The sequence below is a fragment of the Saimiri boliviensis genome, chromosome 2 (genome assembly GCF_048565385.1).
Source record: "Saimiri boliviensis isolate mSaiBol1 chromosome 2, mSaiBol1.pri, whole genome shotgun sequence".
NCBI lineage: Eukaryota > Metazoa > Chordata > Mammalia > Primates > Cebidae > Saimiri > Saimiri boliviensis.
The window spans coordinates 144,094,973-144,236,066 of NC_133450.1; the positions used below are offsets into that span (position 1 = coordinate 144,094,973).

The window sequence follows — 141,094 nt, forward strand, 5'->3', positions numbered from 1 at the left end:
GACACCCATTAAGGCTGTTTCCAGGCCAGTCCATACTGACAGATATGGGGAAAGTATGGGGGAGACGTGCAGATTGTCTCTGAGTAAACAGAGCAGATAGCAGATGAGTAAAGAAGCGAGAAGCCCTGGGGAGAATACCTGGTGTGGAAGCGATGCTTCATAGCAGTACAGGATGCTGGTATCGTACAGCATCATCCTTTGAGTTACCAGCGAGACAATGCAGTTCCGAAGCCGGGAAATCACCTCCCGATCAGCAAGAGAGACAGGCTGTATGGGGAGGAGGAAAGGGAGATAGAAACAGGACCAAAATACGTGACCAGCCAAAGAAAATCACAAATAAATCATTGATGACTCACACAGTATCACTCTGGAACTCCAAACCAACCAACCAGCTAAATCCAAGGGAGATTAAAGAGAATGGGACCGGGTGCGGTGGCTCACCCCTGTAATCCTAGCACTTCGGGAGGCCGAGGTGGGCAGATCACAAGGTCAGGAGTTTGAGACCAGCCTGACCGACATGGTGAAACCCCACCTCTACTAAAAATACAAAAATCAGCCAGGCATGGCGGTGCACGCCTGTAATCCCAGCTACTCAGAAGGCTGAGGTAGGAGAATCACTTGAACCTGGAGGCAGAGGCTTCAGTGAGCCGAGATCATGCCACTGCAGAGAGTCCGTCTCAAAAAAAAAAAAAAAGGAATGGCTTTTTCACTTCTTCAGTGGCTCTTTGGCTATTACCCTGCAACTTCGCCATCTCTGCCAACAAAGTTGAAACCATTCACTAAGTTCATCCCTTTAGAGAGAACAGACCACACGGGCTGATGAATACATCTTAATGGAAAGTCAAAGTGACTCAATCTACAGCAATAACATAGTCAAAAACAAGCAACTCCACTGGGCACAAAAACCCAGCCAAGACCCAGCCTCCTCCTCCCACTGACGGCGGCCAGGGTTTGCTCACCTCCAGGTTTGCCATGAAGCCCCCTGCTTCCTCTTCTTTGTGCTCAGGTGTTGGGTAAATCCAGATGAAGCCGTTGTTGCCCAGAATCACTGAGGCACCACACGGCAAGTCATGAAAGTGGGTCTTCTGCCGTTTCACCAGGGATGGGGAAACCTGGACCAAAACCCCCTGACCTAGCTAAAGAAACACATTGCAAAGCTAGATCACTGCAGGATCATCAGCGGGACGAATGAAAAGGAGACTACAGAATACAAACCCTAAGTACATTCCACACGGTGTCGTTCCTGTTTGAAATTGTTGTCGCCTACGTGCACACAGAGTACACAATCTTGCAGAGAACACTTCGGGACTCACAGGTTATACATCCCAACAGAAGGTGCCTTTCAGTCTCTTCTCTGTCATTTCCCTTTGCAGCCTTCCTTGCACTCTAAGCCAGAGCTCATGTGCCAGACGTTAGAGAAGCAGACGCCAATGAGGAAGTGAGCTCCAGCGTCCCGCTGGCCCAGGGGCACTGCATTGTTCCATGACTCTAGCTTACACCTGTACCCCAAACACTCATCATGCCTGTGAGATGTGCACCTCTGGGTAGTAGAGGAGATGGGTGGAGCTGGGTGCAAATCCATGTCTGGTCCTGGCAGGCCAGTTCCAAGTCCACTTCCTGCCAGGGAGGGCCCGTAGGACCCAGGGCTGTGAAAGTCAGCATATTGCAGCAGTCCTCCACCCACTCCATGTACATGAACGTGACTGGCTGCAGCCACTCCATTAAGGGAAGAGGTTTTTGTTCCACTCGGAAAACAAAAACATTCACCCAGATAAAGCTAAGAGACTAGTAAATCCTCCTTTGTTTTAGGAAGTATGCTCTCCTTACAATAATAAATAGCTTCAATAATGCAACCTCGTACAAGAAAAGCAGTGACATTGCATTTAGAGGCTCAGATGACAGAGCAAGCTTTGCCAGCAATAACATCCACTGTACTGATGGGACGTTTGTCTAAGGGCTGTTTCACCAGGCCCAGCCTCCCTTTGTTCCCAGGATAGCCTCAGCCCCAGCCCCAGTGCTGAACTGCAGCGCCCCCTGGAGGAAGAGGGACAGATGCGCCTACCAGCCCACAACTGGAGGGGCTCTTCTGCTAGAAGAGTCAGTCTACCTGGAGAAAAAGGATAAAACTCGTCCTTTACAAGGCTACTGACCCATCACCCTGTGAATCCTGACCTCCCTGCTGTTACGTTCAAGGAACACAATCAGTTTGTGGGATGCCAGCCTCTATTAACGCTTAGCTAGTGGGTCTCTTTAGGCCAGAATTCCAGAGAGCTATGGGGATTCAGAAATAGCCTCGGAGTCTTGGTCAGCAAACAGGAACATCAAAAGCCTGACTTACTTTTCCATATTTCAGGCTCCTCGTGTGCAGAGAGACAGCTCCGTCAGAGAACACTGCCTGGACCTCAGCCTGGCCAGCGTGATGAAGGGACAAACAGCAGCCTCGGCCACACACTGTCCTGTCCCCAGCAGCCTCTGCCCCTTGGCCCCACACCTCCATCTTTTGCTCCCATCTGCAATGGTCTAGCTCAACGATCTAAGACAGACCCAGAGAATATCACTGTGATGTTACCTCTCCCCTTGGTTTTCATGAATATCTTTTTGAAAAAAACAGAGACAAAGGCCGGGTGTGGTGGCTCATGCCTATAATCCCAGCACTTTGGGAGGCCAAGGCAGGCAGATCAGATCACCTGTCAGGAGTTCAAAAGCAGCCTAGCCAACATGGTGAATCCCTGTCTCTACTAAAAATACAAAAATTAGCTAGGCATTGTACACACCTGTCATCCCAGCTACTCAAGAGGCTGAGGCAGGAGAATCGCTTTAACCCAGGAGGCGGAGGTTGCAGTGAGCCATGATGGTGCCACTGCACTCCAGCCTGGTAAACAGAGCTAGACTCTGTCTCAAAATAAATAAATAAATAAAAATAAAAAACAGACAGTATTGGCGTCACCCAGGCTGGAATGCAGTGGTGTGATTATAGCCCATTGTAGCCCTGAGCTTCTGGGCTCAAGCAACCCTCTGGACCCAGCCTCCTGAGTAGCTAGGACTACAGGCACAGGCCACCACGCCCGGCTAATTTATTTTTGGTTTATTTTTTTTGTAGACATGGGGGTCTTGCTATGTTGCCCAGGCTGGTCTTGAACTCCTAGGTTCAAGCAATCCTCCCTCCTTGGCTGTCCAAAGCACTGGGATTACAGGCATAAGCCACCACACCCGGCCTGTCATTAATACCTTGATGTGAACAACACCTTTTCCACTCCCTAGGATAAAAGTTATTGTCATTAACAAAAGCCCAGCTTAAAGCACAGGCCATTATGAGTTACAAGACCCAAAGGAAAGACTTAGCAGCCGGTCTGAACAAGAGCTGAGGAGTCAGCCTGAGTTAAGGAGGCTGAGAAAGGAGGCAGCAGAGCCCGACACTTGGTCTAAGACTCGGATCCCTCCAAGGATGACATGGCTCCTCTGTCAGAGACGTGCAGTGGAAGGCCCATTGCCTCACCTCACAGAAAAGCATCAAAGCCGGGCGCGGTGGCTCAAGCCTGTAATCCCAGCACTTTGGGAGGCCGAGGCGGGTGGATCACGAGGTCAAGAGATCGAGACCATCCTGGTCAACATGGTGAAACCCCTTCTCTACTAAAATTACAAAACATTAGCTGGGCATGGTGGCTCATGCCTGTAATCCCAGCTACTCAGGAGGTTGAGGCAGGAGAATTGCCTGAACCCAGGAGGCGGAGGTTGCGGTGGGCCGAGATCGCGCCATCGCACTCCAGCCTGGGTAACAAGAGTGAAACTCTGTCTCAAAAAAAAAAAAAAATAGAAAAGCATCAAGAGGCCGGAGCACAAAGTGCAGGATACACTGATAAGGTCGCCTTCTTGTAGGAAACCTCTCATTGCAAGCTCATCTTCTGCAGATCTTCTCCTCTAAAATACACAAAGAAACGACATTAATTAAGCCAGATCCTCAGAAAGGTCGCAATCACTTCTTCCTCTTCCACCTCCTTTTGAGATTTGTGAGGCCAACCACAATATTCCAGCACTGAGAGCTATGGCAAGAGTAGTATACCCAAGCCACTTGAGGGGCATCAGAGTAATAATGAAGACTCCATCTCAAGAGACTTTTTCACAGCTCCTCTTCTGCTCCCTTCTCAACATTTCCACACTCATCTCCCACGACAGCTCTCTGTGGTCTAGCAGGACTAGACTAACTCCTGCTTGGATGTACCTGTGCTCACACATTTCCCTTTATCTCAGATTCCTTCAACTCGTCATTTCGAGTCTCTCCATCCTTCCAGGATCAACTCCAATGCCTGTCTTTCCCATGAGCTTCTCTCACTGAAATTAACCGCTCCTTTTGCATGACCACACGCTTAGGTATTCTTCCACTGCCAGGCAGTGGATCAAGTTATCTCATATCCCCTGCTAGGGAACTCAAGCGTGCTTGGCATTCCACCCAGAGCGTGACACGGTAAGCCTCTCTGTAAATACATGTTGGATGGAAGATAAAGTTGAACCATGGTATTTTACAAAAGCCTGTGGCTTAGTTACTGTGGTTGTCTGGAATAACCAAATGCCTTTCAATTCACAAAAAACGGATGTAAAAACAACTTTTCAAGGAATATCTTCATTGTACAAAGCTGGTACGTCCAGAAAAGGAAAATTATTCCAAGGACCTAAGAGCTTCTCTCCCCAGCTCTGTTGGGATCTCACTCCATGGATGTTTCTCATCCTACCATATGCCAACTGCTTCCTATTTTGGGAGACCTGGGCAGGGTGAAAAGTCTACACACACATCCAGGCAGCAAACTTCACAGCAGACAAACAGAAGTCGAAGGGGCAACCACACTGTAAAGCCAATTCCTCTGGTGGAACAAGGGGTCCCACAGCTCCCCCCAGCCCACGGAGCCCTAGTCCATGGCCCCAGCTGCAGCCCTTACCAGCTCTCCTCCAGGAAGGTTCATGGACGAGAGCAGCAAGACCGAATCCAGCCTGGAGTTGGTCTCCACCTTCCACCTCTTCTGTTGAACCTATAAGCCAAGGTCCACACCTGGACACATGCTCCAGGGACAGGAGCTCACATCCTATGTCACCAGTAATCTCAAACCGAACAAGCCACAAATTTACATCAGAGGTCACACAAGAGCCAAATGCAATGAACGCCTTTTTCACGTAACTACATGTGGAATGACTGTCCCGTTTATTAAATCACCAGCCTGACTTGACTTTGTAGAAACCAATCTGATATCGACTTTACCTCTGTGATTCTTCCCACTACAATGTCTCCTACTTCACCAATGTATCTGAAAGATAAAACACAAGATATTCATCCATCCGTGAGCAGACTTTCTTACAAGACCACACACCATTCGAGACATCGGTTAAACAGGATGAGAGCCTTGAACAGGCACCACATTCAGCAAATTCATGTAACTATAGTGTCTGGCCTTAATTTCAGAAATTGCTAACTTCAAGCATTCCTCCATGTATAGTCTCCAATAACTAGCCTTAAACATATCCCTATCCAAATAGTTCATTTAGCCTAAAAACCCTATTTTGTTCGATTACACGACAGTGAAAAACATGGACTATTTCCTGGCAGCACGTGGATGAGTTCTGCACCAGCCAAAGGAAGAGAAAAGAAATCTGAGCCCAGACGCCAACCACAAGAGTCTGCTCGCCGTCTCCCCACTCACTCGCCGCCTGCTCCTCAGAAGCCCCTTTGCTAATTCCTCATCCGCGATTCTCATGAGATGTACTTGGTGCTGAGACTAAGTCCTTAGACCTTTTCACTTTTCGACCACTCAACCTCATACCTTTAAAACACCACTGATGACTGTGCCACACTCCTGAATTTCAAATCCTACTCAACTGCTAGCTATCCAACCCTGACATTTAGGTAACTAATAGGCATTTTCAAATGTATCAAGTGCCAAACTAAGCCCCCTCCAGTCTGCCATAGCAAACCAAGATAGGAAGTCAACAGGGACTCCATCCCCTCAGTTGCTCAGGCCAAAAACCTTGCAGAGTTCCTTGATTCTTCTCTCTCTCACACATGCTCGAGGACAACTCCAGTAGCAAATCCTGCTGGCTCTACCCTTAAAACACATGCAGGAGGCCGGGCGCAGTGGCTCACGCCTGTAATCCCAGCGCTTTGGGAGGCCAAGGTGGGCAGATCACCTGAGGTCGGGAGTACAAGATCGGCCTGACCAACATGGTGAAACCTTGTCTCTACTAAAAATACAAAATTAGCCAGGCTTGGTGGTGCATGCCTGTAATCCCAGCTACTCGGGAGGCTGAGGCAGGAGAATCGCTTGAACCCGGTAGCCTAGATGGTACCATTGCGCTCCAGCCTGGGAAACAAGTGAAACTCAGTCTCCAAAAAAAGAAAAAGAAAAAACAAAACAAAACATATGAGAAAGAAAAAGAAAAAAATATATATGCAGGAAATAAAAGGCATCCAAATTGGAAAGGAAGAAATAAAAAATTATTTCTATTCACAGATGACTAGGTCCTATGTACGGTAAAGCCCAAAGAATACAAAAACCCAACACCTTTTCATGATTTAAAAAAAACACTCAGACAATCAAATCGCTCCTCCACCTTCCACTGCTACCAACTTAGTGCAAAAGCCACCATCGCTTCAGATCATGAGTATGGTCCCTAATCCATCTCCCTAAGCTTGTCCTATCCCCTTCAATCTCCCATCAGTAGCCAGAGTGAGCTGCAGATAAGTCTTTCCTCTGCTCCACCCCTTCCAGTGGCTTCCCAGATCATGCAAAATCAAAGCCAAAATGCTTACTGTGGCAAAGATGGCAGGCCCATGCCCACCCACCTCAGCTCTCTGCTTACATCTGCCCCTACTCTCCGCTTCACTAACTCTGTTCCAACCCTACTGTCTTGCTTCTTGGGGCCAACCTTTATTAAATGCTTCTAGGTATCAGGCCCCGTGCTAAATACATGCACCACCTCGCTGAATTCTAAAAAAATCCTAAGCCAGGCGCAGCAGCTCATGCCTGTAATCCCAGCACTTTGGGAGGCCAAGGTGCGGTGAATCACCTGAGGTCAGCAGTTTGAGACCAGCCTGGCCAGCATAGTGAAACCCTGTCTCTACTAAAAATATAAAAAAATTAGCCGGGCATGGTGGTGGGCACCTGTAATCTCAGCTACCTGGGAGGCTGAGGCAGAATTGCTTAAACTTGGGAGGTGGAGGTTGCGGTAAGCGGATGGTGCCACTGCACTCCAGCCTGGATGATAGAGCGAGACTCCATCTCAAAAAAAAAAAAAAAAAAAAAAAAGAAAGAAAATCCTATGAAGTAGGTCATACTATATAGTCACTTTCAGAGGAGATAACCAAGGCTTGGAGAGGTGACGTAACACCAGGAAACCCCTGAAGCCTGCGCTGCTCTGCACCACCCACCTACAGTCATGGTCAAAACCGCAGACTTACAGCAGGATGGGGCAGGCAGGGGTAGGGTGGGGGATAAGGAAAGGCAGAAAGAGCCTGGTTGTACAACCTGGATGCCACGAGAAAGGGAATACACACCTTTTGTTCTCACCTGGTTTTCAAAGCTTTCACACAGATCAACTTGTTTACTCTCTCCACAGAGCCAGCAACAGACGCAATGAGCTTCTCCTCTCCCATGTATGTTCCATGGCCCCTGATGCAAGGCGAAGACACAAAGAAAGGATCCCAGAGTAACTCTCGAGGTGCGCTCTCTCCCTTCAAGAACAATGTGTTCCTCAAAGCTAACAGGCTCCCCCTGGAAAGCCTGGCTTTTGTGCTGGCTGCTCCCTCCGCCTTCAGTGCTCCTTGTTCAGACTTCCACTGGGAGGCCACTCCTCTCACTCAGGTCTGCTCAGATGCCACTTTCTCCAGCAGGCCCACCTGGACTAGGCCACTGAAAACACAGCCCACCCCCAACCACGTTGCCACCCTCCCACCATCCTCCCACCACATTCCATTTACCCTGCTCCACTTTTTCCCCATTGCATTTATTGCCTGATGTTCTGAGTAACTTATTCGCTGCACTTACTGTCTATCTCTCCCTGTTAGCACTCCACCAGGACAGAGATTTTTCCCTCTGCTGTTACATCCCAACTGCACAAAATGTAAACATACGTTGAATGCATCAATCATAGAATGAATCTGAAGATTTCCTAGGGGCTGAGCACGATGGCCCACGCCTGTAATCCCAGCACTTTGGGAGGCTGAGGCGGGTGGATCGCTTGCAGTCAGGAGTTCGAGACCAGCCTAGCCAACATGGTGAAACTCCATCACTACTAAAAATACAAAAATTAGTCAGGCGTGGTGGCATATACCTGTAATCCCAACTACTTAGGAGGCTGAGGCAGGAGAATCGCTTCAACCTGGGAGGCAGAGGTTGCAGTGAGCCCAGACTGCACCACTACATTCCAGCTTGGGCGACAAGGCGAGACTTCCTCTCAAAAAGGGGGGAAAAAAAGACCTTCTAGGACCCACTAACCTTAAACTAACAGGTTAAAGGGCAATGCTATGAATGTTGTACCCCTTGTATATATACAGGTACAAAAAAATAAAAGTTTGAAATACCACTAGTGTTAACTATGATGATGATATAATGGCTGGTTGTACTTCTTTTCTTACATAATTATCTCATTTACTCCTCATTACCGTATCATACTGTTATTATCACTATCTTACAGAAGAGGAAACTGGCCGGGGCAGAGGCAATGCCGCTAATAAATGCGATGGTAGCAGGACTGGAAGAAACCCCAATTACCTGACTCAAGAGCCTGCCCTCTTAACTACAACGTACTGTACCGCACCCCTTAGCTTCAAACTGTGTGTAAATGGGTGCAGGCAGCGCGATATAACGGTTTGCCCTAAGCTCGAACAATTAAGGATTCTAAACTGAAGAGATGGAGGCCAACTCAAGAACGCTTCCGTCCCCTCAGGCAGCTGAAAACTGGAAAGAGAGCCTGTCCTAACCCTCTCCAGTTTTCCAGGTCTCCTACAAGGAAGTCTCAAAGATTTGGACTTCAGACAGAAAACCCAAAAGTCACAGCCACCGGAGGTCAGGAGTGGAGGGTTTCAGGGAGCTGAGACGAATGCAGACGGGGACACACAAGATGCCAGGGGTAAGAAGCACGAGGCTCGGAAGCGAGGCGAGTAGGATGCTCAGGCGATGTGCCCTGGGTCCCGCGGTGAGTTATGGACACTCAGGGATACGAGGCCTGGACCACGTGCAAAGAGCCCTGAAGCGCTCTCTGAAGCCTAGACTTCCCCAAGTCTCCACGTACCGCATGAATGCCGTGTCCGTAGTGATTGTGTCCCCGGGAACCACTAGATGTTTCTTAGTGTCGCGGCCCAGTCTCTCGCTAAGAGGCTTGCGAGCCACTGGAAGCCTCATCTCCATCGCCATCTTGGCGCCAAAGAGTTACGCAGGCGCAGCTCAGCCAGGAGCCGCAATATCCGGCTCCGCAACTTCCGGCCGCGTTCGGAGGGGCGGGGAAGGGCGGGGCCTCGTTGCAGTGACCAATGAGAACTCACGGCCTGGAGGCCATGTTTACAATTGGCAACCATGTAGCGAACCCGAAGGGAAGGGAATCGAGCTGCCATGTTTACTATTGGTAAGGGAGCCCTCTCGGAATAATACAATCTCGCGTTGTGTGACTTTTTACCAAAACTGTCTTGTACTTATCCCATTTATTGTTTACCAGGGTTAGAGATAATTGAAAAACGGAATTCTGAGTTTCTGTCCAATTCTAAGCTGCTGAAATCGATTTTTTTTTTTTTTTTTTTGAGACGGAGTTTCGCTCTTGTTACCCAGGCTGGAGTGCAATGGCGCGATCTCAGCTCACCTCAACCTCCGCCTCTTGGGTTCAGGCAATTCTCCTGCCTCAGCCTCCTGAGTAGCTGGGATTACAGGCACGTGCCACCATGCCCAGCTAATTTTTTTTGTATTTTTAGTAGAGAAGGGGTTTCACCATGTTGACCACGATGGTCGCGATCTCTTGACCTTGTGATCCACCCGCCTCGGCCTCCCAAAGTGCTGGGATTACAGGCTTGAGTCACCGCGCCCGGCTTGAAATCCGATATTTTGTAAGAGATATCTCAGGAGGATGGAGAGATGGGATCTACAGAAACACTATTTGAACAGAAAGAAGAGCCCCTTTCCACACCATTTCTAGTAGTCCCAGTATTGTACGTTCCTGCGGCCCCGTGGATGCTGGCTCGGCATCATCATCTATAACCCCCAAACTGGGCTCCAGATGCTTCTCACTTGGTTCTGTCCTTTCATAAAGACTCCTTTGAGCGAGCTAATTTATGCCAGTATTTCTGTTTTCTTTTCTTTTCTTTTCTTTTTTTAAGATGGGGTTTCACCATGTTGGTCAGGCTGATCTCGAACTCCTGACCTCAGGTGATCCGCCCACCTCAGCCTCCCAAAGTGCTGGGATTACAGGCGTGAGCGCCCCGCTTACGCCAATATTTCTTTTGGAAAAAAAGTAAAAAATAGTCTAAGAAAACAGGTCAAACCTTGCAAGCCAGTATATTTGGTAGGGCAGGCAAGTGCACACATAATACAAAGATCTTGGCTTGCATTTAGTCATATAGCGAGTTGAGCGCCCTCTGTGTGCCAGGCGCTGTTCTAAGGATTCAGCGGGGAACAGACGGATGTCTCTGTGGATTTTTCTGCAGCTCCGTTTTATTTATTTTATTTTGAGACGGAGTCTTGCTCTGTCACCCATACTGGAGTGTAGAGACACACTCTTGGCTCACCGCATCCTCCACCTCCCAGGTTCAAGCAATTCTCCTGACAGCCTCCCAAGTAGCTGGGATTACAGGTGCATGCCACACCGCCCGGCTAATTTTTGTATTTTTAAGTAGAGTCTGGGTTTCACCATGTTGGTCAGGCTGGTCTCGAGCCCCTGACCTCGTGATTCTCCCGCATCAGCCTCCCAAAGTGCTGGGATTACAGTTGTGAGCCACTGCGCCCAGCTGCAGCTCCGTTTTAATAGGAAGGTACCCCTCACCCCTTCTCCTGTCCCCCACTATCCTCTCCCTCTCCTTGCCCTGCATGGTTTGCAGCATTCACAAGAAACTACAGTTAATTGGGGAAGATAATTCCCCATGCACGGGGACTCTAAAGAGGATTAAATGAAATAATTTGCATCAGCTGTGGTCAGTAAAACAGGTAAACCAAGTCCACCTCCTGAAGAAAGATCCATTGAGCCAATTGTTTTATCAGTCTCCAAAGGGGCAGCACTTCTTTCCCTTAAGGCTCACAAGCACACTTAAGAAAGCCAGCCCTGGGCCGGGCATGGGCTCATGCCTGTAATCCCAGTACTTTGGGAGGCCAAAGTGGGCAGATCATGAGATCGGGAGTTCGAGAACAGCCTGACCAACATAGTGAAACCCATCTCTCCTAAAAATACAAAAATTAGCTGGGCGTGGTGGGCGAGCCTGTAATTCCAGCTACTCTGGAGGCTGAGGCAGGAGAATTGCTTGAACCCGGGAGGTGGAGGTTGCAGTGATCCGAGATCACCCCTCACTTCACTACAGCCTGGGAGTTAGAGCGAGATTCCGTCTCAAAAAAAAAAAAAAAAAAAAAAAAAAATCCTGCCAACCCCGCCAGGGAGTGGATGATGTGAATGCTAGTGCCCCAAGGCCCTGGGTAATTGGGCTGTCAGACCCTCACCCTCTTCAGTGCCTGGAGGAAAGCGCTAGAGAACAGCCCCACCGCCCAGTCCTTCCACGGCCATAAGAGGGCGATGGTGTACTTCCAGCCCGCGTAGCCCCAGCAGCTGGGGAGCCAGGCCCAGCGGACGGAGAGTATAGGCCTGATGCCGTCGGAGCTCATCCCGAGAGGGAGAGATGTTGCCTTTACCCTGTGCATTCTTACAACATTCACATTCACGGAGCCTGTCACAAGGTTGCATTATGGATATCAGTTTACGGAGGAGGAAATCGAGGCTCCAAAAGGATTGGAATTCACATTAGCAGATGGCTGCAAGGCCGATGAGCCTTCCAACTGCCCGCAAGCCTGCACCGTTTACCAAACATAACCCGAGTGCTTTACAAACGCTGTTATTTATTCCGCACTTTCTGCCCATCTTAGAGGCAGGCATTGCTATCCCTGATGCTTACTTGGGGCCACTGAGCCCCCACAAACAGACCCGTAGCTGGGACTAGAATCCAAGATGCCAGATTTCCCCTTCCCCATCCCTACACGTTTTTTATTTTTATTTATTTATTTTTTTTTTTTAAGATAAGGCCTTACTCTATCACCCAGGCTGGAGCACAGTGACATGATTATGGCTTACTGCAGCCTCAACCTCCTGGAGTCAGGTGATCCTACCACTTCAGCCTCTTGAATAGCTCGGACTACAGGCACGTGCCACCAGGCTCAGCTAATGTTTTGTATCTGTTTTGTAGAGACAAGATTTCACCATGTTGCCCAACCTGATCTCGAGCTCCTGAATGCAAGTGATCTGCTCACCTTGGCCTCCCAAAGTGCTGGGATTACCGGCATGAGCCACCAAGCCCGGCCACACTTACCCCTTTACCACCAGTAGACAAGTGGGCACCCAGAGACAGAGCGGCATATCCCAGGGGGCTTGTTAAAAGTATAGATTCCAGGCCAGGTGCGGTGGCTCACGCCTGTAATCCCAGCACTTTGGGAGGCCGAGGCAGGCAGATCACCTGAGGTCAGGAGTTTGAGACCAGGTTGGCCAACATGGTGAAAACCCATCTCTACTAAAAATACAAAATTAGCTGGGTGTGGTGGCATGTGCCTGTAGGCCCAGCTACTCAGGAGGCTGAGACAGGAGAATCACTTGAATCCGGGAGGCAGAGGTTGCAGTGAGCTGAGATCATATCACTGTACTCCAGCCTGGGCGACAGAGTGAGACTCCATCTCAAAAAAAAAAAAAAAAAAAGTGTAGATTCTTTAGGTATTGAGGCTGTAAACCCTGATTATCTGCAACAGACCTCAGTTAATGAAGAAAGTTTATTTTGCTGCCGGGCGAGGTGGCTCACACCTGTAATCCCAACACTTTGGGAGGCTGAGGCGGGCGGATCACCTGAGGTCAGAAGTTCGTGATCAGCCTGACCAATATGGTGAAACCCCGTCTTTAAAAAAAAATAAAAATGAATAAATAAAAGAAAGTTTATTTTGCCAATATTGAAGATGTAGGCCTGTGACACAACCTGAGGAGGTGCTGATGACGCGTGCCAAGGTGGTCAGAGCACAGTTCGATTTTACAATATTTTAGGGAGACATGAGGCATCAGTTACATGTGAGATGAACATTCGTTCGGTCTGGAAAGGCTGGGCAACTCAAAGCTCGAAAGGGGCTTCCAGGTGGTAGGTAGATAAGAAACAGAAGGTTGCATTATTTTGAGTTTCTGATTAGTGTCTCTAAAGGAGGCAAGCATTTATCTCAGTGAGCAGAGGGGTGACTTTGAATACAATGGGAGGCAGGTTTCCGTAAGCAGTTCCCAGCTTGACTTGTCCCTTTAGGTTAGTGACTTTGGTGCCCCAAGATTTATTTTCCTTTCACAAGGCTCTGCAAAGGTAAGGTCCGGAAGTCCGTGCGTGTTTTAACTCCCTATGTAACTTCAGTGGCGGACAAGTTCTAAGATTCTTGGTGTGGGGCTGGTGCTTTGAAGGAACCTTAAGGGAAAGGAGTAGAAGCTCAGGCCTCTGAAGTATCTTAGCTTTTCCTCTCTGTAATTTGTGCTTTAAGCTTTTTTTTCCCTAAAATAAACTCAAAATTTATCCTAAAAAAAAAAAAGCCCATCTGTGCATCTCCAAAGCCACGGCCCCAGTCTGATCAGTGCAATCTCTTACCAGGGAGATAACCTCCTAGCTTGTCCTCATAATTCGACGTTTGTCCTTCCTACCATCCAATCTCCACACAGCAGACAGAGGGAGCTTTAAAAGCAGATTAAATCACTTCCCTGCTTCCGCACTTCCTGACTCCCATCTGTCTCTGACCTCACTCTCGTCCTGACCCATTGCATTACTCACTATGCTGCAGCCAGACTGTTACCAGTGGATGGTACCCAGGTTCTTGGTGTCTTGGTCAAAACACACAGGCAAAGCAAGGAAAGAATAAAGTAACAAAAGCAGAGATTTATTGAAAAACAAAAGTACACTCCACAGGGTGAGAACAGCCCAAACAAAGGAGCTCAAACGCCTCCTTACAGAAGTTACTGGGGTTTAAATACCCTATAAAGGTTTCCCAATGGTTATTTGGTGTACAATCTATGTAAATGAAGGAGTGGCCCGTGATCAGTCTGGCTGTGGAAAGTGACCAATCAGAGGCTGAAGTGAACTTACAAGTTACACCCTATGCAAATGTCTGATTGGTTGTGGAAAGTGATCAATCAGAGGCTGAAGTTAAGTTAGAATGTTATACTCATGCAAATAAAGACTTGGCCCCCAACCAGCCTGATTGGTTGTGGGAAGGGACCCATCAGAGGTACTTTTAAGTTTTTCATTGGCCACATAGAAAAGCGGGGACCGCAAAGGGAATAGCCTCTGGTTCTTTTGTTACTTGAATGTGCAAAGTTGGGGTTTTCCTTTTAATTTAGTTATAGAAAGTCAGCGTAAATCAGCCTTATGTTCCCGGCCTCCAGACTCTATTTTCCTGCCTCAAGACCAAACGGCTTCAGCACCAAGCTCATCATTACTCCAGGGCTTTTCACTCTGGTCTCTTTCTGCATGAATTCTCTTCTCCCAGGTTTTTGTGTGGCTGGCTTCTTCTCCTCACTCATGTCTTGCTCAAACATCACCTCCTCAGAGAAGACTTCCCTGATCACCTTATCTGGAATAACCCTCCAGTCCTTTTTTTAATCTCTTGATCCTGTTATACTTCTTGTCACTGAATTTCCTTTTCCTTCCTTTTTTTTTTTTTTTTAACCAGAACTTTGCTCTTGTCACCCAGGCTGGAGTGCAGTGGCTCCATCTTGGCTCATTGCAACCTCTGCCTCCCGGGTTCAAGCGATTCTTCTGCCTCAGCCTCCCAGAGTAGCTGGGATTACAGGCACCTGCCATCATTCCCAGCTAATTTTTGTATTTTTAGGAGAGACGGTTTTTCACCATGTTGGCCAGGCTGGTCTCGAACTCCTAACCTCAAGTGGTCTGCCCACCTCAGCCTCCCTAAAGTGCTGGGATTACAGGTGAGAGCTACCACGCTTAGCCTTGAATTTTCTTTTCTTTTTTTTGTTTATTCATTGCAGTCTCCCTCCACTCGAACATGCGTGTGCCGAAAACAGGGACTTTATCTGTTCTGTTAATCATATATCAGTGCTTAGAACCAGGCCTAGCACACGGGGCAGTCATAAAATATTTGTTGAAAAAATATGATATATTTACAAAATACAGATGTGCTTGTCTGCTCATAGCCTGTCTTCCCACGGGGTATGAACTCCACAAATACCCGGACTGTCCATTTCACTGCCCAGTTCCTAGAGCTATGCCTGATACATAGTAGGCCCTTGCATTACCCATGCCTTTGCTTTTCTGTACTCAGATGTTTTGACATCTTGGGGCCTCGCTCTTTTCAGAGGGACTGTCCCATCCAGAGTTAACCAGTTCCTGGAGAGAGTGAACAATTCACCCAGGAGGTGCCTTGCAAATGCACACCACCCAATCCCCAGCCCATACCCACACACACCCCCTTCATTAGGCGCTCTTACTCAGGGCCAGTATCCAGCTGCTCTGATCGTCCCAAGGCCAGGCACCAGACAACTAGGGAAAACCCTTCTACCCCAGTGCCTCCTGCAATTATTCAAACCAACCAATCCTCAGCCTGCTTACCTTGCCTCACCCATTCCTCCCCATGGAAACCACAATAAAGGCTCTCACTCACGTTTCCCCCGCTTCCCTCTGCCTCCTGACTAACCCGGTGCTTTCCCGAGCAGCTCTGCACAGCGTGCCCTGCCTCTTGTTTCTAGAACAAAGATCTTTCTTCATGACTGTCATTTCCGTGTCAGCATACCTTACAATACTTGATTAAAACAGATTTTTAGGACCCTTAAAACAGCTCTGGGCCAGACTCAATGACTCACACCTGTAATCCCAGCACTTTGGGAGGCTGAGGCAGGTGGATCACTTGAGGTCAGGAGTTCAAGACCAACCTGGCCAACATGGTGAAACCCCATCTCTACTAAAAGTACAAAAATTAGCTGGGCGTGGTGGTGGGTGCCTGTAATCTCAGGTACTGGGGAGGCTCAGGCAGGAGAATTGCTTGAACCTGGGAGGTGGAGGTTGCAGTGAGCTGAGATTATGCCGCTGTACTCCAGCCTGAGTGACAGAGCAAAAGAAAGAGAGAGAGAGAGAAAGAAAGAAGAAAGAAAGGACAGCTCTCAGTAAATCTGTTGAATTAATAAACTTACTCTTTTTCTTTTTCTTTTTGCATTGGAGTCTTACTTTGTCGACAGGTTGGAGTGCAGTGGTGTGATGTCGGCTCACTGCAACCTCCAACTCTTTGGTTCAAGTGATTCTCCTGCCTCAGCCTCCTGAGTAGCTGGGATTACAGGCACGCACGTGCCACCATGACCCACTAATTTTTTTGTATTTTTAGTAAAGATGGGTTTTCACCGTGGTGGCCAGGATGGTCTTGATCTGACCTCATGATCTGCCCGCCTCAGCCTCCCAAAGTGCTGGGATTACAGGCATGAGCCACCATGCCCAGCCTAACTACATAAACTTTCTAAGCAGAGATGTACACACAGATTTCAGCCTAAGGCTGCTCATCAGAATGTTGCTTCTTCTGAATGTATTAGAAACAGCGTCAATGTCTATGGTTATATCAAGCATGTTTCTGAATATTTTCATACTTCTTCAATCAAGAAGTGGGGCCTGGCCAGGCACTGTAACTCATGCCTGTAATCCCAGCACTTTGGGAGGCTGAGGCAGGTGGATCATTTGAGGTCAGGAGTTTGAGACCAGCCTGACCAATATGGTGATACCCTGTTTCTACTAAAAATACAAAATTAATTGGGCATGGTGGCAGGTGCCTGTAATCCCAGCTACTCCGGAGGCTGAGGCAGGAGAATGGCTTGAACCTGGGAGGCAGAGGTTGCAGTGAGCCGAGATTGCAGCACTGCACTCCAGCCTGGGCAACAGAGCAAAACTCTGTATCAAACAAAACAAAACAAAAAAAGTGGGGTTTGTGCATCCTCTCCTGCCACAGGACAGGCTTGTGACTGCTTTGATGACAGCGTATGTCAGAAATGCCTCTATGTGACTTTCGAAACGAGGTCAGAATAGACCATTCAGCTTCCTCCTGGTTCTCTTGAAGCATTTGCCTTTGAAGCCCTGAGCTGACAGGTTAGAAGTCTGACTATCCCGAGGCAATGATGTTGTGGAGGAAGAGTGATGCATGACAGCTAACCTGCCTCCATCCAGAACTTCCCCTGCTCACCCACAGGCACACATCCCAGCAGGCCACCTGCAAAGCAGGAGGGAAGCTGGAAACTCAGGATATCTGATCCTCTATTTCAAGAGATTCCAGAACAGTGGGCATCAGAAAGGGCTGCGGGAAGGGAGTGCCAGCAGCTGCCTCAGATGTCCTCCCGGGGCTGCCCAGTGGGGTGAGTGGTAGAAGCATCTGCTGCCCTCCTCACCCACCAAAGCCATGCCTGTGTTAACAAAGGCTCCCTTGGCCGGGCACGGTGGCTCACGCCTGTAATCCCAGCACTTTGGGAGGCCGAGGTGGGTGGATCACAAGGTCAAGAGATCGAGACCAGCCTGTTCAACATGGTGAAACCCTATCCCTACTAAAAATACAAAAAATTAGCTGGGCATGATGGCAAATGCCTGTAATCCCAGCTACTTGGAAGGCTGAGGCAGGAGAATCACTTGAACCCAGAGGCGGGGGTTGCAGTGAGCCATTGCACTCCAGCCTGTGCAACAACAGCAAAACTCCATCTCAAAAATAAAAATAAAAATAAAGCCCCAAGCCCAGGGCTGGCCCACAGAAACTGCCGTGGCTCTGTTTGCATGTCTTTGACTGAGGGGTGCGGGGGGCTGCATTCTCAGGAAAAGGGCCTCAGGCCTCTGCTGGAAAAGCAAGCAAAGTAAGAGGTTAGGCTTTTCAGCATTATGCCTCCCTCCAGCGGGCAAACCACAAGTTACATCTGTTCACCCTGCTATCCCAGGCCCTGGCACCCGGGGCAGCACCCTTCTGGAGAAACAGATCTGTGGGCAAACCAGACACCTCGGTCTGCAGTTGCAGCCAGCTGCCACCAGGTGGGTTCTGGAGCCTGGGATGTGGACCCTGGGATCTGATAGCTGAGACTTCACAGAACAGAACGGCCTATGGAGAACTACTTAGATTTTTGTTCAAGGGCCTCACTGACTTCTCTGAGGTCTGACTCTGGCAGGCCCTACTTCAGGAACCAGAGTTACTTCCTGGGAGTCTCAACATGTGGGCAGGAGGGAGTTTAATCCCACTTCACCCACTGGCATCCAAGGGAGGGAGACTCAGGACAGATACACTTTGATCAAAGGAACGAGAGTCCTGGGTGGGGGCTGCGTGGGAGGGGACAATGCAGGGGCACCAGAGGCATCGGGAGCCTAGTGGTGGGGTGTCAAAGGACAAGCAAGGTTTCAGCGGGAGGAGAGCCAAGGGTGACTTCCCCCACTGGCCTGAGGGAGTGAGCCCCAGGTGGGGCCTGCCAGTGAACTCATCAGGTGACCAACCCTGCCTGTGTCCCCGTTTCCAGGGTGCAGTACAAATCCCTCAAAGTATGGGGGGCGGCGGTCTTTGGGAGTGCACACCTGAAGTTTCAAATGGGGCTGGCCTGTGTGTCCAAGTGTGAATTCCCAAGTGTCTGCCGGTGTGCATGTGTGCACACATGTGCCGGATGAAGATGCAGAGTTGCCTGTATTCCCAGTGCTTTGGGAGACTGAAGCAGGCGGATCACAAGGTCATGAGTTTGAGACCAGCCTGGCCAACATGGTGAAACCCCATCTCTACCAAAAATACAAAAATTGGCTGGGTACAGTGGTGCACACCTGCAATCCCAGCTACTTGGGAGGCTGAGGCAGGAGAATCGCTTGAACCTGGGAGTTGGAGGTTGCAGTGAGCCGAGATCGCACCATTGCACTCCAGCCTGGGTAGCAGTGCGAGTTTCTATCTCAAAAACAAACAAACAAGGCCGGGCATGGTGGCTCAAACCTGTAATCCCAGCACTCTGGGAGGCCGAGGCGGGTGGATCACGAGGTCAAGAGATCGAGACCATCCTGGTCAACATGGTGAAACTCCGTCTCTACTAAAAAAAGTACAAAAAATTAGCTGGGCATGGTGGCACGTGCCTGTAATCCCAGCTACTCAAGAGGCTGAGGCAGGAGAATTGCCTGAACCAGGAGGCGGAGGTTGCGGTGAGCCGAGATCGCGCCATTGCACTCCAGCCTGGGTAACAAGAGCGAAACTCCGTCTCAAAAACAAACAAACAAACAAACAAAGATGCAGAGTTGTACGTGTGGGATGCCAGGAAGCAACACACCCAGCGGGTTAGAAGATGACAGCCTTGTGTCTGGTGTATGCTGGAGCACAGGCGTGAACTCACTCCCCCTGCATGCACTTCCTTCCTGGAATGAAGAGGCGAGTGTGGCCCTATAGGAACCATGAAGCCCTCTGGCTCGAACTTGAGGCCTTCCTGCTCCTTGGTCTTCTTCAAGAGGGTCTGCAAATGGGTGCTCAGAGCATTTGGAGAGTGTAGGCATTGGGAGGGCACTTGGTGGCCATCTTGGCCCTTTCCCACTGGCTGCTTGAACTCCTTAGAGATGGCCATTAAAATGAAAAAATAATTATGTGGGGGAAGTTACAAAATAAGGCACTGATTTTTGAGCCAGCTGGAAACCAGGAGAAATCTGCCCAGCCCCTTTCTTTTTCTTTTATTTATTTATTTATTTATTTATTTGAGACAGAGTCTCGCTCTGTTGCCTAGGCTGGAGTACAGTGTCCTGGTCTCGGCTCACTGCATCCTCTGCTTCCCAGGTTCAAGCGATTCTCCTGCCTCAGCCTCCTGAGTAGCTGGGATTACAGGTGTGCACCACTACACTCAGCTAATTTTTGTATTTTTATTAGAGATGGGGTTTCCCGTGTTGGTCAGGCTGGTCTCAAACTTCTGACCTCATGATCCACCGCCTCGGCCTCCCAAAGTGCTGGGATTACCGGTGTCAGCCACCGTGCCAAGCTTGCCCAGCCCCTTTCAAGATTTCCAGTTGCTTTGCACTGTGGCCCATCTCACTGGGATCTGAAACCCCAGTTGTGACAGACAGAATTTTTCCGTACACCCCAGTAAGTGGAACAGCTCTTACCGGCCCCTTCCAGCTTCTATGTACTTTCTTTTCTCTCTCTGTCTTTCTTTCTTTCTTCAGTCTTGCTCTGTCACCCAGGCTGCAGAGTGCAATGGCAGGATCTTGGCTTACCGCAAACTCTGCCTCCCAGGTTCAAGCAATTCTCCTGCCTCAGTCTCCTAAGTAGTTGGGATTACAGGCACCCACCACCAAGCCCGACTAATTTTGTATTTTTAGTAGAGATGGGGTTTCTCGTGTTGGTCAGGCTGGTCTCTAGCTCCTGCCCTCAGGTGAGCCGCCCGCCTTGGCCTCCCAAAGTGCTGGGATCACAAGCGTGAGCCACCGCTTGCAGCCAAAACATTTTTTTTTTTTTTAAGATGGGGTTTCGCCATGATGGCCAGGCTGGTCTTGAACTCCTGAACTCAGGTGATCCACCCACCTCGGCCTCCCAAAGTGCTACGATTACAGGCGTGAGCCACCGCGCCCGGTCCCAAAACAATTTTTTTTTTAAAGAGATAAGGTCTCACACTGTTGCTGAAGGTAATTCACTGGCCTCGGCCTCCCAAAGTGTTGGGATTACAGGCATGAGCCACCGTGCCCGCCCACTTCTAGGTACTTGCTATTTTTTCTTCATGCAGACAAAAGTGTCCACCCATTCAGGTGCTAAATGATAAATGTTTCAAGTAATTTTATTTTAGAATACAAGAGAGGTACAAACGTATTTACAGTTGTACATATACAGTCAAATAATAATATATCACAGTTTTGTAAATATCATTTTAGATAAATATTTACAAGGTTAAAGTGACCATTTTTCTGGAAGTAGAACACAGTTTCTTGAAAACTCTATACATTTTAAACTTTTCATTAATATTATAGTTTGTTTATTTTACAAAACGCCCTACGGGAATCCTGGTAAATGACTGCAAGGTGTGAGAGGCGACACCAGAGGGCGCGCACGGCCGGAGTTTAGGGAAACGGACAAGGACGGAGGGAAGTGTGGGCAGACGGGGCGGAACTCGTGGGACTGGGCACACCTTGGAAGCGCTTCTCCGCCACAGTAGCCACCGTACCCTCCAGGGCATTGGTTCCAGTCTTGCTCTCCTCTCGCTGGAGTGTGTGTTGGAAGGGGCTGGGGGGAACTTTCGCTTTCCCCAGGCATGATGTCACAGCTGAAGAGAAGGGGGCATTGGTCCAACTCCCTCATTTTACAGATGGGGAAAATGAGGCCCAAAGCGGTGCAGGGTCTTGCTCGGGGTCCTACAGAGGTTTTCCGTTGTGCCTTTACTCTCAACCTGCCTGGCGCGCTGCAAAGAACTCCTTCCTCATCCATCCCCAGGAGCCAGGTTTGGGGTAAGCTGGCCTAAAGGAGAGAGGGACCCAGAAGATGCAGGTCTCTCCGGGTCTCTTCTGGCTTCCGATGGTCCCCAGTAGCCCGCGCCTGTCCAGGTTGCGTCAGGACTCCCGACACTTCAGGACACCAGTCCCAGGGGACGGAAGAGGAGATGGCGCCCCCCAAACCCCCGCACCAGGCCGCACCCGGATGAGGAGGTCGCCCTCCCTCCATTCCGAAGCACGGGACTCTCGCTGGCGGACGTCGGGACTCCCCTTCCTTTGCTGAGGGGCCCTGGGGGGCTCTAAGTCCGCTCTCTTGCCACCCACGATGGGGATGCCGGCCTGGGCGCCCGGCTCTACAGCAGGAGGGGAACTCCGGGCCGAGGTCGGGCAGGAGGACCCCCTCCCAGAGGAGGCGGCCGAGCAGCCGCACCACTTGCGCGGCCTGGGAGAGGGATGAGCACTCGCGCTCAGTGCCCTCATCTGCGAGATGGGGCGAGGCGGGGGTTCCTGGGGGCCACTAAGGGCCGCGCCCCCAGCGCGCGGGGCCCCGCGACGGCGCCGGGCCGGGGATCTGAGCGGAGGGCGAGGGGCGCGCGGGGCCGGGCGGGGGCGCGGGCGCGCTCACAGCACCATGGCCGGCAGGTGGTGCGCGGCAGCAGCGGCGGCGGCGGCGGCGGCGGCGAGCGCGGGCGCGTGCGCGTGCGGGGCGGGCAGCGCGGGCGAGTGCGCCTGCAGCGCGGCGCTGGGCGGCCGGTGGCGCGCGCTCTTCTGGTGTGCGCGCAGGCCCGCCAGCTGCGAGTAGGCACTCTGGCACACCTGGCACTTGTAGGGGCGCTCGCCCGTGTGCAGGCGCACGTGGTTGCGCAGCGTGGACGACTGGCTGAAGCGGCGATTGCAGAAGCGGCACACGAAGGGCTTGTCCAGCGTGTGGATGCGCATGTGCGAGCGCAGGTTGCTGCGCGAGTTGAAGCCGCGGTGGCAGATGACGCAGCGCATGCGGCCCGCGGGGCCAGCCGCCGAGTCCGCCGGGTGGAAGTCCTCTGGCCGCGGGGCCGGGCGGGGGAAGGGAGACGGGGAAGGGGAGAGAGCAGCCCGGTTAGAACCGGCACCCCGCGGCCCGGGCCCCCAGCGCCCCCCGCCCGGGCCCTGCCCGCCCCCGACGGCGGGTGCTGCTTGGACGGTGGCAGACGGAAGGGAGGGACAGCGAAGGGTCCCCTAAGGGGTCGAATAGGAGTTGGACTCCCGATCGCGATGCGAGACCTCGGGGACTTAACGACTTAGCCTCGCTAAACCTCAGCTTTCTCATCTGTAAAGTGGAAACCCAGCGCTGCCTCTCCGGGCGGGCCCATGGTTGCCCGAGAGGATGAGAAGAGACGTCGATGGAAAGTCTCTGCGCTAAGCGCCCGACCTGGCTTAGCCGGTGTCTGAAGGGTGCCTGGACTGGAGCAGGCCTTCGGTAGAAAGAAGCAATTATGATGGCCCCCGCCCAGAAACCTTTCATTAACTCATCCCACAAACATTTACTGAGTGCCTATTCTGTACCAGGGAACTGCGCCTTGGTTTTCTTCTTCCTTAAATGGAGGTAATATTAGCATCGCCCTCATAAGCCCGGTAAGGATCAGTGAGAACGTTTTTTGTTTTGTTATTGTTTTTGTTTTTTGCCAGTGTCTGGCTCCGTCATCCAGCCTGGAGTGCAGTGGTGCCGTCTCGGCTCACTGCAGCCTCGATCTCCCGGTTTCAAGCGATCCTCCCACTTCAGCCTCCCAGGTAGCTGGGACCACAGGCTCAGCCCATTACACCTGGCTAATTTTTAAATTTTTTTTGTAGAGATGGGGTCTTGCCATGTTGCCCAGGCTGATCTGGCACTCCTGGGCTCAAGTAATCCTCCTGTCTCTGCCTCCCAAAGTGCTGGGATTACAGGCATGAGCCACCGGGCCTGGCCTAGAGAAATTAATGTTTGTAAAACATCAGCTGCAGAGCAAGGGCTCACCAGCCTCAGGTTCATCCTTCAAAAATAAGGACCGCTGACCACGGTGCTTCATGCCTATAATCCCACTACTTTGGGTGGCAGAGGCAGGAGCATCATTTGATCCTATGATTCCAGACCAGCTGGACAACATGGTGAGACCCCATCTCTACAAAAAATTTTTAAAATTAACCAGGTGTGGTAACACACGACTGTGGTCCCAGCTACTTGGGAGGCTGAAGTGGGAGGACAGCTTGAGGCTGCAGTGAACCAAGGTCATGCCACTGCCAGCCTGGGTGACAGAGGGAGACCCTGTCTCAAAAATAAATAAAAAGATGGATAGGCCGGGCGTGGTGGCTCATGCCTATAATCCCAGCACTTTGGGAGGCCGAGGCAGGTGGATCAAGAGATCAAGACCATGCTGGCCAGTATGGTGAAACCCCGTCTCTATTAAAAATACAAAAAAATTAGCTGGGCATGGTGGCGTGCTCCTGTAGTCCCAGCTACTCGGGAGGCTGAGGCAGGAGAATTGCTTGAACCCAGGAGGTGGAGGTTGCGATGAGCCAAGATCGCGCCATTGCACTCCAGCCTGGGTAACAAGAGCGAAACTCTGTCTCAAAAAAAAAAAAAAAAAAAAAAGATGGATAATAAAATTTCACAGGCCAGGTGCAGTGGCTCACACAGGTAATCTCAGCATTTTAGGAGGCCAAAGTGGGCAGATCGCTTGAAGTCAGGAGTTCTCAACCAGCTTGGCCAACATAGCAAGAGTCCATCTCTACTAAAAACGCAAAAATTAGCTGGGTGTGGTGGTGGACGCCTGTAATCCGAGCTACTCTAGAGGCTGAGGCAGGAGAACCGCTTGAGCGTGGGAGGCAGAGGTTGCAGCAAGTTAAGACTGCACCACTGCTCTCCAGCCTGGGTGGCAGAGTGAAACTTAAAAAAAAAAAAAAAAATTCACAGGTTTTAGGAAGACCTAGTGGGATGATATCTGCCAAAGGTTTAGCCCAATTCTTTTTTTTTTTTTTTTAAGGCAGACTCTTGCTCTGTTGCCAGGCTCCAGGCTGGAGTGCAATGGTGCAATCTCGGCTCACTGCAACCTCTCCCTCCCAGGTTAAAGAAGTTCCCCTGCCTCAGCCTCCAGAGTAGCTGGGACTACAGGTGTGCACCACCATGCCCAGCTAATTTTTGTATTTTTAGTAGAGCTGGGGTTTCACCATGTTGGCCAAGATGGTCTTGATCTCTTGACCTCATGATCCGCCTGCCTCTGCCTCCCAAAGTGCTAGGATTACAGCCGTGAGCCACCACACCCGGCTTAGCCCAATTCTTGGCAAGAAATAGGTGTTGAGCAAATGGTCTCTGCTGTGATGGGCAGCATCCCCCCAACACACACGCAGGCACATTCTGTCCTGCCTGCCTTCTAAAGGCTTATACTGAGCATCTACTCTGTGTCAGGCCCTGCACCAGACATCAGCAACAAGGCAAGGAAATATACAGGTGGTCAGAGCTGGAAGGGAACTTGGAGATGATCTTGCCCAGCACCTTCCCTTTGCAGATGAGGAAACTAAAGCACAGGGCATTTCCAAGACTGCACAGCAGAACTAGGACTCAGTCCAGGCTCCTGCTCCCCAGCTCCTTTCTTCTCCTGCCACACCTCATTGCCTCTCTGGTCTCCTCCATGAACTCCGCAGTCCATTCTGGCCAGGAAGCAGGAGGACCATCCTCCACCCATGCCTGGCCCATGCGGCAGCTCCAGGGGCATCAGCCTCCTTAGACCTGTATGTCTTAGCTGCTCAATGCTGCCAGACATTGAACCAAGGTCCCTGGAGGCCGGGAGCTTCTCTGCCTCTCTCATTCGCTCTCTTTTGCCTCCCTGGGCTCCCCTCTCTATGGGTCTGTGTCTCAGTGGCCCCATGGGGAAAACCTACCATGCTTGTTCTTTTTCTGGTCCTCCTCTAGCCCGGGCACACCAGGGATCCCCAGGAAGGTGTTGTGTGAGTTTCCATACCACACCAGCAGCTCCTGGTCCGGCGGGATCATCTGCAGGGAAGGGAGCAGGAGGAGGTCAGGGAGGCGGCAGCTGGGAGGTGAGAGTCAGGGATCTCTGAGCAACCCTTCACAGCCAGGAGATCTGGACCCAGTCTCAGCCCCCAGAAAGCCACACAGGCCCATTTCCACTGAGCCATCTTGGCAAGCTGCACAAGGGATGTCAAGCCGCTCTACTCCCTCTCCCTGCCCAGGCCCTCTCGCCATCTCTGTCCAAGCTCCAGCCACAGGATAGCTTCCAAGCTGACAGCACCAGAATGGACGCCTTGCAGCAAGCAGAAGTAATGGAAGATGGAAAACTAGAAACCTTTTCCATTTTTATGCAGGGGAACTAGAGTCAGCCAGTCCCCGGGGCTGCAGGGTTGAGCCAGATGTTTTCAAGGAGCGTGGGCTGTGGGGCACCCTAGGGTACTTGGCTACACCCTGCCGGGATAATGTTCAGGAAACGTCTCTCATCCAAAGCTCCCATCGGCAGCCCACATCGAAGGTACTTCCCTACCAAGCACAGGGCTCTGAGTGTCTCCGTGCCCGTGGCAGAGCTAAAAAGCAGCATTTGGATAGATGAACACCTCTACCCCGGGAAACACTGGCGTGCACTGTTTTACACAGAGTCCTGTTCACCGTGTCCTAGGCCGATGACAGAGAACCCCACAAATGGTGTTGGGGCTCTGCTGCTCTGGGGGAGGACCTGCCTCAGAAACATGGCAAAGGATGTTGGTCAGAGGGTTTTGTGGTGGTGATCCAGGGAGCCATAAGGGTCCTGCTCTTGGGGTGGCACTGATCATAAACACCACATATTCCAAGACATCCCAAAGGGCCTGCTAGGCCTCTCATGGAAGCCACTTACCCCTCCCAAGTGGGGAAGCTCCAGGCCCTAGCCAGGCCGAGCATATGAGAGAGGGGACACCTGTCACTCTCCTGAGGCCTGGATCCCAGAAGTGCTGACCTTGGCACCTGACCCTGGGGGCCACTATCTGATGTGCCTGGAAAAACCCAGACACTCCCAGGCAACAGCTGGTTTGTTTTCCTGGTGGTTCCTTTTTTAGTTGAAGCACAAAAGATCACATGGGATTGCATCTAGAGGTGTCTAAAACCCAGGCAGGTACAGTGGCTCTTGCCTATAATCCCAGCACTTTGGGATCCCGAGGCAGGTGGATCACCTGAGGTTAGAGGGTTGGAGACCAGCCTGGCCAGCATGGTGAAACCCTGTCCCTACTAAAAATACAAAAAACTAGCTGGGCATGGTGGCGCGTGCCTGTAATCCCAGCTACTTGGGAGACTAAGGCAGGAGATTCACTTGAATCTGGGATGTGGAGGTTGTTGCTGTGAGCCAAGATTGTGCCACTGCACTCTAGCCTGGGCAACAGAGCAAGACCCCATCCCCCCCAAAAAAAAGGCAAATATGGAGTTGTCTGAAACCATGCCAGAGCAGGACCCCACGCTGGCTTCCGTGGTCAGAGAGAAGGTCCCCTCTGCTTCTGTCTGGTTCCACCTGCAGAGCCACCACTCAACTCTTGTTCACTGCATCTTCCTTCCTCGGTCAGAGCCTGGAAGACCCTCAGACCATTGCAGCAAGCTCTGCTCACCCCTGAAAAGGGGGAAGTGGAGGTCGGGCGCAGTGGCTCATGCCTGTAATCCCAGCACGTTGGGAGGCCAAGGTGGGAAATTCCTTGAGGACTCAGACTCAGACTCCTGAGTCTGAGACTAGCCTGGGCAACATAGCAAAACCCTGTCTCTACAAAAAAGAAAGAAAGAAAGAAAGAAAAATTAGCCAGATGTGGTGGCATATGCCTATAGTCCCAGCTACTTGGGAGGCTGAGGCAAAATTGCTTGATCCCAGGAGGCAGAGGTTGCAGTGAGCCGAGGTTGCACCATTACACTCCAGCCTGGGTGACAGAGCAAGACCTTGTCTCAAGGAAAAAAAAAGGGAAGAGGGGGAGGGAGGTAGAAAGAAAAGGGGTGAGAACAGAGGGTGGGAGGGGGCCTAGGTGACGGTCATCCTCCTGAGACTCCGCCTAGAGTCACCACATGCATTTCCACGTCCTCCCACGGTTCACAGGGCATCATGGTGAGCCTCAAGGTAAGTAAGTGACAAGAAGCCAGCATGGAAACCCCAAGTGCAGTCCCAGAAGCCACAGAAAGTTAGATGGCGCCTCCAGGAAAGTGGACAGATTAGAATCTGGCACCACAGCGAGAGTCCTGGTGCCCTCTCTCCTCATTCATAGTCATAGCCGCTGTCCAGGAGGCCAGCAGGTCAGAGGTGGAGGCCTCAGCTGGAAAGGGGCAGAGAAGAAAGAGTTTGTGATTTGGGTGTTTTTTTGTTTGTTGTTTGTTTTTTACAGTTTTAAAAATTTTACTTTTTTTCCAGACCTCACTGGGATGGAAGGAAGAGGTTTTGTGAACCTCCCAGAAACGCAGATGATGGAACTGAAATATTTCACATAAATTAATTGTGAAGGAAGTGAGTCTGTCAGATGGTGCGGATGAGCCCTCTCTCACCAGGTCCCTGTGTGACCTTAGGCAAGTCACTTTGCTTTTCTGGTGCTCCTCAAATGACGGGGTCAAGGAACATGGTCCCTGAGGTGCCCCCAACTCTTAAGACTCTGGTTGTAAGTCACCTCCAACATATGCCAATCCTTGGCTTCAAATCTTGGCTGAAACCAGACATGTTGATGTTGTGGTTCTTTCAAAGCAATCAGCATCCTGTCCCAGACCATTGAACATGCCCTGCAGAGGGTTCCTGCCCAGTCTGGAGTCAGACATGTGGGGGTCCACCAGGGATCCCCATCTGCTGAGTGAGTGACCGTGGGCAAGTTCCCTCACGTCGCGGGGCCTGTGTCCTCACACTGCCATGGCTTCACTAAGTGGTTTTTGGGGTGTAGCAGAGCCATATGCATAAAGCTCTGCACAGTCCAGACATGGAAGTGCCAGCGATTATTTTCCTGGAGCTCGCCTACCTCTCAGAGAAGCTGGCGGCGGTTTCTGGCACATTCAAGTCCCTGCAGGAATGCTCACTGATCAAGCAGCGTGGCAGAGGTCACTGGAACCGTGGAAGCCCAGGGTGACCTGGGGTTCTGCCTTCAGTGTCCAGCAAGAGCACAGGCTGGGCCTGAATACTCCAATGACACCAGCCCCATGAAGGTACTCCCACTTCCCAGCCCCATCGCCCCCAGAAGAGAAGCCAACTCCTCCAGCACAGATGTGGGATGAGATGGGAGGCTCAGGGAGCCCCAGCTGAACTCTACCTCCAGGCTGCAGGTCTGGGGGTCATCAAATACTAAGCCAACACCAGCCTTTTAATTTTAATTAAAAATAACTATTATTGCCGGGCGCGGTGGCTCAAGCCTGTAATCCCAGCACTTTGGGAGGCCGAGGCGGGTGGATCATGAGGTCAAGAGATCGAGACCATCCTGGTCAACATGGTGAAACCCCGTCTCTACTAAAAATACAAAAAATTAGCTGGGCATGGTGGTGCGTGCCTGTAATGCCAGCAACTCAGGAGGCTGAGGCAGGAGAATTGCCTGAACCCAGGAGGCGGAGGTTGCGGTGAGCCGAGATCGCGCCATTGCACTCCAGCCTGGGTAACAAGAGTGAAACTCCGTCTCAAAAAAAAAAAAAAAAATAATAACTATTATTAAATATCAAATAAATATAGTAACAGTAGGCAGGGCTCGGTGGCTCATGCCTGTAATCCCAGCATTTTGGAAGGACAAGGTGGGCGGATCACTTTAGGTCAGAAGTCTGAGACCAGCTTGGCCAACATGGTGAAACCCCATCTCTACTAAAAATACAAAAATTAGCCAGGCGTGGTGGCATATGCCTCTAATCCCACCTGCTCAGGAAGCTGAGGCAAGAGAATCGCCTGAACCTGGAAGGTGGAGGTTGCAGTGAGCCGAGATTGCGCCACTGCACTCCAGTCTGGGTGACAGAGCAAGACTCCATCTTTGGGGGTGGGAGGGAAGGAGTTTTGCTAGGTACGATGGCTCATGTCTATAATCCCAGCACTTTGGAAGGCTGATACAGGCAGATCACTTGAGGTCAGGAGTTTGAGACTAGCCTGGCCAACATGTGAAACCCTGTCTCTACTAAAAATACAAAATTAGCCACGCATGGTGGTGCACACCTGTAATCCTGGCTACTCAGGAAACTGAGGCAGGAGAATCGCTTGTACCCAGGAGTAGCAGGTTGCAGTAAGCTGAGATTGTGCCACTGCACTCCAGCCTGGGCAACAAAACTAAATTCCATCTCAATAAATAAATAAATAAAATAAGAGCTCTGATGGGGACTATTGTAGTATAAGGGTGAGTTATTTATTTACTAAGTATTTTTTTTTTTTTGAGACAGTCTTGCTCTGTTGCCCAGGGTGGAGTGCAGTGGCATGAGCTTGTCTCACGCAACCTCTGCCTCCAGGGTTCAAGTGGTTATCCTGCCAAGTAGCTGGGACTACGGGTGCCCATCACCATGCCTGGCTAATTTATGTATTTTTAGTAGAGACGGTTTCACAGTCTTAGCCAGGATGGTCTCGAACTCCTGACCACATGATCCACCCACCTCAGCCTCCCACTGTGCTGGGATTACAAGCATGAGCTGCCTGGCCTAGAATGCTTTTAATGTACTAAAATTCATTTTACTAATGAATTTAAAAATTAAAACAGCGATGCAGACAAACGGACCAAATTGTCTAAACATGTAACGGGTATAAAATGAGAAGTCACTCTCTGCCACTCTGGATGCCAGCCACTGTCACTGATTTCCTGTACATCTTTCCCCAGAAGGGTTCGCCATTTTGAGACTATTTTAAAATGCTGACTTAAGGTTCATGGAGAGTAGCATGATGCCCTCTACATCATGCCTCTGACTTTTTTTTGTTTTGTTTTGTTTTGTTTTTTGTTTTTTTTGAGACGGAGTTTCGCTCTCGTTACCCAGGCTGGAGTGCAATGGCGCAATCTCGGCTCACCGCAACCTCCGCCTCCTGAGTTCAGGCAATTCTCCTGCCTCAGCCTCCTGAGTAGCTGGGATTACAGGCACGAGCCACCATGCCCAGCTAATTTTTTGTATTTTTAGTAGAGACGGGGTTTCACCATGTTGACCAGGATGGTCTCCATCTCTTGACCTCGTGATCCACCCTTCTCGGCCTCCCAAAGTGCTGGGATTACAGGCTTGAGCCACCACGCCCGGCCTGCCTCTGACTTTTTAAAAAATAATGAGCACATATTCTATACACACACACACAAGTTATTTTTTAATAGCAAGAAAATCAATTAAAAAGAGCCTACAGGCCGGGCGTGGTGGCTCACGCCTATAACCTCAGAACTTTGAGAGGACAAGGTGGGTAGATCACTTGAGGCCAGAGGTTCAAGACAAGCCTGGACAACATGACAAAACGCTTTCTCTACTAAAAATACAAAAATTGGGCTGGGCATGGTGTCTCATGCCTATAATCTCAGCACTTTGGGAGGCTGAGGCGGGCGGATCATGAGGTCAGGAGTTAGAGACCAGCCTGCCCAACATAGTGAAACCCCGTCTCTACTAAAAATACAAAAATGAGCCAGGTGTGGTGGCAGATGCCTGTAATCCCAGCTACTTGGGAGGCTGAGGCAGGAGAATCACTTGAACCTGGGAGGTGGAGGTTGCAGTGAGCCATTGTACTCTAGCCTGGGTGACCCAGCAAGACGCTGTCTCAAAAAAAAAAAAAAAAGAAAGAAAGAAAGAAAGAAAAAATTAGCTGGGAGTGGTGGCTCATGCCTGTACTCCCATCTGTTCATGTGACTGAGGTACAAGAATCGCTTAATTGCTTGAACTCAGGAGGTGGAGGTTGTGGTGAGCTGAGTACTCCAGCCTGGGAGACAGAACAAAATTGTCTCCAAAAGAAAAAAAAAAAGCCTACTGGAATTGAGAATGACATATATTTCCAGCCAGCTAGAAGCCAGCAGCAGCAGGAGACAGCCTCACCTGCCCAGAGGCAGGGGAACTGGAAGTCTCTCTCTGCCCTTCAGTATCCCCTGCCCAGGCCTCTGGTGTCTGCCTGCTCACAGGTACCCTCCATCAACAAACTTCTACTATCAGGTCCAGGAAACCCTGGAACCTGCAGCTTCTTCCCTGGAACCTGCAGCTTTTTCCCTGGAACCCTGGGCTGACTGTGCAGAGGCTCCCAGGGCCCCACCAGCCGACCGCCCGGATGCAAAGAACAGCCTCTGTGGTCTGTAGGCCCCCGTCAGCAGCACTGATTCGTTACTGCTGAGACTCAGGCCTGGCCTGGCTGGCCAGGCTCTCTGCTGGGCTTGGAGAAGCAGGATCAGATGGTCTTTCACTTTTCTGGGGAGCAGGGATACGCTTAGAACACAAAACAAACAAAGCAATTCCCAAAGGAACTGAGTCCTGTACCACAAAATCTACATCAGCAAAACTCTGGAATACCAGTGCCTGAGTCTTGTTGACAAATATACCCTCTCAACGTGCTTCTCAACCATCCCTATCAGCCCAGAAGGCCTATCCTGCCCCACTTTCTGACTTTTTATTATAAATTGGAAATGACAGAGTTTTTGGCTTGTTTTCCTGCTGTAAATTCATGTCCTCCCACTGAACACGCTCCTTGGAGACTGCAAATACCCTGCCCTTCTCCAGGGAGCCGCAGCCCCAGTGTAAAAGGATCTCAATGTCATCTGGACAAACATCAATTTCCATTGTACCACAGATGTCCCGACACACCAATTAATAGAGTTCCAGCAAATAGATATTGGCCAGGGAGGCCACATGGCATGGTGATTCAGCCCTCTGGCTCTGGGGTCAGACCAGCCTGGGTTTCAATCACAGCTCAACAACCTTCCGTGATCTCCCTGAACATTTTAATTTTACCATCATAAAAATGGGGATAGTAATAGAGAGCAGCACCCCAAGGGCTGAGCAGATTCTATTTTTTAAAAGTTGCTGCCCAGGTGCAGTGGCTCACACCTGTAATCCCAGCACTTTGGGAGGCCAAGGCAGGTGGATCACTTGAGGTCAGGAGTTCGAGACCAGCCTGGCCAACATGGGGACATCTACTAAAAATACAAAAATTAGCCTGGTGTGGAGCTTGTAATGCCAGCTACTTGGGAGGCAGGAAAATTGCTTGAACCTGGGAGGCAGAGGTTGTGGTGAGCCAAGATTGCACCACTGCACCCCAGCCTGGACCACAGAGTAAGACTCTGTCTCAAAGGAAAAAAAAAAGTTGCTAAGCCCCTTTTATTCCTTCATTTAGTGGCCACTTGTTATATGCTAGGCACTTTCTAGAAGTGTCATTTTGGGCACCTGAGGTTATAGTACATTCTGTGACTGGAGTAAGCCAGGAGGTTCCCCAGGGATCACGTCAATGGATCCGGCCAGATGCACACCCTGCTGGGGACCCTCCACTCACCACCTGGGCTCTAAAGCTCCATTGCCTTCGTCTCTGTTATTCTGTATTTATGGAAAGTTTTAGAGCAGCAATAGTATATTCTGCTTGTTGAATAAAAATGTTCCTTCCTATTTTTGGCAAGTAATGAGTTATTGTTATGAAATACGAATAGCGGTTCTGAGTGGCAGAAAGTTCAAGAAAACATCACCGTAGAGGTCATTGTCCTTGGTTAACTCACCCACGTGCACAGAACAAACAGCCGACTGATTCCCGAGGCATCCCGGGAGCGGCCTGGGGAGCACCAGTGTCTTCTGGTCTAGCCTAGAAGGGCTGCGTGAGCACTGGGCCTCAGCCGCGTCTCCAGGATGGAATTTATCCGGTAAGTGGAATCTGACATTTTGACGAAATGGTTTCCAAAAAAATGTATCCAAATTTACTTTAAAAGTAAAACGTGTGGCATCATTTTGCTTTCTCGTCCTTCATGCAAACAGTCCCTTCTTAGAAGGGAAAGCATTGATACTCAAATCAGTGGCCCTGTCTGTATCACATATATGATATTGTATGTGAGTGTGTCCTAATTTTTTCATTGTTGTTGAGATGGAGTCTCACTTTGTTACTCAGGCTGGAGTACAGTGGTGCTGGGCTCACTGCAACCTCCAACTCCCAGGTTCAAGCGATTCCCCTGCCTCAGCCTCCCAAGTAGCTGGGATTACAGGCACCTGCCACCACGCTTGGTTAATTGTTGGTTTTTTTTTTTTGTTTTGAGACCGAGTTTCGCTCTTGTTACCCAGGCTGGAGTGCAATGGCGCGATCTCGGCTCACCGCAACCTCCGCCTCCTGGGTTCAGGCAATTCTCCTGCCTCAGCCTCCTGAGTAGCTGGGATTACAGGCACGTGCCACCATGCCCAGCTAATTTTTTGTATTTTTAGTAGAGACGGGGTTTCACCATGTTGACCGGGATGGTCTCGATCTCTCGACCTCGTGATCCACCCGCCTCGGCCTCCCAAAGTGCTGGGATTACAGGCTTGAGCCACCGCGCCCGGCCAATTGTTGTATTTTTAATAGAGACAGGATTTTACCATGTTGGCCAGGCTGGTCTTCAACTCTTGACCTCAGGGGATTTGTCCACCTCAGCCTCCCAAACTGTCGGATTACAGGTGTACGCCACCATCCCTGCCTGATCCTCTTTTTTCAATGTAAATTCCCGATCGAAGGTAGATGACCATTTCTCCTAATCCTATAAACTCAGATGCTTCCCCAAAGATATCTTCAGCTCCTTGCCCTTGGACTGATTTTCTAAATATCTTTTCATATTTCCTGAGGTTGTCTGGCTTCTAGCTGATGTGACCTGCACAGCTAGATGACACTCAGGCCCCCACGTCTGCCCCAGCCTGGAGCCCTCTTGCCAAAATGATGTAGGTCTGTCTCTTGTGTTCACACGAGTGTGTGTGGCAGGTGAGGGGAGTGGGAGTCCTCCATTGCATCTGTACAAGGATGGCTGGGAAGGAGGGTATGGGGGTGAAGATGTGTGTGAGAGGGTGGTGGGGTGAGGATCTGGGAGGGTGAATTCTGTTAGGTGTGAGGCTCAACTACACTGGAAGTCAATTCTAGGATGTGGTGGCCCAGCCAGATGGTCACAGGAGCCACCTCTGTGTCAGGCCTGGGCCACCTCCAGTCCTCTCTGCACCCTGCCCCACGGCCATCTTACCTCACTTGAAGCCCAATCCAGGAACCACTCACCTGTTTCTCATCCTCTACCTCCTGCTTGTCCAAGCAACCCCTCAGCTGGGACCCAGGCTAGACCCCCTGCTGTCACCTCTGGGAGAGTCCCTGGGGCCTTGTTATTCAGGGACAACCAAAGGAACCTGTCCCAGAAGCTACTAGACCCTGGCACCCCCGGGGGTCTTAGAAAGAGCTTCAGGGTCGGGCGCGGTGGCTCAAGCCTGTAATCCCAGCACTTTGGGAGGCCGAGGCGGGTGGATCACGAGGTCAAGAGATCGAGACCATCCTGGTCAACATGGTGAAACCCCGTCTCTACTAAAAATACAAAAAAAAATTAGCTGGGCATGGCGGTGCGTGCCTGTAATCCCAGCTACTCAGGAGGCTGAGGCAGGAGAATTGCCTGAACCCAGGAGGTGGAGGTTGTGGTGAGCCGAGATCGCACCATTGCACCACTCCAGCCTGGGTAATAAGAGCGAAACTCCGTCTCAACAACAACAACAACAACAACAACAACCAAAAAAAAAAAAAAAAAAAAAAAAAAAAAAAAAAAAAGAGCTTCAGGATCTGAGTCCCGGGGAAAAAATGGAACATGGACTAAAGGTCAGTCATTCTCTGCTCCTCCAGAACACCCGACAAACTCCACCAAGCCCCAGCCCCACCCCATGGGGAGCAGAGAAGTGTGATAGGAAGAGCCTGACCACCTCCGCACAGCACTTGCCACTAGCCTCTTCCCACCAGCCGGCGGGTGGCTTCCCTCTCCTCCTGGGCCAGGTTTCCTGCCAAGGGACACTGTCCAGGGCGGGTCCCCATGTGAGCCTGCCTGGTGCCCAGCTCTCTGCTTGGTTTGCACCCTCAGCCCCTGCACAGACACCTGGAGCTTTCCTGCCTCTGCCCAAGCACTGCCCTGCCAGGAAGCCCTCCTCTTCCTATCTTCCTCTGAACCTTCCTGGCTCAGCCTCACTGCCGCCACACCACGGGAAGTGATATTTACCTGTCGGTTATTTTATTTTATTTTATTTTATTTTATTTTATTTTATTTGAGATGGAGTCTCACTGCGTCACCCAGGCTGGAGTACAGTGGCACAATCTCAGCTCACTGCAACCTCTGCATCCTATGTTCAAGCCACCTCTGTCCTGGGCCTGGGCCTCCAGAGTAGCTGAGATTACAGACTCCTGCCACCACGCCCAGCTAATTTTTGTATTTTTAGTAGAGAGAAGTCTCTCCATGTTGGCCAGGCTGGTCTTGAACTCCTAACCTCAGGAGTTCACCCACGTCGGCCTCCCAAAGTGCTGAGATTGCAAGCATGAGCCACTGCATCCAGCCTGTTATCTGGCCCTGTCTCCTCTGAGAAGGCTCAGGAAGCACAGCTATTAGTGCTAACAGTCTCCTCAGATATCCTGCAAAATTCCCAAGTCTGCTGCCACCGAGGGAGACTTGGTTTTCTGGTCTATAAACTGTAAATAATCACAAAATCCTCCTCTGGGGGTCCGTGGGGGATTAAAGGCCATACTGCATACCTATTATCTGAAAGCCTGACACACAGGGAGCCATCGCTGAGACTGGACTCATGAGCCATAAGCCACTGGTGCCCATGCATGCAGAATGAGGAACCTCAGACAGCTAAACGGCGGCAGACACGCACCCTGCCTCCCCACCAATGCATTCCCTGGGCTGCCTCTCTCCATCTTGTTTCTCTGTGTCTCTCTGACCCCTGAACCTTGGGACACCCTCAGCCAACCTCCAGGGACCTCACTATTGAGATGCTTGTGACGTTCTCAATGGCATCAAGTTGAGAGTTCCATCCTTTCTGATGTGCAGCAGAAAGCTTCGCATGAAGGTCACACACAGGAGAGCAGGGTGTCTAGAGACCACCTGTCTGCCGCAGCCACATGGCCTGAGCAGGGCTGGTTAGGCCAGTGTCAGGTCCCTGCTGTCCGCTGTGGTTCCTGGATGCCACTGCCCTGCACACCTCCCCCCGCCAGGTTCACTGGTTGGTCCCTGCACAACGGTGCACACACACACCTCGATGGCCTTGTAGAAGATGCTGGTGCCGATCTGGACCACCTCCAGGTTCTGCTCCTGCTCGTTACGTGCACACTTGATGTAGGTCATCCAGCTCCGGTGGTCCTCCTGGCTGGCATCAATGAAGTAACGAACCGTGCCATCCTCGTTGAACACCTGGGCACAGACAGATCGAAGATCAGGTAAGGCAAAGCTATGCCACGTGTACAATCTTCCAGGCACACACAAACACACACAGACACTCTCTCTCTCTCTCTCTCTCTCTCTCTCTCTCTCTCTCTCTCTGTCTCTCTCCATTCTCACAGTAGCCCCGGGAGGTGGATAAAGCTTCGTTTTCCAGCCGTGGAAAGGAAGGCTGAAGAGGTTCGGGGACTTGCCTGAGGCTAGCCATCTGGAAGTGGCCCACAGGGGGTCAGTCTCCAGGGCACGATGAGCTGACCAAGAGACAAGCTCCTGTTGCCATGTCCTCCCTGCCCTCAGAAGAAAAGGGTTTCCAAGGTGTCACTGCCCAAAGTGGCCCTGAGCTCTTTCAGGGGATGCAGAGGTGCTCCCCATGGCACTGAGAACATCAGCCAGGGCCTCAGAGAGGGAGGGCAGTGGAGCCCGGGGAGGGAGGACTGGCTCGCTGTGGCACTCTAGCTCGGTCTAAATCCCTTCACGGGAGCTTCCAAGGCCACTCAGAGGTCAAACTGCACCCCAACTTCCTGACCCAGCAACTGGAAAATGTAGTTAGCGGCCCAGGCCTCCAGAGGAGGGAGAAGATGAGGTCAGGAGAGGCCTCTGGGCCATTCCCCCGTTCTATCAAGGTTGGCTTCTTCAGGGTCTGCCAGGAGGGGCTGGTTGGGAGGAGTGGGTGAGGGAATGGGACTAGGAAGCGGGTGCACCAGTCTGGCCTCAGCGGGCTTCCCATCCTGCAAGGTTAGGAGGAAGTACAGTGGGGCCCTCCGTGGCACCCGTCACGGTGAGGGGTGGGAAGGCATAGGATGGAAGCCTCTTGGAGCTGAGGTTTCCCTTTGTAAGATGGAAATAGTAAGGCACGGGCTGCTGAGGTCATCCGTGACTCAGGCTGGGGACACAGAAGCTGACTCAATGGCAGCTCAGCCGCAGCCACTGTGAATGTCATTCTGCCTTCACCAGGCATTTTCTTTTCCAGTCCCACCTCACCTCCAGGCCAGGACTGGCTTTGAGCAGCTTTCCTGCAGCTGCCTCCCCCGCCAGCGAAATAATGTAAGGGGCTGGGAGGTCACCTGGAGGGAGGGTGGTGGGGACCCTGGATAAACGACCTGGCTGCTCTGGGTCTCAGTACCCTCATCTGCCAAGTGGAGCCAACAACTGTCCTGCTCTGCCCGGGTGTCCTGGAGGAAGGAGGGTGGGATTCTCCCCTGCCTTCTGCGGCAAGGTGTTGGGGGAGCCTAGAGTCGGGGTGAGCTCCAGGTTCTGGCGGCTTAGAGTCCCGGCTCAGGGGGTTGTCCAGGCCAGGAGTGCCTGCTGGCCGGACGCCCGGGTCCCACCCTGGGCCAGCGCCCCCCTGCACCCGACCCTCGGCTCCAGCCCGCCTACCTCCCACATGAGGTTGTTGTTCTTGCAGATGTCCACATGCTCCGGGGCGATCACCCGGCCGGTGAAGGGGCCCATCTCGGTGCCCGCCTTAATCCACGTCTTGGAGAAGATGCCAAGACCCTCGCCAGGGATGGAGCTCTGCGCGATGATCACCTCCGCCGGCAGCACCAGGCTGGACAGCTTCTGCACCTCTGCGGCGGCAGGGGCAGGAAAACCGGGTCAGAGCCGGAGGCAGCCAGGCCTGGCCCTTCCTTCCCCGCCGGGACCCAGGCGTTGGTCCTGCCCAGATCGGCCAACCCCAAGTCGGCCCCAAATCCAGAGAGGTCACCCGGGTGTTGGGAGCAGTCAGATGCGCGGAGGTTCAACGACCTCTCCTCTGTTTGCAACCCGGGGACTCTCCGTGCCCTGGAAAGCGAGTGGTGCGTTGGGGATCATTTTAAGAAGCGGGTTTTAGTCTCTCCATGAATCCTCAAAACATTCACACTTCTTCCGTCCTCTGCCCCGGAAAAGTTTTCAAGAATTAGTGAGCCAACGGCAGTGAGCGGTTTTAGGCACGAGGAAACTGAGGCCAAGTCCTGCAAGAAGGTGAAGGCCAACCCGAGGCTGTTTCGCCTAGTCGGGTTCCGGAAGCCCACTGTGCGTCCGGGCTTTGGGCACTGACAGAGGAGCCCGGACGTGGTCAGCGCTGGGGACAGACCTCGGGCTGGAAGGCATTGGAGGTGCCAAAGAAACAGCAGTTGGCAGCAGCCGACCGGGCTCCGCGCTCGTTGTGTGACCCCAGGCGCTCCGAGTCCCTCTCTTCTCCCAGGCCCTGGGGTGCCAGGGAGGGCAGCGCCCGGGCTCGGACAAACCCCGATGTCCTCTCTCTGGACTGGGAGGACCCGCGGCGGCACTCAGCCCCCCGAGGGTTCCCCTCTCGGGCCTCTGCGGCCGGGCTGGGAGCTGTGAGGCGCACAGGGGCGGCCTCCATGTCTTACAAGGTTCCCCTCTAAGCTACCTGGGAAAATACCCGGCGAGCGGGCCGGCTGAAAGGGGGGGTTAAACGGTGTCCATTGCGGCGCGGCGGGCAATTTGTCACGCTGTTAAAGTGATCGCATTCACTCGGCTCCATTCGAAAGAAATTGCTAATTCTAAATTCATTAGCCCTGGAAGAATGCTGTAGCAGTAAATTGTAGCTCAATGCGGAGGGGACTTGTTTAAAAGGGGCCGAGGAATTCCCCTTACAAAAAGGGGGGATTAGATGGTTGACATAGCGTGAATGGAAGTGGAATTAGTCTTCACGGTAAATTAAGAGAGGAACAGAAATCGTAAAGGGGGAAAAGAGGGCGACGCGCAGATAAGCCAGAGCCGGGGAAAGATATTGTTTGCGGGTTGATGAATGAGGAATAAGAACTTGAGACATCTTAAAGAAAAGAAACTTTTCTCGCTCTCTCTTTCTCTCCCTCGCTCTCCCCGCGGCTTTTTCTCCCCGCCTGCCCTCCCTCCACCCCCTCCCCAGCCCCGGCTGCCTTTTAAAGTTCTTGGTTTAAGTGGGAACTTTCGCGGGTCAAGCCCAAGTTAACTAAATGAATTAAAAACCCCTTCTTTTTGAGTCAACTGCTATTACACGCCTAGTAAGGCTTTAAATGCCGGGAACCCGCCAGTTCTAGCGCGGGAGGGGAAGGGAGGGGCCGGCGGGGGCAACGGGGTCGCCGGGATCTGTCCTTGAGCCGTGTGGGCTGCGGAGCTGCTCTGCGACCCACCTCTGCTTGGCGGCTCGCGCCTTGGCTTGACCCACGGGGAAACTGAGGTGCACGGAGCGCCGGGAGCGCCCAAGTTGGCGCGAGCAGCAGCGAGGCCGGGCATCCCAACCGCGTCTCGCGCACCGCCAGGACCAGAATAAGGGTTGCCGGGAGGAGGGGTTGCGCCGGGCCCCGACGGCTGGACTCACCGCCCGAGAAGGACTGCGCGAGCACCTCGGCAGTGAAGGCCGTCTTGGGGCTGGCGTGGTGGCTCTTGTCCTCGAAGAGCTGCTCCCCGAGCACGTTGCGCCAGCGGCCGTACAGGAAGCTGTGCAGGATGTCGGAGGTGATGACCTCGGCCAGGGCCAGCCCCGGCGCCTTCAGCCCCGTCTTGAGCACCAGGGCCTCAGCCGGGAGCACGGAGCCCATCATGGGCGGCCCGGGGCTCCCCGGCGCCGGGGGACGGCCCGGCCAACGGGGGAGGTGGGCGGGCGAGAGGGGAGCCCAAGGAGCGCGAGGAGAGGGCTGCGAAGGAGAAGGAACAGGCGCAGGGGGAGGACGGAGAGGAAGACACAGGAGGGAGCGGGAGGTGAGGGGGCGGCTGGTGGAAAGTGAACGAGGGGGAGACAGGCTGAGAGGAAGAGAGATGGGGAAATCTGCAGCGATGGCAGAGGCGGCGCTGAGGGTGGAGAGGCGCGGGTGGAGGCGGAGGCGGCTGCGGGGGGTGCGGGGTGGGAGAGAGGCGGGTGGTTGCCGGAAAGCCGCAACAAGGGGCTCTCAGACGCGCGCTAGTCTCTCGCACACCCGGCCGGGGCCGTCTTCCCTTGGCAAAATCTCAGCGCCTTTATAGGAGCCGCAGTGACCCTCCTAATTGGTTATTAATGACCCCCTGACGTCGGAGGACAGACTTGTACCCGGCCGGGCTCAAGGAGCTTCGTCGCGAGAGCGCGAGGGGCGGGGGCTCGCGGACCGCTCGGAACAGTCCCCCTCCACTTCTCCCTCCCCTCCCTGGTCCTTCCTTCCCCCTCCTGTTTTTTCTTCTCTCCCCGTGGGAAGCGCGGGGCAGGGAGGGAGGCTCTGCGGGCTGTGAGGAGAGGAGGGGACCGAGCAGGGGAGGCGGGTAGCGAGGCTTGCCAGGACTCCAGGGAGCGGGGTGGACCAGAGGGGACGCCTAGCTTCGGGGCCCGCGCTCACTTCAGGCCTGAAGCACGCTCACCGGCCTGGCCCATCCCCAGGGTGCACCTTTCCTCTGCTGCTCCGGCCGGCAGGTCCAGCCCTGCACGGCTCTCCCTCCCTGGCCAGGGCCCGCGTCCTCTTCCCTCCACGGCCCTGCACTCCCCCGGCCGCCACAGTCGCCCCAAGCTCGCGCGCAGCCCCGGTGGCCACGCGGATCCCCTGCGCAGACCGCGCTGCCGAGGCCGGTGCTTCGCTTCAAACGGGCCGCGCCAACTCGCTGGCCGTGCGCAGCCGGGTGCTAAACTCCTCAGCGGGCTCAGGGGTCTGCCGAGGCGGGGCCACAGCCGCCGTCGGGGCTGGGGCTGGTCCGGGCCTGAGACAGCTTCGTGGGCAGCCAGGCTCCGGGCCCTTGCGGGGCCAGGTCGGAGTTCGAGATGGGCGGACCGGAATCGCACTGGCAGCCTGTCGCTGCGAAAAGAATTTCCTACGGGATATAGGGTGATCGAAAGCGGTCCCCAGACCCCTTTCTAGCTGGGAGCAGGCGTGCCTGAGAGCGAAGTCCCTCCGAAACTGCAGGCGGCTCCGGGAGAGGCCGTGGTGCGGGCTCGGCTTGCGACTCGGCCTCCGGGCTCCTGGCTGAGCGGCAGCCTGGGGAAGCCCGCGGCGCTGCGGCGCCCCTTCCTTCTTGCCTCTCGGTTCTTTCTTTCTCCTCTGCCTCTCTCTTCTCTCCTTTCCTCCTGCACATCACCCCAAGAGTAGACTTGCTTTGCGACAGTTTCGAGGCACCTCTGAGCCCAGCGGTTCCTTCTCTCGAAGCCGGGAGCTGCTGAGCCTGGCGGAAGGCCCCCGCTTCCTGCAGGCTTCGCTGCCCCCCAGGTCAGCCTCAAGCCTCAGACCTCAGACCCTGACACACCTGGAGAGAGGGCTGGGACACCTCCCCACCTGCCGCTCTTCTGGCTCCCCCCACGAGGCTGCAATTTCAGATGCCGCTAACGGAGGTGCCTGGACCCTCGCGGCGTGGGTCGGGCTCACGGGGTAGGCTCCGCTGTACGGTGTGGACTCCTCAGACCTTTCCCGCAGCGCGGAGGACTTGGGTGGAAGGGCAGCGAGCTGACTTTCCGTAAGCGAAACCCCGTCCAAAGGCCTCTTGACAAAGAGGCCCCTCCACCACCCGGGAGTTCCTTGGCTAAGAGGGCCTCACCCCTGACAGCCAGACTCCAGGCCCCTGGCCCCCAGCTCCTGCCAGTAGTCTCGGCATCCCCCGGTCCCCACTGGGACGCAAAGGGAGGAGGAAGACGGCGGTAGCTGGCCTCAGCCCCGGCGCCCAGGGAAGGGCGCACCCGGCAGAAGGCAGGACCTTTGGGCAGGGCGCCAGCAGAGGGCAGCGCTGCTGAGGAGGGAGGTGGGTTAGGGTCCCCGAAACCTCCACTCCTTTTCCGACGCAGCCGGAGGGTCACTTCGGCTCCCTGGCCAGGGCTGGAGTCTGAGGGGGCGTATGGAGTCCGATGGCTCCTGCAGGGGAGCCTCACCGGCGCCTACTTCTTGACTTCTAGCAAGACCTAGGTGGAGAGGAGAAAGTGCTGAGAGCCGAGGAGAGGAGACGTCGTCGGGGAGCGCTGCCAGGAGCCAAGCGCTGCGGCAGCTCCTAAGCCCCGAAAGCGACCTCATTTCCTCCAGGAGATCAAAGAGGGATGGGGACTGCTGAGTGTCGTGTAGACTGCCCCTTTCCTCTCTGGGCCTCAGTGTCCCTGTCTGTGCAATGGTTTGGGTTATACTTTGTGAACTGAGGTTTCTTTGCTTGGTCTCACTTTGGGTCAGATCACTTTCCCGCGACAGCCCCGAGGATTTGGCCCTCTCCAGGGCTATGTCCCACTGCGGGAAGCCCTTAGGTCTGTGCTTCCTCTGTGCTAGGGCGCAGCATTTGGGTCCTGGACCCCGGCTTAGAGTGAGAAGTTTGGATTCCGCTGGCGCAGTGACCAAGGGCTCGGACTGCGGCCAGAGAATCCCATTCCTCTTCTCCGGACGCGCAAACCCGGGAGCCGTGCTGGGAGCGGGGCGGAAGCGGGGCCCAGAACAGCCTCCCAGCTGGTACGCCCAGGTCTCCACTGTGCTCACGTTTTGTGCTTCTGGTCTAGCCGCAAACCCACCCGGCCCCCCGCCCCGGGAAAAGGGAGCCTGTAGGTAGCGCCCGGAATCACGGTGCGTTGAAACCGGGAACGAGACCCTGTGCTGGCATCTTCCCGCGAGGAGATTTCGAGGAGAAACATTCCGGGCTTTCCCATCGGATGACCCGTGTCGTTTTGTCATTTTTCGCGGGGCCCCGGCGCGGAATGTGCTCGCGCCAAAGCTCCCTCCCCTTGGCCGGCCCGGAGCTCGCCGACACGGCCGCCCCTCTCGCCCGCTGGCCGCCTCTTGGCGATCTCTTTAATATTCATGGGCGTTAATAGAGAGGCCCCCAGTATATCTGGCCATTGTGGGCGGCTCGTAGGACTTGAATAGGCCCCGGCCCCCTTTCTTCGGCGCGGCTTCCCGAGAGGCCGGGCCAGGAGTGAATGGCCCCGCTTCCCGCTCCGCGCCCCCTCCCCCTTTCAGGGAGAACATCTTTATCCCCGTCGCCGCCGCTGCCGCCGCCTCCCGGGCCCCTATTCACGCGGCCCCGGCTCCGAGCGGAACGAATCAATCTGCCGCGGCTCTTCGGAGGTCACCTCTCCGCCCGGGTGCCCCCTTCCCCGGCGCCCACGAGAGTGGAGAGCGGGCGGCCGCGGCACGCCGACGGCCCCATAGAGGGACACTTAAGGGGGAGTGGAGGAGACGGGCAGGGGGCGACCCGGAGGGGTGGCTAGGCCCGGCGGGCAAGACAGGCTTAGAGCCAGGCAACCGCCCAGGACCAGCTAATTTCTACTTGTTGCCCGGCGCAGGGCGGAGGGCCGAGGGGAAGGAGGCCTTGTTCCAAGCCGGGAGGTTCGTCCTGCCTCCCCTCGAGGCACCAGCGCGCGCCCCTTCGGCCCGGCTGAGGCACCTACGAGACCGGGGGCGCGTGGGACGGTCCAGGGCTCCCCCGGCTCCGCGCCCCAGCCCGCAGGACGCTTTGGTTCTCGCCGGTGCGCCGGGGCTCAGGTCCGGGACGGCCAGGTCTAGACAGCGCACTTCATGGGGATGCTCGGAGGGGCGGCTGGGTTCGCGGCTCCTGCGCCCTCGGTCGGGGGCCCCGGCCTGGGTGTGTGTGGGGGGGGGGTGAGAGTAGGTCAGGCAGAGCCAAAGCGCACGGGTCCCCGCCCCTCTGGCCCCGCCGGCCTTCAGAGGCGCAGAAAGAAGCCCATTGTCCGCCGAGAAATACATTTTTGGGGGCCGAGCGAAAGCCCGTTTTTCTTTTGAACTTTAGAAGAAAGTCTCCTGCTCTCGCCCCTCGGAGGGAGAGATTTGTTCCCCCACCCGGGAGCTCCGAGCTCCTCCTCCTCCTGAAACATCTGCCGGGGGAAAATCCACCCTGGAGGGCAGATCGCGCTCGCTTTAAGCCTGGCGAACTCATTAAAAAGATATTAGCGGAAGGGGCAGGTCCCGCGCAGGTATCGATCGACCGGAATGAGCCGGAGGAAGAAAAGGCGAAGAATGCGGCCGCGCCGCGCCCAGACCCCCACCCGCTCCCCTCAGCCCCCTCGCCCCAGCACCGCGGAGGGAGTGGAGCCCCCGCGCCGCCTCGAACTGTCCAGGAGTCCCGCGGCCCGCGGTCCAGCCTCCCCACTGGCTTCCCGGCACAGCCCCTCCGCGACCCTCCCCTGCCCGCGCCGTGCTCCGGCCTGGCTGCCCTCTCGCGCACATTCCCGTCCGCGCCCCTCGTCCGCCTGCTGCCGTCGTGCGCCCCCATCCCGGTCTCTCCTCTCCCTGTCTCCTACTCTGCCTCCTTCCCCCGCGCTACCCTCTTTCTCTGGCGCTCCGGCCCCTCTCCAGCTTCTCACGCCCTCTCCGCTTCCTCCTCGCACGTTTCTCTCTGGCTTTCTGAGCCTCAATCTTTCTCGTCCCCATTATCGCAGTGGCCCAGGAACTTCCTTCCCCGCGTGGGGCCCGCGTCGCTCCCCGCCCCCCACCTCCCACCCCCTGTTCCCGGTTGGACGGTTCAGGACTCCAGGGCGCCCCCGCCGGTGTGTACAAAGGTGCGGCGGGCTGCCGAGGCGTGTGGGGGCGAGGCCGAAGAAACGGTTTCAACAGACGTGACCCTGGGCCGGGCCTGCGCGGGGCTGCCGGCAGAGTGGCGGCCCCCTCTCCCACCCCACCCCTCTCCCGCCCAATCTAATTAGCCTTCAAGGCTCCGGAGAGACAAAGGCGCGTCCCGGGGCGCCCACGTCGAGCGCGTAGGCGCGAAGCCGGCGCCCAGACCGGCAGGTGACTGGCACGAGAGTCTCCCCGGGCGCCCCGGGTGGGGAAGCCCCTTCCCTGCGCCTGCCGGAACCCTCCTCCATCGCCCACATTCCGGTCCCCAGGCCGGCGATGCCAGTGCCACAGCTCCGGCCCATCAAGGCAGCAGGAACGGCGGGAGAGACGCCGGGGGCACTAGGAGACGAGGCGGTGGTAGAGACAGAGGCGCAGGCTTCTGGAGGCAGAGGGGGCGAGACGGGGGGGGGCGGCGGGGGAGACTGAGGCACGGCGAGGCCGAGGTGGAGGGAGCTGAGGCGGAGACGCGGAGATGAAGGAGGCGAGCGGGAGAGGCAGGGCTTCCGAAGGAACCTGGGGCCTGGAGAGGTTTTCAAGAGCTGAACCACCAATAGGGAGGAACAGTGTGCTTTAGACAGAGACTGGAGTGTGGGGGCAAAAGGGGTCCTGGGGAAAGCAGGGGTAGGAAGAGGATGAAGAGGGCAGGCCCGTTGGGGTCCGGGAGGCAGCGCGCTGTCCCTGTCTGTCTTCCCTGGCCCCTCCGGCCTCCAGCTCAACCTTCTCTGCTGCCTGCCCCTCCTGTAGGTCTAGGGGCAGCCAGAAGGAGCCCTTCCCGACCCATTCACAACCTCCTCCTCTTCCGCGGGAGCGCCTTCCCACCCAGCCCCTTGCTCCACGATCTCCCTTGGCCTCTTGCCTTCCAGGACCTTGCAGTCAATTCCACCGGGGACATCCTTCCTGCATTGCCCCAAGAGCAGACGGGGGTTAGGGTCAGGGTGCTATGCCTGACTGCTGCTTCCCTAGGCCACCTGCTGCCATCCAGACCAGCTCCTGCCTCAGGGGAAGTTATAGCTTTGTTCAACAAACATTTATTGAGCACCTACTGTATACTAGGTCCCATACAAGGCTCTGGGGGGCACCAGGTGACAAGGGCAGACACATTTCTTGCCTTCTCAGACCACCTTCTAGGCGGTGTACCCTGGTGGGTCAGAGCTTCTCCTTGGTCACCCTGGAGGCTCTGAGGCCTCTCTGGACAGCTGTCTCTGAGGGCTCCTGCCCAAATGGCTTTACAGCAAGTGCTCAGCCTGTGAATGGATGCCAGGGAAGATGAAGCCACCATGGCATGGGCAGGTTGGGGAAGGACAGTGAGGCCTCTGGCCTTGCCTGCTTCCTCTGCATCCCAGCAAAGCGGATGGTGGCTCTGGAAAGTGCCAACAGGCCAGGGCAGCCCAGATCCTCAGAACCCAGGGGCCCAGTGAGGATGTGGGAAGAGATGATGAAGCTCAGTCATAAATGCTCCCCACTGAGTAGACAAGAACAGCTGGCACATTTTCTCAGACCCCAGATTGGAGCTGGAGGGACCTGCTGCAGTAGGTTGGGCCCGCTGAAGACCCTCCATTCCCTCCCCTTCCCTCCAGCCAAGGCCTCAGCCTTCCCCAGCCTCTGCGTCCAGCGGAGGCCATGTTGGCCAGGCTGGTCTTGAACTCCTGACCTCAGGTGATCCACCCACCTTGGCCTCCCAAAGTGCTGGGATTACAGGTGTGAGCCACCATGCCCAGCTCTAATTTTTATTTCTAAAATAGCTTTATTGAGGTGTAATGAATATATAATGAGCTGCACATATATAATGCATACAATTTGATGAGTTTGAACATATGCTTACATCCTGAAACCGTCACAGTCACAGTCACAGTAATAAACATATTCATCACCTCCAAAAGCTTTCCCCTGCTCCCATGTGTGTGCCGGGGCTGGTGGTAGGGAATCATGCATGGGTAAGAGCACTTGAGATCTGCCCTCTCAAACGTTTTAGTGTAAAATATGGTATTATCAACTAAAGGCACTATGTTGTCCTTTCTTTTTTTTTTTTTTTTTTTTGAGATGGAGTCTTGCTCTGTCGCCCAGGCTGGAGTGCAGTGGCACAATCTTGGCTTGCTGCAACCTCCACCTCCTGGATTCAAGCAGTTCACCTGCCTCAGCCTCTTGAGTAGCTGGGATTACAGGCATGACCATGCCTGGCTATTTTTGTATTTTTGGTAGAGATGAGGTTTCACCATGCTGGCCAGGCTAGTCTCGAACATCTGACCTCAGGTGATCCACCTGCCTTGGCCTCCCAAACTGCTGGGATTACAGGCGTAAGCCACCGCACCCAGCCCCTTTCCTTTTTTTTCTTTAGACAAGGTCTTACCCTGTCACCCAGGCTATCGTGCAGTGGGTGTAATCATAGCTGGGTGCAGCCTTGACCTCCCAGGCACAAGCCATCCTCCAATCTCAGCCTCCCAAAGAGCTGTGACCACAGGTACATGCCACCATACCCTGCTCATTTTTAAAGTTATTTTTATAGTGGTGGGGACTCCCTGTTTTACCCAAGCTGGTCTCAAACTTCTGGTCTTAAGCGATCCTCCTTCTTTACCCTCCCAAAGTACTGGGATTACAGGCATGAGCCATCATGCCTGGCAAGGTTTTGTTTTGCTTCATTTTGTTTTTGAGACAGGGTCTCGCTCTGTCACAAAGGCTGGTGTGCAGTGGTGCCATCATAGCCCACTGCAGCCTCAAACTCCTGCTTTCTATGGAATTTCAAGGGAAAAACCCTCTCATTCTTGTTCTCTAGCTGGATAGAATGTCCTTTTGTTCCCCAGAGCTCTCTTAGAGGGAATGCTTAGAGCCACCAGCTCACCACACCCAGCTCTGTGCCCCTCACCACGCAGAGGGGAACTGCACTTTCACAGCCCCAGATTTTTACGGAGGAGGATGGGTTTCAAAACATGTTTTGTTTTGTTTTGTTTTGTTTCTGAGACGGAGTTCGCTTTTGTCACCCAGGCTGAAGTGCAGTGGTGCGATCTCGGCTCACTGCAACCTCCACCTCCCAGGTTCCAGGGATTCCCCTGTCTCAGCCTCGTGAGTCACTGGGATTACAGGTGCCTGCCACCACACCTGGCTAATTGTTGTATTTTTAGTAAAGACGGGGTTTCACCATGTTGGCCAGGCTGGTCTCAAACTCCTGACCTCAGGTGATCTGCCCACCTTGGCCTCCCAAAGTGCTGGGATTACAGGTGTGAGCCATGGTGCTGGGCAGGGATTGTGTTTTTTCTTGCCTTTTGTCATGCCTTGCAATTTTTTTTTTTGTTGTTGATAACTAGACACACTCCATCAGATAACAGGAACTAAGGTCAAGAGAGAGGCCTATAGTGTGAGGAGGGTATATTTCATTTTTTTTTTGTTTTCATTTGTTTTTTTGTTTTGTTTTGTTTTGAGATGGAGTCTGCTCTCTCGCCAGGCTGGAGTGCAGTGGAGTGATCTCAGCTCATTGCAACTTACGCTTCCTGGGTTCAAGCAATCTTCCTTCCTCAGCCTCCCAAGTAGCTGCAACTGCAGGCGCACACCACCACGCCCAGCTTATTTTTTGTATTTTTAGTGGAGAAGGGGTTTCACCTTGTTGGCCAGGATGGTCTTGATCTCTTGACTTCGTGATCTGCCTGCCTCAGCCTCCCAAAGTGCTGAGATTACAGGTGTTAGCCACCATGCCTGACTGGGTATATTTCATTATTTATTTATTTATTTTAATTTTTTGAGTTAGGGTCTTGCTGTGTTGCCCAGCCTGGGGTACAGTGGCACGATCAAGGCTCACTGCAGCCTCTAACACCCAGACTCAGGTGATCCTCCTACCTCAGCCTCCCAAGTAGTGGGAACTACAGGCACATGCCACCAAGCTCAACTAATTTTTTTTGTAGTTTTTGTAGAAATGGGGTTTCGCCATGTTGCCCAGGCTGGTCTCGAACTCCTGGGCTCAAGTGACCACCCATCTTGGCCTCCCAAAGTGCAGGGATTACAGATGGGAGCCACCACCCCTGGCCAAGGCTGTACTTTACTCTGTCTAGGAATCGGACAGTGTTTGGTGTTTGCTGCAGCTGCAGGTGCCAGAAGCTCCATGCCTTCCGGTGTCCTCACTGCTGTCTCCCTCCTGACTTTGGGAGGTCTGAGCCTTGAGCTCTGTCGCCTGTGACTCCCATGATTGTGCTATAGGCTGTGGGTGTGGGGAGGTGTGGGAGACGGGGAACGTTCTGTTGTCAGCCCTGTCACCTGGCCTGCATCTTGGGGATGTGACATTCACAAGTATCCCTGCAAGGATGTCACTTTCCCCCTGCCACTTACTGCCTTCTCTGGCTCAGGTTCCTTCCTGACCTAATTCCCTGCAGCTTGGCTTCTAAGCACTGTGCTTGTTCTCTGGGAAGGGAGCAGGCTAGAAGGAGAATTCTCTTCCCGCACCTGGGATAGGCTCTGGCAAAGCTATTCCCCCTGGAATGGGGCCTTGGCTAGAAGGCTTTGAGTGTTTCACAAGGATTCTCTACCCCTACCCTACCCCAGCTAGAGCCCTTGAGATCTTTCTTAGAATCAAGTGGGATTCCTGGAGGGAAACCCATGAAAGTGTGGGGCACCCCCTAGACTGAAGACCCTAGGGCCAGACCCTCTGATGCCAGCCCACACTCAGCTCCAGAAATTCCTCCGAGTTCCCATCTGTGTTTCCAGTTAGGGCTCCAGGTCTGCAGGTGTCACTGGGATTCTCCAGGCTGTCCTGTCTCTCCCAACTTCAGGTGGAGCTTTGCCTTGCAAACTCAGTTATCTGATGGGTCCAAGAAACCTCAGAGAACTTCAAGAAAAAAGTTGAAAAGTTTCAACTGCAAGAAAAGTCATCAATTTTTAGTTTGTCCATTTTTTAAAAATTGTAATAAATGAGAGTAGTGACTTCCAAGTTTTTTTTTTTTTTTTTTTTTGGTTTTTTTTTTGAGACTGAGTCTTGCTCTGTTGCCAGGCACCAGGCTGGAGTGCAGTGGTATGATGTCGGTTCAGTGCAACCTCCGCCTCCCGGGTTCAAGCAATTCTCCTGCCTCAGCCTCCTGAGTAGCTGGGACTACAGGCGTGTGCTACCACACCCAGCTAATTTTTGTATTTTTTAGTAGAGATAGGGGTTTCAACATGTTGGCCAGGATGGTTTCGATCTCTTGACTTCATGATCCGCTTGCCTCAGCCTCCCAAAGTGCTGGGATTACAGGCATGAGCCCCCGAGCTCGGTCTTCTTTCTTTTTTTTTTTTTTAGACCAGTACTTGTTCTGTCTCCAAGGCTGGAGTACAGTGGCACAGTCTTGGCTCACTGCAACCTTGGCTTCCCAGGGTCAAGCAATCCTCCCACTTTAGCATCCCAAGTATTTGGGGCTACAAGCAGGTGCCACCAAGCTCGGCTAAAGTTTTAGTACTTTTCGTAGAGATGAGGTTTCACCATGTTGCCCATTCCACTACAGACTGGGTGACAGAGCAAGATTCTGCTTCAAAAAATAAAAACATAAAAAAATTAATGACAGGCAGGTAACCTACCTATTCATGACAAAACTCTTGGCAAACTTGAAACAAAAGAAAACCTCTTTATCAGATAAAATGTACAGTGAACATACAGAAGCATAATTAGCAAGCATTCCCTCTGAGGCTGCGAACAAGACCAGAATGACGACTCTCATTCTTTCAATCAACAAGATACTGGAGGGCCTGGCCAGTGAAATCAACCACTATGAAGAACAAATGGCATAATCATTAGGACGGAACAAAATTAACAGCAGCTGGGGGTGATGGCTCACTCCTGTAATCCCAGCATTTTGGGAGGCCGAGGCGGGCGGATCACCTGAGGTCGGGAGTCCGAGATCAGCCTCACCAACATGGAGAAAACCCATCTCTACGAAAAATACAAAAAATTAGTTGAGTATGGTGGTGTATGCCTGTAATCACAGCTACCGGGGAGGCTGAGGCAGGAGAGTCTCTTGAACCCGGGAGGCGGGGGTTGCGGTGAGCCGAGATTGCGCCACTGCACTCCAGCCTGGGAAATAAGAGCAAAACTCCCTCTCAAAAACAAACAAAAAAAGTAACAGCGTTATTATTCATAAATGATGCAACTGTGAACATAGAAAATCTGAGAGAACTGCAACATTGTTAGGCTGTCAATTCTTCCCAAATTCATCTGTAGATTCACTGCAATCCCAGTCAAAATCCCAGCAAATTTAAAATATGTTTTATGGGGGATGGGAGATCAACAAGCTGATTCTGAAATTTGTATAGAAAGACAGAGGGCTGGGAGTAGCTAAGACAATCTTGAACAACAAGGCTGAAGGACTCACTGTGAAGGTACAATCATTAAGACAGTTTTGACCAGGTGCAGTGACTCACGCTTGTAATCCCAGCACTTTGGTAGACCAAGGCAGGCAGATCACGAAGTCAGGAGTTCGAGATCAGCCAGTTTGAGACTAGCCCGGCCAACATGGTGAAACCCTGTCTCTACTATAAATACAAAAATTAGCCAGGCGTGGTGGCATGAGCCTGTAATCCCAGCTTCTCGGGAGGCTGAGGCAGGAGAATCGCTCAAACCCAGGAGGCAGAGGTTGCAGCGAGCTGAGATGGTGCCACTGCATTTCAACCTGGGTGACAGAGCAAAACTCGGTCTCAGGGGGAAAAAAAAAAAAGACAGTTTTGGATTGACATCAGATAGACATTAGATTTAAAATAAAATTCCAGTGGCTTACACCTGTAATCCTAGCACTTTTGGATGCCGAGGAGGGAGGATGACTTGAGGTCAGGAGTTTGAAATTAGCCTGGCCAACATGGTGAAACCCTGTCTGTACTAAAAATACAAAAAATTAGCTGGGCATGGTGGCAGGTGCCTGTAATCCGAGCTACTCAGGAGGCTGAGGCAGGAGAATTAGCTGAAGCTAGGAGGTGGAGGTTGCAGTGAGCTGAGATTGTACTCCAGCCTTGGCAACAGAGACTTCATCTCAAAAAAAAGAAAAGAAAATGCAGCATATAACGTACTTGCTGCATGGTGTTTTCTAAAAAACGTTATGCTTAAAAATTGTTTTAAAAAATGTTTAGCCAGGCATGGTGGCTCACGCCTGTAATCCCAGTGCTTAGGGAGGCAGAGGCGGGCAGATCACAAGATTAGGAGCTCATCAAGAGTTCCTCGGTTAAAAAAAAAAAAAAAAAAAAAAAGATTAGGAGTTCGAGACCAGTCTGACCAACATGGTGAAAACTTGTTTCTACTAAAAATACAAAAATTGGCCCGACATGGTAGCACACATCTGTAGTCCCAGCTACTCAAGAGGCTGAGGCAGGAGAATCGCTTGAGCCCAGGAGTTGGAGGTTGCAGTGAGCCGAGGTCTTGCCACTGCACTCCAGCCTGGTGACGGAGCAAAACTCTGTCTCAAAATATATAAATAAATAAAATTAGAATAAAAATACAAACATTAGACAGGCGTGGTGTCGAGTGCTTGTAATCCCAGCTACTTGGGAGGCTGAGGCAGAAGAATTGCTTGAACCCGGGTGGAAGAGGGTGCAGTGAGCTGAGATTGTGCCACTGCACTCCAGCCTGGGTGACAGAGTGAGACTCTGCCTCAAAAAAAGAAAAAGTTTAAATGTATTTAATATTTTATGTTTTATTGAACTTAGAATCAAACAACCATGAAATCCCTGATACCAACCTAACATAATTTGGAAATCACTTGTGTGGCCCAATTCCAAGTAAATAAAACTGAGATCAAGAGAGGTGATCTATTGAAGTGATCTAAGCAAGTCATCTGTCCAAGATGGGAACAAAAGCCAGCTCTGTGGGCCCCCTTTGCCGGAAGGGGATTGTGGATCCTTCTCTCCCCTTGACTGAAGAAGCGGAGTTAGGGAAGAACCTTTCGAAGTATACAGACAGCCAGCTGTAATCCTAGCTCTTTGGGAGGCCAAGGCTGGAAGGTCACATGAGGTCAGGAGTTAGAGACCAGCCTGGCCAACATGGTGAAACTCTGTCTCTACTAAAAATACAGAATGATACAAAACCGCAGCCAGGCCTGGTAGCAGGCACCTGTAGTCCCAACTACTCGGGAAGCTGAGGCAGGAGAATTGCTTGAACCCAGGAGGTGGAGGTTGCAGTGAGCCGAGATTGCACCACAGCACTGCAGCCTGGGCCATAGAGCAAGACTCTGTCTAAAAAAAAGAAAAAAGTATACAAACAAAGCCATTGTCTCTTCATGTCACCAACTAATCTTTTTTTTTTTTTTTTTGAGATGGAGTTTCGCTCTCGTTACCCAGGCTGGAGTGCAATGGCTCCTGAGTAGCTGGGATTACAGGCACGCGCCACCATGCCCAGCTAATTTTTTTTTTGTATTTTTAGTAGAGACGGGGTTTCACGATGTTGACCAGGATGGTCTCGATCTCTTGACCTCGTGATCCACCCGCCTTGGCCTCTCAAAGTGCTGGGATTACAGGTGTGAGCCACCGCTCCTGGCACCAACTAATCTTTTTTAAAAAAGTTATTGGCCATGGGCGGTGGCTTACACCTGTAGTCCCAGCACTTTGGGAGCCTGAGGTGGACAGATCACCTCAGGTCAGGAGTTTGAGAACAGTCTGGCCAACATGGTGAAACCCCGTCTCTACAAAAGTACAAAAATTAGTCGGGCATGATGGCGGGTGCCTGTAATCCCAGCTATTTGGGAGGCTGCTGAGGTGAAAGAATCACTTGAACCTGGAAGGCGGAGGTTGCAGTGAGCCGAGATCGTGCCATTGCATTCCAACCTGGGCGAGAGAGCGAGACTGCATCTCAAAAAAAAAAAAAAAAAAAAAAAAAAAAAAAAAGATTTACTAATAGAGATGGAGTCTCACTATGTTGTTTTTGTTTTTGAGACAGAGTTTTACTCTTGTTGCCCAGGCTGGAGTGTAGTGGCGTGAGCTCGGTTCACTGCAACCTCCGACTTCTGGATTCAAGTGATTCTCCTGCCTCAGCCTTCCAAGCAGCTGGGATTACAGGTGCCTGCCACCACCTCCGGCTAAGTTTTTGTTCTTTTGGTAGAGATGGGGTTTCACTATGTTGGCCAGGCTAGTCTTGAACTTCTTTTTTTTTTTTTTTGAGACGGAGTTTCGCTCTTGTTACCCAGGCTGGAGTGCAATGGCGCGATCTCGGCTCACCGCAACCTCTGCCTCCTGGGTTCAAGCAATTCTCCTGCCTCAGCCTCCTGAGTAGCTGGGATTACAGGCACGCGCCACCATGCCCAGCTAATTTTTTGTATTTTTTTAGTAGAGACGGGGTTTCACCAGGTTGACCAGGATGGTCTCGATTTCTCGACCTCGTGATCCACCCGCCTCGGCCTCCCAAAGTGCTGGGATTACAGGCGTGAGCCACCGCGCTCGGCAAGTCTTGAACTTCTTACCTCAGGTGATCCACCACCTTGGCCTCCCAAAGTGCTGGGATTAAAGCACGTGAGCCACCACGTCCGCCCTTTTCTTTGTTGTTTTTTGAGACAGGATCTTGCTCTGTTACCCAGGCTGGAGTGCAGCAGCATGATTACAGCTCACTGCAGCCTTGACTTCCTGGACTCAAGATCCTCTCACCTTGGCCTCCCAAGTAGCTGGGACTACAGACATGCACCATCATGCCTGGCTAAATCAAATAAAATTTTTCTGTAGAGATAAGGTCTCACTATGTTGCCCAGGCTGGCCTCAAACTCCTGGGCTCAAGCGATCCTCCCACCTTGGTCTCCCAAAGTGCTGAGATTACAGCTGTGAGCCACTGCACTGGGCTGGTTGTCAGTTTTTGAGAGCTCATTAAGAACCAGGTGTCAGGCCGGGCGAGGTGGCTCAGGCATGTAATCCCAGCACTTTGGGAGGCCAAGGTGGGCAGATCAGGAGATCAGCAGTTTGAGACCCGCCTGCCTAACATAGCGAAAGCCCATCTCTACTAAAAATATAAAAATTAGCTGGGTGTAGTGGTGCACACCTGTAATCCCAGCTACTCGGGAGGCTGAGGCAGAAGAATTGCTTGAACCTGGGAGGCGGAGATCGCGTAATGAGCTGAGATCGCGCCACTGCACTCCAGCCTGAGCAACAAAATGAGACTCCGTCTCAAAAAAAAAAAAAAAAAAAAAAAAACACCAGGTGTCAATTGCTTTACATGTGTGCTGTTGACTCCTACCACAGCTCCACGGGCAGGCAGCTGGCTTCTAGCCCCACACTTAGGATACCAGAGGTTAGGTCATATGAGGTGCGGACAGGACTCAGACCCACGTTTAAGCATCCACACGTTCATGCCTCACACCCTGCAGCCTTAGGTACGCAGAACTTGCCAGGCCCCACCAGCACCACGGTAGGTATTCCTTGCACATATGCCTGGCTCTGCTCATGTATGGGTGTGGCAAGGCTGGCAGGTGTTACAGCCAGAGAGGTTTGAGGAGGCCTCGTAAGAGTGTGACTCTCCACTTAAAACCTTGCAGGTGCAGCAGGAACTCAGCATGGAACCGGCCCCTCCACGCCTGCTTGAGTGAGGCCAGGTCTCAGCCTAACTCTGAACCCTCATCTGTAAAATGGGGAGCATAGGTCACATATGCACAACCATAGTATGACTCTGGCCAGAATCTTTTCAAATCTGTTTCCTCGTCTCCAAAGTGGGATAAGAATCACATTTTCTGCTGGCACAGTGGCTCATGCCTGTAATCCCAGCGCTTTGGGAGGCCGAAGCAGGCAGATCACCTGAGGTCGGGAGTTCGCAACCAGCCTGACCAACATGGAGAAACCCTGTCTCTACCAAAAATGCAAAATTAGCCTGGTGTGGTGGTGCATCTCTGTAATCCCAGCTACTTGGGAGGCTGAGGCAGGAAAATCGCTTGAACCTGGGAGGTGGAGGTTGCAGTGAGTGGAGATTGCGACATTGCACTCCAGCCTGGGCAACAAGAGCAACACTCTATCTCAAAAAAAAAAAAAAAAATTACATTTTTCTTATAGGAAAGTAAGATCCAGTGGATTCTAGCTGTTTGTGGTCGTGACGTATAAAGACTCTGCAAACACTGAATCATCAAATACTGAACCCTTGCTCCTAAGGGAAATACAAGGCAAGGTTCTTGCAAGCCAGTGGCCACACCAATCTACACATCATCTTTTTCATTTTTTTAAGAGATGGGTCTTGCTATGTTGCCCAGGCTGGAATGCAGTGACTATTCAAAGGCACAAACATGGATCACTACAGCCTCGAACTCCTGGGCTCAAGTGATCCTCCTGTCTCAGCCTCCCTAGTAGCTGGAACTACAGGCATGCATCAGCACTCCATAATCTTGTTTTATGTGTGTTTCTGTTTAAATACTCCGTATTGATCGGGCACAATGATTCACACCTGTAATCACAACTGTTTGGGAGGCTGAGATGATGTGTGGATCATTTGAGGTCAGGAGTTTGAGACCAGTCTGACCATGCTGAAACCCCATGTCTACTAAAAATACAAAGAAATTAGCTGGGCACGTTGGTGGGAGCCTGTAGTCCCAGCTACTCGGGAGGCTGAGGCAAGAAAATTGCTTGAACCAGGGAGGTGGTGGAAGTTGCAGTCAGCCGAGATTGTGCCACTGCACTCCAGCCGGGGCGACAGAGCAAGACTCCATCTGTAAATAAATCAATAGGTCCCATATTTAATATGTACATTATTCATTTATTAACATTGAACTCATGCCCACAGCACTGTAGCTCAGGCCTGCAAGAAGCAGAGCGCGTGTGTTGTCTCTCTCACCGCATCTCAGCCTTCCTGTGCTTAGGAATGGTAGGCGGCCCTTTAGTACTATGCTTGGGGGCCGCTTTAGACAGCGAAACTGCCACACACACACACACACACACACACACACACACACACACGGCAAAAACCTTGGCATCAAGTAGACTGCAAGGAAAAGTGCTTATTTATGGCACAAGAGCTGAAACCAGAAGGCGGAGCGTTGCCTTTTCTACCTCAGCTGGGAACAGGTGCATTGAGGCACTCACATTTTTCAGCGTGAATGACTGCAAATGCCCTGTGAGGGCAGATTTGTGGGTTGCAAATACATTTCGGTGAGTAGGTGAATTTGCAAATACAGAATTGAAAATGATGATTGACTGTAATGCACTTCCGGGGTTGGCCATGGCTGGTACTCAACCCTAACTTTTAAGATTTTCTCACTGGCCAGGGGCAGTGGCTCACGCCTGTAATCCCAGCACTTTGGGAGGCTGAGGTGGGTGGATCACGAGGTCAGGAGATCAAGACCATCCTGGCCAACATGGCGAAACCGCGTTTCTACTAAAAATACAAGAATTGGCTGGGAGTGGTGGCGTGCACCTGTAGTCCCAGCTACTCAGGAGGCTGAGGCAGGAGAATTGCTTGCACCTGGGAGGCGGAGGTTGCAGTGAGCTGAGATCGCGGCCACTGCAATCCAGCCTGGGCAACAAAATGAGACTCCGTCTCAAAAAAAAAAAAAAAAAAAAAAATCTTCTCCCCGTCCTGCCAACCACCTTCCTTTGTGGTGACAGTAAAAGTCAGTGCGCCCCCAGTGGGCGGTGGTCACGCTTTCTTCTGAAGCCCCAGCTGGAGCGTGCAGCATAGAAACTGGCACACAACCGGTCCCTCCATGCCCATGTGAATAAGGGCAGGTCTCAGCCTTTGAGTGAGCCCTCATCTGTGAAATGGGGAGATTAAGTCCTTCTACCTCCTGGGGTGCAGAGACCACCCGGAAGCAGATGTCTGGAAAGGGCTGGTAGATGCTACAGAAACACCTTCAAGACAAAGGACAGCCAAGATGGCCATTGTTTCAAGGGCGATGAGTGTTGTCTTCACTTCTCCTTCCACCCAAGACACAGACCCAGGGCCGGCAGCCCCCTGTGGAATTGAGTGTCAAGCCACTTTCTGGCCATTAATTTCTAAGCATCTATCAGGCCCATTTGCTGCAGCCCATCTTCTCATCTTTAAAACCCCCAGCTGGGCCCTGTGGACCAGAAGTGGGGCTGGGAGACAGCGGGGCTGTAGCCAGCTAGAAGCTGTGGCTCTGGGGTGACCCATGTTCTCATGGACCAGGTGCTGCACTGTGCCATCTGTACCCCAGCCGACCCTACTGTACTGTGGGGGCTGTGGGACATCATGGGTGGTCACTTTCGAGTGACCCTGGAAAGATGGTGCCTCCTAACTGACAACAGGCCAGGAGCACTGATCGAGGTGCATTGGCTGAGAACTCCCCAATCCCAGCCCAAACTTCTGGGTGGGGCTGGGATCGGCTCAGCAGGGTCCTTGATGAATCCTGAGCTTGGGCGGCTGGCAGAGACCCCGTAGTCAAGTGCGGTGGCAGGTGGGGGTGGGGCGTAAGTTCAGAAGACAGACTGGGCACTCGACCGCCCTTGCAGTGATGACCATGCATCTTTCTTAATGGAACACAACCGCTGAACTTGGTACATTTCAAGCACTTTAGCCTTCCAGTACAGCAGACTGCTGATGAAAGTCATCTTCCTTGGGCGCCATGTTAATGAGAGGCCAAATTTCATATGCTTGCAAACTTTCTCTCCTGCCTCCTGTCGTGCTACACCCCCTCCCCGCAATAAAAGATTGCATCAGAGAGAAAGAGATTTCCATAATTTATAGTATGGGCATTTCACTGGGGACAAGCGCTAATCTGTACTTACCGATACATTTAAGAAAATGCATCCTCCGCAAGCCTGCACCATTTATGACTCTTGGCACAAACCGCAATGCTCAGTCTTCAATTAAGGGACACCTTAGGGTTCATTATCACACAATCACTCCCTGTGAACCATGCCAAATGCTGTTTTGGCACAGAGCTTGGAAGATGAATTAGAAGGAAGTCTTCCCTGTAATGCCCTCTCCGAATTCCCATTACCGTCATCAGCTTCTACGTCCTCCTCCCACTCGGCCCCCTCCCCCCACTTTCCAAGTGCCTTTTACTATTCAATTTCTCAACGTCAAACTCGATTCTCTGGAGGTGCAGTTAAAGATGCCACATCTCTTTTTTGTCTTCCTGCTCTCAACAGGCCCGCCATGGCCGCAGACGGGCTGCTCTCCACACCCCTTTTCAGCCTGAAGAAGCCACAGATGCTTTCCCCCGATTCCCGTCAGAGCCCGGAGTACAGACAAGGGGCCGATATTGGCCAGGCACACCCCAACAAGCACTGCGAGGGTCCTGATCAGGATGGAGACAGCGCCCTGCATCTAAGCAGAGGCGGCCCGCACAGAAAGGCTGAGGGCCAAGGCAGGGGTCCTCAGACATGAAAGCAGACACTGTGCTCAAAGCCGGTCACCCCAACTGACGGGAAAGAAGGAAAAAAAAGGCGAGGCTGATGCTGTTTATTCCTTAATGCCCTTCCAAGTTTGGGGCCGACCCTGTCCCCACGAATCCTATGACCACAGCCTGTAACTTACCACCTCTGGGGAAGGATGCCCTGTTTGTGTCTTTATGAAAGGACAGCAGAGAACGAGCACATGTGCTGACGATTCCCAGTCCTGGTAACCTGGGGTCCCACCGTGGGCACGGGGCTGAGTGAGAAAGCGCCATCACCAGAGCCACAGGTGAGGCTGGGGACAAGGAGGCAGGGGTGTCAGGCCGCAACAGCCAGGGACACCCCCCCAGGCCCAGGGCAGCCCACCTACACCAGTGAGTGTGCGTGTCTGGGCAGGCCAGGAAGGGGAGTGGGCAGAGGGCAGGGGCCGCCCAGTCAGTGGCAGAAGCCGGCTGACCCGCTGCACGCCCTTCGATGCATCTCCCAGGTCCATCTGATGACACTCCCGTACTGACTTGTCACTTAGAGAGGCTTGGCTTTGACAGGGAAGAGGAGCTGATCTCAACCACCTCTCTCAAGTCAAGCTGTCAAATCATACAAAGCCATTAAAATGAAATTAGCTTAACGACGTAGCTAGACATCGAGGCTGTGCACCAGTGAAGGCAGGCTGGCGCGAGAGATGGGCGAGGCCCGCTGGAGTCTTCTTTCCCTCTAGGCGGTAGTGGGCACGGGCAGGGGCACCAACCCACGAATGGAAAGCAAACAGGCCAGAAAGACTTTGCCCACAAGATGTCTTGTGGAAATTTTATTATATAGAGTGTAAAATGAATTGTCAGTCAAATAAAAAGAACACTTTCTTTTTTTAAAAACCACATACATGCATAACATTTTTCAATTTGTCTTTTTTAATAGTTAGACATTTCAAGCATTATAAGAAAAATAAGGAGAAAAAACCAGAAACTGTAACTTCAGTACATTTCGAACGGAATGTCCCTCAGGTCAATTAGAAATGCAAGAAAAAATAGCTTCAATTCCGTTTTTTTTCCTTTAAAAAATACATGTTATCTGTACAAGATACACTACAGTAAACATTGGAAATCATATTATCCCTTTTATTAAATCAAACTTATTTAATTCATACTGAGGTTAATACTAGATTTATTTATTCATCTAGTTAATCTGACAAAATATTAAGAAAATATTTAAAAGAAAAAAGCAAACACCACCTTGGAATTAAAAAATAGTTAACTACGTTTTTATACGGTTTAATGTTCCACAGTGTTTGTTAAAAGTTATATTGAATTTCTTAATATTAAAAATAACAGTATTTATATTTCTGAGAGAATAGAGAAAGGTTTTCTGTTTTGTTTTAAAAACAAGCTTGGAGGTCTTAGATACACAATTGCAACTGGTAATGGAGACATGAAAAAAAACGTATGCTAAACACATGAACACATTTTTATATTACCCCTTTAGAACTCTAGAAATTATACAAACCCTAGAAAATGCCCCTCCCAACCCTGTTGGACAGCAATACAATTATCTGTCTCAATTCAGAATTCACATAATTAATTACAATACATAATAGTTCAGTTTTTTAAAAAATGCAATAAAACCAGACAGCCAAGATACAAGAAATTAGAAGTAAAACATTTAATGAATGTACACATTTAAGAATACTTAAATACTGCTTTAAAATTTTTAAAAAGAATTTGTTACATACCACCTAAGACTTCCAAGCCACTTTCTGTTGCAACAGAATAAACTGCAAATAAAAAGGACACGAAACGACAACAAAACCCAAGCAGAAGCTTCGTGTTGAAATGTCACAGCTCTGAGGCGCGCTCTGGCGCCTGAACTTGCAGCTACTGCTCCAAAGAGCGCCCCAGAGCTTACACGCTTGAAATCACAAACAAAAATAAGGAAACGAAAATGATCAGCAATTTTTAGTAACTAATTTTCCCGATTTTTAGAAAAGTTCCGTTAATCTAAATATAGTGTTTCACAGAACAAAACAAAGGTTCTTCATCAAAAGGTCTGCACATCTAAAAACCTCTGTTACAAACAGGTTTTCTTTCACCGTGATTCAAGGGGAAGGTGGCCGCAAGGACGCTGTCCTACTGCTCCTGTGGGCGCAAGGGAAGAGGAGTTAGTCTGTGATGGCAGCTTCTCAGGTCTGTGCCAGTGGGGAGGTGACAGGTCACCCTCTTCCCGCTGGCTCCACACCGGCACCGGCACACACAGACAGGGCCGAGTCTCGGCACCTCCCCCGGTCTTTCCTCACGGGAGCTGGTCCAGACAAAACTGCTCTGTTCGAGAGGAGGTCTTGGGCTCCTCTCTCTGCTGGGGACTCAGGGCAGGGAGGCGCGGACAGTATAAGCCACACTTCTCCGTCGCCAGCCCTGACACCTGTTTCCCCAGGACCAGACCCAGAGAGCCAATTTGGCAGTGGGAGGCCCAACCAGCTGAGTCCAGGGCCGGGAGGTAACTGAAATGTTATCCATAAGGACCTAACTGGCATCAGGTGGGAAATATGCCCTGTGGGAACGTTTGGACGTCTTCCCTTCTTTAATAAGAAATCCGTTTTTGGCCTCTGAACAGAATCCTCTAGGTTCTGCACAGGAGAGGAGAGCTGGACTCCCCCCCCCAACCCCCTCACTGCCTCCTACTGCTTCGGGGCGTGGCTGACGGCCTGGCCCCTCCACCCTCCTGGAGAGCAGCTGCTGGGGCGTACCATTTGCACTTGACCTTTTACAGTTAGGGAAACTGAGGCTTAGAGGGAGAGACAGACTACTACTCAGCCCTGATGTCTGGGGCCTGGACTTGTCTGTGGAAAGATCAGGCACTTCCTCACAGCGGCGGCACCACCAATCCCCCTACTAAACTCTTGCCCTGGAGTGAGGAGGGACGGGGGTGCTGGAGCTGGGCTCTCAGCAGAGGCAGCCTCGCTGAGGAGCAATGGGCCCAGAGGCTCCTCCTAGCCCAGTGCTCTCACCCGAGGGTCAGGAAACAGGAGGCTGGAGAGCAGGGGCTTGGGGCTGGGGAGTGGCGCGGTGCCGATGATTAGCTACAGACCTGGCTGTGGGCCTGCGCCTGCCCTAATGTCTGCCCGTAGAAAGCGACCTGCTGTCTGTAATATTCCGCCCAGGCCATTGTGTAGTCCGGCGGGGAGCTGGCCTGAGGAGCCGTGCTGGTGGCGTGACCTGGTTGACAAAGGAGGAAACGCAGGTTAACGGGAGTGAGGGCGCACGGGGCAGGGGCCCTTCCCGAAGGCCCTGGGCATCCAGTCTCTGGAGGCTCTCCCTCAGGATGCCGGAAGGCAGGAAGGCCGGGAGGCGTGCAGCAGGAGTGCTTGCTACAAAAGGTGCTGTTAGCCTGGCTGTTAGCCTGTGAAGACCAATCCTCCGGCCTGCCTTCTCTGCGGAAGTGCATTCTCCACATCTGCCTGCCTGCCCCTGCAGCTCCCAGGGGCCCATGACAGAGAGAGAAGGGGGGATTCTGGGGTTGGGGGTGGGGAGGTCGGGAGTGCCTAGCCTGGGTGCCTGTGATGGTGTCCAAATCCTGTGAACAGCTTGAAACACAGGCCCAGTGTTGTCTGCGAACTGGGATTTGGGGAAGACTGGGCAGCTGAGCTTGCACCAGGTCCCTAGGTGACAATGACTCAACACTTCCACCTCCAGCCCCTAGAAGGGCCATGAACCCGGCGATGATTCCGACACTAGGGGCACCATTTCTCTGGCGGCCTTCAAGCCCATCTCTTCCAACCAGCAGGAAACACCCTCCAGACACCAGGCATGCAAGATTCCTCTTTAAACAAGACCCCAGTCCTCCGGTCTAGTCACTGTGGAATCTGTCTGGAGTCTGGTACTCATTTTAGATGACTCCCCGGAGACCTTCGGCTTGCTGGGTCCCTTGCCCTGCTCCGAAGGCTGGTTTCGTTTCTGGTAGTTAGAAAATGGGCCTACTTAAGAGGAGAAACTAAGCCCCCAGCTCCAATGCCCATGTGAGGCCCCCTTCCCCGAGTCTCTGCCTCTCCTCTCATCTGCCCTGAAGCACGGAGACCGAGAAGAAGATGCCTGGGGGGGTCTGCCTGCCGGCCAGGCAGCACCCAACCGGAATCGTTCAGTCCCTAAGGAGACCACACTTCCAGGCGCCATGCCCACCTCTAAATGCCGCTGGACCCCGCGGGGGGACAATGGAGGAGAGGATGGCAGGTCTGTGCCGGGCAGCAGGGCAGCCCGCAGTCACTGACTGACTATGCCCGGACTCCCGACAGAGACAGGCGGGCAGGCGCCGGGTGCAGGATGAAGAAACAATGAGCTCAAGGCCCACGGGGAAGGCGACAGCGAGCCTCGGACTGTGAAGTCTGTGGGCTGGAGGGGACTCTGCTGCCGGCGCCGCATGTGAGGAGGGCCGGGCACTCACTCTGCTTTTTGTAATAGTCTTCCCAGGCCTTGCTGTAGCTGGGCTGGCTGCTCTGCGGCTGGCTCTGCTGGCCTGTGCGAAGAACACAAAAGCAGTCAGGCCTTCCGGTTCCTCAGCCTCGGCCCTGGCCTGCACTCCTCCGCCTCACTCCTGGCCACACGCGGCTCCACAGCCCTGCCTGGGAAGGAGGTGGCAGCTGGCAGGGCTGGGAGGAGGGTATAACTAAGATCACCGTGAGGGTGGGGCTGCGCAGACGGGCGGCCCCTCACAAGACAGCCAGCAAGACTAGGCTGACCCCCTTCGGATGGAGACTCGAGCTGTGGGTCCACAGAGGGGGCTCAAGGGCCACAACCGCTGCTGTTCTGGGGCTTCCCAGTCAGCCTTCCAAAGGACAAAGACTCCAGGGGCTGGCGACCACGCTCTTCGCCTGGCCCTCTGCTCAAGGGCTGGGGGCTGTGCCTCTGGACCAGTGGAAGTAGAGGGGCCACTCGGCGCAGGGGTGGGCAGTACCAGCGGGCTCCTGGACCCTGCCCGGCCTCAGGCCACGCTGGGGTGGGGGAGAGGGAAAGGGGATGCACGTGTCGGGGTGGTCCTGCTCTTCTCTTCCCTGCAGGACCCTGGCTTCACCCGCTAGGCTGTGCGGGCAGTGAAGACTGGGGGAGGCGGAGAAACAGGTGGCGTGGGGGAACAAAGCCTCAGCACCCTGCCAGGGAAAGACCTGACCACAGCAGTGAGTCAGAATCAGGCCCTTGCCTTCCGCCCAGGTTGGGGCTGGCTCAAGTGTTCACCTGTCAAGGCTCACAAAAGACCCCTTGCTATCCCGTCTGCAGTGAGGATACGGTCTGAAGCAGGCAGGAGGGATGAGCCACGGCAGACAGCGCACAGCCAAACGCTTTCTCCGCTAGTTCACCTACTGCAGGCTGAGGAGTGTGGGAAGCGCACGCGGGGGACTCAGGAAGGAAGGAGACGCCCCATTTCCTCCCACAGGGGCAGGAGGAGGGAGTGACAGGCAGCAAGCACTCTTCCCTCAGACACAGAGGGCACCAGCGAGCAGGCCTCTGCTGCCAAACTATGCCACCAACCCAAACCAGTTGTTGGCCACGAAGCCCCTCAACAAACCAGTAAGCCAAGCTCAACCACCCGAGCGAAGGCTGCCCGAGACCGTGGCAGGCCCGCCGGCAGCTCCTGTGCGCCCCCTTCCTCTTCCCACAGGCCTCTGCCAGCTCCAAAGCTGGCGGCACCCATCTCAGGGAGCCGTTTCCCCCAAAGGCCGCCCAGGCCCCAGTGTCTCCGGAGTCAATCCTGGCCACCTTGCTGCCTGGAGGATTCCCTCAGACGAGAACAGCACCCAAAGGACCTGGCACCGTGAACGCAGCTCCCACCAAGAGGTCAGAGGAGACGAAGCAGGGCCGGACGCCAGGGAGAAGCAAGCAGAGGGAAAGGGAACGGTGGGATCTGGGGGGTGTGCAGGTGCCCACTGTGGTGCGTTCCATGACGCCTGAAACGCTTCATAATCAAATACTGGGGCAAACGGGAAGGAACACAACTCCACAATTTCAGAGAATGCGAGCACTTTAGGATTCACTCCAAGCCCTTCCTTTTACATGTGACAAGTGGAGCCCCAGAGAAGGTGGCGTCTGCCTAAAGCCACACGGCACTGGCCTCAGGACTCTGTGGAAGGCTGAGTGGCAGAACCCCAGAAAGGGGGCTCAGGCCCTCCGAGCCAGGCTGTGAGGCAGCGCCTGCGGCCTGGGTGCTGCGAGAATCCGCAGACCCTGAAGGCGGCTTTCCAGACACAGACGGAAACTCAGGTGGGTCACGAGAATCTGGCTGGCACTACGGTAAGGGTTGTGCTTTGCTCTGGGAAGGCCACGCCAGAGTGGCCAGACCAGCTCTGAAACCCAACGGTGGCTCCTGAAGCTGCTGCGGGGACAGAGTGGGCAGTGGCTCTGATTCCCAGCAGAACTTTCTCCTTCACAGCCATTCTCCCTGGAGAGGTGGCAGGCGGCAGAGGGCGTTCCCTAACTGTTTGCTTCTGAAAAGTTCAGGAGCCGGAAGCCCAAGACGGGCGAGGAAGGCAGCCACCCAAAGCCGGGGGAGGGGACTGGGGGGCCAGGAGCCGGGCCCTTCTCCACCAGAAGAGCAGGGGCAGAAGCTGGCTCAACCCATACCCACGGTCCACCCATGTGTGGGGAACAAGAGTGCCAGAGGCCCAGAGCTCTGAGGAGGCCAGGTGGGCCGAGAGCCAGCCCAGAGTCCCCAGCCTGCCTGAGGTTTGTGCAGTTTCCCTCACAAACATGGGGCCTTTCTCTGGGCATGCGCAGCCCCCAGTATAGGCTGCGGGCGGCCCCAAGCCCCAGCTGGGGGGCTCCTTATCATTCGGGAGGGGCATCCTGGGCCTGCTGAGTTGGTGTGAGGGCGTTTCAGCCCCCTGACTTCTGTGGGCCCCCGCCTTTCTGGAGGGCATGCATTGCACTCCCCACCCCGAGTCACTTACTTGGGACCTGCTGTGTGGGCTGCTGCCACGCCTGGTAGGTGCTGCCCCAGCCCTGGGTCAGAAAGGCCGGAGGACCACTGTGGATGACAAGAGAGTCACTCGTTCCTGTGGGTGTCTCACCTCCCTCACCCCAGCAGGCATCACCGGACCCTAGTCCCGTCAGCCCCCAATGGAGTCACAGCAGGTCACCTACCTCACAGGGGTGCTGTGGGGGTTCCCGTTCACCTTGGCAGCCATGTTTGGGAAGCACCCAGAGCTCCTTGGAGGAAAGGTGCTGGGAAAAGGTGAAAGAAACACAGCGCAACTGAGCACCCCCCCCACCCCCACAGGGCTCGGCCCCTCCGCTCAGCCCCAGGGCACTGAGCTCTCCTCCAGGGGGCAGTGAGACAGGAAGACCCTCTGTCCTCTGGAGGTTCCCACCCCGTTGCTGAAGTCAGTGAGTGATAGGCTGAGGGATCACTGGTGAGAGGAAAAGAGACGAGTCCCGCCCACACCCAGAACTTCAGGCCCTGGCTGGCCCTCCCAAGAAGGAGCTGGAAAGGAGGACAGTGGATCTCTTGGGAGCAAGTCAATTCTCCCAGGCAAGGCTGATGCGAAAGACTCACTTTTGATGAGGTGGGGCAGGTGGCTGGCTGAAGGGACTCTGTCCGAAGGCTCCAGGTGCTCCAAGACTGGTCCCCTGTGGCGGCACAGACGGAGCTCTCACCCACTGTTGGCTGCACAACTCTGCCCTCTGCCCAGGCCCACCCCAAGGCAAACCCCAGCTTTTGGGGGTCTGGAGCTGAGTGAACTAAGGGCACCTGTGCACTCACTAGCCTTCCTTCCCACAGCAGGCTGCATGTGCAGAGATGGCTCCTGCCCTCCAGTGACAAATACCACCACACAGCTAATCCTGGCACCACCACAGTTGCCCTGGCATATCACCCTGGGGGTAGGGACCAACCTGCTTGACTCTCCCGTCAACTTAGGCTGGCCCAAGGCTCTTTCTGCCATTCTATGTCCCCATTGAGGTGAGCAGTGGCCCATCTGTCCTCCATCAACACTCCCTTTCTTTATCTGCCTTGAGGTGCCTGAAACTAAAGCCAGAGTCAATGAAAGCTGCCTGCTGGGCTGGCCGCCAGGGTGATGCCAGCAGAGTCCCGGGGCAGTGCTGGTGGGGAGGCTGCTGCCCCAGCTGCTCATATAAGCCTGCAGGGGACAGCTCTGGGGCCTGGGCTGCTGCGGTCTTGGTGCACCCTGCCAGGATTCCTTCCTTGCTTCTGGGCCTGGCTCTGGCACTCCCTGGGTTGCCAATCCTCCCCCTCGGCAAAGCAGGAGGGGGCTGCCCCCATGTGATGTGAGAACCAACAGGCACAAGCACAAGGTTGCAGGAACAGCTGGTACCTTGGACATCTATAAGAAAACAGCTATGATTAAGCCGGTGGGGGAAGGACCTGGTACGTACGCCAACTTTCTCATCTATGAGCTGCCTGGCCACCTCGATCTGCTGGGGAATCCCCCTGATGGTGAATCTCCGCAGGTTGGGGTCGCTGTTGGGAGGGGGGTTCCTCTGGAGCTCCACATGCGCCCCTGACTGCTGGTTGATGCTTTTGATGTTCTCGCCCCCTGCAGACAGCAGAACACAGACAGAAGAGTAAGCGGCCACTGTGGCAACCCCTGAGGCCGTGGGCACTTCACTCCACAACAGGACTGGGGGTATTTTCTGCATGTCAGCACTTGCCCTGACAGTAGCAAACTACTCTCTACTCTAAAGTGGTTCTAACAAAACCAGGGCTCTCTCACTTGCAAAACTAGTTGTTTGGAGTGAAGCTGGACTTTTTCTCAAAGCCAAGCTGAGGCCACAGGTGCCATGTGGCACCTCCATGTGGATGCCCACATGTGAGCTGAGGCCTGTGGGTCCACACCATGGTGCTCACCCCTGGGGGCCAGCTGTGGGGCTCCTGCCCAGCTGGGAACAACACTGCCCTGCTTAGCACCAAAACAGTGACCCAAGGGCCCCTCCATGGCACAATTGGGGCCTTGAGCCTGGCTGTGGGCAACTTTTTCCACAGGCCAAATAGATGACCACAGGCCCCAACCATGCCTGGAGCCCATTTGCACCTTTAGTATCCGACCCTTCTCAAGACTCTCCCTCCTCCAAGGGGTGATGGGTCTAGACAGGCAGTGCAAGGACGCGGTGGGGGTCAGAGAGGCCTGGGTGGAGCAGAGCTAATGAAAATGTAGTTGGTCTCTTTCAGAAACCTGTGAGAGTCTCAGTCTCTTAATGAAATTTGCGTAATAAAAGCTCCAGCAGCTAACAATGGCTGGATTCTTCTTCTGAAGAACTCGCGGATCTGCTCTGCTCAGCTCCGCGGGGGATGGGGGTGTGTTAGGAGGAACCAGCATACAAGGATGACTTGGAGCAGAGTGTGGCAAAAGTGGAGAAAGAGGCAATCCGTTCCAAAGCTGGTCAAGGGCAGCAGTGAGCCGCAATGATCAACAGCAAAGACCAGGTGCCAGTGTCAATCACTCCTCCCTGCCCAGTCAAAACGGACCCTAAAGGCCACGCGCCACCTCCCCTCCCCAAGACACCTCCACAACCATCCAAACACTCCAAGCTTCCCTCCACCCCCTGCCAGAAAAGCCCCGCCTCACAACCTATCAGGCCAGGTGGGAGGGGAGGCTAAGGGCAGACATGAGCTGCCTCTTGGCAGGACTCTACGGGGGTCAAGGAGCAAAAAAGGAGAGCTGGGCGGGTGGTTCTTCCTGATGGTAGCAGGAGCAGCCCTTATAAGGGAGGACAGACGCCAGGGGACCTGGCATGCAAATAAGGTCAGATGCAGAAGAGGTCAGTTAAGTTTAGGGTGGTTTAAAAAATCAATCAATCAATCAATCAACAAAACCAAATGTTGTGCTTGTGATTTCTGTAAAGTCCCGCTGAGTTTCGGAGAAGCATCCCTACGTTTTCCACCCTGGCCATACCCGCCTCTTCCTGGGGGCACACCAGGTCAATGTCCACAGCTCTGATTTGCCTCTGGGCCAGTGTGAGCCCCTCCTGGGGAATCTTTACTTCTGCCCTTTACTCAGAAGCCATGGATTTTTATCTTCTTTGCACCATGAAAAGCAGGCTCCTAGGCAATGGTTTTTGGAGAGCAATAAAGAATAGGAACTTGGCTGAGTGCGGTGGTAATCCCAGCATTTTGGAAGGCCAAGGCAGGCGAATCACCTGAGGTCGGGAGTTCGAGACCAGCCTGGCCATCACGGAGAAACCCCGTCTCTACTTAAAATACAGAAGTAGCTGGGCATGGTGGTGCATGCCTGTAATCCTAGCTACTCAGGAGGCTGAGGCAGGAGAATTGCTTCAACCTGGGGGGTGGAGGTTGCAGTGAACCAAGATAGCGCCAGCCTGGGCAACAAGAGCAAAACTCCGTCTCCAAAAATAATAATAATAAGAGACTAAAACGGAGACCATTTTTCACAGGCACACTTAAGCCTCGGGGGAATCCTACCAGCCTCCAGCCAGATCCGCTTGGTCTGGAGGCAAAAGGAGAAGGGCGCAAGTGTCTCAGATTGAGAGCCCTGGGGTCCCCGGACAGCTGAGGCCCCGCCCTCATTGCTGGACCCTGGGACCCTCGTCCCCAGGCTTTGGGAGCATGATAATAAGGTGAGGAGGCGCCACAAAACCTCGTGGAGCCAGAAGGAGTTAATTTAAGTTCATCTTCCTTCAAAATGAGGTCACTAGCTTGGCACATGGTGGCTGTCTATAGACTCATTCAGCAGCCCGCTCCATTCTTCTACCTGACGGGGGGCAGAAGCGCCCCACCAGTGGCCCCCTGGCTGGATGTGAAATCGTAAAGCAATTAATCAAACCTGCAAAAAGGCCTGGCTGACAAGAGCAGGCTGGCTGCGCTATCTGTCAATGTTGCTGTGTTTATCATGGAAATCCAGCAGGGGCCAGGGAGGCTCCGTGTCTGTCCAGGCCAGAGGCCAAGGAAAGCTGGGCCTGACTGTGTGGGGCTCCTTTCTCCCTTGCCCAGGCGCCTATCTCAAGGAAAAGAGACGCCTCACAGGGTCCAAGGGGTGTGTGTGTGTGTGTGTGTGTGTGTGTGTCATAGAAGGACGTGTGTGTGTGTGTGTGACATAGAAAGACCCACCCACATCTGAGACATTTATTAGAGTTGTAGACTGCTATTCAAGCATGGGTCACAGTATCAGTGACTGCTTCGTTCTCGTCACTGTTTTCTAGGAATCACTCAGGATGACTTTGCGGAGAACAAATGACGAGGGGCTCTCTGTCACACCAAGGGCTCACTATGAGGACCCATCATGGCAAGGCAACGATGCTCGGTCAGGGTGTAGAGACACAAGCAAATGAAAACTTCGCTGACAAAATGATTTGCAAAAGGCCAAAAAAGCTGGCTAGCTAATCCTCAACCTACAGGGATCAACTAGCTGCAGTCTCACAGCAGTCAGGCTGATGGCCTGTGCAGTGTGCGACCTCTGGCAGCCTCTGGCGCAGCCTGCAATATCCCCGAAACACTCATCAGCCCATACACCTGCTGGCAAAAGAACACAAACCCATATTGTTCCTACCAGCTCTGAATGGTTCATCATCTAAAAGACAACAGGGTTGCCTGCATTTTGCAAGAGCATAAAACCCAGTGTCCATGAGCAGGAACAAGGACAGCTCCTGGGAGGAGAGTGTTGGGGGGGCTCCTGTCCTGCCCAGCTCTGGAGGTCTTTGCTGGTGAAGCATCCCCAAGTCCTGCCTATGAAATACAAGCACGCCTCAAGCAGCTAAGAGTTATTTGGTGATCAAAGAAATCTGAGAAACTCTGGAAAGAAGACTATTTTCTCCACAGGCTGTCAAATACTTAACGAAGGCAAATACGGAACCCAGCGACGACGGGAGTCCCCTGCTGACATCGAGGCCTGGCTCAGAGCCCCATGGAAGCCGAGCCCTGCTGTCATGCTGGGGAAAGGCCCCACAGCCTCGGCCCTGGTCTCAGCAGCCCTTCTGGGTCCCAAGGCTGACCAAGATGAACTGCTGCCAATAGCTGAGAAATATGCCTGTTCTCTCCTGTTTCTCAGTGAAGGCCCGGAAGGAGCTACAGTAGCCATGAATGAGGGTTTCCTCCTAATGTCGCCAAAATGCCTAGAAACAACTAATAAATCAGTGTTTACTTGCTCCACAGAGCGGCCATGTAAAAAAAATGGTTCTTATCCTTTTATCCTGTAGAAAGGATGGAAACCATTTTCCCATGTTGTGCGGACCAAGACCAAATACTCAAATCTGGTAAGGGAAAAAAGCGACACGCTGTCGAGAAGGAAGTTCCACCAAGGACATGATCCTAAATCGTCCCGCGAAGTTCCATGGAGGTGAGTTAATTACCAGTCGATCGACAAAGGCCCCCATCTTGTGCAGGGTATTTTTTCACCAACCTAAGCTGCCTCAACAGGCAGGGGGTTTTACTGCCGTCTCTTCATACTCACAGCAGAAAATTCGGCTTGTTCCTCACAACAGGCCCATCAGCAGCCTCAGAGAACCACGCCAAGCAGGCTTTTGGTGGAAGGCAGCTACTGCCCCCAGCCTGTGGCTGCAAAGGGACTTCCCCGCAGGTTCCGGAGGGCCATGTGACCTGCCTTCCCTCGAGCCAAACAGCTGGAGGGGGGCGTGAAACCCCAGCTGCCTCTTACCTTTGCCTATGACGAGGCCACACTTATCGGCTGGCACTGTGTATGTTATCTCCTGGACGCCACCAGGGGCTCCCACGCTCCAGTCACCACGGCCACGACCTCTTCCTCTGGCTACTGCCAGGCCTCCAAAGCCGTCTCTTTCCTGGAAAGATCACAGGGCTCTAGTGACTGCCACTGCCACAGCATCACTGCTCCCCTTCTCCAGGGAGGAGGTGAAGTGACAGGATGTAATCAATGCCGCTCATTAGAACCTAGGACCTTTCCACACTTCCGATTCTGAAGGGCTCTTTCCAACCAGAATTAACACCAATCACAGGTGCAACTGGGGAGGACGTGTGCAGATGCACGCACATGGTTACAAGAACAGCTCAAATGTACCCAACAAAAAAAGGCAGGCAGATACAAACTCCAAGGCTGAAGCCCAGCAGCCCTTCCCTGGAGCTTTCCTCTCTGGAGTCAAGAGCTGGTTTTTCCCTTGCAGCTGAGGCCGCTCTTTCCCGCGGTGGACACATGTTGGGACTATGGGAAGTCAGGTGCTCGCAGCCTGCTGACTCTCCCTGACCTGGCACTGCTGTGAGTCACGACACCTGGCACTCCAATCAGCAAGAAGGAGGAATGGATTTTATTCTTGGTGGCTGTGCCCTCAAGCAGCAGCAGCAGCAACGGATTCAAGAGTGAGCATTTGGGGCTACTTCAGAAGAGAGAGACAGAGAGAACCAGCCAGGGCCTCCTCTCCATGGGAGAAGTCTCTGAATCATTCTCCCACAGTTCACCCAGCGCACAGAAAAACCTCAATCCTAACACCCAGCAGAGGAAGAGTCCTTTCATTCGGAAGGCAGCAAGTCTCATTCCAGCTGCTGTCCTCTGAGTCATTTTGGAGCTGCAGTATTTAAATTCTTTTAAATGTTGAGGATGAGTCTGTCAAGGCATTTTGTGGAAGGGAGAAGCTGCAGAGACTTTCAACACACTGAAGAAATTTTGGCAAAACCTGCTCATGTCGACTAAGAGTAAACCGAACGTTTATCCAGAATCTAAACCAGAAGAAAGCGGAGGTAATTGGAGTGCTTTTCCCCTGTATTCTGCTTTTATGAGAGACAAGCCAAGTAAACAAGGCAATTTTAGGAATTTATGTTCACACACGCACACGAGCGCACAGCTGACTTTCTGGGCATGCCACAGATCTCGAAGACGAGCTTCTCTCCCAAACATCTCAGCCTCTGCAGCTCAAGGTTCATAAACGTTTTTTTTTTTTTTTTTTTTGAGATGAAGTTTTGCTCTTGTTGCCCAGGCTGGAATGCAATGGCAGAATCTTCACTCACTGCAACCTCCACCTCCTGGGTTCAAGCCATTCTCCTGCCTCAGCCCTCTGAGTAGCTGGGATTACAGGCATGTGCCACCACACCCGGCTAATTTTGTATTTTTAGTAGAGATGGGGTTTCACCATGTTGATCTCCAACTCCTGAACTCAGGTGATCCGCCCGCCTTGGCCTTCCAAAAGTGCTAGGATTACAGGTGTGAGCCACCATGTCCAGTTAATTTTCTATTTTTAGTAGAGATGGGGTTTTGCCATGTTGGTCAGGCTGGTCTCAAACTCCTGACCTCAGGTGATCCGCTTGCCTTGGCTTCCAAAATGCTGGGATTACAGCTGTGACCCACCACACCTGGCCTAGGTTCATAAACTCTCACAAAAAAGGATGTTACAGATCATTTAGAGCAGCTGTGCCCAATCTTTTGGCTTCCCTGGGCCACACTGGAAGAACTGTCTTGGGCAATCCCATAAAATACACTAACACTAATGATAGCTGATGAACTAAAAAAAAAAATAAACCTTAAAAAAGATCTCATAACGTTTTAAGAAAGTTTACGAATTTGTGTTGGGCTGCGTTCAATGTCGTTCCTGGGTCACGTGCAGCCCGTGGGCTGAACAAGCTTGATTTAGTGGCTGTTTTATAAACCGAAGAGTTGCCTGGGTCTCTAGTTAAGACCCAAGACCCTCCCCTGGAAATTCTGATTCAGCAGATCTGGGGTGGGGGCCTACACATTTGTGATTTGAGTAAGAATCACCAGATGGCTCTTAGGGGATCACAGGGAGAGCACTGCCTGGTAAAAAGCCTGAGTCTGCTGCTGAGAACACCAGACCCAGGGGTTCAAAGGCTGCTCCAAGGCCACATGACTGATGTCAGAGCTGGGACTATAATTTCCAATCTCTTGCTATATTCTTCAGTTCTGGTCATTGTCAGATTTATCCTCAGTCCTGCCATCAGTTACAGAGGTTCCTAGCACTGTCACACAGGCTGGCTCACAGTCCAAAGACATGCATGAAATCTAGTGCATAAAGGCAGCTACAGGACTTCGAAGGACTCTGCAGTGCTTTCTACCACTAGGACTGGATTTCACTTAACATAGTTTAACATTAACTACACTTGATTATCTGAAACTTGGTGATCAATCTGCATGGTATTTCCCCACATAGTTTAAACAGCTAGAAACTTACTGTGTAAAGGCAATCTAGATGCTGAGGTAAATAAGGTAGAAGAGTAATTAATGAGCAGAAAAAAAAAAATCCCATGAAGGCGGGAAAGAGGCTGATGCAGAGAAACGGGTGGCTTCCAAAAACGTGACTTGCACCGTCTCAGGGCGACTGCTGCATGGTGCTGCCTGGGGAGCCCCGGGTAGCACTTTCCACTTCTGCATTTGAAATACTTGAGCTCCACAGAGCTGGACCCACCTGGGCTGTAAGAATCAGCTCGTTGATGATGTGTGCTGCATGCTGACACCGATCGGGAGGGCCCATGACCTGTGCAGCTCTTTCTGGACTAATCCCATCGTCTGAGGAGCCAGGTAAGAGACAGGATTAGAAAAAAGCCCAACGTTAGAAGGAAACAAAGGTTAATCTGATTCTCAATCAATACTCTTCCCCGCAGTGCCAAAAGGGGCAACAGGAATATCGCCAGCTCCAGGGACTCTTTGGGAGTGATGTGATAGGAGAATGTGTGTAACTATATCATTTCGCATGTTTCTGGTCAATGCTCAAATCTTATGCAGTTATAACCATTTAAAAAATACATCATTAACGAACTAAAACAAAACTTGACTTTGAAAAAGCCAAGGGCAATGGAGTAGAACTATGGCAACAGTTCCCAGAAATCAGCCTGCCATGTTTTCCTCTTTTTGGACCATGTAGAAAATTTTGCTCATAAAGGCAAATCTAGAAAATTAAAAAATCTGTCCTTTATTGTAAGATGTTTTGTCTTTTTATGTGGGTTTAAATGATCTCCAATTTAATAAAATAAAAATTATATATATATATTTCAGTATATATATTTAAATATTTATATATTTTAATACTTATATATTTATATATTTTAATACTTACATATTTTTTAATATTTATATATTTTTACTAATATATTTTTCAACATTTATATATTTTTAATACTTATATATATTTAAATAAATAAATATATTTAAATTCTACTTGGCAAAATCAAAAGCTGATCTACTATACATTTTACTGGTCCAAGAAAAAAAAGAAAGGCCTGGAAATCATTCTGGAGAAAGGTGACCAACATACATCCAGGGACAGAAAGGAAGGGCAGGAGAAGACACTCAGACTGGTCATCTGGCCGCAGGAAGAGAAAGGTGAACACACATGAACCAGTAGCCAAGCCCTTGTTTTGTTAGGTGTTTTATCATCCTTATAACACTAAGGATTTTTTTTTCTTTTTTTTTTTTTTTTTGTTTGTTTTTAGGATTTTTAAATAATCAAAACCCACCTGGTTTAAACTGAATCCTCACACCGGCATCATTCTGGATCTTTTTGATCATTTCCCCGTTTCTTCCTATTACAATCCCCACAGCAAACCTAGGCACAGATACCTAGGTACAGAGAAACCAAACCTCAGAACTTTTCAAAAACCTGTCATTTTAAAGGACTTTTTTTTTTTTTTTTTTTTTTTGGAGACAGAGTCTTGCTGTGTCGCCCAGGCTGGAGTGCAGCGGCACGATCTCAGCTCACTGCAGCCTCTGCCTCCCGGGTTCCAATGATTCTCCCACTTCAGCCTCCTGAGTAGCTGCGACAAACAGGTGTTTGCAACTATGCCTGGCTAATTTTTGTATTTTTAGTAGAGACAGAGTTTCATCCTTGTTGGCCAAGCTGGTCTTGAATTCCTGACCTCAGGTGATCCACCTGCCTTGGCCTCCCAAAGTGCTGAGATTACAAGTGTGAGCCACCGTGCCTGGCCAGGACACATTTTTTTTTTTTTTTTTTTCGGAGTCTTGCTCTGTTGCCCAGGTTCCAGTGGCATAATCTTGGCTCACTGCAAACTCTGCCCCCGACCCCTCCAAGGTTGACGCCATTCTCCCTGCCTCAGCCTCCCAGGTAGCTGGGATTACAGGCACCCGCCAACCATGCCCGGCTTATTTTTGTATTTTTTAGTAGAGACAGGGTTTTGCCATGTTGGCCAGGCTGGTCTTGAACTCCTGACCTCAAGTGATCTGCCTGCCTCGGCCTCCCAAAGTGCTGGGATTACAGGCATGAGCCACCACGCCCGGCCCAGGACACATTTTTTAACACACAACTTAGTTTTTGTTACAGTGCATTCCTGGAAATGATATAATAAAGGATATTTTTCCCTTTTAGGAATAATATTGTGGTTGATGACTGCATTCTTAACTGTTAAATGCATCCAATTTGAGATATGATCAAAATACAAAAATGAATAAACCTTACAGATAGATAAAAGATGAAAAGTAGTAATCTTGCTTTCCAATAAACGTACCATACACATTGATTCACATCGATTATACTGGTAGCTCTTTTTTTGTTTTGAGACACAGCCTTGCTCTATTATTACCCAGGCTGGAGTGCAGTGGCGTTAATTGTAGCTCACTACAGCCTCGATCTCCTGGGATGAGTCACTCCCCTCCTTAGCCTCTAGAACAGGTGGGCATGTGTCATGCCCGGCTAATTTAAAAGAATTTTTTTTTTTTTTTTTCCTGGTAGAGACAGTGTCTGGCTACATTGCCCAGGCTGATTTCAACCTCAAGTAGTACTCCTGCCTAAGCCTCTCAAAGCACTGGGATTATAGGTGTGTACCACCATGCCTAGCCCTAGAGGTTCTTTAAAATGTATTTTTTTCCTTCATTTTTCTTTTATTGTGGCTAAAATAGACACAATATTTATCATTCAATGACTTGTAAGTACACGATTCCATGACGTTACATATATTCACAATGTTGTGTAACCATCACCACTATCCATATCTAAAATATTTTGTCATCCCCAACAACTCTGTACCCGTTGAATAATAACTCCTTCCCCCAGCATCTGACAGCTTCTACTGTACTTTCTGTCTCTATGCATCTGCCTCTTCTAGCTGCCTCAGATTAAGTGGAATCACACAGCACTTGTCCTGTATCTGTCTTATTTCACTGAGCGTACCGTTCGTAAGGTTCAACCATGTTGTTGCATATAACAAAATTTCATTGTCTAGAATAGATTCTGATCCTATTGCAACCTCATCAATAAACACAGGCTGCTGAGTTTGACAGGATCATGACATACATCACCAAGAACATATGAACTTTGGTTTTTACCTGGGCAACTGGTTAACCTCTAAAGCAAAACTTCAAAACCAGGGGAAATGGCCCATGCCAGGAAATGCAGCCAGCTCTCCTCACTGCAGGCGGAGTCTGACCCAGTCCGCCCTCACACCCGCCCTAAGAAGTGGGCAAATTCTTAACGGTTTTGAGACAAGTTAACTAACTTGCTCAAGGTTAAACAGCTATTGGAAGTGTGACCTACACTTTAATCCTCATCTTATCTGCCTGCTAACCTGTCATCTAAGCATACCTCTATACTGCCTCCTCCCATTCGGGAGCTGAAATCACCGCGTACACCCCGAAAGTCGGCTTGGTCTTTTTCTCGGATAATCTCTAGTACCATTTCTCTTGCTTGCTGCATAAACACAAACGAAAAGCATTATGAGAAAAAAATCCTGAAAGAAGATGAAACTTTTCTTGAAATTTCAAGATCAAAACCTCTTAAGCTGGGTTTAAAGATTCAGCAGGTGCTCAGCTGTAGCACAATTCACATATTGCTTATGGGACAGGTAGGGGATGTGTGCATCAAATCTTAAGTGATGTGTTCTTTCTACTGCCCAAACGTCCAAACAGGTCAGGGTCCCCCTTCTTTAAAAAGTCTCAGTTGGGTCAGCACATCTGTGTGTGATCACAAATGGATTCCTATCACCCCCAGGTGTTTTTAAACGCTTAAATCTTTTTCTTTCTCATCAACAAAGTGGATTGACCTAGGTGTTTCTTGGTGCCATTTCTTTCTAGCAGTAAGGGGTATCTGAGAGCTCCCATTGAGGACAGGTCCATGACAGGTCCTTGACTCTGTCAAGATTTCACATCACAGGGGCACTCCAGATTCAACTGCCCTTCTCCCCTAAACACGCACTTGGTAAGTCGATCCCTGCAAGTCGGCCAGCCCATGCCAGCACCAGCCACACAGGAATCTGCGCTGAAGACCTACCGTACCTTACAACTCAAGGGAATGTGAGAACTGTGTCTGGGAACAAACAAAACAAACCCAACAGCAATTTAAACCTTAAGACATACGGAGAAATCTGGACATGAGATGATGTTTTAGAAGTACAGTTTTCCTAGGCCTGGTTTTTCTTAGGAGATACATGCTTAAGGATTTAGGGGTAGGGTCATAGCATCTGCCAATTACAATGGTAAAGAAACACACACACATGCACATACACACAGCAAATGTTACGGAGTTTGGAGAGATATATAGGTGCTGTAAATATAGCAGACTCTATCTCCTACTGTAAATATAGCAGACTCCATCTCCTAAATAATAAAACAATGTGAAATACAGTTTTAAGATTTAAAAAATATTGCCGGGCGCGGTGGCTCAAGCCTGTAATCCCAGCACTTTGGGAGGCCGAGGCGGGTGGATCACGAGGTCGAGAGATCGAGACCATCCTGGTCAACATGGTGAAACCCCATCTCTACTAAAAATACAAAAAATTAACTGGGCATGGTGGCGCGTGCCTGTAATCCCAGCTACTCAGGAGGCTGAGGCAGGAGAATTGCCTGAACCCAGGAGGCGGAGGTTGCGGTGAGCCGAGATCGCGCCATTGCACTCCAACCTGGGTAACAAGAGCAAAACTCTGTCTCAAAAAAAAAAAAAAAAAAAAGATTAAAAAAAATACTAAAACCCGTTAAGTTAAAATTATTTTCCTGCAAATTTATGAAACATTAATGGTATGTTATTTGCTTGGGGTTTTTCCCTACAAAATACATCATCAAAGGCTGTGATAGAGGAAGAAAGGCCTCTGAAGGAGGGCGGCTGAGCCGCAGGCACTCTGTGGGCACCCCCAGCCTGCCACAGGCCTGGAGTCTGACAGCATCATCCGGGAGCCCACGGCTGGACTCTAAGCAGGGTTGGGAAAGGTGAGAGGCAATCCAACTCCTTAAATACCCAACTGTTCACACTGAGAGAATGCCAGGAGCTCTGGAGGAGGCAGCGCATGGGGACTCTGGCCTGATAGAAGCGAAGGACCACATCACTGACTGGAGTCCCTGGGCAGAACCATGCCCACCACTGCCCTCACTCCTGTTCCAAAACTTATTTTACAGGTGTACCATGACCAGCTTAGCTGAAGAACAGGGTTCAGAATTAGGGGAAATATTTTGCCAGGGATAGAAACGTTCACTGCTCCCGGAGAAAACCCCAATGCTCCCAGAGAAGACCCGCTGATGGTGGCCTGGCTCGTCGAGAAACATCACCCCGGGGCTACTCTGAATGTGGCAATGGCAAGACAGGCTGCAGGTGGCAGGAAAGAAGTACATTCGTGTTTCACTGAGAACAGACGAAAACCCTACACCCTCCGCTCACTTGAATTCCTGCTACTTAGCAAGAGTTGGAAGGATAGGACCAGCCCAGGGGATTGAAAACCAAGCCCCTTACTGCTTTCAGCCAGTGGGGCTGTCTCCCCGGGAGGCTCAGGGTGCACGACACCTGCTATAAGGCTGCACAGCCACAGCCACTTGGGTGGCTCTGGTACCTGTGCACACCTCCAGCCTCAGCTGAAGGGCTTGCACAATAAGCCCAGGAGAGAGCAGGCAAAGAACAGCCAGGCAGAGCCTGCATCTAAGCTAGCGCAGAGCAGCCAATCACAACTGCACCCGGAGGGACGATGCGGGGGAAGCAACAAAACCCAACTGCACCCGACCCGTGCTACCAGCAAAAGCCCAGAAATGTTGTGCACATGCGCAGTCCAGAACGCTCACCACCAAGCCTCAGGTGTTACCGGGCACTTGGGATGAGGCCAGTGTAAATGAGGAGCTGTTTTCATTTGAGTGAATGTAAATGGCCACAAGTAGCTAAGGACTCTGGTTTTGGGCAGCACAAACCTAGATTCTTTTCACCGCCCAACTCTGTTGAGGAAAACAGTTTACCTTCGATACGGAACAGCCAGTTTCACAATGACTTGAGGAAGATAAAAGCTCTAGGTTACCACAAGTCATAGTCCCATGTCCAGGACTCACCCACGCCACGGTTTCTTTCCTACCTGTACTTTAAATGGGTCTCCAGTGATACGAAGAGGCTTGTCTGCTCCCGTGGGCAACGGGCCGTCCTGGATCATGACCATCTTCACGCCGGTCCGCTCCTGTGGGAGAACACAGAGGCACAGCCCTCACTGTCATGAATGAGGACGCAGAGCAGCACAAAATGGGATCGAGTCACACCCACCATAAGCCCACATCCCACCCACCACCAGGGGCTGCCTTGCAACCCGGGCCACAAAGCTGGCTTCTGTGACAGCAGACACAGATCGGGTAGGCCCATGTCCAAACAGAATATGTAAAACTATCTCCTAAAATGATTCTTTCCACTTTTTCCAGTCCCTGGAGTGGCTAAGCACGAATGAGCTACTTTTACTGAATGCCACGCACTGGGCACACACTCCATTTCACACAATCCGACCAGAACTTCTGCAGAACTGGGAGTGAAGTCCTGCCGTCTTTCCACTTCAGAGTATGCTGCCCTCGGATCCAGAGCTAATAAGTGGGGAACTACAATCTGGAGGCTGGGATCCCAAATAATAATAAACTCTTAGTCTACATTAGGATACCATCCTTACAACCAGGACCCAAGGACCGGGTTATGAGAGGGCACGCAAGGGAAGACACAATCCTTTCCTCGCAACTGCAAAATCCCTTTTAGGAAAGAAAAGTTGGCTTATAACTAATATGGCAGCATAACTGAACTCATGTCATTATATTTTTTGCCTTTTTCTTGAGTGTATTATTCTATTTAGCTATAAAAATATGCATTTCATTTCAGGGTACAACCCCAGAACTTGCTGGGAGTGTCAAATTCTGAAACCTGTTTGGTTCCAAGTGTCTCAGCTGAGGGTTTCTGGCACTAACAGCAGCTAATGCTCATGGAGCATTCACTCACTAATAGGCTCTCATATAAAAAGCAAAGAACCGCTATTATTTCGGCTCCATCACAACAGTGAAGCTAGCACGTGCCCCTTTCGACAAACAAGGACCCTGAACCTTCAAAAAGAAAATGAGCACATTTAAGACCAACCAATTAGTGAGGAGGAATGCTGGGTCAGGGCCCCTGACTCCAAACACTGCAATTTTGTCTGAGATGAGGTCCTCTGATGATAAAGCAGCCCTCACAGAGCTCACTGCCAAAAAGGCTGCTGAAAGTTCACAGGGGCCCCTGATAGGGCACACCTGGCCTAGTACTTGGTATCAGGCATGGCCATGGTATATGTTCAGAAGCTGTCTGTCAAACAGGGGAAGGAAGCAAGCCTCAGCTGCAGAAAGCCAGCCCCGCCAGGGAATGCTGGCCGAGAGCAGCCCTCCCGGGCCCGGAGGCTGAAGAAGTGCTGAGGACAGCCGCGTGCTCCAGGCTCCGGGCTCTGGGCTCACATACCTGCAACTGCTTGATGGTTTCCCCTCCTCTGCCGATGACCAGACCCACTTTAGATGCGGGAATGAGAATCTCCTGGATTGTGCTGTTGCTGTCTATGTCATTATGAAAGCCAGGTCCATTTCGACAGCGGTCCACAATCTGCCCCAGGAGTCGTTTGGCTTGTCTTTGGGAGGGAAAAGAACCACAAGAGAACCAGCATTAAAGGAAGACTCTATGTGCAAGACAGGCAGACAGCACTGAGGGAGAAACCTGAGGGAGTCAGGGCAGCCCTCCATCCAGCTCCAGCTCCTGCCCCCACAACCCGGAGGTCTCTCTGCCATCCGCCACGCTACTGGGCTGGAATTTAATAGCAACACACACCACAGTACCAATGCTGTGACACAGAGCCGCGATGAGCGGGCTACTGCCAGACCCCACCCCTTTCAAGCTGCCCTCTGCTCATACTTGTGCCTCCACAAACGTGTCGTCTCCTACTAGGATGACAGCTGCTCTGGGGGCAGAGACCATTTTTTACCCCGTTACATATCTCTGTTCCAACATGATCCTTTCACAGAGTATACTGAATACATAGTTGTTAAATAAATGCAGGCAGGAGAGACAGCCAACAATGAGAAAGATGGCAAGAAAGAAGCAAGGATTAGTACTCACTGTCTGAACTCCCATCCCCCATGCTGCTGCTTCATAACCAACAACACTGCTCTAGGACTTTTTTTTTTTTTTTTGAGACAGAGTTTCGCTCTTGTTACCCAGGCTGGAGTACAATGGCGCAGTCTCGGCTCACCGCAACCTCCGCCTCCTGGGCTCAGGCAATTCTCCTGCCTCAGCCTCCTGAGTGGCTGGGATTACAGGCACACGCCACCATGCCCAGCTGATTTTTAGTATTTTTAGTAGAGACGGGGTTTCACCATGTTGACCAGGATGGTCTCGATCTCTTGACCTCGTGATCCACCCGCCTCGGCCTCCCAAAGTGCTGGGATTACAGGCTTGAGCCACCGCGCCCGGCCTGCTCTAGGACTTTTAAGCTAAGGCTACGAATCCCAGTTTGGCTCCAAGAGGTGGGAAGGGGGAGGCGGTGCTGGATGCACGGCGCACTCAGACACCTGCTTGGAGCTTTCCATGTCAGCCAAGTTGGGACCCTGCATGTCACGTGTCCCGCTATTTGTGTTGATTTATTTGGCAGCCGGGGAGGGAAACTGCAATGTTGCAGCAGCACGACCCAGACTACCACAGTCATCTGTTGTGCCAATTGCCTTTTCTGCACCAGAATTTCTCCTGGCTGTTATTTCTTGTATTTATTCTCTAAATTGCCACACGCAATCTGCTTTTTGGCTTCTCTAATGGAGAAGAATTCAGCTACTAAACAGGCTGGCTGTGCTGTTCACTGAAGAAAACGCAGTTTGTTTCCTCCTAAAGTTAGAATCCCACCGCCTCCGCTCCCTGGGCAGACACGAAGCAGGAATGGTTAGAAGAGTAGGAAGAAAAGAAAGGCAGGAAACAGATGTTGCTTTCGTAGTGTTGAGCCTTTGTGCACAGAACCAGCTTCGTGTATCTCCGCAGTTACAGCAGCTTTTTAGTATTTTGCTAGTGTACTAGATTAACCTGTGTTGGAAGAAAAATGCCTTGACTTCAGCAAAACCATCCAGCTTGCCCTGTAATGCACACCTGCCAGCGATATTTATTCTGGTTCACTGCTTGCAATGTGATGGCAGAACAAGAGAATTTAAGCTCATCTAGACTCCCTGAGCAGTGGAAACAATAAAACAACCCTACCTATTGAGCCAGATATAATCTTAGCACCCCATCCCCAAATGCAGCGCTGCTCCGTAGACTAAAGAAGGACAGCGAGCAGGCTCTAAGGCAGTACGTTCCCCTTTCCCGGGAGATCCTTGGATTTCTGAGGCCTGCACCCGGCATACGGTTCTGAGCATGTGAGTAACAGGACAGGAAAGCGATGTTAGTCTTAAGGCTGTCGCAAGGGCGCCGAAAGGCAAGACATCCTCTGGCCAGTCTGTACGGCCCTCTGAGTAGAGCAAAGGTCATGAAGAGTTGATTCATTTGGTTCACAAATATCAGAAGGGTAACAGGATCGGCCCCGGCCAAAAGACCTGGTACCAGGATTCTCAGTGGTACACCAAGTGACTGGCTTACTAATCCAGACCTGCTCAGGTGAAGGAGGTGTTAAAACAAGGAAGAAGTAAGTTAATTAGAGCATTCAGGTGGGGTGAATGGACACTCCTGAGACCCTGGTTTGAAGGAGATGTTATGACAGCTGTGGGGTTTAGAACAAAGGCGATACCTCATGGATTTAAGGTGACAGAAAAACCCCTGGCACAGTAACCTCCCAGATTTTCTTCCCTAGAGAATTATTTGCCTGTGTGGCCAGACTGCAGCACAGATTGACAGTGTTCAATAACAGTGTTGCCCTTCCATTTCTCCCCATTTGGGGAAGGAGGAAGAAGAGTGAAAGAAAAAGTAAATAAAATAAACTTACTCAATACTTTCTGGGGTTCCGGTAAGTACACAGGGCCTCTCTGGAATCCCAGAACTCTCTATAAGAAGAATCAAGAAGATGAGGGTGTTGGTGGGCATCGGGCACACGCACCTCTGCCCTGTACAGACTGTCTCTCTAGGGGCTTCCTATGTCAGCCCCGCAGAGGCCCAGGCTCCCAGAAAAAGACAGTTTGCTTCCACTGTGGACAGAATATTAAGCTGGTAGCTCCACCCTAGGTTCTTGACGTAGAAACAAGGCCCACAGGGGAAGCCAGAAGGACACAACAGAGGTTTGAGTTGGTCCTGATATGTCTCAGCTGCACTTCTGACCCACTCGCATGCTAGTAGTTAAGTCACTTTATTGGGCTATTTCTCAGTCTCTCCATCTGTAGTTTAATGGTCATTTGTCTGCACACGGCTAATAAGCTAGTACACTAGGAAGGAACCTAATGACATGCACATCAGGACCAGACCAGTTACTGCAGGAATGTCCCAAGAGATCAGTGACATCTATGTGGAACAGGGCCACTTAACAAGAGAAACACATTACTTTCCAACACCACACCACGATGCCTCATTTTGTTCCCAAAAATTTGCTTCTTAAAATCCTTCCTCATAAAAATAAAAGAGAAATAGCTAACAGGAGTTACTGCCTTCAAGACACTGTAATAAGTATCTTTTTAAATGACAAACATTTCTCTAGCCAAATGTCCTTCAAACTCCTTCCTCTGCAATGGAAAGAGGTCAAACTCAAATTAGATGATAAAACCATAAATAAAATAAAAATTGTTCTTCACTCCATCTCTCTCCATATTGCATGGTCAAATGGACCCAGCTAGGAAAGGTCCTAAAACATGTTCAGTGAGTGCTAATTCAGCCATGACCCCCAACTATCCTCTTCCCAAAAAGGGAAGGGACAGTCACATCAAGGGGAGCCAGTGTGCAGTCAAGGAGTGACGCCAAAGCCATAGGATTCCTACAGACCCCACTATGCCACTGTGTCTGGCATAACATTCTGGTGCAGAAAACATCAGGTCATAGAGTGGCAGGTGTCTGGGAAGGGGCCATGGCTGGCCACAGAGCCGAGGGAGCGTTTACCCCAGAAGCCACACAGAAGGCCTTATCTCCGGGCCCACCTTTGCTCTGACCCTTCTGGTTCTCATCTGGGAGTTCAACTCCAGAAGTGCAAGGAAAACATCAATCGCATCTACTTACCCAAGCAACAAGCAAAGTACCGAATCTGAACATTTTTGCAAAATACTGATTTCTATCAAATTGATATCGATTTTTTTAAAAGCCCTTACCTGAAGCAATCTGAATTTTGCAACCAGATTCTGCTTGAATCCGTGAAATCTGCTCACCTCCCCTGCCGATAACTGAAACAAATTGAACAGGGTCAGAATACAAGCCCCCATTCCATATTTCACCATGCATGCGTGAATGACCCAATTAATGCCATAAACTGTTATGCTTGGCTCACACCCTACACATCGCGTTGGCCCAGTGAGCCCATCTCCACTCTTTGGGCAGGATGGCAGCAGAAAGCCTGTGTGAAAAGCCTACAGGCAGAGGATATTCTAGCTGAGGTGAGGAGAGGTGGGGAAACGGGGGGCACCCACAGCCCAATGCTCTGCTTTCTCCCTCAGCCTGAACCGACCTGCAGCATTTCAGGGCTGTAGGGAATGGCACGTGCAAAGCCTTCTACTACAGGTGACACTCGCGAGAGATTATAACAAAAAGAACATCCTGGCAAAGGAGCTCAGAAAAAAAGAGAGGAAAAAAGACGAGACAGGAATCAGGGAAAAAGTAGACCACACGGATACTTACTAAATCCAACCATTTTGTCAGGCACTTTGAATTCTTCCGTTATTACTGTCCTAAAAACAAAGAACATTTTAGAAAAAATATAGCATACAGAATTTTGTAGCCATTTTAGGTCCCCAAACTGCCCATACTGGCCATGTTGCAAGATAAAAGCTTAAAACACATCAGGCCCACTTAGCCAACAAATCTACCACCATCTACAAAGAGTGTAACTTAATAAGCCCTCTGGTCAATCATTCCTCCCAGAGATCTAAGCCTCCCATTTCCTTGTGTCAGAGGAAGAAACCTCTGGGTTTTCATGAAACCATCAGCTCCTCTAACAGCTGCCTTCTCTTCATACAGTGTTGCCTCATTCTGCCTGGTGAGGTGCTTTCTACTCAACGGGTCATCAATCCCTGGTCGCTGAAAGGTCGTCCGGGGCCGTGGGAGAGGTTTAAACTTCTATTATGGAGTCCTCTCTGGATGAAGAAATACCCAACTTTTCTTCGACCTTCCTTGTTTCCTTATCTTTGTCTTGTTTTCTGGCCTCCCTTTTAATTTATGTCTGTTTTTTAAGGTGAGATGCCCCAATGGAACCAGCATCTGATGGAGACGTAATCAGTGCTGACCAGGACAGAGTAATTACCTCACTTACTCTGCAAGGTACTTCTGTTAAATGCTATCCCATCCATTATGTGCCTTTTTTTAAAAAAAAACAAAAAACATAAAACAAAAAACTACTACTGCACTGGTTTTTTCAAACAAACCTTCAAATCTGCCATACAGTGTATTGTGGACAATGTCCAATTTGCCCAACACCCCAGAAAGCAATTAAATCTAACATTTACCTTGGGAGGATGCTAAATGCAAGTAGTTAAAAAAAAAAAAAAAAGCAAGCATTTTTAAACATCTCTCACACAGCTGGATTTTTACCCATCATGGAAAGGACTGAGTAAGTGCATGTTTTTCAGGAAAGTGCAGCACTTAGAAGAAATGCAATAGCATTAACAGCACTTGCCACCGTATCATTTTGATGGGAACAGACAGTCTTCTCCTTGTGGAGTTTACGTTCTCAAGCTTATGTGCAAGACGGGATTCTCTCCACCTCTTGGGGTACATGCGTCCTCCCCAAATCAGGCAATTCATTCCCAGCTTCCTAATCAGTAACGCCATGGGTGTGAATGCCAAGCCTCGGTGTCCCAGCGCGTCATGCAGAAGCCAGGTCCCTGTCAGGATGTGCTTCCCGACTCTGCTGTGAGGGATGGATGGCAGGGCTTCTGTACATGTAGCCAGGAGGCTGCTGCTCACATCATATGTAGCATAAGCTGTCTACTTTCGGAAAATATGACCTGAAAATTGACTAGAGGGGCTTCGACACTACTGCAATACCAAATGTCACAAAGCCCGGGCGGCTCTTGGCCCTGAGGAATGACTTTAGCTGACTCTGAGGAAGAAACATACCACGATAAACTGCTCTGGGTTTCCAGGATGAAAATGTTCTAATCTAAATGCAAGGCTGAAATCTGTCTAAGGTATAAAGTGTAAACACCTTGGAGAAAAAAATCCTGACTAGTTATGGCTTTATAGGAAAGCCAGCATTTGATAATAATAATCACCTCATTTAAGTTTTTTAATTCATCAACAAACAAAACAAACAAACAATAATAAAAAAAAAACCCAGGACAAATCTTTTGTCTAACTGATGCCTGGTGATTTCTAGACACTCCCAAACATCTAGGCAGAATACAAGATGACAGAATGCTGAAAGAAGGTTAAGGATATGTTAGAGCAGCAGATACACGGCACAAAATTCATCCTTCCAGAAGAGAAACTGCGGCAGAGTTCCTTGTATATTTTTTCCTTTTTGAAGTGGTTTCACAAGGGTCACTGTGACCACAAATATCCCATCTTACAGACTGGCCTTTGTAAAAGTCAGGGCTCTTGCTGTATCTCTCTTAAATCCTCAACGTTTAGCACAGAAACACAGAATCAGCAGGGCTGAGGCTCTCTGGCAAGTCCCTATCCCTTTGGAGGGATGGAATCCTGGCTTCTGGCCTCCCACGCACACTCCCTGGGCACCCAAAGCATTCTCTTGTGAGCGCCCAACCCTCACACTTCAAGGTGTCTCTTCTCAGGTGAAGGGGTTGAAGATTAATAAAATACTTGGAACACCACAAAACCAGGTAGGAAAATCTCATTCTTTCCTTTTCAATTAAATGTACATTGGTAGAAAGAGCAACTCCAATCTTCTACAAGTATTTTAAGTTACTGCAATAATGGCTGACTTTTAATGCCTTATATTAGTTTACCCCTGAGCTGACACTATCTTGGAAATGGCTGGCAAAAAACTCGAGTCTTGGGGCCGGGCGCAGTGGCTCAAGCCTGTAATCCCAGCACTTTTGGAGGCCGAGGCGGGTGTATCACGTGGTCGAGAGATCAAGACCATCCTGGTCAACATGGTGAAACCCCGTCTCTACTAAAAATACAAAAAATTAGCTGGGCATGGTGACACGTGCCTGTAATCCCAGCTACTCAGGAGGCTGAGGCAGGAGAATTGCTTGAACCCAGGAGGCGGAGGTTGCGGTGAGCCAAGATCGCGCCATTGCACTCCAGCCTGGGTAACAAGAGCGAAACTCCATCTCAAAAAAAAAAAAAAAAAAAAAAAAAAAAAAAAAAAAACAACCTCGAGTCTTAAAGAAGCCTAACCCGTGGTTTTTCACACTCTCAACCTCTGACTTCCTAGCACTCTAGTACAGATGGCGGATCAATAAACAATTAGAAATGATCAATAAATAATAAAACATAACCCACTGCTTACCTTTGATGTACCAAGGCCCCTAACTGGTTACCTACTGTGGCAAAGAGAAAGAGAGAGAGAAAAAAATCAAAGCATTAGTGCGGATAAACTAACTTCATCCTTACCATTCTTACCATTTCAGGGGCGGGGGTGGGGAGCGGGGGAAAGGAGAAAGAAAGCAAACAGTAATTTAGGCTCAGTGGCTGAAATGAATGCGTTATATGATATGAAACAGGAGGGGACATCTTGATCAACACAGTTTCTAACCCAGTGTCCAGCTGAACACAGGATAAGAAATTGATCTGTGTGTCCACATGCTGAGAGGCCTGGGAGAAAATCCTGCTAGCCTAAATCCCTCTACCTTCCCACCTCCCTCCAGCTCTGGATCCAAACTCAATGTAAAGATGGAGACAGATCCTTCTTTCTCTTTTAAAAACAAATGAGAAGATTTAACCTCCGTGGATGCATTGTCAAAGACTGCTCCACAGCAGCTGTAGTCATGAAGAACGTGCACATATGCTCCTGGCCACGGGGGAGGAGACGCTCCCCCGGCCCCCCCACCAACAGCTTAAGCATCTTAGGGAGAGGATCCGGCCTCCTCCCTCCACAGGCCTCGTCACAGACCCACCACAGCAGTCCGTGTGCAGCAGACACTAAGAACGAGCAATGCCTTTCAAGCCCATTTCACAGAGACAACAGTGCCAAACTGCCTCTACTTATTAAAATCAACTTGGTAATCACATTCCCACAAAACCACTTTAGCTAAGCTGTTTGTTCCAGTTTCTACTCTTTCAGCTATTGATGAGTGTCTCCTTCACCAGCCATCAGCAAAAATGATTCTGTGGTGTTTGTCTTTTGGAAAATGTAGCTCAAGAAACACAGTCAGCAGACAATGAAAAGTACCAATCCTAAACATATCACAAAGAACTGAATGCAGGGCCGGGCGCGGTGGCTCACGCCTGTAACCCAAGCACTTTGGAGGCCAAGGCGGGCGGATCACCTAAGGTCGGGAGTTCAAGACCAGCCTGACCAACACGGTGAAACCCCATCTTTAAAAAAAAAAAAGAACTGAATGCACCTTCCAAGATGCTGAAAAGGGGATTCAGAGATACAGCTTTAGGGAAAGTTATTACAAGGACATGAGATGAGTCAGAAAGGATCGATGATACCAACTTGAGGACAGAGAGTGAAATGGTTTGACAGCTGAAATACATCTAAAATAGAGAGCCAACTGCTCTTCTTGTGCTTAAACTCACTGCTGTCATTCTCTGACTGGACAGTAAAGAGACAAAGGAAAAAAACCAGACCATGACATTTAAAAAGAAGAAAAAGAAAAGCAAAACAATGCTAGCAAAAAGTAAACAAAGCTCCTGAGTCAATACCGTATTTCTTCTGGATCAATAACAAGATAATGGTCTACAGCCAAAATATTGACACTAGACACTATTAATCTGCTTATCTCAGGGATAAGAGAATTGTTTTCTATTGACTCTTAAAATTTTCTTTTTGCAGGAGGCTGAGGCAGGAGAATTGCCTGAACCCAGGAGGCGGAGGTTGCGGTGAGCCGAGATCGCGCCATTGCACTCCAGCCTGGGTAACAAGAGCGAAACTCCGTCTCAAAAAAAAAAAAAAAAATTTTTCTTTTTGCATATCCGTTTGAATATAACATTCTGGCTTGGAACAGGCAGTGGTCATAATTCCCATTTTGCATGAAAACTGGACAATCACCAGCTCAAGAAAGGAATTCTCGTCAAAGACTCAGCCCTTGAATGATGTTGGGGCTGAGACATTCCTGAGGCAGGGATGTTGGCCACCTAGGGCAGTGGGGAGGAAAAGAAACACACCAAAGGAGAATCTCAACAGCAGAGTGCCCGTGAGCCTGGATAGCTGTCCCTATTTATGGGTCAAGCTCAGCTTCCCAAATTGCTATCAGTATTCCCCTTAGTGGGTAAAAAAAACCTAGTCATGCCAGAAGAACTAAAATGTCTTGAAATGATGAGAACACGGGAAGAAGAGGTGCTCAGCATTCCTGAACTGGGGAAATGAGGCCGCACTGTGGGCTCTGGTCCACTGTGTTATTTGGTAAAGAATCTCTAAGAGCTGATGATCTTCAGAAATTTCTGTCTCAGCCAGAAAAGCCACAGGAACAGAGTAAAGGGCAGTGCTGCTACCATAAAGAACTTCCTGAGATTCACGAGAATATTCAGAGGGTTCCTTTCAAAAGCCATTTGAAATTCTGGGCTCATCACAAAAATGGCAATCCCTTTTTGTTGGCAAAGTATGTGTCACAGGTGCCATGCACACGACACAATTGCTGCCAGCCACCGTGGAGGCGCTCATCATGACCGGAGATGAAAATGTACACACTATCCTCCCACAAACAGATGGGGGGGCTACTGAGAACTGAGCGGAAATCAGGTTCAAGTCCAGAGTCAACTCTGAGCTGGTGGGTGCTTAGGAAGGTAAATCATTTCCCTCCTCCATGCAAATGCGAGAGCCCAAGGCTGAAACACGCGATTCAAGTTTCTTTTCATTCCTTTGGGACATTCCCACGTGGTGCCTAAAAACGAAAACCAGCAGTTAGATAAGGCACACTGGGTACTCATATGGCCAACTTCCATGTCCAGCTTCGGGGACATGGACCTCTCCTCAATCTGCACAATGAGGAGGGGTCACACTGAGGAGGCAGATGGGAACACCTATCATGTTCCATTGAATGGAACGACACTCATTTTCCTGTAAAAAAGAAAAAATAGTGAGTAAAAGCAGTCCTGTTTCCACTAATGGTGTGCGCTGGTTGACAATGCATCTTTTTGCTTCAGAAGTTCCCCTTGGTGCAATTCCAGCATATGCAGTGTAGCTCTTGTTTACCCTGTGCACTAATGAACTGCTGGGGCTGTATGTCATTCTACAAGATCATAAATTCTTTCTCAAGAGTAATACTCTGCCAATTTTAATAATCATCTTTAAAAAATAAAAAAGGTGGTCAGGTTGGGTGCGGTCACTCATGCTTGTAATCCCAGCACTCTGGGAAGCCAAGGCGGGCAGATAACTTGAGACCAGGAGTTCAAGACCTGCCTGGCCACCATAGCGAAACCCTGTCTCTACTAAAAAATAAAAAAATTAGCTGGGTTTTAAGGTGCACATCTGTAAGGGAGGCCGACGCACAATGAACTCAGGAGGCAAAAGTTGCAGTGAGCCGAGATCATGTTACTGCACTCCAGTATGGTTGACTATGGTTGAGATAGAAAAACTATCTCAAAAGTAAATAAAACAAATAGGAAAGAAAAAAAAAAAAAAGGTGATCAGACACAAATTTTTCCCTATTAGTGAAGAGGAAAAAATATTTCATTTTTTTCCCTCCTCCAAAAGAAACAAAACAAGCACTGGGAAATATACCCAACTTTGCAATATGCGTCAAGCTATCACAGTGGAGTCTCACTCCGTTGCCAGGCTGGAGGGCAGTGGCATGATCTCAACTCACTGCAGTCTCCACCTCCTGGGTTCAAGCGATTCCCCTGCCTCAGCCTTCCAAGTAGCTGGAACTCCTGGCTAATTTTTGTAGAGTCGGGGTTTCACCATATTGGCCAGGATAGTCTCAATCTCCTGACCTCGTGATCCGCCTGCCTTGGCCTCCCAAAGTGCTGGGATTACAGGTGTGAGCTACCACGCCCAACCCGAGAGTGAAATAATATTTCTTAAAGTTTGAAAATAACATGATATAACCCTCATGATAATCTCATGAGGCAGGTATCATCAGGTCCATTTTACAGATAAGGAAACAGAGGCTCAGAGACGTTAAGGAGTCTGCCCAGGGTCAAACAGCTAACAATGAGCAAAGCTGGAACTCAAACCCAGATCTATCAGACTCTGAAGTCCACAGGTTTAAGTACGATACTATTACGCACATGAGACAGAGACCCTGGTTCAACCTCCCTCTGTCTCTTACCATGTATCTATCTGGCCTTGGTCAAGCCACTTACCCAGACACTGGTTTCCTTACCTACAGCAGTAGGATTTTAAGCTTCAGACTCTCTTCCGACTCTGATCTTTTCTCCCCCAACATAATCCCTAACCCCTGGCAACCACTCATCTGTTCTCCATTCCCAAAAGGTTAAGTAAAGGGGATCATGCAGTTTGTCGTTTTTTTGGGGATTGGCTTTTGGCACTTGGCATAATTCCCTGGAGATTCATCCAAGTTGCTGGATGCACCCAGCATTTGTTCCATTTTCCTGCTGAGTACTATTCCACGGTATGGCTGTAGCACAGCAGAACCATTCACCAGCTGAAGGATGGACGGGCTGTTTTCAGTTTGGGACTATTATGAATAAAGCCGCTATGTGAATAGGCTCTTGGGTGAACATCTGCATTTCCTGGGGATAAAGGCCCAAGAGTGCGGTTGTGGATTGTGTGGTAAGTGCGTGTTTAGTTTTGTAACACTGTACTCCAGAGAGGCTGTTCCATCAAGCTGAACTCTGGAAACTTATGAATCCTCTTTTAATTTGGCAACTACTTTTCTTCCCTATTAACAGCTGCGAAGAATGTAACAAGCATTGTATCTGAGTTCAAGTTGTATCTGTCCTAACACTGATGCCACAGGTTTAGCTCACTCATCTTTGCAGAAAATGTCTACTATTTTAACTAGCTAGCTAAGCCAACTGTCAACCAACCAGTCAGATGATATTTGCCAAGGGGAAAACTCTCACTGCCTTTTTCCAACTTACATATATGTACCCATGTGACCATGATCTCACTTCTGAATTATAATCCTAAAATGGATAGATGGGTGAAGGGAGGGAGGAAGAAACAAATGAAGGTGGCTGGGGTGGGAGCAGGGCACAGAGCCTTTGCCAGGAGTTGTCAGCTGGATAAAACCAGACCCTGTCCCCTTCACTGTTTCTTTTTTTAGAAGACAGAGTATTGCTCTGCCACCTACGCTGCAGTGATGTGGTCTCGGCTCACTGCAACCGCTGCCTCCTGGGTTCAAATGATTCTCGTGCTTCCGCCTCCTGAGTAACTGGGATTACAGGGGTGTGCTACCATGTCCGGCTTCTTGTTGTGTTTTTAGTAGAGACAGGGTTTTGCCAAGTTGGCCAGGCCGGTCTCCTGACCTCAGGTGATCCTCCCAGCTCAGCCTCCCAAAGCGCTGGGATTACAGGCGTGAGCCACCACACACTCAGCCTCTCTTCTACCTAGCCTACCAAGGCTCTACACATTGTTACCTAGGGATTCTCCATTTAGAATTCTTGCCTGGTCCCACTGTTTGAGGATTTTTCCATGCCAAGTGACTGCCCACCATATACCAAAATTGGGGAATGGCAGAAAGGGCGTAACCTTCCCGGGCAGACGAGACTCTCAGAGAGGCCCGTTTTAGGGGCAAGGGCAGACAGGAGGCAAGGAGCTGTAAAAGGACCCTGGGAAGTGTGCCCATGCCTATCTGCCCCTGGAAAGCTTTCATCCACCCTTGACGACAACTGCTTGACCACATCCCAGTCTCACTTTACCTCCTCCCTCTTCACAAAAGACAAACCTCCCTCCCAACCCCTCCTACTCAGGAACTAGGTTTCGGTCTTGGCTTTTCATCTTTCCAGCATCTGTCATCACCCCCCATTCAGAGAAAGTATCAACATCTCTGAGGTTCACTTTCCTCTTTCCGGAGTGGAGACTGGTGTGCAGGTCACAGGCAGGGGTCCTGGCGTCATGGCTCTCACCACCTGCTAGCATCTGTACCTCCTTTCTCTCCTGAAGGGCTGGGATTGTCAAATGCCTTTTTCTCCTCATTCCCTTTTTCAGCCTTCCTCACCTCCTTTTCAGTCCTTACCCTATGCCACAAGTACTAAAACAAAGCGTGGAAAGGATCACGGAAACAGTCCATTTCACTCTTCCTGCAAATCACTCATCTGATAGTACACCCCAGAATTCATCCTTTACCCCATAAGAATACAGCAGTTCCCCTCATCCATGAGGGATATGTCCCAAGATCGCTGGGAGACGGTTGAAACCATGAACAGTACCGAACCCTGCAGACGCTACATTTTTTCCTATACATTGGTGAGTGGGCAGTGTACACAGTGTGGACACACTGGGCAAAGGGATGATTCACGCCCAGGGAGGATGGGACAAGACTTCATCGTGCTACTCAGAATGGCGGACAATTTAAAAATTAGGAATTGTTTATTTCTAGAATTTTTTTGTTTAATATTTTCGGCAGTGGTTGACCATGGGTAACTGAAACCATGGAAAACGAAGTCATGAGTAAACAGGGAGCAGCTGTATGATCAAAATTAGAAAGTGTGGTACCCTGTAAAAGGTGCTGTTCTTCAGCAGGGCATGAAGTAAAAGGAATAAAAAGCGGGGAAAAAGGTGCCACATAAATAGCAAAGACGAGTCTTTGGCCGAAGAGGCAGGTGTAACTGCAAAGCCCCGCACGCGGCCTTCCCCTGCCACCCCGGTGGGGAGGACAGCACTGCACTGCGCTCTTCCGAAGTCCTGGTTTTGGTGCCACCCTCTACGCAGAGCACAGGGAAACGGTGAGGTCTGCTTAGCTCAACTGAAAAAGTTCAAGGGGACAGGATTCCCTAAAACTCTCCTGGGGAAGAGAACTAGAAGGGCTTTGCTCTTCATCAGGAGAGATACAGAGGGGCAAACGGGAAGGGACTCTCCGTCTGTCCATCAGCGCTGGGCGAACATAGGCAATCACTTGTTTCAGGTGGTCAGGGCAGTTAGCCAAACATGAGATGGGAGATTTGTTTAAAGAAGCTGAAGGAGGGGTACTCTCTATACACTTCCCTAACTCAAGATGAAGAAAATGTTAATCACCTGATGAGGCTGATTTTAGATGAGGGCTGGCAAATTAAGCTTGAGGGCCAGCTGCCCGCTTCCATGAAGTATCTTATTGGCTCACAGCCATGCTCATTTGTTTATGTAGACTCTATGGCTGCTTTTGAACCCCAATAGCACAGCTTAGTAGGTGGGATATGCAGCATGCAAGCTTAAATTAATTTTTGTTTTGAGATGACTATGTCGCCCAAGCTGAGTGCAATGGTGTAATCACTGCTCACTGTGGTCTTGAACTCTCAGGCTCAGGCAATCCTCCCACCTCAGCCTCCCAAAGTACTAGGATTATAAGCATAAGTCACCCTGTCCGGCCCCTAAAATGCTTACTACCTGGTCCTTTATAAAAAAGCTTATTGCTAGATGCAGTGTAGTCCCAGCTATGTAGGAGGCTGAGGTGGGAGGATCACATGAGCCTGGGAGATAGACACCATAGTGATCAGTGATTGCCCCACTGCACTCCAGCCTCAGCAAGAGTGAGACTCTGTCTTTAAAACAAAACAAAACAAAAACACCTTAAAGCTTAAGGTCAGGAACAGTGGCTCATGCTTGTAATCCCAGCACTTTGGGAGGCCTAAGTGGGCGGATCACCTGAGGCCAGGAGTTCAAGGCCAGCCTGGCCAACACGGTGAAACCCCTTCCTACTAAAAATACAAAAATGAGCCGGGCGAGGTGGCAAGCGTCTGTTATCCCAGCTACTCGAGAGGCTGAGGCAGGAGAATTGTTTGAACTTGGGAGGCGGAGGTTGCAGTGAGCCGAAATCATGCCACTGCACTCCAGCCCACAGGCGACTGAAACTAGATTCCATCTCAAAAAAGTGGAAAGAATAACCTTGCTAATCTCTAATTTAGAATACATTTAAATTTGCACTTCCAAACCACTTAGCTAATACTATTCTCTTAAATTTGGAACCACTTTTCCAAAAAATTTAAAATGCAAATCATATCAAACAAGGGGGAACTTTGGGCATGAGGAGTTCATGGGAAATGAAGTCAGTCTTACGGTCACATCTCTAGGTTCTAACAGGAGAGGTGCATGGCGGGACCCAGTGACTGCAGAAGGAAGGCGGGGGTGTCGTCTGCCCTGAGCAGAGGGTAAATACGCTGCTTTAGAAATTCAGGGAAGGATATGGCAATATCCACTGGTCAGGTGGGTGTGTGAAAAAGGGAGAAGCAGGGGGAAAGGAAGGAAGGAAGCGAGGGAGGAGGGAGGGAAGACAGACCAAGAGGCTAGGTGGCATGTGGGCTGAGCACTGAAGAAAGTCATAAGGTAAGGAAGAGGATGGGTTTCTAGGAGGAAGTTGGCTGAGCAGGAGCTGGCCAGGTAAGAGCTGGGCGGGGAGAGCAAAAGAGCCAGCGGCCAGGCTGCTCCACAGAGTGCCACGCGGGGACGAGCCCAGCAGGGAGGGCAGGCGATAGCCAGGTTGGAAGATCTGCACCTCTCTGGCTCCTGGAGGAATGAAACTGGTTGGACTGACTCCAGGGAGGCTCCAGCTATAGCATGAGAGAAGCACTGGATGGAAAAGGTGCCACAACTGAGAGTAGAAGGCAGATTCCTGAACTGGTAGGATGCCAAGGGTACAGCTCAAAGACTGCTGGAACATGTGGGTGTCAAGACTGAAGATGCAAAAGGTGAAAATGGCCTGATCCAAAGCTGGAGGGTGGTGGAGGGACTGCTGATTGAGCTTCCCAGGGAGAGGCATCCAGACAGGCTTTCAAACTAAGCTCTCAATTCTGCTTCTGGGGTTTAAGCAGGCTCATGAACAGTGTTCCAACAGCCAGCTCAAAACTGCCACTCCCCGAAACACAATTGACCCAAATCCCTTTCTATACCAGGAACAAATTCCTTCCCTGTTTCACTGCCTAGCACCTTAAAAAAAAAAAAACTTGAAATATGTATTTCAAGAGACATGATTTTGCTATGTTCAGCCCAGGCTGGCCTTGAATGCCTGGGCTCAAGTTTTTCCACCACTGGGAAAGCTGGGATTACAGGTGTGAGCCACCATGCTGGGCATCTTTGGGAATTCTAAGAGGAGATGGTCATTGTTTTTAGATGTGGGAGACTTTTGGAGAAAATTCTTTAGACTCACATTGAAGACTTTAAGGGGACAGCACTCATTTGACTGTAAAAATTCTTGTCTATTTACAAAGCATTTATGACCACAAAACAGAAAACTCACCCAGGGGCCACCGGAACTAAGATAATCCTGCTTCTCCAAAATGTGTGATCTTTTTACATTTGACTGGTGTTTGTGATTCCCTAGACCAAATAGGGATGACTGCATTATCTGTGTTTCTGCCTTAGCAGAAAGCTGTAACGCAAAGTAGTCTTTTCACCTTTTCAGGGCAAGCAAGCTTTTGTTCCTCTTAGGAGTCAGCAACATAAAAACCAAACTAAGTTGTCTGCCTCTGTGCACACATCTCATTAATGGACAGTGTCTCTGTGGCCCAGTGTTTCCAGAAATCAAGATCAATACATTTCACAACTCATTCAGCCTTTCACAACAATTTCACAATTCAGCCTTGTTTTTTTCACCCACTGCCTGGAGTTGAAGTGTTAAAGCTTGTGCTTGCAGTGAGCAGGTATCTGCTGTCCTCTGCATAAGGAATACCTGAGTATTTGCAAATGAAACCCTCTGGCATTTTGCAGACATTTTTCTCCCATTAGTCCACTGCACACACATTTGAAAGAAATCAGCACCAATAAAGAGATTATCCATGTTGATAAAGAGAACTGGGTCATAGGCAGATGTAGCTGACTTGGCTAAGATTGCCCAGTAGGTCCGGAATCTCACTTAAAACCTCGGGTTCATTATTATATCGTGTATTTTCATTTCTTTGTTTTGATAACCATAATTTTTTCCAAGTCTGCCTTTTGAAGAATAAGTCTTTACAAACAGAAAATGACCATGGTTTCTCTTTTTCCTCCCTCTAAATATTTTTTTTTTTTTTTTGAAATGGAGTTTCGCTCTTGTTACCCAGGCTGGAGTGCAATGGCGCGATCTCGGTTCACCGCAACCTCCGCCTCCTGGGTTCAGGCAATTCTCCTGCCTCAGCCTCCTGAGTAGCTGGGACTATAGGCACGCGCCACCATGCCCAGCTAATTTTTTGTATTTTTAGTAGAGACGGGGTTTCACCATGTTGACCAGGTTGGTCTCGATCGCTCGACCTTGTGATCCACCCGCCTCGGCCTCCCAAAGTGCTGCGATTACAGGCCTGAGCGACCGCGCCCGGCCACCTCCCTCTAAATATTAAGCCCTCTTACAGCAAGCAAGAAAGAACATTTCTGTGCCATGCCGAATCTCTCATCATCCCAGGACACTTGGTCTTACGTAATAAGAGACTGTATTTTTTGTTGTTGTTGTTCAAGTCAGCTGGAGAGCTATATTTGAACAAGGAATTTCCCTCAGGCTTCTTACATTCTGCATTACGGCTCAACAAAATTAATCCCGTCTTCTGCTAAGCACTGTTTAAATGACAGGATTACACGTACGGTTTTTTCTCCAAGCTGCTCTCCAGGTGTGGAATTTGAGGCCTGCGGCAATCAGCTGTCTTCTGGTAGGGGTAAGGCCACTGGGCCACTCTCTTAAGAGAGTAAGAATGTGAATAAGCAGATCCTGTGAAGGGAAGTATGTTCGTGTCTACCTGGCAGCCTTCTAGGCTCATGGTCTTGCTGATGGTGTGATTGAACGTTTAGAAAAGCAGAGGTAGACCAAGTGGCTGGAATTCTGGCACATTTTTCTTAGCACTAAAGATTTCCAAAGGCTGTGTAGCTGTTTGGTTTGGCTTGGGTTTTCTTTGACAGAAGCTATCGGATCACTTCTTTAGCAATATGAACTTTCTAACTCTCCCTTGAAGCAGGGTTCTTTAACCTTTAGGAGGTTAAAGTTCAGTCCTCTAGAACTTTTTGGAGGTATTATTTGGGTCTATTTAAAAATACTTCATAAAAAAGAATGAGATTCAGTCATTTGCAACAACATGGATGAAGCTGGAGATCATCATATTAAATGAAATAAGCCAGGCGGAGAAAGACAAACATCACATGTTCTTGCTTATTTGTGCAATATAAAAATCAAAATGGTTGAACTCATGGACATACAGTAGAAGGATGGCTCCCAGAGGCTGGGAAGGGGAGTGGGGCTGAGGAGGCTGGGGGGAGCAGGTTAATGAGTACAAAAAAAAAAAAAAAAAAAAGAAATAAGACCTACTATTTGATAGCACAACAGGGGGACTATAGCCAGTGATAACTGTTATGTTTTAAAATAAAGAGAGTAACTGGGTTGTTTGTAACCCAAAAGATAAATGCTTGAGGGGATGGATACCCCCATTTTCCATGATGTGCTTATTTCACATTGCAGGCCTGTATCAAAACATCTCATGTACCACATAAATATATACACCTATGCACTCACAAAAATTCAAAATAAAATTTTGAAAAATCCTTCAACTCTTAACTAAAAAGAACCTTAATATAGGGTTTATTCAGGACATTGAGATTTGTGAACAAGTATATGAATTGGAGGATTTCGAAATGTAGTAGGAGGCGTGGTGGCTCATGCCTGTAGCCCCAGCTACTTGGGAGGCTGAGGTGAGAAGATCACTTGAGCCCAGGAGTTCAACTGCACCACTGCACTCTAGCCTGAGGCCTGCGTGATCCCATCTCCAAGGGGAGATTAAAAACAATAACAACAAGAATTCCTAGAGACCAGAGAAATGAGTCACGGCAAAATTATATTTTTCTATGTACATAAAAACATGCACTTTTGGGAGAAAAGACTACACAATACATACTGTTCTACGCCTTTGTGTTTCACATAATACATCACAGAAATATGCACAAACATAAATGATTGGGTACATAGCGACAGAAAAAGAACACAACAGAAGACACTGACTCACTTGACTACATGCAAATTCATGTTCATCTAGTGTACTTCACTATCGCTTCTACAGTAACAGAAGACAAAATATGATCAGATGTCCCAGCTCTCTGAAGAAATGTATCTGACAGGTACTGTGCCAAAGTGCTGGTGATGGGCACTTCTAAGTGTTCTCAAATTCCTTCTGGGATGTAGTGCGGCATATAAACCAGCCAACAAAACAACAAATAAATAAATGAATTAAAGAAAACGGAGGCTTCTAGAAAGAGCCTGTCGTAAATGGGAATGGTGAAAAACCTGGCAGGTAGACTGCAGATAGTTACCATGTAGCCACAGCTTCCTGAGAGTCATGCACCAAATCTTAGCTTTTCTTTGGAGAAAAGTGGGAATTTCGATTCCCATGTGTGCTGAAGAACGGAGGGCTAAATCAAACGAAATTCTCAAATAGGTCAAATTACTTCCAAGCTGTTGCTCAGGGGCCAAGTCTTTATCTCAGAGCCTAGCTGAAATGATTTCTGTATTATCCAGGCAAATAGGAACTCAAATGCTGAAGAACTGCTGAGAAAAACCATCCTGAATACTTCCCTTCAACAATTCCTCTCAACACAGTGACACTTTAGAGAGTTGCTAAGGTAATGGCTGACAAATTCAAACTTAACTGGCAGGTTCACTATCACCTGAAAGGCAAAGATATTTCTGGCAACTTACCTCCATCATCCAAGGGCCGTTTTTGTACTCCATATCCATATACTGAGGGGTCCACTAGAGGTGTGGAATTATTCAAGTGAGGAATTGAATCAATTTTAGCAGCAATCTACAGAGAGAATCAGATTTAAATACTCAGTAACAAACCATGGCTCTAGCTGAGGGAGAAAGACAAGCGTCCTCTTTAAAGGACTGTTATCCCATTTCTCCCCTGACCTAGATTAATGTAAGGCACCATCGTAAGAGCACAAATACTTTTCACTGTTAAGTGAGTTTTCCTTTGGTCTCAATAACTTGTCTTTAGAATACTTTCAAAAATGTGTCTCTAACAGCAAATTAGCATTTGTTTATTTTTTTGAGACGGAATTTCACTCTTATTGCCCAGGCTGGAGTCCAATGGCATAATCTCAGCTCACTGCAACCTCTGCCTCCTGGGTTCAAGAGATTGTCCTGCCTCAGCCTTCCAAGTAGCTGGGATTCAGGCATGCGTCACTGTGCCCGGCTAATTTTGTATTTTTAGTAGAGATGGGGTTTCTCCATGTTGGTCAGGCTGGTCTCGAACTCTCAACCTCAGGTGATCCTCCCACCTCGGCCTCCCAAAGTGCTGGGATTACAGGCGTGAGCCACTGCAGCCGGTCACAAATTAGTATTTTAAAGTCACCACTTAATACATAGGCATGTCACATCTTAAGAAAAAAAAAAAAAAAAGCAGGCTGGGCGCGGTGGCTCAAGCCTGTAATCCCAGCACTTTGGGAGACCGAGGCGGGTGGATCACGAGGTCAAGAGATTGAGACCATCCTGGTCAACAAGGTGAAACCCCGTCTCTACTAAAAATACAAAAAATTAGCTGGGCATGGTGGCGCGTGCCTGTAATCCCAGCTACTCAGGAGGCTGAGGCAGGAGAATTGCCTGAACCCAGGAGGCGGAGGTTGCGGTGAGCCGAGATCGCGCCATTGCACTCCAGCCTGGGTAACAAGAGCGAAACTCCGTCTCAAAAAAAAAAAAAAAAGAAAGAAAAAAAAAGCAGCAACAATTGAAGAACTTTCTTCAAAACGTTTAGGTTTTCTCACAGGGTTCCTTTATGCAACAAATTCCCCAAGAATATTTGAAAGGCCTTGTGTGCTCAAATGTTACAAAGGGGTCTTGCTCTGTCATCCAGCTGGAGTGCAGTGACGTGATCGTTGCTCACTGTAGCCTCCATTTCCCAAGCTCAAGTGATCCTCCAGCCTCAGCCTCCCAAGTAGCTGAGACTACAGGTATGCATCACCATGCCCAGCTAAATTTATGTATTTATTCATATTTTTGGGGGGATGGAGTTTTGCTCTTGTTGTCACCCAGGCTGGAGTGCAATGGCGTGATCTCGGCTCACTGAAACATCTATCTCCTGAGTTCAAGCACTTTTCCTGCCTCAGCCTCCCAAGTAGCTGAGATTACAGGCGTGCACCACCACACCCAGCTAATTTTTGTATTTTTAGTAGAGACAGGGTTTCACCACGTTGGACAGGCTGATCTCGAACTCCTGACCTCAGGTGATCTGCCTGCCTTGGCCTCCCAAAGGCCTATTTTATTTTGTTTTTAATAGAGAAGAGGTCTCAATATGTTGCCCAGCCTGGTCTTGAACTCCTGAGCTCAAGCAATCCTCCTGCCTGTCTCATAAACTGCTGGGAATAGCACTTGGCGAATCCCATGGCTCAAAGGTGTGAGTTATGGTGCCCAGCCTGATAATTCTTTAGGAATACACCCATCCTATAAACTTTCATGTCTATAAATTGATGTGTGATCTATAGATGCTTATCTTTACTGGAAGTGTCCAAACAATTTTAGAAGGATTCCTGCAGCAGGAAAAGGGAGGTGATCTCTAAGAGCCATTTCAACTTTTAATATTTATTATCAGTGAAAGAACAGAACATAGCTGTTAAAAATTTCCCCCCAGAAACAAACGGTATGCAGTTCTTATCTACTTTGTTCTCAGCAGGAAATTGAATGTGATCTTTATAATAAATCAACTCTTTCATTTAACCAAAGGAATATTTACAGCAACTACTCTTGATGTTAATCCCTCAGTTAAAGTTAATAAGCAGGGGTCTATCAAGGGGCAGCTAGCATAGCTGTCCCCCAGAGCAAAGTCTTTAGTGGTAGTTCTGAGCTAGTCCAAATGTTCCCAGAAGTCTAAGATCTACTGCGACCAACAGAAATTACCTGAAACAAACCAATAACAATTATGCTACTGAAAACCAAATGCAGGATTTCAAATGTGGACATCACTGTCTGCTTGCATTTACTAGTTCTGTGGTGTTGAGGCAAGTCTCCTTCCTCTCTGCATAAGCCCCAGGGTAATACCGTACATTTCATAGTTTTTGAAAAGGTATTAAGATCCCTGAAGGCAGAGGAATACTTGAACACACCACAAATATACTAGGATTGTAAAACAAGGCAATTCACCCAATAAATGTTAAGTACCTACTGTGTTATGGACTTTTTAAGGCACTGGAGCCTTTGTGGTGAAGAACCACCACTAGGTCTGGTACTTAAAGAGTCAGCAGCTGGGGGGGGAAGTTCAAGGTAAACCACGTAATCAAGAAACTGATCATTTTGGCAGGTGATAACCATTACCACAGTAAGAGAAGATAACGTCACACAGAGCATGCTTAGGAAAGCTGATTTAAATAGGGTGATTGGGGAGGCCACTGTAAGGAGTGACATCTGAGTCCTACATGACGATGAGGAGCTGGCCACATAAAAATCTGAGAAAGTATGTTCTAGCAGAGGAACTTGTACAAAGGGCCTGTGGGGCTGGGTGTGGTGGCTCACGCCTATAATCCCAGCACTTTGGGAGGCCGAGGCAGGGTAGATCAACTGAGGTCAGGAGTTCAAGACCAGCCCGGACAACATGGTGAAACCCCATCTCTACTGAAAACACAAAATTAGCTGGGCATGGTGGCGCATGCCTATAGTCCCAGCTATTTGGGAAGCTGAGGAAGGAGAAGTGCTTGAACCCAGGAGGCGGTAGTTGTAGTGAGCCAAGATCATGACATTGCACCCCAGCCTGGGCAACAAGAATGAAACTCCATCTCAAAAAAACACCAAAAAACAAAACCAAAAAAACCCCACAAAGGCCCTGAGGCAGAAGCAAGCTTGGTAGGTACGAGCCTGGAAAAAAAGTCAATCTTGCCAGCGTGGAAGGAACTAGATGTGTTCCAAGACGTGGGTAGTTCACACTGGACCCTTTCAGGTCATGGTAAGGCGCTTGAACTTCACAGGAAGGCTGATGGGCAGCTACTACAAGTCTTACGCAGCAGAGTAACATGCTGATTTACGTTTCTAAAAGATCCCCAGCCAGGGATGGTGGCTAGCACAGGTAATTTCAGCACTTTGAGAGGCCAAAGCAGGATGACTGCTTGAGGCCAGGAGTTCTAGACCAGCTTGGGCAACACAGTGAGACCCCCAACTCTACAAAAAAATTAAAAATTAGCTTTGATGGTGGTGCATCCCTTTAGTCCCAGCTACTTGGGAGGCTGAGGCAGGAGGACTGCTTGAGCCAGGGAGTTTGAGGTTACAGTGAGCTATGATGGCACCACTGCACTCCAGCTGGAAGACAGAGAAAGACCCCATCTCTTTAAAACAACAACAGAAAACAACAAAAAGATCCCCTTGACTGCTAGGAGACAAGATAGGAAGAAGGAAGGAAGGAAAAGACAGTCTAAGCCAGACTCAGCATTAGGAGAGACTACTGTATAGGCCAGGGCTCAGCAAACTACGGCTGGTGAAGCACTTGCCTTTGTAATTAGAGTTCTGTTAGAACACAGCCACACTCACCTCAGAGCAAGACTCCAACTCAAAACCAAAATGAAACAAAAAGACAGGACCTCAAACACAAGCTCTACACGGCATTATCCCTGCTCCCTTTCAATGACGCCTCTGGGCTTCCAGATCTTTTCTCTTCCTTCTTTATTTTTGAGATGGAATCTTGCTCTGTCGCCCAGGCTGGGGTGCAGTGGGGCAATCTCGGCTCACTGTAACCTCCGCCTCCTGGGTTCAAGCGATTCTCCTGCCTCAGCCTCTCGAGTAGCCGGGATAACAGACGCTTGCCACCTCGCCAGGCTCATTTTCGCATTTTTAGTAGAGATGAGGTTTCACTATGTTGGCCAGACTGGTCTCGAACTCTTGACCTCAGGTGATCCACCTGCTTCAGCTTCCCAAAGTGCTGGGATTGCAGGCGTGAGCCACCATGCCCGGCCATTTACTCTTCCTTCTAAAGTAGCTAAACTGTATTGCTGAGTCCTTGGCCTGCCTTTTAACGTATGTAGTAGTTTCATGTCATTTTTTTCCTCCAAAACTGACATGATAAAAGTGTTACGATAGCTTCTTGTTCCTAATTTAGGTTAAATCAACAAGCCTTCTTCCAAAATGTGACTGAGCCTTTCAGGTTTTTTTTTTTTTTTGAGATGGAGGGTTGCTGTGTCACCAGGCTGGAGTGCAGCAGTGCAATCTTGGCTCACTGCAACTTCCACATCCCGGGTTCAAGTGATTCTCCTGCCTTAGCCTCCTAAGTAGCTGGGACTACAGGTGCGTACCACCATACGCAGCTCATTTTTTTTTTTTTTTTTTTTGTATTTTCCGTAGAGACGGGGTTTCACTATTGGCCAGGCTGGTCTCGATCTCTTGACCTTGTGATCCGCCCGCCTTGGCCTCCCAAAGTGCTGGAATTACAGGCGTGAGCCACCGCGCCCCACCTCAGGTTTCTTCTGAATTCATGCTTACTTCTGTATCTACAATTTGGGAAACTTCCACTGTGAGAGCAGCAGTACAGAATCACAGCTGAGATACAGCTCTGAAGTGAGGAAACTGTGTTTGGACCCTGGCTAATCAAATGTTACGTATGAGTTCAACACCACAATACATAATTTACATTTATACTATGATATAGACTATGTTACATACACTATACTGGAAAGAAATAATATACTTCATTCATCCACTTACAATCTCATTCTAAAAAATGATTTTAAATGCTTAATAAAACAATTAAGATGTAGTGAGAGCTACTCAGCTAAAATCACTTTAAATACACTATCTCATTTATTCCTCAACACGATCCTCTATGAGGTTGGTATTATTTTCATTTTAAGATAAGAAAAACGGGCTCAGATGTGGAGTGACCTGCCCAAAGTCACCCATCTTATAAGTGGCAGAAATGGGCTGCTCTATTTTATTCCTTTCTAAATAAACTTGCTTTCAGTTTACAAAAATAAGAAAGTGGCAGAAACAGTATTCAAACGCAGGTCTCCCTGACTCTGGAGTCCAAGTAAATAGTATACTGAGGGTTTGATGATATGGTAAAAACCATAAAGGAGGTACACAAATCATTAAAGTTAGAAAACATTAATTTTCTATTTTCAATTAATTATTCCCAGTGCACATTTTCAAGACTAAAATTCTCTGACCACTTGGCTGCTCCCTTCCCTCCACCTAATATTTTCTTAAACATATCTCAGTTCCCAAGGACTTAAATAAAGCCTAGTGACTTCCAGTGTACAGAGCTCAAGCAATTCTTCACATAATTGATGATTTTAAACAGTAGCTACTTAACGGAAGTGAGGTACTGTCCTCAGTTCATAATGGCGTAGGCCAGCAGATGAAAGCCAGGATAGTCCACAAAACCAAGGCCACTCTACTCCTTATCGGCAAGCATGACCTTGAGGGGACTCTGCTACCAATTTTCTACCACACCAGTTATTTTCCCCCTTTTCAGGGGGAGGCAAATGGGTCATATCACTACCCGTGCTATTTTAAGCACAGTGATAAATGAAAAATAAATCAATGTCACAGACACTTAGCCTCCACTACCAGTAGTTAGTGGGAACTCAGGGGAGGAGAGTGCTGGGCCAGGAAGCAGTCAACAGTCCTGGTTTCCCAGCCAGTTCTCATGTGTGACCTTGGGCAAGACCTTCAAGACCCTGCTCCTTGGTGTCTTCACCTGGAAAATGCAGGGGCAAACTAAACCAGTGTTTTCCCAAAAGAAGTGCACAAGATGATCCTGGGAGGCACATGGATGAATGTTTTTAAACTTACATTGTTCTTACAAATACCTTCTATGCATGACAAAGTTTTCCACTTATGATAATGACTTAGTTTCCCTTTAAACAATATTTTAGGAGCACATCTTCTCAGGATCCCCTGGGGGTGTGTCACAGGCCAAAAAAAAAAAAACCTAGCTGAGTGTGGTGTGGTGGTGCGAACCTATAGTCCCAGCTTCTCGGGAGGCTGTGGCAGGAGGATCCCTTGAGCCCAGGAGTTTAAAGTTACAATGAGCTGGCCGGGCGCAGTGGCTCAAGCCTGTGATCCCAGCACTTTGGGAGGCCGAGGCGGGTGGATCACGAGGTCAAGAGATCGAGACCATCCTGGTCAACATGGTGAAACCCCGTCTCTACTAAAAATGCAAAAAATTAGCTGGGCGTGGTGGCGCGTGCCTGTAATCCCAGCTACTCAGGAGGCTGAGGCAGGAGAATTGCCTGAACCCAGGAGGCGGAGGTTGCGGTGAGCCGAGATCGTGCCATTGCACTCCAGCCTGGGTAACAAGAGCGAAACTCCGTCTCAAAAAAAAAAAAAAAGAAAAAAAAAAAGTTACAATGAGCTATGGCTGAGCCACTACACTATAGCCTGTACAGGAGTGAGACCCTGTCTCTTAAAAAATATATATATGCATATATATTTAAAATAAATCTGGCTGGATGCAGTGGCTCACGCCTGTAATCCCAGCACTTTGGGATGCCAAAGCTGGTGGATTCCTTAAAGTCAGGAGTTCAAGACCAGCCTGGCCAACACGGTAAAACACTGTCCCTACTAAAAACACAAAAATTAGCTGGACATAGTGGTGCATGCCTGCAATCCCAGCTACTCGAGAGGCTGAGGCAGGAGAATCGCTTGAACTCAGGAGGTGGAGGTTGCAGTGAGCCAAATCAAGCCACTGCATTCCAGACTGGGTGACACAGCAAAACTCCGTCTCAAAATAAATCAATAATCTAAATTTAAGAATATTAAGTAAATCATGTATTGAAGGTCCAATGATATGGCAAAAACCATAAAGGTGATATACAAATCACTAAAGTTAGAAATTATGGCAATTAATTATTCCTTGTGCACATTTTCAAGACTAAAATTCTCTGACAAATTTCATCTTCAAAGTAGTTCATCTAAAAATCCAAGTAAGAAGTGCGAATATCCCCACAACTTGACACTTGCTACAACTCTATGCTAATCATAAACAGGCAAAGCCATCTGGATGCCAGCCACATGTGTCCGTGCTACTCAACACAGATCCTGTGGATTCGCACGGATACAACAAGCGGAAGTGAAGGCTTGCACCAGCACCGAGGAGCAGGAACCCAACTGCCTTTCCCAGAACCTGTGTGGCACAGACACCCAGAGAGACCCTGCCTGGGAGAAAGGGAGGCTGGACTGCAAGTCTCTACTACCCACAGCAGGAAGAAACAGTCTGCAGCCAGGAAGGAGGCCCGGTGGCTAAGAACAAATTCAGAGACAGGCTTGGAGTCATGGTCCCTCCGGGCAAGCCCGAGTCCTGCATCCCACTACCTTTTTTTTTTTTTTTTTTTTTTGAGACGGAGTTTCGCCCTTGTTACCCAGGCTGGAGTGCAATGGCACGATCTCGGCTCACCGCAACCTCCGCCTCCTGGGCTCAGGCAATTCTCCTGCCTCAGCCTCCTGAGTAGCTGGGATTACAGGCACGCGCCACCATGCCCAGCTAGTTTTTTGTATTTTTAGTAGAGACGGGGTTTCACCATGTGGACCAGGATGGTCTCGATCTCTCGACCTTGTGATCCACCCGCCTCGGCCTCCCAAAGTGCTGGGATTACAGGCGTGAGCCACCGCGCCCGGCCCCACTACCTTTTATGTTACAAAGAAGACAGTGCAGCAAACATACTACCTACTTAGTGCCTGACAAGGGCCCTTGCTGAATCTCACAGTGACCTTCCAAAGTAGCTACTATTCTTCTTACTGTGGGATTTGGAACTAGTTTGCCTGGAATTGTATCCACAGGGATAACAAGATACCAAATGTAAACCACTGGAAACAAGGCAGTACATGGAAAGGAACCAGAAATGCTTCCAATTTTAACCTCTTATTGAATAACAATAATGATATAGAAAAAGACACGGATCTGAAGTGTAGAGTTCACTAAAACACCTATGTAACTAGCACCTAGATCAAGAAACAGCACCAGCACCCCAGAAGCTGCCTCGTCCCCTCTTCAGTCACTACCCACCTGCCACTCAGGGTAACCTCCTAGTTTCTAACATTAACTATTGCTTTTAAAATTATTACTACCATCTCCTCTCTAAACTGGTTAAAGAAAAAAAAAAATTATTATTACCATCAACTATTTCTATGTTACAGATGAGGAAACTAAGTCTGAAAGAAGTTAAATAACTTGCCCAAAGCCAAACTAGTAAGTGGCAGAATCAGAACCTGCACTCATACTGTCTGAACCTCAAGTTTGTGTCTTAAGAATCACATCACAATACCATCCCTGGGAATTTTGTGACCATCAAATGAAAGAACATATGTAAGAATCCTGCCTGGCACCCAGAACAACATGGGCTCAATGAATGAGAACGACTGTTGTATCAGAGATGGAGCCCCGGCTGATCCTGCCCTACTTACTGGCAATATCTGAAGTAAGGAATTCTCTTGACAACTGAGTAAGATGCAGCTCTTCGTGGGAGGTTCTCCTGACAACCTCATCCCTCCTATGCTTAGGCAGAATTAAATACTCCCCTACTTGTGTTTGTAAATCACCTTATAAACTGTATCTAAATAGCATACTCTCACTGAGTGACCCATTGGTTATACTGTCTCCCCACCATCGAGAGCTGAGGATTCGATCTGTCCCCATCATCTTGGTACCCTTAGGAAACAGTCCTTAATTGGGAGCCCTAGGGTTTAATTTTAGAGAATTCATAACTTCCCAAAATTACATCCTAAACTATTTAAGTATTTCTGCCAGACGCAGTGGCTCACACTTGTAATCCCAACACTTCAGGAGGCTGAGACGGGTGGATCACGAGGTCAGGAGTTCAAGACCAGCCTGGCCAACATGGTGAAACCCCATCTCTACTAAGAATACAAAAATTAGCTGGGCATGGTGGCATGCACCTGTAGTCCCAGCTACTCGGGAGGCTGAGGCAGAATTGCTTGAACCCAGAAGGCAGAGGTTGCAGTGAGCCGAGATCGCGCCACTGCACTCCAGCCTGGCGACACAGTGAGACTCTGTCTCAAAAAATAAAATAAAAATAAAAATAAGTAAATATTTCTGGGGTGAGGGTCAAAGTTCTAAGAGTCTCAGAAAGGTCCATATTCTGAAAAAGTTAAAGAACAACTTTCCTAATGCATAGCAAAATGCTTGGCACACAGAAGGTGCTCATCAAACAACTGCTCAATTTAAAGTGGATACCGAGAGGCCCATCTGCAGGCAGAATGCTAAGGTGATTAGGGGAGGCTCTATGCTGAAATACTGTTTCAGGTGGGTCACTCCCACCAGAGGCCCTAAATGTGACACATCCATTAGCTTTCCCCCTCCCTTCCAACTAATTCCACCAGCACTCCTCCAATGCTGTTTAAAGACTGCTAGGCCAGGCGCAGTGGCTCACTAAGACCAGCCTCGCTAACATGGTGAAACCCCGTTTCTACTAAAAATACAAAAATTAGCTGGGCATGGTGGCATGCGCCTGTAGTCCCAGCTAATCCGGAGGCTGAAGCAGGAGAATCACTTGAACCTGGGAGGCGGAGCTCGCAGTGAGCCAAGATCACGCCACTGCACTCCAGCGTGGCGACAGAGCAAGACTCCGTCTCAAAGCTGTAGCCATCTCATTGAGATGAAAAACTACCCAACTACCTCTGCTAAGGAACCAAGTCCTTCTTAAAATGCAGAGGGCATGGGTCCAAGAACTACTGCATATATTCACTATGTGTACCTCTGAGAAAACTGCTTTATCTCCCTCTGGCTCATTATTTTAAAATATAAAATGAGAATTAATAGCCCTTATTAGCTGTGGGGGATGGTGGCAGCTACTGGAGAGGCTGAGATGGGAGGATTGCTTGAGCCTGGGAGGCAGAGGTTGCAGTGAGCCGAGAAACTTCTCTGATTTTTCTTTGTACTGGCCCAGCATCCAGCAAGAGGCCTTGGACTCAGTGGACCTTCTATTAATGCTAAGTAATCTGAATCAAATCACTACTTCTAATCATACTACTCAGTCTTGCAAGTGATTTGTAACCACCTGGTATTAGAATGAAAGTGTAGGTCGGGTGTGGTGGCAGATGCCAGCTACTTGGGAGGCTGAGGTGGGAGGACTGCTTGAGCCCAGGAGGTCCAAGCTGCACTGAACTGTGATTGCGCCATCGCACTCCAGCCTGGGCAACAGAGCAAGACCTTGTCGCAAAGAAACCCAAAACCAACAAACAAAATCTTTGTAATAAAACTCCAAATGCAGAACATTTTCAATTGGGATAATTCTAAGATAAAACATCAGAATAAAGACTACACAGAAAGAAGGGGAGAGAAGGGCATATGAACAGACAGCAGATAGAACATGGGAAAGCAGAAGGACCAAAATAACATGCTGAGCTTTTTCCAGATCCAGCTTGATGGAAGCTCTGAATGCTGAAGGGTTTGAAAGGACTGCTGAAATTATCTAGCTCCATATTCCCTGGGTTTCACGCACAGAATGTGATTTGGTTTCATGAAGAGGGCATGAAGTGATGTAACTTCAGGACATTTGCAATACACACCCTACACCCCTGTAGAAGTGAATGCACATAAGCATGGTAAAGGTTCTGAGAAGTCCTACAGTAAAGAAACCAATTCACCTTTACTTAATCCTGCATTCCCCAAATTCAGCTGCCCACAATCTCTTTCCCATGGTAGATCCAGAAACAGCCTACGGATCAAATGCTAGGAAAGGCTAACCCAGTCCAAGTTCATGCATCCGCTTACCGGAAACTCAGACCTCCTAATTCTCCACCCACAGGTCTTTCCATTAGAAAATTTCAAATAAAGGCCGGGCGCGGTGGCTCACGCCTGTAATCCCAGCACTTTGGGAGGCCGAGGCAGATGGATCACGAGGTCAAGAAATTGAGATGATCCTGGTGAACACGGTGAAACCCCGTCTCTACTAAAAATACAAAAAATTAGCTGGGCATGGTGGCACATGGCCGTAGTCCCAGCTACTTGGGAGGCTGAGGCAGGAGAACTGCCTGAACCCAGGAGGCGGAGGTTAAGGTGAGCTGAAATCACGCCATTGCACTCCAGCCTGGGTAACAAGAGCAAAACTCCGTCTCAAAAAAAAAAAAAAAAAAAAAGAAAATTTCAAATAAAAACCAGAGACGGTGAGCTCACAATTTGGAAAAAGATAAGTAAAAAACTCTCAATTAGCCATCCCAAAGAACGGTGTAAAACAATAGCAAGATGGCAGGAATGAAGGAAACCCGGAGAGTGTGAATACCTCATGTGAAAAGCACAGCAGCTACTCAGCTCCTGCTGAGTATCGCTGTGTAGGCTGTGGGAGCAAGGTGGCCAGATCTTTTCCAGGGAAACGAGAAATTTCTTTTTCTTTTTTTTGAGACACAGTCTGTGTCATCCAGGCTGGAGTGCAGTGGTGTGACCTCGTCTCACTGCAACCTCCATCTCCCAGGTTCAAGCCATTTTTATGCCTCAGCCTACCAAGTAGCTGGGATTACAGGTGTGCACCACCACATCTGGCTCATTTTTGTATTTTTAGTGGAGACGGGGTTTCACCATGTTGGCCAGGCTGGTCTCGAACTCCTGGCCTCTAGTGATCTGCCTGCCTCTGTTTCCCAAAGTGCTGGGATTACAGGCATGAGCCACTGTACCTGGCCAAAACCTTTTTTTTTTTTTTTTTTTTTTTTGAGACGAAGTCTTGCTCTGTGGCCCAGGCTGGAGTACAGTGGCACTATCCCTGCTCACTGCAACCTCCACCTCCTGGGTTCAAGCAATTCTCCTGCCTCAGCCTCCTGAGTTGTTGGGATTACAAACATGTGGCACCACACCCAGCTAATTTTTTATATTTTTTAGTAGAAATGGCGTTTCACCATGTTGGCCAAGCTGGTCTCGAACTCCTGACCTCAAGTGATCTTGGCCTCCCAAAGCGTTGGGATTACAGGCATGGGCCACCACACCCAGCCAAAAATCACTCTAGTTTCTTTCTTTTTTTTTTTTTTAAAGACAGGGTTTCACCATGTTGGTCAGGCTGGTCTTAAACTCCCGACCTCAGGTGATCCGCTTGCCTTGGCCTGTAATACAAAGTGCTTGTATTACAGGTGTGAGCCACCGCGCCCAGCCAAAAAAATCACTCTAGTTTCTAAGAGCTGGTGCTGTGGGTTAAACAAAGCATGCCTGCAGGCCCACTGTAAGTCTTCTATAGCCCACAGGCCACAAGTTTGAGAACTGTGGTCTAGGTAGATTTCTATCTATGAAATAACTGGTACTTCAGAAGAAACCAAAGTTTGACAATACACATGGGCTATCAGATTTTAAAATAAAGATAGCCGGCATGAGGGCATGGTGGCTCACACCCACAATCCCAGCACTTTGAAAGGCTGAGGTGGGAGGATTGCTTGAGGCCAGGAGCTCGAGAGCAGCTTAGGCAACGTAGTGAGACCCTGTCTCCACCCCAAAATAAATAATTATTTGATAAATTATCACATTATAAATTTTCTCACCTGAAATGAGAAAAGCCTTAGAGACACACAGTGGAATGTATGGTTTATTTACTACCCACTTTCCAACACCCAATATGAAGTTCAGCACTTCTGTTAACATGCGGTGACACATATGCACTCAGTGACGTCACCAAAACCCTTTAAGGAAGACTCACGCTGCTAGGTACTCTACTGGGTCCCAACTATGTAAAGCTACAGGAGCAGCCATGGATTTCCTGCACACATTAGTTTCCTTCAAGTGTTTATGAAAGCTAAAATGAGTGTACAGGCAGGAGTGAGTATGTTGTGAAATGCTGTCTTGAGCTATTCAGTCACTGGACATGTACAAGACAGTCTCAGTGGAGTATCACTTAGACCTCTTGAGTGTTCAGTACACTTGACTACACTGGGAGTCAAAACCATGTGTTCAATGAGCCTCGCAGGACGAACCCACTGGCCAATGAATGGAGGCTTTTTCTTTTAATGGTAGATGTACAGTGTCCTCTTAAAAGGAAACTTAGTGCTCGTCCTAAAAAGCCAGAATCTTAAAACACTAAAGTTCTAAATCAGCCCAGGGTGTCCAATACACATTCCAAATTACCTACTGCTCAGGCTTAAAGTGTGAAATAGCAGCACAGGGAGGGATTTTCAGGAGGACTGTGGAACTTCTGAGGCTCCACGTTAATCAACATTTTCCCCAAAAAAGGTGCCAGTGAATTAGAGGTTCAGACCTAAAAATCTGTCGGAAGGTTACTTTCTACTGATTCTACAATGGCTTGGTCACACTGATTTAAATGTAGTGCCACCATGATGCTGAACTCCCTGAAGCATCATTTAGATTGCATTCTGTATGAACATCATATTCTGTAGTATACAGTCCAGAGGTATTGAATGGGTCTATCTAGACCAAAACAGATCTAAGGCTTTTTAAAGTCCTAAAAAGCATTAGTAGTTTCTCAGGAGAACAATTTCTATTTAGGTGATGACTGGCAGACAGCTAGCTGGTCCAGCCTGCAGAAGGCTGCTGTGCATCTATAAAGCACTGTGGCATCACGCTATCCTAACAAGGGATTGCTTGTACGTGATGACAGGTGCTACTCAATTACCAGGCGGTAGACGTTCTTATCCAACTACCAGCCAGGCTTGACCTTGCTTAGCTTCTAGCAGTAGACTTCCTAGGAACATTTTAAAATATTTTTAGAAAAATGGAACAACATAAACCAGACTTGGATCTACTCATCCAGAGGCCCCCTTACAACCTTAGACAGACCGCACACAAGTGCAGAGGACGGCCGTGGAACAGGATGAACTACTCAGGACTTCGTCTTACCTGCACTAGTTGAAGAAACACTACTTTGGCTAACCAGCCGATGACTTGGGAAATGCAGATGTCACTTTTTTTTAATATCCAGCAGTTTTTAGATCTTCATCCATGGAACTGAATGAGATCACATTTCTTTTTTTTTTTTTTTTTTTTTTTTTGAGACGGAGTTTCGCTCTTGTTACCCAGGCTGGAGTGCAATGGCGCGATCTCGGCTCACCGCAACCTCCACCTCCTGGGTTCAGGCAATTCTCCTGCCTCAGCCTCCTGAGTAGCTGGAACTACAGGCACGCGCCACCATGCCCAGCTGATTTTTCTTATTTTTAATAGAGACGGGGTTTCACCATGTTGACCAGGATGGTCTTGATCTCTTGACCTCGTGATCCACCCGCCTCAGCCTCCCAAAGTGCTGGAATGACAGGCTTGAGCCACTGCGCCCGGCCTTCTTTTTTTTTTTTTTGAGACAGTGTCTCATTCTGTCACCCAGGCTGGAACGCAGTGGAGCGATCACAGCTCACTGCAGCCTTGATCTCTATCCTCAAGCTATCCTCTTGCCTCAGCCTCCCGAATAGCTGAGACTACAGGAGTGGGCCACCACATCCAGCTAATTTTTAAAAAATTTTTAGTAGAGAGAAGGTCTCACTATGTTGCCCAGGCTGGTCTCAAACCCCTGAGCTCAAGCAATCCTCCTACCTCAGTCTCCCAAAGTGCTGAGATTACAGGCTTGAGCCACTCTGATTTGCCCAGATCATATTTCCACCACCCTACAGAACGCATGTAAATCACTTGCTTGTGCCAAACATTAACTCACTAGACTTCACGTTGCTTGGGAAAATTTTACATTTTATTTGACATCTTCAGAGACTCCTTTTCAATCTAATAATACTATGCTCAGAGTAAACTAACAACAACTGATGCACTTTGCTGCAAAGAGTCCAAAGGATATACATGGAGACTTCAAGGTGCTGGAGGGGAAGCCTAGTTGTTAAGTGTTGGACTCACAGACCAGACTTAATAGAAACTGCAGGTTCAAATCCTGCCAGGTCAACTGAGACTCTATTATGATCTGCTAGAAAAACTGAGCATGAGACATTTTACTGCTCTTTGACAAATTTAAGAGGGCCTTACAGACTGTCTCTGGGGTTTCTGAGGAAATATAAACAGGCAAAAAACTTGGCAATCATTTAAACATACTGTCTTTTAGTTCTGTTTAATGGGGAGAAAAATCACACCTCTGCAACATGCTGTGCACATAACAAAGAAATAGTACCATCACCTTCCAGATGCCCAAATAATATGAGATCCTTTGAGTAAGTTTACCATAGCATACAGTATTATAGATTTCTAACATTCCATTCTTGCCCAATGCAAATCTATAGACAATAAACCTAAAATTACCCACCAACCTGTTTTTTCTTTAGTTTTTAAAGGCCATCAAATCCTTGGAGATAGTATGGACCTCCAGCTGTTAACATTCAGAAGGAACACACTTACAGCCCTGTCTCCATTGGGCTTATTACTGCTCCAGTCAATGGTGCATTTCAGAGCTGAGAACAATTCCAATGAAGTTTTCACTGCTAGTAGTAAACACCACTGCTTCAACCATCCACATTAGGTCAGCATTTAACAGAGGGTCTCCCTCTGGAGCAGGTTGTCCAAGAATATGAGTTCAACCACTGGCTCAAGAGAAGCGGAATGTCTTCTCAATGGTTCAAAATTCACTTTCTGTTCAACTACAGGCCTTCTGCCAACTGAGGATCTGAGCTCTTTAGGGCAGTGACTACAATTCTTCCTGGACACAGAAGGCCAACAAGGTGACTGCCACACATCAGCACAGAGCGAAAGCCATTACATATTAGTAGCCAGTGAGAAACAAGGTTCAGGACCCTGTACTGTAGAGGAGAGCACTGTAACACGCCAGCAAGCAGAGTGGTGGAAGGGGAGCTGGGTGGCATGTTCATCCATTACAGCCATGGGAGGATCTGAAGTCTAAGTAAGATGGATACTCACTACTGTACTGGTTGGCACCTAGGCAGTAAAGTAACAATTCATCAGATAAGATTTTAGGTGGAACCACAGGTTTGGAAAGTTCTGGGATCCAATATAATGTCTATAGGAGCATCAATATATAACATGAAAAGTCAGTATCAGGGAAACAGGTAAGGATCCCTCCCCTGGAATACTGGAAAGAGATGTAAAGACCATATCTTCAAGCGCCCGAGTGAAGACCTTCTTCTAATACAATGGGTCCTGTGGCTTTCTGTTAGGAATCAAGCAGTAATTAGTTATAGCCCAACTTTTAAAGTATCAGTGAGCTTACAATTACATAAGAAGAGAGGACATGAGACACTCAACAGAGTAAGTTTAAGCGTTAGGACTAACTTGTAAGTACGGTTTAGATACAATTTAAGGACACGTTCTGTTCTAAGCGCCATGCCAGAAGCCAATGAGTATTTTTGGCAGGTCCCATATCCACTCTACAGGGAAGCTTGGAGCCTTTTAAAACCCAGTTCATTTAACTCTGAAAAAATGCACGACATTGTCAGACAGTAAAGTTTCAATGTCGGAATGAGGCCACACCATTTTCCCCAGTAGAGGTAAACCACTGCCATGAGAAATTTCTACCTCTTGGGGATCACCCACAGACGCAACTCCTCCCTCTCTCCCCTCTCCAAAGAGCACCCTCACATACAAGATGCCCTCCAGTTCCTTCTACTCAACAGTAAGTCTAGAGACGATGTTCCCCAAGTTTTAACAAGCTACTGGGCGTGAGAGAGCTGCCTTATGTCTACACCCAGATCCTCCCCGGACCCCTCCACTCGCGAGGTTCAAAACCCCGCGCTGGCTACCCTGTAGGGCCAGGCCGGCCGCTGGGGCACGATGGGGGCAGATGCTTTAAGCAAATCCTTTCCGTGCGATTTCAGGCACCTGGGAGACCCGCCAGACAGGTGGGCCTGGGCCTCGCAGTGGCGCTTCATCCCCCCGGCCCCTCTCGGCTGTAGGAACCCTAAGGAACGGCCCGGCCCGGCTGAGACGTCGGTTCAGGCTGCCTCCCGCCCCCAGGCCCGAACCCCTCTTCCCCGCCCGCCCGGCCCCGCCTCGGGATCTCGTGCTCCTGCCAGCCGGCTGCGCCCGTACCTGCCGGACCCGGTGCAGGGCATCCACAAAGCCCTCGGCCTTCATCCCCACAGGAGCGCTCTGCCCCTGCACCAGCTCCGCCATTACCGCCCCCGCCGCCGTCGCCCCCGCCGCCGACGCCGCCGCTCGGCTCCCCGGTCCGGCCTCCCGCTCCGCTTGGGAACCCGTAGCCGGAAAGGGAAAGTCGCCGTACTTCCGGCGGAAGGGAAGCAGGGACGCTCACTCCGAGAGGAGCCGCGTCTGCGGGGGCGGGATCAGGGCACGTGACTTTTGACCGACCGGAAGTGGGGGCGGGACCGCAGCGCCGGGGTGGGCTCAGAGCGCCGGGCTGCCGTCGGTCTCGAGGGTCCGGTCGCGACCCCGCCCTTCCCGAGCAGGATTTGGTCCAGGACCGTCGATGGCGTCGTGACAGGTCCCTGTGGCTCGGATATGGCTCAGAGGTGTCCGCTGTCGGCCGTTTGGAATCTCAGAGGGACTGACGTGGCTCTTCCAAGACGGCACCCCGAGCAGTCATGGTTCATCAACAGCCTGGTCCTGAGCAGCCCCTCTCTGAAATGGCTACTGGTTGGGAACTTGGGGGCCGACCGCTTTGAAAGGGCATGGAGGGCAAGGGACAGCATCACAGAATGTCGGTGTCCCACGTTTGCGGATTGTCCCGGGTCCCAGTTCTTACACTGCAGTTTGCACGAGGATGGGCCGCCGCCGCCACTGCCGCCTGGGGTTGCCGGGTGACGCCGCCGAGGAGGGACGCGCCCACTGAAAAGCCAGCGTGGTGTCCTCTTACCCACTGCTTCACAAACTCTGGGACTCTAGGGGGTGCAGGAAACATCACAGGACCATTATTGCTCCCGTTCCTGCTCAGTCAAAACTTGCAGGAGGCTCTTTGGAACGCCTATGTAACTTTAATGGACGTGACTAGGTATAGATCTTCTACAGCAAGGAAGGAATCTTAGTGCCAGAATTCAGTTGAGCCTTTGAGGTGAGCAAACAAGTAACGAGATTTAGGGGGGCGCCCATTTTTGTATTAGCACGATGGCCCTCGTGTTTAATATTTCTCCAGCCCTATTATGCAGAGGAGTTGGACTTAATGAAGAACGATGTTGGCAAACATTTTATGCCCATCTTGAAGTTATGAAGGAAGATGAGCAGCAAGAAAAGGAAATAAAGAAAGAAAATCCAATATGGGCCAGGTCCAGTAGCTCATGCATGTGATCCTAGCAGTTGGGGAGGCCAAGGCAGGCAGAACTCTTGAGCCCAGAAGTTCAAGACCAACCTGGTCTACATAGTGAGACCCCGGTCTCTACAAAAAGTACAAAAATTACCCAGGCATGGTGGCATACACCTATATTCCCAACTACTTGGGAGGCTGGAAAGGAAGGATTACCTGAGCCTTGGAGGTCAAGGCTGCAGTGAGCCGTGGTCCTGCCACTGTAGTCCAGACTGGGCAACAGAGCAAGACCCTATTTGGGGAAAAAGTCCCATATGACTTTTCTGGGTGACCCCACCCTCTCCTCCCACTGTGTCATTATGGCAAGAGAGCTTTGGGCTTTCTAAAGAAGTGTGAGGAATGCTTGGCCAATAATCAGAGCACAGTTCTTTATTTGATCATGACTTCTCTCCTAGACCGTGAGTTACTTTAGAGCAGAGACTTATTTTTCCCTGTATCGCTAGGGTTTGGCACATGGAAGGTGCTTAGTCAATTTATTTTGCATTCAACAATGCCAGGTAGAATAATTCATAGATTATGGCAAAATAAAAAAATTTGGCAACATTGCAAGATTGAAGATTACTTTCAGGAAAAATGTTTCAAACCCTGTTCAAAAGTACATAACTTGCTGTGTTGTTGAAGTGCCAGCATGAGGAAGACCCATGCCAACACGTCCATTTATTGCCCATTCTGGGTGTGTTGAGTGTTTTAACTTCGGTTGTAAAAATCAAGGAATGGCAGTGGTATGAACTTTCATGAACACAATCGTTCAAGTGAACCAAATATCAATGATAACTTATGTTTTGAATTTCTTAAATGTATTTCTGAGGTTAGGATGTTGATTGATGCATATTCCAGCTGGCTTTTCCTATGAGTATAAATAGTGAAAACAAGGCTATTGGCCTAAATATAAGATATATTCCAATGTTTGGTCCAAGGACCAGATAATCCCTGAATAGGGAGATAGAGCTCTCTTTCCCCCTCTTTTATTGGTTGAGTAACTTTGAACAGGTCACTTATATTTGGGGGCACAGAAGATGAAGATGGCCCCAAGCCTGTCATGTCCACTGTTAAATGTTCTGCTAACACCCTGGACTTCATCAGCTTGTTACAGCACTTACCATAGTTGCTTTGAAATCATCATGCAGTTATATGTTTATTGTCTGCCTGTTCCACTAGAATAAAGCCTCTACTGATACAAGGTCTGTTTGTCTTGTTAATTGCTCTCCCTGCCACCTAGCATCAATTCCTGGCATGTGGTTAGTTCTCAGCATTTGTGAAATGAATGAATGAGAATGATCTTGTCCAAAGAGGATAGAGAAATATTCTTACAGGTTAACAAAGAAAAATCTGGCTAGGCTCAGGGGCTCGCGCCTGTAATTCCAGCACTTTCTGAGGCCAACCTGGGCAGATCACCTGAGGTCAGGAGTTGGAGACCAGCCTTGCCAACATGGTGAAACCCCATCTCTACTAAAAATACAAAGATTAGCTGGGTGTGGTGGGGAGCACCTGTAATCCCAGCTACTTGGGAGACTGAGACGAGAATTGCTTGAACCTGGGAGGCAGAGGTTGCAATGAGCCAAGACCACGCCATTGCACTCCAGGCTGGGCCAGAAGAGCAAAACTCTGTCTCAAAAAAGAAAAAAAAAAAAAAAAAAAAAAAAAAAAAAAGGCCTCACGCCTGTTATCCCAGCACTTTGGGAGGCCAAGGCAGGTGGATTACCTGAGGTCAGGAATTCAAGACCAATCTGGGCAACAATGGTGAAACCCCATCTCTACTAAAAATACAAAAATTACCTGGGCTCAGTGGTGTGAGCCTGTAATCCCAGCTACTTGGGAGGCTGAGGCAGGAGAATTCGGGAGGCGGAGGTTGCAGTGAACTGAGATTGCACCACTGCATTCCAGCCTGGGTGACAGAACGAGATTCCATCTCAAAAAAAAAAAAAAAAAAGAAAAGAAAAGAAAAGGAAAAATTCACATTGTGGTTGTGACTAGTTTTGCAAACCATTTCTCTCTGAGATTTGGAGATAAGTTACAAGTTACTGATAATGTTGAACTGCCTCTGGATACTAGCAACTATAAGTCACCCTAAAGTGAAACTGTATCAATAAGGAAAATCTAGGTTATGCTACAGTAACAAGCCTGAAAATATCAGTAGCTTACAACAATACAGGCTACCTCTCACTCGATACATGAACGTAGTGGTACCTCCGCTACACGTCCTGTTCACTCTTCAGCCAAGGCTGATGGCGGCCTCTGTCTGGAACGTTAAACTTCATCAGGGCAGATGAAGTAGGGAGTGGCAAAGCGTGAACTGGTTTGTAAGGCTTCTGCCGCAAGCGCTAGGCACGACTTTGTTCATGTTTTATTGGTGGAAGAAAGTTTGCCTGTTGTCAATAAGATGCAGCAGTGTGAAGCATAAATTGCCTTTTAAAGCTTTTGCCTAGAAGTGAACGGCATATGGCACTTCTGCTCCCATTTAATTGGCCAAAGCAAGCGGTGACCAAGCACGGACCAAGTGGCACAGAAATATAGTACATCTCCAGGGAGAAACAGCAAATTATGTTTGAATAGTAACATAGTTTTTCAAATAAATCAAGAGAAAAAGTAAATACAGAGAATGTTACACAGTATCCTTTAAAGGATATAACGTGGGTGGTTTCTAGTATTTGTTAACTACCCTAAAGACCCTTGGCATCTGGCCACTTGAAATTTGGGGAAGCTTTGCATTCCCATCCCCAGAGCAGCGTTGTTTGTTGTTGTTGTTTTTCAGACAGAGTCTCGCTCTGTCCCTCAGGCTGGAGTGCAGTGGCTCGATCTCTGCTCACTGCAACCTCTGCCTCCCGGGTTCAAGTGATTCTCCTGCCTCAGCCTCCTAACTAGCTGGTACTATAGGTACGCACCACCATGCCTGCTAATTTTTTGTATTTTTAGTAGAGACGGGGTTTCACTGTGTTAGCCAGGATGGTTTTGATCTCCTGACCTTGTGATCCACCCGCCTCGGCCTCCCAAAGTGCTGGGATTACAGGCATGAACCACCACGCCTGGCCTGAGTTGTTTATTACTCTAAGGCAGAAATAGCTTATAGCGATGAACCGTGAGTGAGAGAATTCTCCATTTAGAGATTTTCACAGGTCCCCAGACCTAGACCTTTTCCAATGCCAAGTTTCCACTGGAATTTCAAGTGCAGACTAAAGAGCATGTCAGCATGAAGTCTAAAAATTTTAAAGTAGAATTATAAAGACTCTCCCATGCTGACTGAGGGATAAAGATATGCCTCGGAGCAATAGGAGTGATCCGATGATTAGAATACTGCTCTTTGTCTCGGCATCAGAGAATACATTAGACTCTACCTTTAATAGGGAATACATGTGTATATGTGTAATTGTCACTTAGGGATGGGAGTATGTTCTGAGAAATGCATCATTGTGTGAACATCTCAGAGCATACGTACACAAACCTACTACAACAGCTAAGCTGTATGGTGTAGCCTATTTCTTGTTGGCCACAAACCTGTACAGCATGGTACCATATGGACTAACGTAGGCAGTTGTAACACAATGGTAGGAACTTGTGTATCTAAATATATCTAAACATAGAAAGGATCCAGTAAAAATACAGTGTTATATATATATATATTTTCCAGGCTGGAGTGCAGTGGCGTGGTCTTGGCTCACTGCAACTTCCATCTTTTAGGTTCAAGCAATTCTCTCTGCCTCAGCCTCCCAGGTAGCTGAAATTACAGGTGCATGTCACTGTGCCCCCGCTAATTTTTGTATCTGTAGTAGAAACGGGGTTTCACCACGTTGGCCAGGCTAGTCTCGAAATCCTGACCTCAGGTGATCTACCCTCCTCAGCATCCCAAAGTGCTGGGATTACAGGCGGGAGCCACCATGCCTGGCCCAGTGTTATCATCTTGTGGAACCACTGTCACATGTGCTGTCTATTGTTGACAGGAACCTGAGTGTATGACTGTGTATCTCCCTGCTTCTTCCCCTGGCCTTGTACCACCCTGCTGGTACCGTAGAGTAGTGCTACACCCTCAAGAAAGTTCCTAAGTACATGGCTAGTAAATTTTCTGGGACCACACTTGTCCAAAACAATGTATTCGGGCTTTATACTTTAAAAATTATTATTATTATTATTGAGACAGAGTCTTGCTCTGTTGCCCAGGCTGGAATGCAGTGGTGCGATCTCAGTTCATGGCAACCTCCGCCTCCCAGGTTCAAGCAATTCTCCTCCCTCAGCCTCCCAAGCAGCTGGGACTACAGGCTCATCCCACCACACCCAGCTAATTTTGTATTTTTAGTAGAGTCAGGGTTTCCCCATATTGGCAAGGCTGGTCTCGAACTCCTGACCTCATGATCCACCCTCCTTAGTCTCCCAAAGTATTGGGATTACAGGCGTAAACCACCGCACCAGGCCATTTTATTTTTACATAGCAACAGGTCTCACTCTGTTGCTCAGGCTAGTCTTGAACTCCTGGGCTCAGGCAATCCTTCTGCCTTGGCCTTCCAAAGTGCTGGGATTACATGCATGAGCCACCTCAGCTGGCCCCTCACACTTAATTAATGATGTAGCTAGTTATAGAGCTCTGGATTGTAAATAATTCTCCTTTAGAACACTGAAGGCATCTCTTACTGTCTTCTAGCATCATATATATAGGATGGAGTGAGACTCCATCTTAAAAAACAAACACAAACAAACAAATATATATATTTTGCCTTAAAAAACAAAATATATTCAGCAGAACTTTGAGTCTCATCAATGTAAAAAAAAAAAAAGCAAAACAACAACAAAATATATATATTTTGTTTTTTAAGATGGACTCACTCTGTCACCCAGGCTGGAGTGCAGTGGTGCAATCTCAGCTCACTGCAACCTCTGCCTTCTGGGTTCAAGTGATTCTCGTGCCTCAGCCTCCCAAGTAGCTGAAATTGCAGGCATGCAGTGACACGCCCAGCTAATTTTTGTATTTTTAGTAGAGATGGGGTTTTGCCATGTTGACCAGGGTGGTCTTGAACCCCTGACTTCAGGTGATCTGCTCACCTTGGCCTCCCAAAGTGCTGGGATTACAGGTGTGAGCCACCTCACCCGGCTCCAATATTTCTTTAAACAGTTTTATTGGCTGGGCGCAGTGGCTCACACCTGTAATCCCGGCACTTTCGGAGGCCAAGGTGGATGGATCACAAGGTCAGGAGTTCAAGACCAGCTTGGTCAAGGTGGTGAAACCTCATCTCTACTAAAAACACAAAAATTAGTCGGGTATGGTGGTGGGCACCTGTAATCCCAGCTATTCGGGAGGCTGAGGCAGAGAATTGCTTGCATTTCGTAGGCAAAGTTTGCAGTGAGCAGAGATTGCACCACTGCACTCGAGCCTGGGTGACAGAGTAAGACTCCATCTCAAACAAACAAAAACAGTTTTATTGGACTGGCATGGTGGCTCACCTCTGTAATCCCAGCACTTTGGGAGGCCAAGGCAGGCAGATTGCCTGAGGTCAGGAGTTTGAGACCAGCCTGGCCAACATGGTGAAACCCCATCTCTACTAAAAACACAAAATATAGCTGAGTGGGGGCAGATGTCTGTAATCCCAGCTACTCTGGAAGCTGAGGCAGGAGAATCGCTTGCACCTGGGAGGCGGAGGTTGCAGTCAGCTGAGATCCCGCCATCGCACTCCAGCCTGAGCAGCAGAGCGAGACTCCGTCTCAAAAAAAAAAGTAGAGAGGTAAGTCACAGTCTTGGAGAAAATGTTTGTAAAAGCTATAGCTCTACTAAAAACAAATTTTCGCTGGGTATGGCGGTGCATGCCTGTAATCCCAGCTACTTGGGAGGCTGAGGCAGGAGAATTGCTTAAACCCGGGAGGCGGAGGTTGCAGTGAGCTAGGCTTGTGCCATTACACTCCAGCCTGGGCAACAGAGTGACACTCTGTCTCAAAAACAGCAACAAAAAACCCTACAACGTATTAATAAAAAAAAAAAAAACAATACAACGAAATGGGCAAAATAATTGGACAGGCACTTCATAAAGGAAGAGAAATAGTAATGGTCAATAAACACAAGAAAATGTGAGATGTTGGGTGTGATAGCTCACACCTGTGATCCCAGCACGTTGGGAGGCTGAGGTGAGAAGGTTGTTTGAGCTCAGAAGTTTGAATTCTTAACACAGCAAGCCCTGGTCTCTACTAAAAATCAAAAAAATTAGTTGAGTGTGGTGGCATGTGCCAGTAGACCTAGCTACTCAGGAGGCTGAGGCAGGAGGACAGCTTAAGCTCTGGAGATGGAGGCTGCAGCGAGCTATAATAGCACCACTGCACTTCGGACTGGGCGACAAAGCAAGACTCTGTCAAAAAGAAAAAAAAACAAAACAGACTAGGCGCAGTAGCTCATACCTGTAATCCCAGCATTTTGGGAGGCTGAGGCAGGCAGATCACCTGAGGTCAAGAGTTTGAGAACAGCCTGGCCAACAAGGTGAAAATCCATCTCTACTAAAAATACCAAATTAGCTGGTCACGGTGGCGCATGCCTGTAATCCCAGCTACTTGGGAAGCTGAGGCAGGAGAATTGCTTGAACCTGGGAGGTGGACGTTGCAGTGAGCTGAGATTGTGTGCACTCCAGCCTGGGTGGCAGAGTGAGATTCATCTCAAAAAAAAAAAAAAAAAAAAAAAAAGAATAAAGAGTATCTGTGACCTTAGCCAGGCAAGGTGGCTCGGACCTGCTACTCAGGAGGCCAAGCCGGAGGCTCTCTTGAGCCTAGGAGTTCAAGTCCAGTCTGGGTAACATATCAAGACCCAGCCAAAAATTTTTTTAAATAAAACAGAATGTGTGTCCCTGTTGGTCACACTCGTCCTCCATCATCCTTTCTTTCTTTTTCTTTTTTTTTTTTTTTAAAGATGGCGTTTCACCATATTGGTCAGGCTGGTCTCAAACTCCTGACCTCAGGTGATCCACCCATCTCAGTCTCCCAAAGTGCTGGGATTACAGGCGTGAGCCACCGCACCCAGCCCATCATCGTTTCTAAATATTGGATAGAGTTGCCTTCTTCCCTGGCCAGACAATACAACATTATTTGGTTGTTTATGAAACTACTTCCATTTATTATCCAGAGGTTATGGGATTTCTTTTTTTTAAAGACAGGGTCAGGAGTTCCAGATCAGCCTGGTCAACATGATGAAACCCTGTCTCTACTAAAAATACAAAAATTAGCTGGCTGTGGTAACGAATGACTGTCATCTCAGCTACTTGGAAGGCTGTGGCAGAAGAATTGCTTCAACCCCAGAGGCGGAGGTTGCCGTGAGCCAAGATCTCACCATTGCACTCCAGCCTGGGCAGAGCAAGACTCCTTTGCAAAAAAAAAAAAAAAAAAAAAAAAAAAATAGAAAACCACAATTTGTTATTCTCTCTTAAAGAATCAGGAGTTGCTGGGCGCCGTGACCCCTTCGGGGTTGAAGCAATTCTCCTGCCCCAGCCTCCCAAACAGCTGGGATTACAGGCATCTGCCATGATGCCTAGCTAATTTTTTATTTTTAGTAGAGACAGGGTTTCACCACGTTGGCCAGGAAGATCTGGAACTCCTGATTTCAGGTGATCCTTGGCCACCCAAAGTGCTGGAATTACAGGCGTGAGCCACCACACCCAGCTCTAGACAATTTTCTTTTTTTTTTTTCTTTTTTCTTTTTTTAGAAAAAGAATAAAGAAGAGGAAGAAAGAGAAAGAGGAAGAGGGAGAGAGGATGGGGGTATTGCTTTATTGCCCGGGCTAGAATGCAGTCTAAATATGGGTATGCCTATAATTGTCCTTAATAATGGAGACATGAAAGAAAATGAGGGAAGAGAATAGCAAACAAGGAGCCAACCAAGATTTCTTTTAAACTTCTAAGTTGATATGATGTGGTACTGATAAGAGTGTATATTTTGTATATTTAAAGTGGAGAGTTCTATAAATGTTAATTACATTTACTTGTTCCAGATCTGAGTTCAAGTCCTGAATATCGTTGTTAATTTTTTGTCTCATTGATCTGTCTAATATTAATGTTGAAGTCTCCCACTATTATTGTGTGGGAGTTTAAGTCTCTTTATAAGTCTTGTATGTCTGGGTATTCCTGTATTGGGTGCGTATATATTTAGGATCTTTAGCTCTTCTTGTTGTTGCATTGATCCTTTTATCATTATATAATGTCCTTCTTTGCTTCTTTTGATCTTTGTTGCTTAATTGTAACTTCTGCTTTTTATTTATTTATTTTAGCTCTCTGTTTGGTTGGTAAATCTTTCTCCATCCCTTATTTGGAGTCTTTGTGTATCCTTGAATGTGAGATGGATCTGGATGCAGCATACTGATGGGTTTTAGTTTTTTATTCAAATTGCCTGTCTTTGGATTGGGGGATTTAGTCAATTTAAATTTAGAATTAATAATAATATATGTGAGTTTAATACTGCCATTAGCTGGCTATTTTGTCCATTAGTTGATGTAAATTCTTCATTATATTGATGCTCTTTTTGATAATTTGTGGGCAGCAGCACAGGCCAAATCCTGGGGCCAAGAGAGCCCAGGTGCCGCTTGTGGGAGGCTCAAGTCCTGATGATTCATGTCCAGCCCGTGGACGGCACGAGGCTGGTAGCGGCACCTGGCACACCTGGCCGGAATTTCCCAACTGCAAGCTTCCTTTGCCCCGCCCCTCTGCCTGGCCTATTTAAGCTGTGAGCTCAGCAACAATAAACGAGACTTGATCAGACTCCTGTCTTGTCTCCATTCTTCGCGTCTCCTGCCCATCCATCCCCACTCCCTCCCTTCGGGCCCCTGTTGTTGTCCTGCAGGTTGGGACAGTAATTTTTTTAGAAAGGCTGATACTGTTTGTTCCTTTCATATGTCTAGTGGTTCTTTCAGAAGCTCTTGTAAAGCAGGCCTGGTGGTGATGACATCTCTGAGTGCTTGCTTATTCACAAAAAAACTTTATTTTTCCTTCACTTGTGAAGCTTAGTTTGGCTGGATGTGAAATTCTGGGTTGAAAGTTCTTTTCTTTAAGGATGTTGAATATTGGCCCCCACTCTCTTCTGGCTTGTAGGGTTTCTGCTGAGAGATCTGCTATAAGTCTGATAGGCTTCCCTTTGTGGGTAACCTGACCTTTCTCTCTGGCTGCCCTTAGTATTTTCTCCTTCATTTCAACCCTGGTGAATCTGACGATTATGTGCCTTGGAGTTGCTCTTCTTGAGGAATATCTCTGTGGTGGTCTCTGTATTACCTGGAGTTGAATATTATCTTGCCTTACTAGGCTGGGAAAATTTTCCTGAATAATGTCCTGAAGCGTATTTTCCAGCTTGGATTCATTCTCTTCGTCACATTCAGGCACACCTATCAAGCGTAGATTAGGTCTTTTCACATAGTCCCATATTTCTTGGAGACTTTGCTCGTTCCTTTTTATCCTTTTTTCTCTAATCTTGTCTTCTTGTTTTATTTCATTGAGTTGGTCTTCGACCTCTGATATCCTTTCTTCTGCTTGATCAATTCGGCTGTTAAGACTTGTGCATACTTCACTAAGTTCTCATATTGTGTTTTTCAGCTCCATCAATTCACTTATTTTCCTCTCTAAATTGTGTATTCTTGTTGACATTTTGTCAAATCTTTTTTCAAAGTTCTTAGTTGCTTTAGATTGGGTTAAAACAAGTTATTTTAATTCACAGAAGTTTCTCATTATCCACATTTTGAAGCCTGCTTCTGTAATTGGAACACACTCGTTCTCCATCAAGCCTTGTTCCGTTGCTGATGAGGAACTGTGATCCCCCGCTGAGGGAGAGGCGTTCTGATCTTGGGCATTCTCAGCCTTTTTAGGCTGTTTTCCTCCCTTCGTTATAAATTTATCCATCTGTGGTCTTTGAATTCACCGTCTTTGTAATTGGGTTTCTGAGTGGACGTCCAACTTACTGATTCTCAGCGCCGAAATCTGAGCAACCCACTGCACCGACCAAATCAGCGGCGTTAAGATTGATGGTACTTTTCCGACTCTGCACCAAGAACCGTCGCTCCAAGGCGCCGGCAAAACCGCCTCGCCGGTCACAAGAGTCGCGCTGGTGACCCGTGGGGCTCCTCTTCTGGGAATCTCCTGGTGCGTGAGCAACAAGAATTCATGTGAAGGTGTGGCGTCCTCTCGTTCTTTGCGCTTTCAGTGGGAGCTACAATCCCGAGCTGTTAGTGATCAGCCATCTTCGACAATTTTCTTAATAGCATTTTCTTTTCTCTGTTGCTGTATGAATACAGTATATAATATGTGGGAGCAGGATTGGGAGCAGTGGCTCATGGCTGTAATCCTAGCACTTTGAGAGGCCAACGCTGGGGGATCACTTTAGCTCAGGAGTTTGAGACCAGCTTTGGTGACATAGCAAGACCTTGACTTGACTTAAAAAAAAAAAAAAAAAAAGGCCGGGCGCGGTGGCTCAAGCCTGTAATCCCAGCACTTTGGGAGGCCGAGGCGGGTGGATCACGAGGTCGCGAGATCGAGACCATCCCGGTCAACATAGTGAAACCCCGTCTCTACTAAAGATACAAAAAATTAGCTGGGCATGGTGGCACGTGCCTGTAATCCCAGCTACTCGGGAGGCTGAGGCAGGAGAATTGCCTGAACCCAGGAGGCGGAGGTTGCGGTGAGCCGAGATCGCGCCATTGCACTCCAGCCTGGGTAACAAGAGCGAAACTCCGTCTCCAAAAAAAAAAAAAAAAAAAAAAAAAAAAAATTAGGCTGGGTGAGGTGGCTCACACCTGTAATCCCAGCACTTTGGGAGGCTGAGGCGGGCAGATCACGAGGTCAAGAGATCGAGACCATCCTGGCCAACATGGTGAAACCCTGTCTCTACTAAAAATACAAAACAATTAGCTGGACGTGGTGGCGTGCGCCTGTAGCCCCAGCCACTCGGGAGACTGAGGCAGGAGAATTGCTTGAACCCCGGCAGTGGAGGTTGCAGTGAGTCTAGGTCGAGCCACTGCACTCCAGCCTAGCGCCTGGTGACGAAGTGAGACTCTGTCTCAAAAAAAAAAAAAAAAGTTGGCCAGGCCTGATGGCACACACCTGTAGTCCTAGCTATTACCGGAAAGGGGTCCTGATCCAGACCCCAAGAGAGGGTTCTTGGATCTTGCACAAGGAAGAATTCAGGGTTAGTCCATAGAAGAAAGTGAAAGCAAGTTTGTTAAGAAAGTAAAGGAAAAACAAACACAAAATAAAGGAATTGGGCCGGGCACAGTGGCTCACGTCTGTAATCCCAGCACTTAGGGAGGCTGAGGCAGATGGATCTCTTGGGGTCAGGAATTTAAGACCAGCCTGGCTAACATGGTGAAAATTACAAAAATTAGCTGGGTGTGGTGGTTGTCCTGTGCCTGTAATCCCAGCTACTTGGGAGGCTGAGACAAGAGAATCACTTGAACCTGGGAGGCGGAGTTTGCAGGGAGCTGGGAATGCCCCACAGCACTCCCGCTGGGGCGACTGAGCAAGATTCAGTCTCAAAAAAAAAAAAAAAAGGAAAGAAAAACAATTAAAGAATGGCTACTCCGTAGGCAGAGCAGAGGCCTGGGCTGATCGGCTGCTTATATTTATTGTTACTGCTTGATTTATTGTTACTTCTATGCTAAACAAGGAGTGGAGTATTCATGAGTTTCTTGGGAAAGGAATAGGCAATTCCCAGAACTGAAGGTTCCCGCCCCTTTTAGACCATATAGGATAACTTCCTTAAGTCGCCATGGCATTTGTAAACTGTCTAGGTGCTGGTGGGAGTGCCTTTTAGCGTTAGTGTGTCATGAGCAGTGACCAGGACTAGAGGTCACTTTCATCGCCTTCTTGGTTTTGGCTGGTTTTGGCCGCCTTCTTTCCCACAGCTTGTTTTATCAGCGAGGTCTTGGTGATCTGTATCTTGTGCTGACCTCCTATCTCATCCTGTGACTAAGAATGCCTAACCTCCTGGGAATGCAGCCCAGAAGGTCTCAGCCTCATTTTATCCAGCCCCTATTCAAGAGGATGTTGCATCAGTTCAAACGCCTCTGACAAATTGACTTTCTGTGTTATCAGTAAGGCTTCTGGTCAACAGTAAGCAATTAGTAACTAAGTTTTGGGGGACTCAAAGTTATAGCAGATTTTAGACTGCAGGGCATGGGGCCATCAGAACCCCTAACCCCCGCATTGTTCAAGGGCCAACTGTATATTGAAGATCAGATAAAGAAAGGACAGAAACTAACATTTGCTGTCTGGGCACCATGACTCATGCCTGTAGTCCCAGCACTTTGGGAGGCCGAGGTGAGAGTATCACTTGAGGTCAGGAGTTCGAGATCAGTCTGGCTAACATAGTGAAACCCTGCCTCTACTAAAAATACAAAAAATATTAGCCAGGCGTGTGGTGGTGAGTGCCTGTAGTCCCAGCTTTAGGCAGCAGGCAGGAGAATTGCTTGAATCGGCAATTAGGCAGGAGGCAGAGGTTGTAGTAAGCTGAGATTGCCCCACTGCACTCCAGCCTGGACGACAGAGTGAGTCTCCATCTCAAACCACCCCCCGCAACCAAAAAACTAACATTTGCTGAGTACCTATCACTTATCCACCTCATTATTACAAGTACTGATGGTGGTGATGATTATGTTAGTTAATATTATTGAGCTAGGGGTAGCCTTGGGTTAAACCAGGCGTCCCCAAACTGCGGCCCCCTGAGGCCATTTATCCGGCCCCCCCGCCGCACTTCAGGAAGGGGCACCTCTTTCCTTGGTGGTCATTGAGAGGAGCACAGTATGTGGCGGCCCTCCAACAGTCTGAGGGACAGTGAACTGGCCCTCTGTAAAAAGTTTGGGGACGCCTGAGTTAAACCATTAATCTATATTATCTAATTTAAGCCTATTACCTTATGAGTTGGGTACTATTAATTATTCCCATTTTACAGATGAAGATCCTGAGGCTCAAGGTTAGTAAATTCAGAGGTGAATTTCACAGCCATGGCTTTGACTTCATGAGCTCAGCTTTTAACTATGTTATGCCATCTGGTGGCATTTTTCCCCAGCAGTGGAGAGGAGCTCTAGAACTTTGCTGACGCTAGACCCTCTTCTCTCCAGGAATGTCAGAAAGTGGCAGAAATTAGGCCAGGCATGGTGGTTCATGCCTATAATCCCAGCACTTTGGGAGGCTGAGGCAGGTACATCAACTTGAGGCCAGGAGTTCGAGACCAGCCTGGGTACCATAGTGAAACCCTGTATCCACAAAAAAATACAAAAATTAGCCTGATGTGGGGGGGATGCTTGTAGTTCCAGCTATTAAGGCTGAGGTGGGGGGATCACTTGAACCCAGGAAATCAGGCTGTAATGAGCAATAATCACATCAGTGCACTATTGCCGGCGCAAAGACCCTGTCTCAAAACAAACAGTTAAACAGCTGTGGGTGAGAGGCAGGAAGGAAGAAAAGGTGGTGCAGAGGAGGAGAAGGAAACAGGGCAGAGGAAACAGGTGGCTGGGGGCACTGGGGGGGCACGGTGGGGGGACCCCCAAAACTCTGAACGTCCTGGGCGAGGTTGGGAACCTGTCCTGGCTGTCCTGCCTAGGACGGTATTGCCCAGTGGGCCTGGCCCCAGGCCCCACTCTGCCACTTGGTCACCTTAGGCAAGCCTCTTGAGTCCCTGAGTGACTCTCGTGTCCTTCTCTGTAAATGGGTGTGTCACAGGGCAGCGCTGTGGAATCCATGCAGGAAGCTCCTAGACCACGCTGGCAAATGGCAGGAGGATGCTCTGGTATAAGAATTGGCATCACCAACAGAGCTGAGGGCTGGGTTGCAAAGACTAAGCCACTGAACTGGGAATATTTCCACTGGTGGCAGAGACCACAGCGAGGCCAGGCAGCTTCTACCCTCCTCTTCCTGCTGCTGCCTCGGCCTGACTCCTGCCTGTAGCGGGAGGGCACTCCCATCCCAGCTGGGCCCACCTGTGCCACCTGATGGGTTTTGTTTTGTTTTGTTTTTGAGACAGAGTTTCACTCTTGTTGCCCTGGCTGGAGTGCAGTGGTGTGATCTCAGCTCACTGTAATCTCTGCCTTCCAGGTTCAAGCGATTATCCTGCCTCAGCCTCCCGAGTAGCTGGGATTACAGGCATCCGCCACCATGTCCAGCTAATTTGTGTACTTTTAGCAGAGACAGGTTTTCACCATGTTGACCAGGCTGGTCTCGAACTCCTGGCCTCAGGTGATCTGCTTGCCTTGGTCTCAAAAAGTGCTGGGATTACACAAAGTGCTGGGATTACAGGTGTGAGCCACCGTGTGTGGCTTTTTTTTTTTTTTTTTTTTTTTTTTTTTTTTTGAGACAAGGACTTAATGCTGTCTCCCCGGCTGGAATGCAGGGGTGTGATCTTGGCTCATTGCAGCCTTGACCTTCTGGGCTTCAGCAATCCTCCGCATCAGCTCCCTTAGTAGCTGGGACTATAGGCGTGCGCCAGCGCATCCAGCTAATTTTGTATTTTTTTTTTTTTGCAGAGACAGAGTTTCTCCATGTTGTCCAGGCTGGTCTCAAACTCCTGTGCTCAAATGATCCTCCCACCTCAGCCTCCCAAAGTACTGGGATTTTAGGTGAGAGTCACCGCACCTGGCCTTCACCTGAGGGTTTTCAGAGTAGGTGGTGGTGCCCTGAGGGCAGATCAAACCCTACCAGGGCCCAGACAGTTATCACCATCCTTCGAGAGAGACCAGAGGGATTCCACAATGCCTAGTTCTGCTGCACTTTCCTTATCAATGTCACAGAAGTGCCACGGGGACTGGGTGCAGCGACTCACACCTGTAATCCCAAAGCTTTGGGAGGCTGAGGTGGGCAGATCACTTGAGGTCAGGAGTTTTGAGACCAGCCTGGCCAACATGGTGAAATCAGGCCTCTACTAAAAATACAAAAATTAGCTGGGCATGGTGGTGAATGCCTGTAATCCCAGGTACTTGGAGGCTGAGGCAGGAAAATTGCTTGAGTCTGGGAGGCAGAGGTTGCAATGAACCTCTGCACTTCAGCCTGGGTGACAGAGCAAGACTCTGTCTCTAAATAGATAGGTGTAGGTAGGTAGGTAGGTAGATAGATCGATCGATTGATCGATGTATCATGGGGCAAGGATTCCAGGTTGCTGATCCCTGATGTCTGGTTCTCACTGGGAGAGGTCACAGAAGTGTCAGATAATCTAGCACACTTGAAAAATTAAAAAATAAAAATAGAAGTGGGATCTTGCTATGATGCCCAGGCTGGTCTCCAACCCCTGGTGTCATTTGATCCTCCAGCCTCGACTTCCCAAAGCACTGGGATTATAGGCATAAGCTACCGCACCTTGCCGACCCACCACACTTTACCCCTTTGGAGGCCTCAAAGCTGTGCTTCTAGGGAACATACAGCATTGAGGTGCCAGGCTGGCATGTGAGGGTGACCTTTTAGATGTTCCTGCAGGCGTGACTGGCTCAGGAGAGACAGTGGCAAGCTAAGTGGGGACAGATTTTGTTGCCCAGTTACCCTGCTACATGCTACAGGATGGTTCCTAAATTGGTGCTCTGGTTACTTTTTTTTTTTTTTAAGGTGGAGTCTTGCTCTGTCACTCGGGCTGGAGTGCAGTGGTGCGACCTCAGCTCACTGCAACCTCCACCTCCTGGGTGCAAGTGATTTTCCAGCCTCAGCCTCCAGAGTAGTTGGGACTACAGGTGCCGGTCACTATGCCTGGCTAATTTTTGTATCTTTATTAGAGACAGGGTTTTGCCATGTTGGTCAGGCTGCTCTTGAACTCCTAACCTTGGGTGATCCGCCTGCCTCGGCCTCCCAAAGTGCTGGGATTATAGGTGTGAGCCACTGCACCCAGCTGATCACTCTTACTAAATAATAAATTACCCCAAACTTTACCACCTTAAAACAAGCATTCTGTTGTGCTTGCTTAGTGGGTCAGGAATTTGGGAGAGCTGGGCTGGGTGTTTCAGGCAAGGGAGCCTCTCCCGTGTGGGGTTGCAATCAGATAACTGGAGTTGGAACAGCAGGGTCGGGCAGAAGCTGCTGTTGGTGGGGAGTCTGGGGCCACTGGGGGCTAAGTGAGCCTCTGTCTGTCTTTATGAATCTCAGATCCTCTCCATGTGGCCTCACCACACAGCAGCCTCAGGGCCTTAGACGGCTTATGTGGCGGCTCAAGGCTTCTTCAAGAGAGGTAGTCCAGCCAGCGAGGTAGACACTGCTTCCCTCTTTGACCTTGCTTGGGAAATCACCTCTGCCTGCCTGTATTGGTTGCCACAGAAAACAAAAGCCCCCTCCGATTCAAAGGGAGGAGACACAGGCATTGCTTTTTGAGGGCAGGAGAATCAGTCACCTGTGGATAAGCCGTGGGCTCGGGGAAGAGGCGCTACAGCAGTTATTTGAAAATGCAATTGCTCACACCTGCCAAAGTCCTAAACAGGAACCGTGACTGCCCTCTAGGTTGCTGCCATCCTCAAGGGAGTAGCCAGCCTACACAAGAGAGATTTGGGACCTAGGTTTGTGAGTGAAGCGCTATCAGTTTTTTGGAGTGAGGTTAGTGGATACAAGAGTTGGCTTTAGCCACAATTGTGAGGAAATTGTTCATAAAAATAGCTAACCTCCAGTCGGGCGTGGTGGCTCACGCCTGTAATCCCAGCACTTTGGAAGGCCAAGGCAGGTGGATCACCTGAGGTCAGGAGTTTGAATCCAGCCTGGCCAACATGGTGAAACCCTGTCTCTACCAAAAATACAAAAATCAGCAGGACATGGTAGCTCATGCTGTGGTCCCAGCTACTCAGGAGGCTGAGGTAGGAGAATTGCTCGAACCTGGGGGGTGGAGGTTGCAGGGAGCCAGGATCCCACCACTGAACTCCAGCCTGCCTTGGTGACAGAGTGGGCTTCTGTCTTAAAAAAAAAAAAAAAAAGCCGAGCGCGGTGGCTCAAGCTTGTAATCCCAGCACTTCGGGAGGCCGAGGCGGGTGGATCACGAGGTCAAGAGATCGAGACCATCCTGGTCAACATGGTGAAACCCCGTCTCTACTAAAAATACAAAAAATTAGCTGGGCATGGTGGCACGTGCCTGTAATCCCAGCTACTCAGGAGGCTGAAGCAGGAGAATTGCCTGAACCCAGGAGGCGGAGGTTGCGGTGAGCTGAGATCGCGCCATTGCACTCCAGCCTGGGTAACGAGCGAAACTCCGTCTCAAAAAAAAAAAAAAAAAAAAAGGCTGATCTCCATGCCAAGCACTCTGCTACAAACACTGTATGTGCACACCTTGATTACTCCTCACACTGACTCTGGGAGGCAGGACCATTAGTATCCCCATTTTCTACATGAGGAAAACGAGGCTGAGAGACGTTAGGGAGTTAGTGAGGGGCTGAGACAAGCATCTGGGTGCAGGCAGTCTGGGTGATGGGTAGAGAGACCAGGAGGGGAGGAAAGCCAATCGAGGATGCCTTGCCAGCAGCCAGGGAGGGGGAATTTTTTTAAGGGCCACAAATTCTCATGAAGAGGTAGAGTCTACACCCCCTTCCATTGAATCTGGGTGAACTTGTGACAACTTCATCCAATATAGCAAAGCAAACGTGACAGTGTGTAACTTTCATCCCCGATGAGGTCATAAAAGTCAATGCAGCTTCCTGCTGTGTCTCCTGGGGCACTGAACTGCTATAATGGAAGTCTGACTACCGGAGGCTGCCATGCAGTGAGGAATCCCAAGCTACGTGAAGAGGCCACGTGTAGGGACTTCGGTCATCTGCTCCAGCTGAGCTGAGGCTTCAGACCCTCCCAGCTCAGTGCCTGGTATTCAGGGAATGATGCCACCAGCGGGTTTGCATCTTTAGGCATTGAAGTTGCCCCTCAACCATGCCAGTATTCCCAGCTGGATTCTCAGACACTGTGGGGCAGAGCCAAGCGTTCCTCTGTGTGCCCAGTCTGAATTTTGGATCCACAAATCTGCAGGCATAATAAAACGGTTGCTACAACAGTCTTTTGAACAGGGTGCAACTAGGGCTCAGTTTTTATGGGGGCCCTCTGAGCTACTGTGTGGGGGCACCCCTAAGAACTGCTAACCTCCTCCCTCTCACTGATTGAGGGTCACTCCTGGGGCACTAATTTGCTGGCATTTCAGGCTGACCGCTCAGGTGGACCAAGCATGCCCGCCCCAGGCAGAGAAGGGAAGGAAGCCTCTGCGCAGGCCTGGAGCTGTCTTGTGGATAACCTCCGGAGCCGGCTAATCAGGTAGGCTTGGGGTGAAACAGGCTGCATAGGGATGGGGTCAGGGTTTGAAACATGCACCCCCTGCCCCCACGGAGCCTGGCATTGCTTTTGGACTTCTCTGGGGATGAGAAGGTCCAGAAACCCAGACAGGAGAGAAGAGTCCAGACTCAGGTTGCAATGGTTTTATAACTTTTTTGTTTTTTTGAGACAAGGTCTTGCTCTGTCACCCAGGCTGGAGTGCAGTGGTGCTGTCTTGGCTCACTGCAGCCTTGACTTCCTGGGCTCAAGAGATGCTCCTTCCTCAGTCCCTGCCCTCAACATGAAGTAGCTAGGATTACAGGCACCTGCCACCATGACCAGGTATTTGTATTTTTTGTAGAGACGGGGTTTCACCATGTTGTCCAGGCTGGTCTTGAACTCCTGGGCTCAAGTGATCCACCAGCCTCGGCCTCCCAAAGTGCTGGGATTACAAGCATGAGCCAGCACACCCGGCCCTGTGACATGTATCAATATCCAAGGAGACGTCCTGGGCTCTTCCTTTTCCCATCTGTGGGCAGTCAGCGTCTATTCAGGCAGGAAGCAGGAAGCAGACCAAAGTTACATTCCAGGATACGCTTTGCAAATTCTCCCCATGTCTGTTTCCCCAACCAAACCAGAGCCTCCTGGTGGAACAGGAGTAGGGGCTTCCCTCCCTGGGGACCCTCCTGGTGCCCAGCTAGCTGCCGTGCCTCTAGCATCCAGCTGGGAGTTCTCTGCCTGTCTTGTTCACCTCTGTAGTTGTGACACCTGACTCTCATCAAGTGCTCTGAAAATTCTTTTCAGAAAAGGAGGAAGTAGGTGCTTGCTATTGTTTCACATGTGAATAAATAAATGTACGGGTAAATAAATGCAGACTTCCCCTAGATAGCCCAGTCCACACAACCTCCCCCTTCTCTCTGGAGGTCTACACGTTTAATGCTTACAAAGATGGTAAGTCTATAGGTCTATTCTCTGGTTTATTTGAGGTGGCCTTGGCTTTACCTCTGAGCAGGAAGGTACCTCAGCAGCAGCGCCTGCTTTGACACCAGATGATAATTATAGAAACTCAACAGTTCCCATTTTGATCTCTCTCCAAGGCTTTCCAGGTGAAAGTGCTGAAAATATATTCCAGTTTTTTTCAAGATGAGTTTTTTGTTGTTTTTTTTTTTTTTTTCAAGATGGGATTTCACCATGATGCCCAGGCTGGTCTTGTCTTGAACTTCTGACCTCAGGTGATCCACCCACCTCAGCCTCCCAAAGTGCTAGGATTACAAGTGTGAGCCACCGCGTCCGGCCTTTTTTTTTTTTAGTTGGAGTCTCACTTTGTCACCCAGGCTGAAGTGTAGTTATGCAATCTCAGCTCACTGCAATCTCCGCCTCCTGGGTTCAAGCCATTTGCCTGCCTCAGCCTCCCGATTAGCTGGGACTACAGGTGGCTGCCACTATGCCTGACTAATTTTTTGTATTTTTAGTAGAGATGGGGTTTCACCATGTTGACCAGGCTGGTCTCGAACTGTTGACCTCAAGTGATGCTCCTGCCTTGGCCAAAGTGCTTGGATTACAGGTGTGAGCCACCATGCCCAGCTGAACTCTTTTAAATCTAATTCAGTTAAAGTTTTCTTTCTCTTTTTCTTTTTTCTTTTTTTTTTTTTGAACGGAGTTTCGCTCTCAGAAACTCCGTTACCCAGGCTGGAGTGCAATGGCGTGATCTCGACTCACCGCAACCACCGCCTCCTGGGTTCAGCCAATTCTCCTGACTCAGCCTCCTGAGTAGCTGGGATTACAGGCACGCGTCACCATGCCCAGCTAATGTTTTGTATTTTTAGTAGAGATGGGGTTTCACCATGTTGACCAGGATGGTCTCGATCTCTTGAACTCGTGATCCACCCGCCTCGGCCTCCCAAAGTGCTGGGATTACAGGCTTGAGCTACTGTGCCCGGCCAGTTTTCTTTTTCTTTTTTCTTTTTTTTTCTGGAGATGGAGTTTCACTCTTGTTGCCCAGGCCAGAGGGCAATGGCGCAATCTTGGCTCACTGCAACCTCCGCCTCCAGGTTCAAGCGATTCTTCTGCCTCCGCCTCCCAAGCAGCTGGGATTACAAGTGTGTGCCACCATGGCCAGCTAATTTTGTATTTTTAGTAGAGACAGGGTTTCTCCATGTTGGTCAGGCTGGTCTCGAACTCCCAACTTCAGGTGATCTGCCTGCCTCAGCCTCCCAAAGTGCTTGGATTACAGGTGTGAGTCACTGGGCCCGGGGAAGTTTTTATTTTAACACTTGCTAAGGTAGACGGCTTATGGTAAGGAACACACTACCTACAGGGCTCTCAGGAGGATTAGAGAGTGAGTCTCCCCAGAGGGCTCGGCACAGCGCTGGGTGCTTGGAAAGCCCCAGGTAGACATCTGTCATCATCATTCCATAGCTCCCTCCCTCTGAGCCCCAAGAGCCTGCTACCTGCTGGGTGCTCAGTAAATCCATACCGGATGCCTTGTGCCCCTGTGCCTGGAGTTGGGGCCAGTGTTCCATCCCAGACCTTCAGTCTCTAAGCACTGGACTTCGTTGGTCTCCTGTCATGAAATACGGTGGCTCTTGGCCTCTGTGGCCTTCCTCCTTGCTGTAGCTGCAGCCTCAGCCCTGCCTTCAACCCCAGTGTAAAGAAGACGTTCCACTCCCCCTGCAGGGATCCTCAGCCTGTGGTGATGCCCCGGACCCTATGTTCAGATGCAATGACACAGTCTTGGCTCAATGCGACCTCC

The 141,094-nt window shown here is 49.8% G+C and overlaps 3 protein-coding genes across 6 annotated transcripts in view; all 3 read right to left on the bottom strand.

Moving 5' to 3' along the window:
• Nucleotides 1-9,413, bottom strand: part of EXOSC2 (exosome component 2) — a 15,334-nt gene extending 5,921 nt beyond the window's left edge. Inside the window, exons 1-8 of the mRNA XM_003920865.4 lie at nucleotides 9,274-9,413; nucleotides 7,551-7,652; nucleotides 5,249-5,294; nucleotides 4,932-5,021; nucleotides 3,853-3,918; nucleotides 2,339-2,407; nucleotides 960-1,136; nucleotides 139-267 (exon numbers count right to left, since the gene is read on the bottom strand). Coding sequence (XP_003920914.2) covers nucleotides 139-267; nucleotides 960-1,136; nucleotides 2,339-2,407; nucleotides 3,853-3,918; nucleotides 4,932-5,021; nucleotides 5,249-5,294; nucleotides 7,551-7,652; nucleotides 9,274-9,395 — 801 coding nt within the window. The 5' untranslated portion in view covers nucleotides 9,396-9,413. The remainder of the gene's footprint in view (nucleotides 1-138; nucleotides 268-959; nucleotides 1,137-2,338; nucleotides 2,408-3,852; nucleotides 3,919-4,931; nucleotides 5,022-5,248; nucleotides 5,295-7,550; nucleotides 7,653-9,273) is intronic.
• A 12,836-nt stretch (nucleotides 9,414-22,249) lies between these two features.
• Nucleotides 22,250-40,467, bottom strand: PRDM12 (PR/SET domain 12). Its single transcript, XM_010342719.3, has 5 exons — nucleotides 40,245-40,467; nucleotides 38,315-38,505; nucleotides 36,755-36,910; nucleotides 25,520-25,631; nucleotides 22,250-22,668 (listed from the first exon to the last, which is right to left on the bottom strand). The coding sequence occupies exons 1-5, from the start codon at nucleotides 40,465-40,467 to the stop codon at nucleotides 22,250-22,252; spliced, it is 1,101 nt and encodes a 366-aa protein (XP_010341021.2).
• A 19,974-nt stretch (nucleotides 40,468-60,441) lies between these two features.
• FUBP3 (far upstream element binding protein 3) lies at nucleotides 60,442-119,117 on the bottom strand. 4 transcript variants are annotated; one of them, XM_039461419.2, is made up of 19 exons: nucleotides 118,941-119,117; nucleotides 101,750-101,855; nucleotides 89,350-89,383; nucleotides 86,556-86,605; nucleotides 86,033-86,104; nucleotides 84,730-84,787; nucleotides 82,239-82,401; nucleotides 80,857-80,955; nucleotides 78,120-78,224; nucleotides 76,042-76,144; nucleotides 74,994-75,094; nucleotides 72,266-72,407; nucleotides 68,034-68,194; nucleotides 67,195-67,268; nucleotides 66,783-66,863; nucleotides 66,590-66,666; nucleotides 64,093-64,164; nucleotides 62,743-62,870; nucleotides 60,442-61,793 (listed from the first exon to the last, which is right to left on the bottom strand). In XM_039461419.2, the coding sequence occupies exons 1-19, from the start codon at nucleotides 119,022-119,024 to the stop codon at nucleotides 61,785-61,787; spliced, it is 1,719 nt and encodes a 572-aa protein (XP_039317353.1). In that variant the 5' UTR covers nucleotides 119,025-119,117; the 3' UTR covers nucleotides 60,442-61,784. The 4 variants fall into 4 exon arrangements, with proteins under 4 accessions (XP_039317353.1, XP_039317354.1, XP_074250718.1 ...); XM_039461420.2 differs by having other exon boundaries at nucleotides 89,350-89,380; nucleotides 118,941-119,090; XM_074394617.1 differs by lacking the exon at nucleotides 118,941-119,117 and adding an exon at nucleotides 117,209-117,528.
• Nucleotides 119,118-141,094: the final 21,977 nt, after the last annotated feature.

What these genes read in the sequence shown, in the direction of transcription:
- PRDM12 (XM_010342719.3), bottom strand. Translation starts at nt 40,467, where the DNA reads ATGATGGGCTCCGTGCTCCCGGCTGAGGCCCTGGTGCTCAAGACGGGG. An exon ending in CGCGCAGTCCTTCTCGGGCG is followed by an intron (nt 38,506 to 40,244) that starts GTGAGTCCAGCC and finishes CTGCCGCCGCAG; the next exon opens with AGGTGCAGAAGCTGTCCAGC. An exon ending in ACAACAACCTCATGTGGGAG is followed by an intron (nt 36,911 to 38,314) that starts GTAGGCGGGCTG and finishes GTCTGTGCCCAG; the next exon opens with GTGTTCAACGAGGATGGCAC.
- FUBP3 (XM_039461419.2), bottom strand. Translation starts at nt 119,024, where the DNA reads ATGGCGGAGCTGGTGCAGGGGCAGAGCGCTCCTGTGGGGATGAAGGCC. An exon ending in ACGGCCCTTGGATGATGGAG is followed by an intron (nt 89,384 to 101,749) that starts GTAAGTTGCCAG and finishes TCTTTGCCACAG; the next exon opens with TAGGTAACCAGTTAGGGGCC. An exon ending in GGAACCCCAGAAAGTATTGA is followed by an intron (nt 82,402 to 84,729) that starts GTAAGTTTATTT and finishes TCCCTCCCAAAG; the next exon opens with ACAAGCCAAACGACTCCTGG.